Source organism: Bombina bombina, chromosome 1 (genome assembly GCF_027579735.1).
Source record: "Bombina bombina isolate aBomBom1 chromosome 1, aBomBom1.pri, whole genome shotgun sequence".
In the NCBI taxonomy this organism is placed as follows: domain Eukaryota; kingdom Metazoa; phylum Chordata; class Amphibia; order Anura; family Bombinatoridae; genus Bombina; species Bombina bombina.
In genome coordinates, this window is record NC_069499.1 from 595,326,161 (window position 1) to 595,470,339 (window position 144,179).

Consider the following 144,179-nt stretch of genomic DNA (forward strand, 5'->3'; position numbering starts at 1 on the left):
AGAACTGAGATAAGAGGGCAGTCTGCAGAGGCTTAGATACAAGGTAATCACAGAGGTAAAAAGTATATCAATATAACAATGTTGGTTATGCAAAACTGGGGAATGGGTAATAGGGGAATTTTCTATTTTTTTAAACAATAAACATTTTCAAGTAGACTGTCCCTTTAAGACTATTGGCATGTCAGAATGTAGATTTGAACATGCTTATATCAATGTAATTATTCTTTCTAACTTCACCTGAAGAGAAGAGTGTTCTATGAGAAAGAAAGATTAAATTCCATATACTTCTATGCCTATCATTAGTAACACAAACTTTACAGAAGATACAAAATGAATCATATAGTGTATAATTAAATACAATTAAAATATAGATAGGCTCTCCTGATGGATTTCCTAATACATAGGGGAAGATCTCTTAAATGTCGGGCGGATCATGTCCGCCTAACATCACTAAATGCCGACAGCATAGGCTGTCTTCTTTTAACATTGCACAAGCATTTCTGGAGAAATGCTTGTGCAAAACCACCCCCTGCACATTCACGGCCAATCGGTCGCTAGCAGGGGGTATCAATCATCCCAATTGTATCTGATTGGGATGATTGCTGTCCGCCACCTCAGAGGTGGAGGATGAGTTAAGGAGCAGCGGTCTCAGATGCTTGATAAATCTCCCCTATACTACAAAGCTTCATCTCCTCTCCCTATTCCATACTTTAGATGATGACCACTATTTATTGTCCAAAATGCAAAAGGCTCATATTACTGTTATTTTAAAACCTAATAAACCACCGAAGAAGTAGTTACACACCCATTTCACTTCTTAACACAGATCTTAAGATATTAGGTAAAATACATTTTAAACGCATTAACACCATGACCTAATCCATACTGATCAAGCTGGGTTTGTTCAGCGTCAGAAACCGAGACACAAAACCATAAGGGCCTTAACCCTAATGTCCTACACTAAATTTCAGAATTTTAAATCTGTCTTTATCGCTACCGATGCAGAAAAAAAGCATTTGACCGCACCAATTGGCATTTCCTGAAATTAACCTTGGAGGCTTTGGTTTCAGTCCTAAAATGACCACTCGTATATTTAGTTTATACTCCTTTCTGTCTCCAAAAGTGAAAGCTAATGGGATGCTATCTTGCCCCTTCTCTATAAAAAATAGCACCCCCCAAGCTTGCCTCTTACCTCAAATATTATTAATTTTGACCATGGAGATCTTGGTCTCACACATCAGAGCAAACCAAAACATCGATAATATACAATTAAGACCCTATGATTTTTAAAATTGTGCTGTACTTAGATAATTTTTTATTTTCAGTCACACCCCCTGAGAAATCAATACCAGAAATCCTTAGAGAATTAAGCATTTTTGGCAGATTCTCCAACTTTTCAGTTAACATACAAAAATCGAAGGTGTTAAATATATCTCTACCACAGAAAGAATTTGACTCGTTATGTTCCCTCTGCTCACTGGAGCTCCAAACATAAGCTTTAAATACTTAGGGATCTTTATTTCGCTACACCCCAAAACACTTTATGATAAGAATTATACATCCCTCCTTCACAGCACCCAGAAGGATCTCCACGATTGGACTACAAAACCCATCTCATGGTGGGGCATGTTCAATCCATCAAAATGACTCTTGTTAGAATTCTATATATCATACAAGCATTACCAACTCAATTACCTTATTTTTTTTTTTGAGTCAACTTCAAATTACCATTATTTCCTACATTTGGAGCAAGAGTAAGCCTGAATCAGTAAGAAACCCCTTTTTAGGTAAAAAAAATTAAAGGGTATTAGTACTGCCAATCAAACATACATGACTATTATAATACAGTTACCCTACAAAGAGCACTAGATTAGTATGTGTCAGGCAATTCTAAAGCTTGGGTCTCAATAGACTCACACAACTTAAAAACTCCCAGGGTATGTGCTTTATGTTGGGTCATGTATCAGTTGTAAAAATTCCATTTAGCGTGTGTTTCAAATTTCTTTTGTCAGCCTTATTTAGGCCCCAAGTTATCAAAGTCTGGCGGACCTGATCCGACAGTGCGGATCAGGTTCGCCAGACTTCGCTGAATACGAAGAGCAATACACTCGCAGTATTCAGCATTGCACCAGCAGCTCACAAGAGTTGCTGGTGCAACGCCGCCCCCTGCAGACTCACGGCCAATGGGCCGCCAGCAGGGGGTTGCCAATCAACCCGATCGTACTCGATCGGGTTGATTCCGGCGATGTCTGTCCGCCTGCTCAGAGCAGGCGGACAGGTTATGGAGCAGCGGGTCTTTGTGACTGCTGCTTCATAACTTGTGTTTCTGGCGAGCCTGCAGGCTCGCCAGAAACACGGGGCATCAAGCTCCATTCAGAGCTTGATACATATGCCCCATAAGGTGGATTCATAGGTTCATACATTTACAGGAAGACAAGAATTTCAGTTGCTTTTGAATGTTTTTAAATGTAAGGCTTGATCCTATGCAAAGTTCTATAATTGAGCTGTAAAACTATACTACCTCTGGCCTTTTCATAGCAGCTCTGTTTCAGTGACTGGATTATGCCCTGACAGCATGATATGTGTGGGTTTTTAAATATTGGTGGTACCTGACAGCAGCATTTTTGTGACTAGTTATTAAAGAGTGTCTGACCGCAGTAGCTATAACACTGGTACTTGTATTACATAGGCATCACTGTTACAGGCCAGTATACCTAACCACAACTTCACCACAACATTTTAACCCTGAAATGTTGCCAGCCATCCACTAAGTTTAACCACAACCACTAGTGTTCTGAATATATCCACCACAAATAAACCGAACCACAACCCCCATCAAACAATAACCTATACAAGCTGTTCTGATTCCCCATCTCCGGCCAAATTAATCTTATCCACAAACTCTTTAAGCCCTACGGGAACCATCAAGTTTCTTCTTGAAATGCTTTGTGTTGTAGGTAATAGTAAGGGTCAAAGGTGTATGTGTGTATGTATGTGTGAAGTATAGGATTACGTTTCATTGAAATGGTATAGCACAGAACTAAATGAAGAATTTTTCTACTTGAGCAGATTATTTGCACTCCATTGGCTTAGCGGTCAAGCATTATACAATATGAATTTTACTGTGCGCTTCACAGAAATCTTTTTTTTTTTTTTTTTTTTTTAATAAGTAAGCTTTATTGAATGAACACATATAAGATTACATCTTTTACATTCAAGATGATATATAACACCATAGCGACCAAGATCGCCATGTCAGATAAACATTAACAAACTCTAGTAATAGATTGATAAAGAATTAAAATATTACATTTGGTATGTTCATTTTTGTATATTCCACTTTGCAAATTGCCAATAATAAACACAAATTTCTGCGGCCAACAGCACCGGACCCGAACACCCAATAACCACAAATCAGCAAAACTACTATTCTAGTGTTAGATGTAGGTAGGTCCGGCAGTGCCAGCCCCATGCAGTCTTTGAAAATTTCAGAGTAAGAAGAAGGTAATAAAGAAAATAGAGACAGGAAGCAGACGGAAAGATGTAAGGAGGGGAATGTAGGGATGAGATATCATAGAGGTAAGGAGGGGGGGGATGAAGATGGGTTGAGTGAGGGGAAAAAAAAAAAGGGGGGGGAGGGGGAGGATAAATCCAAATGGTCATATTAATTTTAATCCAAATAATCCAGACACTTCATGGGTTTCACCACAACTGCCCACCCATTCTCCAAAGTTTTCCCTAGTGTTTATAGACCCCTACCCTCCCAGATCAGAGTCATGTATTCATGAGTCTCAAGTCTCCCAGTCTTTAAGTAATGGAACCTCTCCAGGCTCAAAAGATCTCGGACCCCGGCCCTCCACTCCTCAAGGTTTGGTGTGTGTATTGATTTCCAGTGTCTTGGTATAAGTCCTTTTGCACAAATCAGGAGAAATAAATGGCGTTTCACACCCATGACAATTTTAGGTAGTTCATGGAATATAAGATATTTAGGGTCTGGGGGCAGGATGATTTCCAGTAGCCTGCTACACTCCCGAAACACCTCATTCCAAAAGGGTTGTATATGAGGACATTGCCACCAGATATGTAACATGGATCCCTCCTCCCCGCAGCCCCTCCAGCACTCACCACCTGTATGCGGGTATATTTTTTTTAACCTCTGTGGGGTGAGTTACCAACGGCTCAGAAACTTAAAATGCATCTCTTGTAGTTTCATCGAAACCGACACGTTTCGCTTTGCGAAATATGGATAGCCATGCTTTGAAATCGGGCTCAATGCCCAATTCTTGTTGCCATGCTACTATATAAGAGGGAAGCACATCAGCACCCCCCTCCACCAGCAGTTTATACAAAATTGAAATGAGATGACGTGGCAGAGTTGGCGAAGTGCAGAGCACTTCGAATGGTGTTTTCTGTCTATTCAGTGATTCTCTGTCGCGCAGAGTGCTGTAATAATGATGGAATTGCATTGTTCTGAACCATGAGGAGAATAAATCGCAGTCCCATTCAGCCAGTTCCATTTGTGGTTTGATCTTACCCCCCGACAGGGCGCCCGAGACTGCGGTCTCAGCTAGAGTATAGCAATATCCCAGAGAGTAGGATTTATTAGCTAACCCGTTGTCCGGGTTTTCACGGACGGGCGTCACAGGTGAGATAGAGGTAGAAATATACGGTTTCACCTTGATCAATTTATCCCATCTACACAACACATCCTCAATCAGGGGATACTGTGCGAGCCAAGTGGGGTGTTGAGCAGGGTTGATCCACGCGAGAGATCCCACGTTACCCCTACGGAGAATCTCCCTATCCAAGCCTATCCAGGCTTTGCTTGGTGATCCATGGCACCACTTGACCAATCGTTGTAGTTGAATAGCCTTAAGGTATTCACTCAGTCGAGGGACATCTGCCCCTCCTCGGTCTCTGGGCAGATACATCGTCTTTTGGTTGATCCGTGGTCTCAGATCGTTCCAGATGTATGATTCAAGTGCCGACTGAATTTGATGGATTAAGTGGTCTGCCGACGACAAGTGGATTGCCTGCATAATATATAGCACTCTGGGCAGAATGTTAATTTTAGCCACTTGAATTCTACCCATCCAAGAGATGGTCTTATTTTTCCATGCCGCAAAGTCCCGTGTGGCTTCCTCCCTTATGCGCTTATAATTTAGAGACACCATTTCCCCGACCGAAGGGGCTAGAGTAATACCTAAGTATTTAAGGTGCTTTATAGCAACCTTCAGGGGACAACCATCGCTGTGTATTTCAAACACCTCTCTAGGCATCGAAATGTTCAAGATTTCAGATTTGGAAAGGTTAAGTGAGAAATCCGACATCCGCCCAAATCTCTCAAATTCGGTTAGCGATTTCTGCAGGGACCCACCATTGTCAGCTAGGGTCATCAGCACATCATCGGCATACATAGCCAATTTATGCTCTATTCCCCCTGTCCTAAATCCACGTATCTCAGGATTCTCGAGTATCTTACATGCTAGAACCTCCATGATCAGAGCAAAGAGCAGGGGTGAGAGGGGACACCCCTGTCTCGTTCCATTTGAGATCTGGAACCTTGGCGTTTGGGTTGGAGGTTAGTGAGAATACGTAATTTATGAAATTTGCTCCAAAACCCATCTTTTCCAGAGTGAATCGCATAAAGGTCCAATTGACTCGGTCAAAGGCCTTTTCCGCATCCATCGACACAAGGACCAACAAAGCGGAAGTAGCCTGCGCATGTGAGATCAGCTGGATCACTCTGAGAGTGTTATCCCGTGCCTCTCTTGCCGGGATAAATCCTGTTTGATCTGTGGAGACCAAATGTGGCAAAAATATCTTGAGGCGATTTGCTATGACTTTGGCCAATATCTTGATATCAGAGTTAAGCAGTGATATCGGTCTATAACTGCCAGGCAGATTTTCTGGTTTATCCGGTTTAGTGATCACCAAGATGAATGCTTCCAGCATCGAATTCGGTAGAATGGGAGCCTCTGAAAGCCGGTGGAACACCTTGAGCATATGAGGTATTAAGATGCCTGCAAATCTTTTATAGTAGCGCATGCCAAACCCGTCAGGGCCCGGGCTTTTGCCAGAAGGAAGGCTTTTGATAGCTGCTAGAATCTCTTCTGCAGTAAAGGGTGCATCCAATTGGCACGCCTGTTCAGCAGTTAAAGATGGTACTCCCGCTTTTTCAATATAGTGAGATACCTCTTGTTCAAAAATCCGTCTGTCGCGGGACTCTACCCGCGAGTTTTCTGCTGGGTGTATGTTATAGAGGGTTTTATAGAAATTGCCAAGGGTATTCGCTATGGCTTGACCATCGCTATGCGTCATCCCGTGCTTATCTGTTATTTCATAGATATATGAGCGCAATCTTTTCCGAGCTAGCGCTCGGGCCAGTAACTTCCCTGCTTTATTACTATGTTCAAAAAACGTTTGACGCATAATGAGGGCTTTTTTGTGTTGTTCCTCTTGCAGGTGATGTAACAGAGCTGACCTGGCTAAAGCCAGCTCCGTTTGTAGAGCCTGATCAGCGGGACGATCTTTATGCGCTAGTTCTTTTTGTGATACTTGCGCTAACAGCGCGTTGTAGATTTCCCTTTTGGACCTGCGCAAAGCTGCGCTGTGTCCAATCAAACAGCCTCTGATCACACTCTTGTGAGCTTCCCACACAGTGGATCCGACCATAGCCTCGTCCGCGTTTAGGAGGAAATATTCCTCAATGTTTTTTTGTAGCTTTAATATTAAGAGTTTATCGTCAAGAAGGTATTCATCAAGCCTCCACACATGAGGAGTTACTGGGGTATTTGGCCAATTAATAGAGCATTTAACAGGAGCATGGTCTGACCAAGTGATCGTATTGATACTGCATCCCGTTGTAACCGCAAGACCCGCCGAATCTGTAAAGAGGTAATCAATTCTGGTGTACTTCCTATGGGGGTGCGAGTAGAAGGTAAAATTTTTGTCTGTTGGGTGGAAGGTATGCCAGATATCGTGCAAGATCAAGTCTCTGAGAGACCTAATTAGATGTTTAGATATTTTATGTGGGGCGCTGGAGAGACAGTTCGAGGTGTCCAAGCTCGGGTTTAGGGAAATGTTAAAATCCCCTCCCAGGAAGAGGATACCTTTCTATGATTCCAAGATCAGCTGTGTGATTTTCTTAAAAAACACATCTTGTGCCTTGTGTGGGAAGTATAGGTTGGCCAGGGTCATGGGTCTACCATATAGTTTGCCTATCAGAATTATATATTTACCATTGGGATCTTTTATAGTTTGCTCCAATTGGAATGGAACACCATGGCGAAACAAAATGCCAACTCCATTTTTTTTGGAGGGCCCAGATGCAAAACAGGCCTCTGGATAATATCTGCTAAACCATTTGGGTTCCCTGTGTTTAGAATAGTGTGTTTCTTGAATAAAAATGATGTCACCGCCCATCCTGTGTAAATCTCTCGTGATAATCGAGCGTTTCTCTGGGCTATTCAAACCCTTAACATTAACAGTGAGAAGATCCAAATTGTGGATTCTATTTAGTGGCCATGAATGAAGTGAGAGAGGGGGAGAGAAGAAAAAAAAGAAAAAAAAAAAAAGGGGAGGGGGGGAGGATTAGAGGGGATTCACAGAAATATTTTATGTGAGGGAATTAATGCAATTAAACACCAAAAAAAGGAAAGGAAAAGTAGGGATTTATTCAGCAATCTACAAAGTATTTTTAAAATATAGAAAAAACATAATTTATCCTTACCTGATAAATTAATTTATTTCATGGTGGTGAGAGTCCATGATCCATTACTCCTGGTATTACTCTTCTCTGCCACTAGGAGGGCGACAAAGATTCCCAAACCCCAAGAGCCCTATAAACCCCCTCTCCCACCTCACACATACCTCAGCCAAGTAAAGTGAGTTAAGAATATTGAATAAGAGCCATAAAATGAGCAGGGAAAAAGAAATTGACCCTAGAAAACATAGGGTGGAGTCTTATGGGGTTTCATGGACTCTCACCACCATGAAAAAAATTAATTTATCAGGGAAGCATAAATTAAGTTTTATACAGGTGGTGAGAATCCACAATCCATTATTCCTGGGAACTAATACTCAAGCAATGGAGTCCACAAATAATAACATAAATGGAGGGATTTAAAAACATCTTTTGTTTTACTAAGAAATTAAATCCACAACCCCACTTAAATAATAAATCAAACAGGCAAAAAAATTAAACTGAGACAACTACCAGAAGATTTACCAAAGGCTGCCTCAGAAGAAGTAGCTGTCTTGCAAATCTGGTCAACTGAAGACTAATTTTTAAAGGTCCAGGAAGTGGCAACTGACCTAGTAGAATGAGCAGTAGTCTGTTGCTGTGCAGGCTGACTTCCACCTTCAACCAAGAGGCCAAAGAAACAGCAGACATTTTCTGACCTTTTCTAGAACCAGAAAAGTGAATGAACAAAATAAAAGTTTGTCTAAAGTCCTTAGTAGCATCAATGTAATTTGTCAATGCCCTAACAACGTCCAAATAATGCAAATATCTCTCTGAAGCATTCTTGGGATTAGGACAGAAAGAAGGGACAACATTTTTTCTGCTAAAATTGTCTGAAAAAACAACCTTAGGCAAAAAGTCAAAAGTAGTCCATAAAATTGCCTTATCCTGGTGAAAAATCAGATAAGGAGGATCACAAGAAAGAGCAGATCATTTAGAAACTCTTCTAGTAGAAGAGATATCCAAGAGAAATAACAATTTCCAAGAAAGCCATTTAATATCCACCTTATGCATAGGTTCAAAAGGAAGAGCCTGCAAAACCCTTAAAGGGACAGTCAAGTCCAAAAAAAACTTTCATGATTTAAATAGGGAATGTCATTTTAAACAACTTTCCAATTTACTTTTATCACCAATTTTGCTTTGTTCTCTTGGTATTCTTAGTTGAAAGCTAAACCTAGGAGGTTCATATGCTAATTTATTAGACCTTGAAGACTGCCTCTAATCTGAATGCATTTTGACCACTAGAGGGCATTAGTTCATGTGTTTCATATACATAATATTGAGCTCATGCACGTGAAGTTACCCTGGAGATAGCACTGATTGGCTAAAATGCAAGTCTGTCAAAAGAACTGAAATAAGGGGGCAAATTGCAGAGGCGTAGATACAAGGGCATCTACTTATCAAGCCATCAACCACAAATACGCTGGAATTCCGCAGCGTATTTGTGGCAAGCCTGATTCCCCTTAGTTATCTAACCCTACAGACCGGCAAAAGTAGAATTTTGTGACATAACATACGATCCGCCAGGCAAAGTCCAACACAGATCGATGCTTACGTCATTACAGATGTTTCGAATGCAAATTCGGCACTATCTGACTACTTTTGCTAGTTATCAAAGTTCTACCAGGTACGCTCGCCACTATTCCGGCCCAGCGTACCTGGTTTTCAATCCGCCACCTACATTATACTTATTAACCCCTAATCTGCCCCCCTACACCGGTGCCATCTACATTATACTTATTAACCCCTAATCTGCCCCCCGACATCGCCGACACCTACATTATACTTACTAACCCCTAATTTGCCCCCCCAACACCGCCGCCACCTACATTATACTTATTAACCCCTAATCTGCCACCCCCTACACCGCTGCCACTATATTAAATTTATTAACCCCTAAACCTAAGTCTAACCCTAACACATCCTAACTTAAATATAATTTAAATAAATCTAAATAAATATTCCTATCATTAAATAAATTATTCCTATTTAAAACTAAATACTTACCTATAAAATAAACCCTAAGATTGCTACAATATAACTAATAGTTACATTGTATCTAGCTTAGGGTTTATTTTTATTTTACAGGCAAGTTTGTATTTATTTTAACTAGATAGAATAGTTATTAACTATTTAATAACTACCTAGTTAAAATAAATACAAAAGTACCCGTAAAATAAAACCTAACCTATGTTACATTAACACCTAACACTACACTATAATTAAATTAATTCCCTACATTAAATACAATTAAATAAAATGATCTAAAGTACAAAAACCCCCCCACTAAATTACAGAAAATAATAAACAAATTACAAGATTTTTAAACTAATTAGACCTAATCTAATCCCCCTAACAAAATAAAAAAGCCCCCCCAAAATAAAAAAGCCCTACCCTACACTAAATTACAAATAGCCCTTAAAAGGGCCTTTTGCGGGGCATTGCCCCAAAGTAATCAGCTCTTTTACCTGTAAAAAAAAATTACAAATCCCCCCCAACATTAAAACCCACCACACACACAACCAACTCTACTCTAAAACCCACCCAATACCCCCTTAAAAAAACACTAACCCCTTGAAGATCACCTTACCGGGAGAAGTCTTCACCCAACTGTGCCGAAATCCTGAACGAATCCGGCAGAAGTGGTCCTCCAGACGGGCAGAAGTCTTCATCCAGACGGCATCTTCTATCTTCATCCATCCGGCGCGGAGCAGCTCCATCTTCAAGACATCTGAAGCGGAGCATCCTCTTCTTACGACGTCTTCTTGTTGAATGAAGGTACCTTTAAGTGACGTCATCCAAGATGGCGTCCATTAGATTCCGATTGGCTGATAGATTTCTATCAGCCAATTGTAATTAAGGTAGAAAAAATCCTATTCTCAAAGCAAAGTGTGGAAAACAGCACCAACAGATATGTGGCTTGTGGGGCACGGAACCCAGGATCTGCCTTATCCTGCAAATACTCCAAGTAGCAAAAAGGATTTGTTCCAGCCACCAATAGTTAAAAAACCTTTATTTCTTCATATGGGGTCTTTAGACAAACATACAACGTTTCAGACCTGCTATAGGTCCTTAGTCATGTATGACTAAGGACCTATAGCAGGTCTGAAACGTTGTATGTTTGTCTAAAGACCCCATATGAAGAAATAAAGGTTTTTTAACTATTGGTGGCTGGAACAAATCCTTTTTGCTACTTGGAGAAAAAATCCTATTGGCTGACGCAATCAGCCAATAGGATTGAAGTTCAATCTATTCTATTGGAACAGCCAATAGAATGCGAGCTAAATCCTATTGGCTGATTGGATCAGCCAATAGGATTTTTTCTACCTTAATTCCAATTGGCTGATAGAATTCTATCAGCCAATCAGAATCTAAGGGACGCCATCTTGGATGACGTCACTTAAAGGTACCTTCATTCAACAAAAAGACGATGGAGCCGCTCTGCGCCGGATGGATGAAGATAGAAGATGCCATCTGGATGAAGACTTCTGCCCGTCTGGAGGACCACTTCTGCCCGTCTGGAGGATCACTTCTGCCGGATTTGTTGAGGACTTCGGCCCGGTTGGGTGAAGACTTCTCCCGGTAAGGTGATCTTCAAGGGGTTAGTGTTAGGTTTTTTTAAGGGGGTATTGGGTCGGTTTTAGAGTAGGGTTGGTTGTATGGGTGGTGGGTTTAAATGTTGGGGGGGATTTGTAATTTTTTTTACAGGTAAAAGAGCTGATTACTTTGTGGCAATGCCCCGCAAAAGGCCCTTGTTAGGGGGATTAGATTAGGTGTAATTAGTTTAAAAATCTTGTAATTTGTTTATTATTTTCTGTAATTTAGTGGGGGGGGGGTTGTACTTTAGATAATTTTATTTAATTGTATTTAATGTAGGGAATTTATTTAATTATAGTGTAGTGTTCAGTGTTAGTGTAACATAGGTTAGGCTTTATTTTACAGATACTTTTGTATTTATTTTAACTCAGTAGTTATTAAATAGTTAATAACTATTCTATCTAGTTAAAATAAATACAAACTTGCCTGTAAAATAAAAATAAACCCTAAGCTAGATACAATGTAACTATTAGTTATATTGTAGCTATCTTAGGGTTTATTTTATAGGTAAGTATTCAGTTTTAAATAGGAATAATTTATTTAATGATAGGAATATTTATTTAGATTTATTTAAATTATATTTAAATTAGGGGGTGTTAGGGTTAGACTTAGATTTAGGGGTTAATAAATTTAATATAGTGGCGGCGGTGTAGGGAGGGCAGATTAGGGGTTAATAAATATAATGTAGGTGGCGGCGGTGTAGGGGGCGGCAGATTAGGGGTTAATAAGTATAATGTAGGTGGCGGTGGTGTAGGGGGCAGCAGATTAGGGCTTAATAAGTATAATGTAGGTGGCGGCGGTGTAGGGGCGGCAGATTAGGGGTTAATAAGTATAATGTAGGTGGCAGCGGTGTAGGCGGCAGATTAGGGGTTAATAAGTATAATGTAGGTGGCGGCGGTGTAGGAGGCGGCAGATTTGGGGTTAATAAGTATAATGTAGGTGGCGGCGGTGTAGGGGGCGGCAGATTAGCGGTTAATAAGTATAATGTAGGTGGCGGTGGGCTTCGGGAGTGGGGGTTTAGGGGTTAAACACTTTATTTAGTTGCGGCGAGGTCCGTGAGTGGCGGTTTAGGGGTTAATACATTTATTAGAGTTGCGGTGGGCTCCAGGAGCGGCGGTATAGGGGGTAAACAGTACAGTGTGGGTGTTTAGTGACAGGGTACCAATAAAGCTGGGAAAAAGCCGAAGAGCAGCGAGATCGATGACTGTTAGTTAACAACAGTCCGCTGCTCATCACCCGTACTTGGTGCGCTGCTTTTTGACAGCTTTTTTGGTAACTTTGGAGAACGTATTCAGGTCCACGGCAGTGATGTTAGGCGATCTTAGGCGAGCGTATTGGTGCCGTAGAATGCAAGTAAGTTGACGGCTTGATAAATAGACACGCACCAAAAAAAGCCAACGCATGCAAAACAGCAAGGGACATAATGAAAAGAATTCTGTCCCAGGGCAAAATATATTAGCAAATATATATATATATATAAACAATAAATGCCCATAACATAGCTAGAGTGTCTAAATGTTAATAAAAGATACTTACTAATAGATACACGTCCACCAGCAAATAAGCAGCAGACAGCCAAACCAGTACTGAAACATAACAGCAGAGGTTAAGGAATAGGAGTATAGTGTAGATAGAGGGAGGCAAAAGACAAGTCCCTGCGACCGATTATAGAGGGTTTATGAAAAATTTTCCATGAAGTGAAAAAAAGAATCACAAACCATAGCCCGTATACATCCCTATGACAAGCACTGTACTCTGAGGAGAAACCGGGGCTCAATATAGACTGAACACCCCTCTCTCTGAAGAATCAAATATACATCTTCATTCCTTAACCTACTCCAGCGGAGGCAAAAGTAAAGACTGAGGTATGTGTGAGGTAGGAGGGGTTTTATAGGGCTCTTGGGGTTTAGGAATCTTTGTCTCCTTCTAGTGGTAGAGAAGAGTAATTGCATTGCGTGATGGATCGTGGACTCTCACCACCTGTATGAAAGAAAAAGAGGGTCTACAGAAAATTATTAAAATTAAATAAATTGTAATAGTAGCTAAGAGTACAAGGTTGGGCTATGGGTTTTTTGAGGGATGCTATGCACCTCCAATGCAGGTGTAGCACCCCCTTTGAGCTGTGAAGGGCCCCATATATCATGTGTGATGTGTCTTTAAACACCTTGGTTAAGCCCCCCAAATATTAAAGGGACATTCCGGTAAAAATTTAAATGCACATAGATGAATTACATCTTTGAATATAAACATAGGTAATGGCAAAAATGCTTCTTGTAAAAGTTAACACGGTTTTAGTGTTAACATTTTTCTCAGCACGTGCATGTGAAGCATAGCTAGATATTCTCATCATAGTGGCAGTGAGCCATCTATCATGTTAGCAATTAACAAACTGAGTCATTAGCAGATCGTATAAGCACCTTAACTCCCGACAAGTGCTGTGTTTAAAATGCTGGTGCACAGTGCATACTTACACCTTTGAAACTGTACGATCGGGTTGATTGACTCCCCCTGCTAGCGAATCTGCAGGGGGCAGCATTGCCCCCTGCTGTTGGCATTTATCGATGTGCAGCGGACATGATACGCTACTTTGTATCATGTCCGCTCGCACATTAATAAATATACCCCTATTGGTGTATAAATAGAGTGATAGCAAAAATGCTAAGAATTCTCTGGTATTTTGGGCAAGTTTTTCTCTGAAAGTCCCGGTAGTGAAGGGGTTAATGCCTGCATGAAGGTGTTATGGAAGAGGTTACTCGAGTATGTTTGTAAGTTGAAAGAGATTGTGTCTACTAGTACTGGGGAGCCCAATTACTTACTGCCTGTTGGGTCCAGGTTTAATTTTTTTTTCCCACCAGGATATTGATAACTTGTGAGCAGCAGTTGTTTGGCATTTAAAGAGATATGAAACCCACACTTTTCTTTCATGATTCTGATGGAACATGCAAATTACTTCTGTTATCAAATGTGCTCCATTCTCTTGGTATCCATTTTTTGCAGGAGCAGCAATACACCATTTAGGGCAAGCTGTACACATTGGGTGAGCCGACGACAAGAGGCATGTGTGCAGCCATTAATCAGCAGCTAGCTTCCAGAAGGACAGGGCTGCTCCGGAGCCTACCTAGGTATGCTTTTAAGCAAAGGATACATAGAGAATGAGGCAAATTAGATAACTGTATGTTATATCTGAATCATGAAAGTTTAATTTTGACTTTAAAACCACCATTTAACTAATTATTGTGGCTTACCTGGGAACTAATGCCTGGTGTTTAAAGGGACATGCCACCCACATTTTTCTTTTATGATTTAGAAAGAGAATGCAATTTTAAACATCTTTCTAATTTACTTATATTATCTAATTTGTTTTATTCTCTTGATATTCTTTGATGAAAGGAAAACTAGATATGCTCACTAGCTGCTGATTGGTTGCTGCACAGAGAAGCATCATGTGATTGGCTCACCATGTGCATTGCTTTTTCTTTTAATAAGGATATTTAACAAATGAAGCAAAGTAAATTGTAATGTTGTTTAAATTTCTATTCTCTATCTGAATAATGAAAGAAAGATTTTGGGTTTAGTGGCCCTTTAAGGAAGATTCCAAGGCAGATGTCATGCACTGCTTCACTGCTTCATTGCATATGCCCTTTGTCCCTTCTTTCTGGTGGTGGCTTGAATTGTAAAGTGGTAAAAGCACTGCAGTTTTTCTTGTATGAAGCCATGGAAGGAAATTTTAGTGCCGTGTGTGTTACTGCCACCCAAGGGGAGTAACATCACTGCTCTGTGTTTGTATCTGACAGTAAAGGGTGTGTCAAATCTTGTATTACATAAATCCGAGTGAGAAAACTCATTACTTTCTGTGTGTTTCAGGCAGTGGAGTTATATTGACTACTGTATGTAACAATAGTGTGCCAATTGCCATCACTACTTTGTATGCTATTAATAGTAAAGAGGATAAAATCACTGCTTGTGGAAAACATATATGACACAGTTTAGGACATGGTTGGATTGGGCTTTGGGTGGAGTCTACTGTAGAGTTTTAAGAAGGGGCCTACTGGTTGTCCAGCTGTCAGTGACAACTGAAAACCCTATTGGTTGTCAAGATTTTTTTTTTAAAACAGTCAATCGGCCAGATTACGAGTTTTGCGTTATGGCTGGCTTGGTAATAACTTGCAAAATATTACCACCACTAAGCTTTAAAAGCACTGCTATTACAGGGTTTGCAAAACCCTGCGTTTGCAGGCAATATGGCAGCATTGAGCTCCATACCGCACACAAGTATCAGCGCTGCTTTGAGCTGGTTTTACGTGCTCGTGCACGATTTCCCCATAGACAACAATGGGGAGAGACGGCTAAAAAAAAGCCTAACACCTGCAATAAAGGAGCGTAAAGCTCTGTAACGCAACCCCATTGATTCCTATGGGGAAACAAAAGTTATGTTTACACCTAACACCCTAACATAAACCCTGAGTCTACACACCCCTAATCTGCCGCCCCCGACATCGTCGACACCTACATTACACTTATTAACCCCTAATCTGCCGCGCCCAACGTCGCTGACACCTACCTACACTTATTAACCCCTAATCTGCTGCCCCCAATGTCGTCACTACCTACATTACACTTATTAACCCCTAATCTGCCGCCCCCAATGTTGCCGCAACCTACATAAATTTATTAACCCCTAATCTGCCGCCCTCAACATCGCCGCCGCCACCATACTAAAGTTATTAGCCCCTAAACCTCTGGCCTCCCACATCACTAACACTAAATAAATATATTAACCCCTAAACCTAACCCTAAGTATAACCCTAACCCTAACTTTAATATAATTAAAATAAATCTAAATAAAACTTACTATCATTTCCTAACTAATTCTATTTAAAACTAAATACTTACCAATAAAATAAACCCTAAGATAGCTACAATATAACTAATAGTTACATTGTAGCTATCTTAGGTTTTATTTTTATTTCACAGCTAAGTTTGTATTTATTTTAACTAGGTAGACTAGTTAGTAAATAGTTATTAACTATTTACTAACTACCTAGTTAAAATAAATACAAATTTACCTGTAAAATAAAATCTAACCTGTCTTACACTAACACCTAACATTACACTACTATTAAATAAATTACATTAATTAAATACAATTAACTAAATTAAAAAAACAACAACCCCCCAACAGTAAAACCCGCCACCCACACAACCAAACCCCCCAAATAAAATCCTATCTAAAAAAACCTAAGCTCCCCATTGCCCTAAAAAGGGCATTTGGATGGGCATTGCCCTTAAAATGTCATTAAGCTCTTTTTCTTTGCCCAAACCCCTAATCTAAAAATAAAACCCACCCAATAGAAACTTAAAAAAACCTAACACTAACCCCCGAAGATCTACTTACAGTTTTTGAAGACCGGACATCCATCATCATCAAGCCGGAAGAAGTCTTCATCCAAGCAGGCAGAAGTCCTCAACGAAGCCGGGAGAAGTCTTCATCCAAGCGGCAAGAAGTCGTCCTCCAGGCGGGCAGAAGTCTTCATCCAGACGACATCTTCTATCTTCATCCTTCCGACGTGGAGTGGCTCCATCTTCAAGACATCCGGTGCGGAGCATCCTCTTCATACGGTCCCAGCCGTTCACTGAAGGTTCCTTTAAATGACGTCATCCAAGATGGCGTCCCTTGAATTCCGATTGGCTGATAGAATTCTATCAGCCAATCGGAATTAAAGGTGAAAAAATCCTATTGGCTGATGCAATCAGCCAATAGGATTGAGCTTCAATCCTATTGGCTGATCCAATCAGCCTATAGGATTGAGCTTGCATTCTATTGGCTGTTCCAATCTTGGATGGCGTCATTTAAAGAAACCTTCAGTGTACGGCTGGGACCGTATAAAGAGGATGCTCCACGCCGGATGTCTTGAAGATGGAGCCACTCCGCGTCGGAAGGATGAAGATAGAAGATGCCGTCTGGATGAAGACTTCTGCCTGCCTGGAGGACGACTTCTTGCCGCTTGGATGAAGACTTCTCCCGGCTTCGTTGAGGACTTCTGCCTGCTTAGATAAAGGCTTCTCCAGGCTTCATGAGGATGGATGTCCGGTCTTCAAAAACTGTAAGTGGATCTTCGGGGGTTAGTGTTAGGTTTTTTTTAAGGGTTTATTGGGTGGGTTTTATTTTTAGATTAGGGGTTTGGGCAAAGAAAAAGAGCTAAATGCCCCTTTAAGGGCAATGCCCATCCAAATGCCCTTTTCAGGGCAATGGGGAGCTTAGGATTTTTAGATAGGATTTTATTTGGGGGGTTTGGTTGTGTGGGTGGTGGGTTTGACTGTTGGGGGGGTTGTTTGTATTTTTTTTTACAGGTAAAAGAGCTGATTTCTTTGGGGCAATGCCCAGCAAAAAGCCCTTTTAAGGGCTATTGGCAGTTTAGTTTAGGCTAGGGGTTTTTTTATTTTGGGGGGACTTTTTTATTTTGATAGGGCTATTAGATTAGGTGTAATTAGTTCAAATATTTGATAATTTTTTATTTTGTGTAATTTAGTGTGTTTTTTTGTAATTTAGTTAATTGTATTTAATTAATGTAATTTATTTAATTATAGTATAATGTTGTGTTAGTGTAAGACAGGTTAGGTTTTATTTTACAGGTAAAGTTGCATTTATTTTAACTAGGTAGTTAGTAAATAGTTAATAACTATTTACTAACTAATCTATCTAGTTAAAATAAATACAAACTTAGCTGTGAAATAAAATTAAAACCTAAGAAAGCTACAATGTAACTATTAGTTATATTGTAGCTAGCTTAGGGTTTATTTTACAGGTAAGTATTTAGTTTTAAATAAGAATTATTTAGTTAATGATATTAATTTTTATTTAGATTTATTTTAATTATATTAAAGTTAGGGGTGTTAGGGTTAGACTTAAGGTTAGGTTTAGGGGTTAATAACTTTAGTATGGTGACGTTGAGGCGGCAGATTAGGGGTTTATAATTTTTAACTAGTGTTTGCGATGCGGGAGTGCAGCGGTTTAGGGGTTAATATGTTTATTATAGTGGTGGCGATGTCCGGAACGGCCAATTAGGGATTAATCATTTTTATTATAGTGTTTACGATGCGGGAGGGCCTCTGTTTAGGGGTTAATAGGTAGTTTATGCGTGTTAGTATACTTTGTAAAACTTTAGTTATGAGTTTTATGCTACAGCTTTGTAGCGCAAAAACCATAACTACTGACTTTAGATGGCGGTATGAATCTTGTCGGTATAGGCTGTACCGCTCACTTTTTGGCCTCCCAGGCAAAACTCGTAATACCGGCGCTATGGAAGTCCATAGTTACGGTAGTTACGTTGCGTTACGGCCAAAAAAGTGTGCGGTACAGCTATACCTACAAGACTCGTAATAGCAGCGGTAGTGAAAAAGCAGCATTATGAGCCATAACGCAAAACTCGTAATCTATGTATGAAGCAATGTTTATGTGATGTAATTACTTTCAGTAGCAGATTCTGGTAGTTTTTCCCTCCCCAATTTAACCATTTACTGGATTATAAAAATTGAGATATGGTTTTTAAACTTCTCTTACATGAAAAAACTGATTGTGTACAGTATATATTTTGAATTTTAAATCTCTTAATAAAGGGTCATCATTTTCATTTTTTGTCTGAAAGTTTTGACTAGAAAAACTTTATTTCTCTGTGAACAATGTTAGCAATCTATAATCATGTGCCATATTCCAGTAGTAACTCAATATATATTTGATCCACATTATTTTTAACCTAATTTTTTGTTGGGAAATACAACAGCATGCACTATACCATATGTATGAACAACATTGATGCTGTAGATGGCGCTGTTCAGTTTAGATTACTGATTGTTTATGTCTGTGATCTTGTTCATTCTTTTATACAGGAAGGAAGTTGTTCTTTATCCTCTATTATCTTTTTCCTCCTCTGTGTGTGCAGACTATTGTTTTACAAGTCCTTTGGTATATTCCAAATATTGCTGATGCATCTGTACAAGTAAAGCCTAATGCAGTTTTCTTTAAAAGCGTCCAGTGTCTTTTTGATACATACACCAACAGGTTATGGGCCCAGACACTGAAAAGAAAACTACAAGTCAGTAAGTGTTGCATCTATGATCCAAGCAAATACTGTGTGAGGAAACAAGAGCTGCATCCAATTTACTGAAAGATGGCAAGTGGTTCAGATGTGAAATATGCAATAGCGAAGCTAAACAATACCAACTACCAGCTGTGGAAGTTTAAGCTTGAAATGCTGTTATCCAAAGATGATTTATGGGAGGTGCTGGATACAAACAGACCCACTGATAATCCATGGGAATGGGACAAGAAAAACAGGCAAGCAAAAGCAGTTATAAGCCTGTTAGTGGAGGATGATCAACTCATTCACATAAGAAAAGAAAAACACAGCTAAAGGTATGTGGACTGCACTACAACAACTGCATGAGCGTTCAAACAATAGTAAATAGTAAACTATATTTGCTGCGCAAACTATATAAGATGAGGCTGGAAAAAGGCCAGGAAATGTGTGAACATGTGAATGCTATGCTAGAGATTGTGGAACAGCTATGTGCAATTGGAGAAGAAATTAAAGACAATCATATAGTAGCAATGTTACTATGCAGCCTTCCAGAGTCATATAGTGCCCTTATCAATGCTCTAGAAACCAGACCTGAACAAGAACTAACACTAGAATATGCTAAGGGAAAACTAATTGATGAATATAATAGAAGAAAGGAAAACATGCATAGTGAAGAAAATGAAAGATCAGAGGTAGCTCTGAAGGCGCAAGAAGGCACAAAACAAAACAGAGAAACCAGAGTGTGTTTTCGCTGCAAAAAGGTCGGTCACCTGAAAAAGAACTGCTCAATCTGGAAAGCTGAACAGCGAAGGTTAGAACCACCTACAAGAGAAAGAGCTAAGGCAGCCACAAAGCGACTCAGAATAGTACACCACACGGATGGTGCATTGACTCAGGGGCAACTAGTCACATGACAAGTGATGAGACATTCTTCACAGAAATTGATTTCAATACTAAAGATAAAGTCTTCCTAGCAAATGGGAAAAGTATTACAGCTGAAGGTAATGGTCAAGGGTTCCTGACTTGCATCACACCATCAGGAGATAAGCAAAGCATCCTAGTAAAGAATGTTCTGTACGTCCCAAGTTTAGAAGGAAGCCTCCTATCAGTGAAAACTCTTGCTAACAATGGACTCACAGTTCAGTTCCAAGGCAATGAATGCACAATTCGAAGCAGCAAAAACAAATCCTAGCAAAAGGAAGATTGAACGAACACCTGTACAAACTTATCACTGAAAGGAAGCAAGCCAAAACAGCCATTCATAATCCACACAACAAATGTATCCACCTGTGGCACAGGCGATTAGGGCATCGAAACCCAGAGGCCATAAAAGAACTTGCAAAGAAAGGTTTATCAGAAGACATGATAATTTTGCCTTGTGACATGCTCATGAAGTGCACATGTTGTATCAAAGCAAAGGCCACACGTACCCCACTTCCACAAGCCAGTCAAAGAAAAACCACTCACCCCATGGAACTCATACACAGTGATGTGTGTGGACCAATGAAAACCCCCACACCTGGTGGGAACAGATATTTACTGACTTTCATTGACGATTATTCCAGGTACACAACAACATATCTGATGAAGCACAAAAGTGAGACATCAGAGAAACTTCAAGAATTTATAGCTACATTCAGCAATAAATTTCAACGGAAACCAGGAACATTACGTACCGACAACGGAGGGGAATATATGAGTAAGGAAGTGGAGTCATACATGAAGAGACAAGGCATTATACACCAAACAACTGTACCATACACTCCTGAGCAAAATGGTGTTGCAGAAAGGAAAAATCGCACCCTCATAGAAATGGCAAGATGCATGCTTTCAGACGCCAATTTACCTAACCACTACTGGGGTGAAGCAATAATGACTGCAACATACTTACAGAACAGGCTACCATCAAAAACTATTGAGAGCACCCCATATGAAATGTGGAATGGATCAAAACCTAGTATGGGGCATATTAGAGTGTTTGGATGTAAAGCATATGCCTATGTTCCAAGTGAGAAACGCTCCAAATTAGAGAACACAGCCATAGAAGGCATTCTTATGGGCTACAGTGAACAAAGTAAAGGCTACAGAATTCTTCATGCAAAGACAAACAAGATCACAATAAGCCGCAGTGTTTATTTCGATGAAAGTCAAACATCAGAAAAAATGTCCCTCGAAAGCCATAAAGAGAACCTCTCCACTGAATCAGCAAGAGATGCTGACCAAAGTGAAGCTGTACAGGATACAGAGCAAGAAGTGTAGCTCACAATAGAAAAAACAGCTACTCACAAACCAATAGAACCCACTGAACAACCAGAAATCAGAAAATCGACTCGGGTGACGAAAGGTATACCACCCCACAAGCTGTCATACATCGCTAAGACACATGAAACACTCGAACCAACATCCTGGGAAGATATAGAAAAATTGCCAAAAAGGGAAGCCAACCAATGGAGAAAAGCAGCCGAAGAAGAAATAAAATCACTTCAGGAAAATAAAACCTGGACACTCACTGATCTCCCCCCCCGGTCGCAAAGCTATAGGAAGCAAATGGACCTTTAAAGTAAAATACGATGCAGAAGGAAATATCCACAGATACAAGGCAAGATTAGTTGCAAAGGGATACTCACAGAAATTTGGAGAAGATTATGATGAAACTTTTGCTCCAGTTGTAAAACACTCCACCATCAGAGCGCTACTTAGCATTGCAGCCGGAAAGGGAATGCAAGTGAGGCACCTGGACGTCAAAACTGCTTTCCTATATGGAGACATCAAGGAGGATCTCTACATGGAACAGCCACCTGGATTTGAGAGGGAACAAAACCTTGTATGCAAACTTCAAAAGAGCATCTATGGACTAAAGCAAGCTGAGAGAATGTGGAATAAAAATGTGAATGAAGTACTCATGAAACAAGGATTCTCAAGAAGCAAAGCAGATCCATGTCTATATTCAAGGCATCAAGAAAACAAATGGATATACATCCTAATTTATGTTGATGACATCATAACTTGTTTTGAACAAGAAGGGGACTGTGACCAAATAGTTCATATATTAAAACAGAACTTTGAGATTAAAGAACTAGGGAACATCACTCATTTAGGAATCCAAATAGAAAGGGAAGAGGATGGAAGCTATCTTCTTAACCAAAGTCAGAAAATTACAGTAATATTAGAGCAGTTTCACATGCAAGATGCAAAAGAGGTGAAAACACCTATGGAACCTGATTACCTGAAAAACAACGGAATAGAAAACTTGTTACCCAATAATGACAATTACCGCAGGGCAATTGGAAAATTGCTATACATTGCCACCGTGACAAGACCAGACATTGCCGCAGCAATAGGTATACTCTGTAGAAAAGTTGCGACACCATGTCAACGCGACTGGAATGCAGTAAAGAGGGTGATACAGTACCTAAAAGGAACAATTCGGATGAAGCTGTGACTGCCAGCAACATCAAACCCAAAACTAATTGGATATGTTGATGCTGATTGGGCCGGAGATACCACTGACCGCAAATCTACAAGTGGTTACATCTTCCAGTATGGAGAAGGAGCAATAAGTTGGTCCAGTCGAAAACAAGTGACTGTTGCACTCTCTTCAACGGAAGCAGAATATATAGCAGCAGCACATGCATGTCAAGAAGCAATTTGGATTTGTCAACTTTTTCAAGACATGGGACTGGATGTGTCTAAACCCATACCAATTCTTGAAGACAACCAAGGGTGTATAAAGTTGACACAATCAGAAAGAGTGAATCCTCGAACCAAGCACATTGATGTAAAATATCATTTACTCAGGGACATGCAAGAACAAGGTATTATTGACATTCAATACTGCCCATCGGAAGAGATGACTGCAGACGCACTCACAAAGCCGTTGCCAAAGGAACGGTATTGTTTTCTTCAAAAGAAACTGAATGTAGTGTAATTATGTACATGCCGTTGAGAAGGGGTGTTGGGAAATACAACAGCATGTACTATACCATATGTATGAACAACATTGATGCTGTAGATGGCGCTGTTCAGTTTAGATTACTGATTGTTTATATCTGTGATCTTGTTCATTCTTTTATACAGGAAGGAAGTTGTTCTTTATCCTCTATTGTGTTTTTCCTCCTCTGTGTGTGCAGACTATTGTTTTACAAGTCCTTTGGTATATTCCAAATATTGCTGATGCATCTGTACAAGTAAAGCCTAATGCAGTTTTCTTTAAAAGCTTCCAATGTCTTTTTGATACATACACCAACATTTTTAACATGTTATACATTATAGTATTTTGGGATATGTTTCCCATTAATTACTTTAATTTGAGGTTGCTTTTTTAAAATGTTGTTATTGTAGAGTGGGCTGCCTCTCCTTCAAGATATTGATTTCTATTTTCAGGTTAATCTTATTTATTTACAGTCACTGTGCTAACACTCCTACATTTTTATAGTGGAGCCTCCTCTGTTCTTATACATAGTAAATACCCTATTTCCTTGTTTACAAACCCTGACAATTGATATGCTTGTCTTATACACACTGATGCCTCTTGTGTTCTAATATGCAGACTGTATTTTCCTTTGATTTTAAAAATAAAACAACCCCCTTCTTGAACTTATACAAACGGTTCCCCCTGCATTTGTTCTTAAACACAGTATGAGCCTTTTGGCATTCTTATAGAGAGTGATCCCTCCTATGATTTTATGATAAAGTGTCCCCTGCTTTGCTATTTTACATAGTATGAATCTTTCTATGTTCTTATCCATAGTATGACCCCTACTTTGCTCTTATACACAGTATGACTTACCTGTTCTCTTACATAAAATGACCTCTGTGACCTCATTTGCACTTTAATATTTTGCATCTAATACACAGTGCCTCCTAGGTGTGCTCTCATATACACTAAATCAGAGTGGTCAGGATTCCTTTATTCATTGTTAGGTTTCTGAGTAAATTCAATAACAGGAGCATGGACAAAGCAATTCACTGACATTACCCACCAAGCACCATGCCACAAAACCAGCACCTGATACCCCCTGGGTTAGGAAATATAATGTGACCTCCTCTTACCCAGAATATAGCACCAAAAAAACATATAGGCCCCTCCCCCAACTGTCTCTATACTTAGTATGTGAAAACATGACATGACTACGCTGACCACAAAGACTTTATCTGTCAGATTCATTACTCCCTGACCAGGCTCTATACATCTTAGTTGTTTTGTACAAAATATAAAAAAAGCAAACACATTGATAGAGCCAATTATACTGTGGGATCTTTTAACATCTGTCAATGAAGCTTGGAGCTCCCTAAATCTCACAGGTTTTAGTTTGCTGTAGAGTGTGTTGCTATAAAATTGGCCTATGGTTGTCATTAAATGATCTTACAGTTGCTTTGATTCAACTTTTCAGCCCACAATTTAGTAAAGAAAGGACCATGGTACAAATATGTATTATTTATTATGAACACACTTTACTTTCTTTGTGTCTACTTTGTCCCTTCCTCTGCTGAACAGACTCTGCTCCCATACCTTATGTGGTCCCAATTAAGATTTTCCTTCTCCTAGAGGGCAAAGCCAATTTTGAGTATTATTATTGTTATTATCAGGTATTTGTATTTGTAAATCCCACAAGTTAAGACTGGTAGGGCTAGGGTTTTTTATTTTAGGTCTGATGAGTTTTCTAGATAATGAACCACTAGAAGAAAGAATGGGCACCACTTGGCAAGACTCTTAAACCTCTATTTAACTGTGTGAATTAGTGTAGGTATGTACACACTCCAACATGATTTACACTTTAAACCTTTTATGGATCCACTTTAGCTGTCACTGAGATGAACATTCTGAATACCGCCTAACTTCACTTAATAATCAAATATTTGTGACTCATGTTGAAGAAATATTGAATCAGTTTAGTGAGTCTCATAAGGGCTAAGGATGCTTCTAATAGATAGGGCATAGGGTAATGCCAAATATATATGGTCCTTATGGGGTCACTAAACAGACAATAATAATAATGTTTGATTAGTTTGTGGAAAACTCTTGTCATATCATAAAAATGATAAACAGATCCAAAAATAGTAATGTGCAATAACCTAATACTCAATGTGAATATTTTGGTATATAGAAGCTAAAATGTACATGTGTCAGCATCACCGCATAAATCACATCACCCAGCTCCTACATCATGTTTTCTGAGGTTTGATATTTCATTGAAAGAGTTGCAAAAGAATACCTGATTTTAAAGTCGCTTAGCCCACTACGTTTGCTTATGAGTCAATTTAAAAATGTAAGTGGCTATCAAATCATGGCTAGGGCTGTATTCATATTAATACTGCTTGTACCCCCAATTATACCCAGATGTGATGGAGAATGTTGCAATGGCAATCTGGAGGTACAAGATCAGGCTCAGAGTGTAGTGGGTACATATCCAATGGCCCACTTTACCCCTATTGTGAGGGATTGAGGGAAACCCGTCTTGTAATGGTCTGATACAAGACACCTCGTAGCAATGAAGGGTAATCAGAGATTCTAAACAGATTCCTGTCAGGGAAGGGGGCATCAGGCACTGCAGCAGAACCTGTCAACAGGACTTGCAAATTGTTCTCATTAGGTCGGCTCCCTACAGCAATTATGTAGATTTCGATACCAGTGCCCCGAGCTTCACGTACAGCCTCCAGAAGTGTATCTTCTGCCTGTGTATTTCCATCAGAGAAAATTAGCAACTTTTTGCTAGCTCCTGCTTTAACATCTTCACGGTACAATTCTGTAATTGCTCGAAGTGCTGCTCCAACATCTGTTGCATCATTCAAAAACTGCATGTTTTCCACTGCATTTGCCACCACTGTGTAATTGGACTCAAACATCACCTCCACCTTCTGCTGGCCACGGCCACTATATTGCACCACTGAGAGGCGTACAGGCTCTGGTGTAGGCTCTTTTACACCAAGGAAACGTTGTGCCACTAACTTTACAAAGTTCTTAGTTGTCTGAAAATTTCGACTTCCAACACTAGTAGAACTGTCAACAAGCAATGTGATGTCAGCTGGCGCTGTAAATGAGACTGGAAGCAGAACAACAATTAGAGTTTTGGAAATTGTTATAAATTATTGTTGTAAACAGTTTTGAAAATTAAAAGTTATGAATATAACATCGCTGGAATTCAACCCAATTGAATATGATCGGGCTGATTGACACCCCCTGCTGGCAGCCGATTAGCCGCGAGTCTGCAGGGGGCGGCATTGCACCAGCAGCTCACAAAAGCTGCTGGTGCTATGCTGAATACGGAGAGCGTATTGCTCTTCGCATTCAGCGAGGTCTTGCAGACATGATCCGCACTGTCGGATCAGGTTCGCAAGACCTTTAATAAATTGGCCTCAATATGTTCTAAAGGGATCTAATAATTAGAAGGAAGTCTCACAGAGAGGCGTTTTAGTGCACTTCTCTGTGGGAGGCGCTGGTTCTCTCCCATTGGCAGAATGTTCAAAGCAGCGTCATCATGTGCAGCGAGGATTTAATGTAAATGATACATTTAGACATTATTGAATGACAATACAATTTAAATTCGTGAACTGAAACTGAAAGTCTTTTGTTAAAAGACAATGGTGAAACTTGTACATGAATAATAAACCTATAAGAGCTGGGGGTTTGTAGGTATATTGCACATGTGTATATGGAGTGTTATAGATACAGTATGTATTATACTGTAGAAAAATATATTATGTATTTTAACTATGTTTGTTACTTAAATAAACGTGTCTAAAACACTGCGCTGCTGCTTTGAATATTCCACCAGTGGCAGAGAACCCCTTGTCTACCATAGGGAAGTATAGTATAATGCCTCTCGGCGAGACTGCCTTATAACAGATTTTTCATCCCTTTAAAACATTTCCACTGCAATCTCGACTGCAAGAACATAATGCTATTGAGGCGAATCTTTTTTCATCGGGCCCTGAGAGAGAATGGTAAGCATTAATGGTTTTTGTGTGAGTTATAGATTGCCTATTTAAGAGGACAGCATGATCTAAAACGGTCTGGTTCTTAAATTAGACAGTTGGGAGGCATGAATATCCCAACATGTGCATGTTATTCTGCAAGCACCCAATGAGTGTAGTTTTAATAAAGATGTCAGATTAAGGGGCATATTTATCAATGTGCAAGCGGACATGATACGAAGTACCGGATCATGTCCGCCACACATCGATAAATGCCGAAAGCATATGCTGTTGGCATTTATCATTGCACCAGCAGTTCTTGTGAACTGCTGGTGCAATGCCGCCCCCTGCAGATTCACAGCCAATTGGCCACTAGCAGGGGGTGTCAACCAACCCGATCATATTTGATCGGGTTGATTTCTGCCCACGGCCTCAGAGCAGGCGGACAAGTTATGGAGCAGCGGTCTTTAGACCGCTGCTTCATAACTTCTGTTTCCAGCAAGACTGAAGGCTCGCCTGAAACAAGGGGTATCAAGCTCCATATGGAGTTTGATAAATATGCCCCTAAGTGTCTGTATGTGGGAGAGGAACAATACAGAATATACTCACTGGGGCAGGTAAAATCCGGGCACTTTTTGTCTGTAACAATAAAAAATGAATTATTAAAGACAGAACTTCAAACATTGTTAAGCTGTCTGCTGTATCTCTACATTGTCCAGTACTTACCTTTGCAGATGTGAGCAGTCACATTCTCTAGGAAGCGGTCATCTAGCAGTTCTGCATAGCTGTCTCTTTGCAGAGACAATCCCTGTGTGTATGTCGTCCCCCCACAAGCAATCTCTTGCAGTTGATCTGGGTTTGGAGGGGACTGGAAGATGTCTCCCACGCCCAGAGAGACCACCTGGCAGGGAAAATGTGAGTTTAAGTTATAACAAGAGGGGGCACATTTGTGGAGTTCATCACTGTGGGAGTTTGTGGGAATACCAGCATTGATTAGAGCATTATTTTGTACTTTTATGTAACTAATGAAGTTAATGTATGACATGCAGTTAACAATTTCTTATCATTTTGAGTATATTTATAATGAACAATTTTAAACACCCAAACACATAGTTGCTTCCAAAAGTAAACATTCTAATGATTATATTTTTAATTAAGTTAAAGTTTTGTAGTTGCAAAGTTTAATTTGAGCTAATTTTGAATTATTAAACTAGGAAATGATGTAAGCTAAAGATGAAAAAATGTTTAACATTGATAAAATGCTTGGCAATCAGCCAAGATATGTCGAAAAAATCAGTCACGGCTCTTGAAATAAGAAAGCCCCCCCCCCAAAAAAATCATGTTTTTATGCCAGAAAAAGTGTTTTTTTGTTGGAATGGAATATCACTGTTTAAATATCTTTGTGAAAGTAATAATGAAATTAATGCAGCACAAAGCAGATGATAAAAACAACATATTACTTTTGCACGACTTTGAACGTGAAAACCCAAGGCGGGAGGTACTTCAGTTAGCACCATCAGGGATCTGCACCATGCTTTTATTAGCTGAAAACCTTATCTAAAGTATTGAAATATTGTGAGATGCCATTTCCTTCCTATCCCTGATTCACATAGAGCTATGAATTGGAGCCTATACTTAAAGTAAAGGACTAGTCTAGTCAAAAATAAACTTTCATGATTCAGATAGAGCATGCAATTTTAAACAACTTTCTAATTTACTCCTATTATCAATTTTTCTTTGTTCTCTTGGTATCTTTATTTTAAAAAACATGAATGTAGCATAGGAGCCGGCCCATTTTTGGTTCAGCGTCTAAATGTAGCCACCAATCAGCAAGCACTACTCAGGCTCTGAAACAAACATGGGCCGACTTCTAAAATTACATTCAAATAGTTACAAAAAGAACGAAGAAAAATTGATAATAGGAGTAAATTATAAAGTTGCTTAAAATTGCATGCTCTATGTGAATCATGAAAGTTTAATTTTGACTAGACTATTCCTTTAAAACATCAATTCAAATGGTATATTTAATGGTATGAAATTCTTCTCTAACCAGTTGTGAGTATGTGAGGAAGAAGATATAGACAGAATATAGAGGGTAATGGGTGAAGGAGATGTTTGAAGAGTTAGGACCAGAGGGTTATATGCTCACAGGCAGGGAGAGAAATCATTTAAAATCTTTATTTTTATTTTTAGCATTATATTATAAAGTACTGAAGAGATGTTTTAGATAATCTCGCAAGTCTAGAGGGGTTTAGATCATTGGGCCCACAGATAGCAATGAGAGAGTGGGGAAGGGGAAAAAGTTGATAAAAGCTAAAGAACAAGGGGGAGTGATTGAACAGAGTGGCAGTGAGAGTCAGGAATATGCTCACCTGGACGTTGCCTTCACACAGTGAGTTGAGTGGAGTCTTGTCCCTCAGGATGTCGGAGTGTCCGTCAGTTAGCACCAGAGCCACTCTCTTATCAGTCTTGAAGCGGCTCAAAATTTTATCCCTAGTGACAGCTAGAGCTTCTCCTGTCCATGTACCTCCTGCAATCCAGCCTAGATTCTTGACAGCCCTAAAAAACAAAGTGTGGAGATCAGGATTGCTGTATTGTGTCTGGGTCTATAGTATGCGTCAGTCAGTAACAGTCACTAATTGCCTTGGTCTTGGACTTGGACTCACATGAAATGCTAACACATGAAAGCTGACCCTTGTAGTAAATGTGTTAGTACTTACTCCTTTAACTGGCCTATAGACTGAATGTTTGCATCTCCCATGACAACAGATTCCTGGGTGTTCCCATGACTGTACTGTAGTACTCCAACACTGGAACCTCCGGTGTCAAACTGCCAGAAAAAGACAAAGAACACTGTAACTGACTCAAATATTAGGTAGGTAAAGAGACAGATTCAGAATAAGAAAGGAGAATTAGTATAAAATATATGAAATATTACAGTCTCTGATGTGGGGAGAAGCCTCACCTTGACATGTTCGTCTCGGCTCAATCGATCAATGACCTTGATAATGAATTCTTTTGAAATCTGAAAGTTGGAAAGTCCGATACTCTCAGAGCTATCAACCACGAACAGAATATCCACTGGACCACAAGTGCATTCTGGGGATACACAAAGCAAAGGGTAACGAAGACCCTGCTCTAAACCCCCTGTCATTCATCCTAACTGTACAGTATAACAAATGACTCTCCTGGTTGATCCTACCCCATGTCCTGTCTAACCTTATTAGATGAGTGGAGATGAGGTCAGAAATGTGTTACTATCAGAGCAAAATAAATTATTGATAATTAAGTACAAATTGCTGTTATTTACAAGTATTCTACTAGCTCCAAGAATAATAATGCCCCCCCCCCAAACTGCTTTGTTCCATTAGAGTTTCTCAGTACCTTAATTCTTGGTAGGCCATCCTCCAACTCTACCTTTCCTTATCTCACATTAATATGCCTTAGTCTAATAATCTAATATGACTGTATTGTCACCATGGGGCCTATTTAACAAAGGTCTGTCGGACCTGATCCGACAGTGCGGATCAGGTCCGTCAGACCTCGCTGAATCCGGAAAGCAATACGCTCTCCATTGTCAGCATTGCACCAGCAGCTCTTGTGAGCTGCTGGTGCAATGCCACCCCCAGCAGGGGGGTGTCAATCAACCCAATCGTACTTGATCGGATTGAATTGCGGCGATGTCTGTCCACCTGCTCAGAGCAGGTGGACAGGTTATGGAGCAGCGGTCTTTAGACCGCTGCTTCATAACTGGTGTTTCTGGCGAGCCTGCAGGCTCACCAGAAACACGGACCCTCAAGCTCCATCCGGAGCTTGATAAATGGGCCCCCATGTGTTTAAAAATATTGGTACTCAGTTTGTGGCAGTTTTTATTATGAAATGAACTATGAAACAAGCAACTTGAAAGAATAAATAGTTGCAAGAGGGGTTAGAGATGACTGCATATATAATGTGCCTAGAGCTGCAATAAAGCTAAATACACTGCTGCCCCCCCCCCCCCACATATATGGCATTTGGAATTTAGGAATGTGGATCCTTGAGTGTGTATTTTATTTACATTTAATGAAACCTTTGCCTCTTGTATAAGGAGGAGCAGTGCACTGTAGACATGTCATGATCAGATGATTTAGATGGGAATGGAGAACAACAATAATGAAGTGTAGGGAAAACAAATGGTGGGCCCCAGATTAAGAAAGGACATTTGTGGGACCAAAAGATGGAAGGAGACATGTAAGTCAAAGAATGGGAAATGCCAATAGGTACAGAAAAGGAAAGGATTGGTGGAGACTTGTAGGGTCTGGAGCTGGAAATATATACGTACCACAGCAAGCTGCAAGGAAAGAGAGAAATAATTAGAAACAAGAAACAATCTGATACCTGAACACTGGCAATTTCAAATAAAGTCTATACTGGTATGTTTAATAAGATCCGGTCTAAGTAAAGGTATCAAGATTCTTAGCAGGCTATGCCAACACTTCTACTTTCCAGTCTCCCTTATTTGATGTATATGCTGGTGTAGATAATGCTTCATGGAAATATATGTCTATTATCGTGTCTTATTTTAACTTGGGTTTAGTCCTGGATTATGCTAAACCATTCAATTAGAACAACTATATAAAAATATTTGGAACAACAGGGTATTTATAGTATCTATTTGTGTCTAGTTGTATTATAAATGTGCTCAGTTATAGCAATGTCAGACTATTTACTTATCTTCTCCCATTAGCCAGTTTTTCCATATCTACATCATAGATAGCCACAGTTGAAATTTTGATAGTGACATCTGTACAACAGTGATTTGAATGTAACAGCAGAAGAACAGCTGGGATTTAATATAAACAGGATCTTAAGGCAACCTAAAAATGTTTGTAGCAACTTATATTGAAACAAATAGCTGTTGACATGTGGTTGTGTTCCTTACTATATGGCTATTGCTATAATGTTTGGCTGTATTTGAATACCACACAACCACAATTGATAAAAACAGAGTTGCCGCTATGTAGCAGTAATTTTGCTATGGATTGTGTCTAGAGCTACGCCCCAATGTCCAGTGTGTTCTCACTGTACAGATTTCAAAGAAAGAGTGTATTTGAGGATAGGATGAGATGATAAAAACCCTAACTTGGCTTGTTCGGTTTTCAACAATATAAGTATTCCATCTGATTTACTCTCATCGTTTTGAGGTTTGATGGTTTATGAATTCATATTTAAAGGGAGGTTAAACATTAGGATATCGTAACATTTTTGAATATGTCTAGTTAAAACTTACTTTCTTACGGCTAGATTTGGAGTTTTGTCGGTAACGACCCAAAAATCTAATGCTGGCTTTTTTCTGGCCGCACCATAAAAATAACTCTGGTATTGAGAGTCCACATAAAGGCTGCGTTAGGCTCCAAAAAAGGAGCGTAGAGCATTTTTAACGCAGCTTCAACTCTCAATACCAGAGTTGCTTACTCAAGCGGCCAGCCTCAAAAACGTGCTCGTGCACGATTCCCCCATAGAAAACAATGGGGCTGTTTGAGCTGAAAAAAAACCTAACACCTGCAAAAAAGCCGTGTTCAGCTCCTAACGCAGCCCCATTGTTTGCTATGCGTAAACACTTCCTAAGTCTGCACCTAACACCCTAACATGTACCCCGAGTCTAAACACCCCTAACCTTACACTTATTAACCCCTAATCTGCCGCCCCCGCTATCGCTGACACCTGCATTTTATTTTTAACCCCTAATCTGCCGCTCCGTAAACCGCCGCTACTTACATTATCCTTATGTACCCCTAATCTGCTGCCCCTAACACCGCCGACCCCTATATTATATTTATTAACCCCTAATCTGCCCCCCACAACGTCACCTCCACCTGCCTACACTTATTAACCCCTAATCTGCCGACCGGACCGCACCGCTATTATTATAAAGTTATTAACCCCTAATCCGCCTCACTAACCCTATAATAAATAGTATTAACCCCTAATCTGCCCTCCCTAACATCGCCGACACCTAACTTCAATTATTAACCCCTAATCTGCCGACCGGAGCTCACCACTATTCTAATAAATGGATTAACCCCTAAAGCTAAGTCTAACCCTAACACTAACACCCCCCTAAATTAAATATAATTTTAATCTAACGAAATAAATTAACTCTTATTAAATAAATTATTCCTATTTAAAGCTAAATACTTACCTGTAAAATAAATCCTAATATAGCTACAATATAAATTATAATTACATTGTAGCTATTTTAGGATTAATATTTATTTTACAGGCAACTTTGTAATTATTTTAACCATGTACAATAGCTATTAAATAGTTAAGAACTATTTAATAGTTACCTAGTTAAAATAATTACAAAATTACCTGTAAAATAAATCCTAACCTAAGTTACAATTAAACCTAACACTATACTATCATTAAATTAATTAAATAAAATACCTACAATTACCTACAATTAAACCTAACACTACACTATCAATACATTAATTAAATACAATATCTACAAATAACTACAATGAAATAAACTAAATAAAGTACAAAAAATAAAAAAGAACTAAGTTACAAAAAATAAAAAAATATCTACAAACATAAGAAAAATATTACAACAATTTTAGACTAATTACACCTACTCTAAGCCCCCTAATAAAACAACAAAGCCCCCCAAAATAAAAAATGCCCTACCCTATTCTAAATTACTAAAGTTAAAAGCTCTTTTACCTTACCAGCCCTGAACAGGGCCCTTTGCGGGGCATGCCCCAAGAAGTTCAGCTCTTTTGTCTGTAAAAAAAAACATACAATACCCCCCCAACATTACAACCCACCACCCACATACCCCTAATCTAACCCAAACCCCCTTAAATAAACCTAACACTAAGCCCCTGAAGATTATCCTACCTTGTCTTCACCTCACCAGGTATCACCGATCCGTCCTGGCTCCAAAATCTTCATCCAACCCAAGCGGGGGTTGGCGATCCATCATCCGGTGGCTGAAGAGGTCCAGAAGAGGCTCCAAAGTCTTCATCCTATCCGGGAAGAAGAGGCGATCCGGACCGGCAACCATCTTGATCCAAGCGGCATCTTCTATCTTCATCCGATGACGACCGGCTCCATCCTGAAGACCTCCACCGCGGACCCATCTTCTTCCGGCGACGTCCAACTGAAGAATGACGGTTCCTTTAAGGGATGTCATCCAAGATGGCGTCCCTCGAATTCCGATTGGCTGATAGGATTCTATCAGCCAATCGGAATTAAGGTAGGAATATTCTGATTGGCTGATGGAATCAGCCAATCAGAATCAAGTTCAATCCGATTCCTACCTTAATTCCGATTGGCTGATAGAATCCTATCAGCCAATCGGAATTCGAGGGACGCCATCTTGGATGACATCCCTTAAAGGAACCGTCATTCTTCAGTTGGACGTCGCCGGAAGAAGATGGGTCCGCGGTGGAGGTCTTCAGGATGGAGCCGGTCGTCATCGGATGAAGATAGAAGATGCCGCTTGGATCAAGATGGTTGCCGGTCCGGATTGCCTCTTCTTCCCGGATAGGATGAAGACTTTGGAGCCTCTTCTGGACCTCTTCAGCCACCGGATGATGGATCGCCAACCCCCGCTTGGGTTGGATGAAGATTTTGGAGCCAGGACGGATCGGTGATACCTGGTGAGGTGAAGACAAGGTAGGATGATCTTCAGGGGCTTAGTGTTAGGTTTATTTAAGGGGGGTTTGGGTTAGATTAGGGGTATGTGGGTGGTGGGTTGTAATGTTGGGGGGGGGTATTGTATGTTTTTTTTTACAGGCAAAAGAGCTGAACTTTTTGGGGCATGCCCCGCAAAGGGCCCTGTTCAGGGCTGGTAAGGTAAAAGAGCTTTTAACTTTAGTAATTTAGAATAGGGTAGGGCATTTTTTATTTTGGGGGGCTTTGTTATTTTATTAGGGGGCTTAGAGTAGGTGTAATTAGTTTAAAATTGTTGTAATATTTTTCTTATGTTTGTAGATATTTTTTTATTTTTTGTAACTTAGTTCTTTTTTATTTTTTGTACTTTAGTTAGTTTATTTCATTGTAGTTATTTGTAGATATTGTATTTAATTAATGTATTGATAGTGTAGTGTTAGGTTTAATTGTAGGTAATTGTAGGTATTTTATTTAATTAATTTAATGATAGTATAGTGTTAGGTTTAATTGTAACTTAGGTTAGGATTTATTTTACAGGTAATTTTGTAATTATTTTAACTAGGTAACTATTAAATAGTTCTTAACTATTTAATAGCTATTGTACCTGGTTAAAATAATTACAAAGTTGCCTGTAAAATAAATATTAATCCTAAAATAGCTACAATGTAATTATTTGTTATATTGTAGCTATATTAGGGTTTATTTTACAGGTAAGTATTTAGCTTTAAATAGGAATAATTTATTTAATAAGAGTTAATTAATTTCGTTAGATTAAAATTATATTTAATTTAGGGGGGTGTTAGTGTTAGGGTTAGACTTAGCTTTAGGGGTAATCCATTTATTAGAATAGAGGTGAGCTCCGGTCGGCAGATTAGGGGTTAATAATTGAAGTTAGGTGTCGGCGATGTTAGGGAGGGCAGATTAGGGGTTAATACTATTTATTATAGGGTTAGTGAGGCGGATTAGGGGTTAATAACTTTATAATAGTAGCGGTGCGGTCCGCTCGGCAGATTAGGGGTTAATAAGTATAGGCAGGTGGAGGCGACGTTGAGGGGGGCAGATTAGGGGTTAATAAATATAATATAGGGGTCGGCGGTGTTAGGGGCAGCAGATTAGGGGTACATAGCTATAATGTAGGTGGCGGCGCTTTGCGGTCGGCAGATTAGGGGTTAATTATTGTAGGTAGCTGGCGGCGACGTTGTGGGGGGCAGATTAGGGGTTAATAAATATAATACAGGGGTCGGCAGTGTTAGGGGCAGCAGATTAGGGGTACATAAGTATAACGTAGGTGGCGGTCGGCAGATTAGGGGTTAAAAAAATTTAATCGAGTGGCGGCGATGTGGGGGGGCCTCGGTTTAGGGGTACATAGGTAGTTTATGGGTGTTAGTGTACTTTAGAGTACAGTAGTTAAGAGCTTTATGAACCGGCGTTAGCCCAGAAAGCTCTTAACTACTGACTTTCTTCCTGCGGCTGGAGTTTTGTCGTTAGATGTCTAACGCTCACTTCAGACACGACTCTAAATACCGGAGTTAGAAAGATCCCATTGAAAAGATAGGATACGCAATTGACGTAAGGGGATCTGCGGTATGGAAAAGTCGCGGCTGAAAAGTGAGCGTTAGACCCTATTTTGAGTGACTCCAAATACCGGAGTTAGCCTAAAACCAGTGTTAGGAGCCTCTAACGCTGGTTTTCACGGCTAACGCCAAACTCCAAATCTAGGCCTTAATTTTGTTCCCTTTTTCTTTAATTTAACTCAGAAATTGTTGGTTTTCAAAGTTACACTGAGAATCTATAAAGTAATGGGTGCTGCCATGTTTGAACCTATGAACAAATCACTCAATCTTATATTAAACAAACATAAATCTGTGCCAATAGGGGCACCTACAAAAAGGTAGGAAAAATATAAATTGTGTATACAAAAAATATAAGTCCAGTCCAAATAAATGGTATATACAGCAAATGAAAATTGTGGATACTCAGGCAGCTCTTCTCAGGTGTCAGGCCATCTACCATAAAAATCATAAGAAATAAATCAGAGAAGGTGCCTAACAGCGTAATACAGCAAGTGACACACTTTAAGTAAAGCGAGAAATAAACTCACATTTGGTGAAGCAAACAGAGTGCAGTATAAGCAGACCGGATCTCTAGTCACCCAGTAGATGGCTTAGATACACAATCAATATATATGTGCAGTATATAGTAAAGTGCTGTGAATCCAAATGAAGGACTTAAAGTGTGTGATTTGCTGTATTACGCTATAAGGCGCCTTTTCTAATTTATTTTTTATGTTTGAACCTAGGTTTTCTACTTATCTCTCTCTGGCTGAGAACAATTATGCAAACAAGGCTGTGTGGAAACCCTGTTTGACAATTACTTTATCAGTCTTATATTTCTTGTTTGCTGTCTATTTTATTGCCTGATTTATATCTGTCTATAATTATTCTCCCTAGAAAAGATAAATAGAAAATCTAGGTTCGAACTTTACTTTATAAAAACTAAAGTACTTTAAAGAAGCTAAATCTTTACACTTATATCTTCAAAATTTAAACAATTAGCATTGGGGTAAAATTCCCATCAAATTAACCATGTTTTTGGCTATTTTCCTGTTCCAACATGATTGTGCCCATGTGCACAAAGCAAGATCCATAAACACATGGTTTGAGGAGCTTGGTGTGGAGGAACTGGAGTGGCCTGCAGAGAGCCTTGACCTCAAGAGTTGAGGATGAATGGCCAGACAGTTGGTGAGAGGACAGACAGAGAGAGAGGAAAGAGAAAGAGGAAATAGAAAGATGAAAGAGAAAGAGGAGAGAGGGAGGAGGGAAAGAGGAGAGAGGGAGGAGAGAGAAGATAGAGAATAGAAAGGAGAAAGAAAGGGAGGACAGAGAAAGAGAAGAGAGAGGAGGAGGAGAAATAGAGAGAGGGGATAGAGAGAGAGAGGGGTAAGAGAGAGAGAAAGAGAGGAAGAAAACTGTAAAGAGAGAAGAAAATGCTGGACCAGCAAGTTGAGGATGAGTGGCCAGACACTTGGAGAGAGAGGCTGGATAGCTTGGAGAGCAGTTACATTTTTTTTAGTTTCAGTTTTTGCTGATCGGCAGCCATTATTGTTTGTGTGGGGAAATGGAGATCAAATATGGAGGGACTTATAAACTTTGATGTGTTTGACTAAAAATAAGATTGGAACAAGTATTTCTGAAAAATTGGAAAAAAAAGTAATAACTATAAAAAAAATACAGTCTGGAAATTGCCAGAACAAAAGACAAGTTTGACATGCCAGCCAGGAGCGTGCAGGTGTCTTGCTCCTGAGCCTACCTTAGTATTTCAACCAGGGAGATAAACATAATAGTCACACAGACTGTTTGTTGTTAAAACACCGAACCGTTTCACACACGCTGTGTGTTTAAAGATTCCCAACACCTACCAAGCTGACCAATTGGGACTGCAGACGTATCTACAACACACACATTCTGTGTGCAGAGGAATTCCTTTTACTGCATCATTCGATTGGGACCGCCGACGTACCTACAATACACACATCCTGTGTGCAACGAAATCCTCTTCACTTCAGCATTCACGATACCCATCTGAGGTGGATCTTGTACAGGATAGACCCCCAGTGTACTGACTGCTGTCAAAGGTCAGCCTGCCCGTATGCACTACTTGTGAGTGCCAACTCTTTTGTGAGTACCTTTCCAATGTTACTGTCATTGTTTTGTTCCTGATTCGCTAGTACGATATTGCACTATTAGGCGCTCTCTCTTTCCTGTCTCCACAATAATCATGACACATAGCTTGGATGTGTAAAACTATTTTAGCACAATAATTTCTCTCAGGTAATACATTTCTATTAGGGCTTGCCTAAAATTATTCATGTCAGTTAACGCATCACTTCCATTAAGGTAGTGGCATTTATTTCTTTGCTATATACGTCCCATATTTAATTGTACATATTGGACTTAATAGAAATACATATGCAGATACATACAAATACTCATACACCTTGACCTTCTCCCTTCCCACCCCTTGCATATTTACTGTACAGACTGACAGTCTTTCTCACTTGTTAATGCAAAAAACATCAAATAGGCAGCCTCCTATTTTTCAGAGTATATTTTTGTATTAGGTTAGTAGTGAGTTTGTACGGATAAGTAGCATCCGTCTCTAGCTTTTAAAAATTATTTAATTTATAAAAGAGGCATACTCACAGCACATTCTCATTATAATGTCCAGAATTTCACATTCCTGAGTAATAGAGAAAATATGTTTAAGTCCTTAAATCTAGCGCAAATGCAAAATATGACACATTAAACAAAGCCAAATTTCATAGTATGGCGTTGTCAGACCCCTATAAAACATTCATAGTGAGTCATATGGAAAATGTACATCATGTCACAGAGCTTAAATGTCTTTATGCCAGCAAGTGACTTTGGGAGTGGTTACATACTCATCACCTATAAACTAATGGAAGGATCCCACACCCTAAAAACCTCAGTAGGAAACAAGTCACAGTGTCAAAATCTAATTTTATAAAAGGACATACACTATGCAAGAATAATTTTTAACTCACATCAGGGCCAGGTGGTCCTGGAGGTCCTTGGGGTCCCTGCAGAAAAGAAAAAAGAACCATGACAATCTGGACGGAATGATACAGATTAAGGAGGCTATAAGTAACAGATAAAACACATATATAATTTGTAATACACTGGCTATAGCCATAAGGGGTTATCAGTGTTCCACAGCTATGAAGCAGGAACCTTCACCAGTAGAAAGACTAGATACTGAGGAAGTCCATGTACAGAACATCAGGAACAGTGGCTACACCTGATATACTGAGCACAACCAATAGCTATCCTGTTTTGAGAGCCAGCAAGGACAAAAGTGAGAAAGTCAAAGTTCATAATAACAGTAGAAACTTTACCATCACTTATGTCCTTATAGACAAATTTAGTATATGAAAAAAATAAACAAACATAGACATTAAAGTAACCTGCCCCATCCAAGTTACCCAGAAAGTCCATTAAATCTCTCAGATTTTTATAAAAAATCTCCAAGTATAGTGGAATCAGCTATATATAGGGATACACACCAGTGGTCCTTCTTGGCCCCTATAGCCCTTTGCTCCCTTGGCACCTCCGGGCCCTGGAACATTGTTCTGAAAGAGAAAATATTACTCAAATGACTGGTCCATAATCATACATTTTACTAACAAAACAAATATATGCAGAAACATTTGTTTCTATCCAAGGTACATAATTTTGCTGACATTTTACTGAACAAAGACCAACCAAAAAATGGAAGGAAATATTTTTCCTTTACTTATAGTTTATTATCTGTGAAATATATTTAATGTTTATCAGTTGTTGAGGTCAGTTGTATGTTGAGGTCACAAAAAGGTTATCCTTTTTTGTGACCTCATGCTTTACAAACTATCACATTAATTCTTACCTTACTTAATTAAAGGGACATAATACTCATATGCTAAATCATTTGAAACTGATGCAGTATAACTGTAAAAAGCTGACAGGAAAATATCACCTGAGCATCTCTATGTAAAAAAGGAAGATATTTTACCTCACAATTTCCTCAGCTCAGCAGAGTAAGTTCTGTGTAAAAAGTTATAATTCAGCTGCAGCCCAGCTGCAGGTAAAAAATTTTTTTTAAAAAATGAAGAAATGAACAGCAGCCAATCAGCATCAACAGTGCTGAGGTCATGAACTCTTTTACTGTGATCTCATGAGATTTGACTTAACTCTCATGAGATTTCGTTGTAAACCTCCTTACACTGAATAGGGAAATAACATGAGAGTGCACGAGGCTCATCCCTTCGGCTGTCCCGGAACAGACATACTGATATGCTGCTTAGAAGTCCTTTACAATGGGATGTGGCTACTGAGGAACTTTTGAGGTAAAATATCTTTCTTTTTTACATAGAGATGTTCAGGTGATATTTTCTAGTCAGCTTTTTACAGCTATGCTGCATCATTTTCAAGTGTTTAAACATTTGGGTATTATGGCCCTTTAAAGGGAAAATCCAATTTAAACATTTATGACTCAGATAGAGCATGTAATTCTGAACATCCTTTTCTATTTACTTAAATTATCAAATACTTTTCTCTCTTTCAATCTTGGAAATTTGTTTAAAATGACATGTTCTATCCAATCCGTAAGTTTAATTTTGACTTTACTGTCCCCTTCCCCTTTAACATGCAGTAATTATAGGCCCATATCTCCTTTCATTTCCTCAGCTGTTGTGAACTGTTTACAATTCTAAAATCACAAAATCCCTCCCACTAATAGGAATTCCTCCACTGGATTTCCATCAAGGAAATACATAATTTAACTATAACATACAAAGCCTTCACCATATCTTTGCCTGCAGATATTCTCCCAGCCTCTCTTCTATCTCACTACTTCTCCACATTTGTGTTTACATAACATTTGTAGAACTGTACCTGTTTTGTTGCCTCATTTTGTGAAATTAGCCTCAAGGTTTCAGGGGTTTTAGCATTTCTTAAAGACACATATGTTCAGGGATGCAAATAACCTACAGTAATCAGTTCTCTGAACTTCTTTCCTCATATCCCTCATCTTCTCTCTAATAGTTTATCATGCACTTTTGCTAGTTCACAAGCACACCTCTATAAAGGTGATATACATAATATGGTAACTCTAAAGCAGGCCTACGCCCCTTTATCTTTTGGGGATCTGGACTTTGTTTTTACCCTCTGAATATGGACCAGACCTCATGGAACTGTGAAATATGTTATGATGAATATGTGATAAGTATTCTGGAATTGTGTGTAGAGTCGTAGAACTTGTTGGTATTTGTGGGTGATGCAGCCTTCTGCAGATGTTGATACTCTCAATGTCACCATCGAATACTTTTACAGTATATGCAGGTTTCCAAATCTTTGTACAACTCCTACCCATTTATATACAAAAGATAGTAACAAAATATTACTGATATCTTGGTCTTATGGTGCGTGATAAACTATGATATCGTGTGTGGAATACAGGGAAGCCTCATTTAATTAATCCCTTGACTATCAAAGAGGACTTCAATACATTCTATATAATGGGCTACAGCTCTCTGACACTCAAAGAGTTATAATGTTGGTTTATTCTGCAAAAAGATTAAAGGGACAGTAAAGAAAAAAATAACTTTCATGATTCAGACAGAGCATGCAGTTGTAAACACTTTCCATTTTACTTATTTATCTAATTTTTGTTCATTCTTTTTGCATTCTTTGTCGAAAAGGATACCTAAGCAGGACCAACAATGCACCACTAGGAACTAAACGGCTGATAAAATGGCTGGAGGGTCGAGAAACGTAGCGATATCAGCACTTAATATGGCCTAGATTTGGAGTTTGGCGGTAGCCGTGAAAACCAGCGTTAGAGGCTCCTAACGCTGGTTTTAGGCTACTGCCGGTATTTGGAGTCAGTCAAAAAAGGGTCTAACGCTCACTTTTCAGCCGCGACTTTTCCATACCGCAGATCCCCTTACGTCAATTGCGTATCCTATCTTTTCAATGGGATCTTTCTAACTCCGGTATTTAGAGTCGTGGCTGAAGTGAGCGTTAGAATTCTAACGACAAAACTCCAGCCGCAGAAAAAAGTCAGTAGTTAAGAGCTTTCTGGGCTAACGCCGGTTCATAAAGCTCTTAACTACTGTGCTCTAAAGTACACTAACACCAATAAACTACCTATGTACCCCTAAACCGAGGTCCCCCCACATCGCCGCCACTCGATTACATTTTTTTAACCGCTAATCTGCCGACCGCCACCTACGTTATCCTTATGTACCCCTAATCTGCTGCCCCTAACACTGCCAACCCCTATATTATATTTATTAACCCCTAATCTGCCCCCCACAATGTCGCCGCCAGCTACCTACACTTATTAACCCCTAATCTGCCGTCCGCACGCCGCCGCCAGCTACATTATAGCTATGTACCCCTAATCTGCTGCCCCTAACACCGCCGACCCCTATATTATATTTATTAACCCCTAATCTGCCCCCCACAACGTCGCCGCCAGCTACCTACACTTATTAACCCCTAATCTGCCGAGCGGATCTCACCGCTACTATAATAAAGTTATTAACCCCTAATCCGCCTCACTCCCGCCTCAATAACCCTATAATAAAAAGTATTAACCCCTAATCTGCCCTCCCTAACATTGCCAACACCTAACTTCAATTATTAACCCCTAATCTGCCGACCGAATCTCGCCGCTATTCTAATAAATGGATTAACCCCTAAAGCTAAGTCTAACCCTAACACTAACACCCCCCTAAATTAAATATAATTTAGATCTAACGAAATAAATTAACTCTTATTAAATAAATTATTCCTATTTAAAGCTAAATACTTACCTGTAAAATAAATCCTAATATAGCTACAATATAAATTATAATTATATTATAGCTATTTTAGGATTAATATTTATTTTACAGGTAACTTTGTAATTATTTTAACCAGGTACAATAGCTATTAAATAGTTAAGAACTATTTAATAGCTAAAATAGTTAAAATAATTACAAAATTACCTGTAAAATAAATCCTAACCTAAGTTACAATTAAACCTAACACTACACTATCAATAAATTAATTAAATAAAATACCTACAATTACCTACAATTAAACCTAACACTACACTATCAATACATTAATTAAATACAATATCTACAAATAAATACAATTAAATAAACTAACTAAAGTACAAAAAATAAAAAAGAACTAAGTTACAAAAAATAAAAAAATATTTACAAACATAAGAAAAATATTACAACAATTTTAAACTAATTACACCTACTCTAAGCCCCTAATAAAATAACAAAGCCCCCCAAAATAAAAAATGCCCTACCCTATTCTAAATTACTAAAGTTCAAAGCACTTTTACCTTACCAGCTCTGAACAGGGCCCTTTGCGGGGCATGCCCCAAAGAATTCAGCTCTTTTGCCTGTAAAAAAAACCATACAATACCCCCCAACATTACAACCCACCACCCACATACCCCTAATCTAACCAAAACCCCCCTTAAATAAACCTAACACTAAGCCCCTGAAGATCTTCCTACCTTGTCTTCACCATGCCAGGTATGACCGTCCGTTCCAGGCTCCGATATCTTCATCTAAGCCCAAGCGGGGGCTAGACATCCATCATCCGACGGCTGAAGAAGTCCAGAAGAGGCTCCAAAGTCTTCATCCTATCCGGGAAGAAGAGTAGATCCGGACCGGCAACCATCTTCTTCCAAGCGGCATCTTCTATCTTCATCCAATGAGGACCGGCTCCATCTTGAAGACATCCACCGCGGACCCATCTTCTTCCGACGACGACTTCCCGACGAATGACGGTTCCTTTAAGGGACGTCATCCAAGATGGCGTCCCTCGAATTCCGATTGGCTGATAGGATTCTATCAGCCAATCGGAATTAAGGTAGGAAAATTCTGATTGGCTGATGGAATCAGCCAATCAGATTGAGCTCGCATTCTATTGGCTGATCGGAACAGCCAATAGAATGTGAGCTCAATCTGATTGGCTGATTGAATCAGCCAATCGGATTGAACTTGATTCTGATTGGCTGATTCCATCAGCCAATCAGAATTTTCCTACCTTAATTCCGATTGGCTGAAAGAATCCTATCAGCCAATCAGAATTCGAGGGACGCCATCTTGGATGACGTCCCTTAAAGGAACCGTCATTCGTCGGGAAGTCGTCGTCGGAAGAAGATGGGTCCGCGGTGGATGTCTTCAAGATGGAGCCGGTCCTCATCGGATGAAGATAGAAGATGCCGCTTGGAAGAAGATGGTTGCCGGTCCGGATCTACTCTTCTTCCCGGATAGGATGAAGACTTTGGAGCCTCTTCTGGACTTCTTCAGCCGTCGGATGATGGATGTCTAGCCCCCGCTTGGGCTTAGATGAAGATATCGGAGCCTGGAACGGACAGTCATACCTGGCATGGTGAAGACAAGGTAGGAAGATCTTCAGGGGCTTAGTGTTAGGTTTATTTAAGGGGGTTTGGGTTAGATTAGGGGTATGTGGGTGGTGGGTTGTAATGTTGGGGGGGTATTGTATGTTTTTTTTTACAGGCAAAAGAGCTGAATTCTTTGGGGCATGCCCCGCAAAGGGCCGTGTTCAGGGCTGGTAAGGTAAAAGAGCTTTGAACTTTAGTAATTTAGAATAGGGTAGGGCATTTTTTATTTTGGGGGGCTTTGTTATTTTATTAGGGGGCTTAGAGTAGGTGTAATTAGTTTAAAATTGTTGTAATATTTTTCTTATGTTTGTAAATATTTTTTTATTTTTTGTAACTTAGTTCTTTTTTATTTTTTGTACTTTAGTTAGTTTATTTAATTGTATTTATTTGTAGATATTGTATTTAATTAATGTATTGATAGTGTAGTGTTAGGTTTAATTGTAGGTAATTGTAGGTATTTTATTTAATTAATTTATTGATAGTGTAGTGTTAGGTTTAATTGTAACTTAGGTTAGGATTTATTTTACAGGTAATTTTGTAATTATTTTAACTATTTTAGCTATTAAATAGTTCTTAACTATTTAATAGCTATTGTACCTGGTTAAAATAAATACAAAGTTACCTGTAAAATAAATATTAATCCTAAAATAGCTATAATATAATTATAATTTATATTGTAGCTATATTAGGATTTATTTTACAGGTAAGTATTTAGCTTTAAATAGGAATAATTTATTTAATAAGAGTTAATTAATGTCGTTAGATTTAAATTATATTTAAATTAGGGGGGTGTTAGTGTTAGGGTTAGACTTAGCTTTAGGGGTTAATACATTTATTAGAATAGCGGTGAGCTCCAGTCGGCAGATTAGGGGTTAATGTTTGAAGTTAGGTGTCGGCGATGTTAGGGAGGGCAGATTAGGGGTTAATACTATTTATTATAGGGTTAGTGAGGCGGATTAGGGGTTAATAACGTTATTATAATAGCGGTGCGGTCCGGTCGGAAGATTAGGGGTTAATAAGTGTAGGCAGGTGGAGGCGACGTTGTGGGGGGCAGATTAGGGGTTAATAAATATAATATAGGGGTCGGCGGTGTTAGGGGCAGCAGATTAGGGGTACATAGGGATAATGTAAGTAGCAGCGGTTTACGGAGCGGCAGATTAGGGGTTAAAAATAATATGCAGGGGTCAGCGATAGCGGGGGCGGCAGATTAGGGGTTAATAAGTGTAAGGTTAGGGATGTTTAGACTCGGGGTACATGTTAGGGTGTTAGGTGCAGACGTAGGAAGTGTTTCCCCATAGCAAACAATGGGGCTGCGTTAGGAGCTGAACGCGGCTTTTTTGCAGGTGTTAGGTTTTTTTTCAGCTCAAACAGCCCCATTGTTTCCTATGGGGGAATCGTGCACGAGCACGTTTTTTAGGCTGGCCGCGTCCGTAAGCAACTCTGGTATCGAGAGTTGAAGTTGCGTTAAATATGCTCTACGCTCCTTTTTTGGAGCCTAACGAAGCCATTCTGTGGACTCTCAATACCAGAGTTATTTTAAAGGTGCGGCCAGAAAAAAGCCAGCGTTAGCTACGCGGGTCGTTACCGACAAAACTCTAAATCTAGCCATAAGTTTTTTATATAAGCTTTTAAAGTTTTAATAAATATTTTGATTACTATCCTGAGAGTTTAAGGACTGTTGGGGATTGCTGCATTTTTTCCCAGTTTCCAGTTCCAGTTTTTCCCAGTTCCCAGTTGCCTTGAATCAGTGAGAAGAGACACTGCAAGATCTCTGCCTGCTTCTATCAGCACAACAAAGTGCTGCAACCTTTGTGAGGACTTTGTACACATTGTGAAGTTAATTGGCTCTTATCACCAGCTTTAGCATTGATCTGCACAATGATGCATCTTTTCCTTTTCTTTTTAGACTAGTTGCTAATTTGGTAGCTGCACATATATGACTCTTGACATTGTCTAACTAAATGTGTTCAGCTAGATACCAAAAGAATGAAGCAACATTGTTAACAGAAGCAAACAGAAGTAAATTGGAAACTTGTTATTGTATGCTGTATACGAACCATGAAAGAACATCTTTGGGTTTTGTGCCCTTATTGTTCTGCAGAGCATGATTTGCATGAATAGGATTCATAGCATTAGCTATAGCTTAATACATTTCATCAGTTATCTTAATACTCACATCATCTCCTGGGTCACCAGGTTCTCCTTCATCTCCCTTTGGTCCAAGATATCCTTTAGTTCCCTGATGGTGATGAAATGGATAAAAGGGGTTTGTATCACAATGATAAAAAATTTCCTTTACGATGACTCAGTGTTTTGCTAGTACAAACAGAGAGACTTACATTAGCTCCACGCTCTCCACGGGCTCCTGGATATCCCTGTAGCAGAAACAAATAAAATGTAGCCAATCATATTATTATTTTACCTTGGGGCTAAAACTTTTTATATAGTGAACAGTTAAAGGGACAGTGCACTGTAAAATGATTCACAATGATATATTCTACCTGCTGGAGAAAATTCAATTGTTTACAAATAGATTTTCTACCTTTATTGTCTCATGTGAAATTGTTGCTTTCCCTGTTGAAACTACCAACTATGCTAAACAGTTTGGTACAGGAGTACTGGCTACAGAACACCTATGTAAACAAGAGATGTCAGAAGAAATAAGCATCCCCAAGGGGGTGGAAGAGGGAAAGAGGCCAGCTCTTTTTAATAGGTGTTCCTAAATCAGCTTAAACTATTATTTGTTGAGGTATACACAGTCCCTTTAAGTCACAATATGTGGATTTTTTAAAATTATTTTTTGTTTTAAGTTAAGAACTTACTTGGAATCCTGGAAATCCATCGGTACCATTGCCTGGGTAACCGTCATCACCCTTAAGAAAAAAATTAAGTTATTCCTGTACACAACCCAGTTACACATATGCTAGACAACCCAGCACCACTAATAGCCATGCACAGTAAGTACAGCACAACTGAGGACCATCAATAAAACCCAGCATAGTATTTCCAATACACACAACTCTGCACCACTAATACATCATAACTTGCTGCAAACTAGCACTTCCTACACTGCTCACCAAAGCATGAGCTATATAGCACGGAACAGCACAGCCCTACTGATACCACATAATACACTAGCATCATACAGCACATCATCATCATCAATGTAAGAAAAGTCTGAGCCCCACTGATAAAATCCCGGCAAGTGACAGCACAGTACCACCTATACACCTCAGTCTTACTCCACTCATAAAGGCTGATCAGCAGCAATATGAAGAGAACTCTACTCCAACAATGCAAAACAAACCAGTATGACAAATGCATTTAGGCTCATTAGGCCTGTGTCTATAACAGCAGGATTTAGGGGGCAGCACATTTTGAGGGGTCGTACTATGGTATGATGCCTATTAACTGTGATGCTATCAAAATGTTTTATTTATTAACTTTGCTACAAATCAGTCCCTGGTTGTCTAGTGGGGGTTTGAGATATATATGAAGCAAATAGGAGCTAAAATTTATTGGGTTGGGAGTTGGGGCCTGGGGTGAAGCAGCAGATTTCCTTGTGCCTTTAAAACTAAATACACAACTTGGTTATTACATAGTCCTTTGTCATGGGGTAATTAGATCTATGTCCAAGAGAGACAGAACTGTCCAAATAAATATACAGATTTTCTCCATTTAAAAACAACCATTCTTATCTGTATATATCACTCTCTTTCTACACCCAACACATTCCCCCTCTATATACAACACTGACTTGTAGTATACTTAATGTTCTCCCTCTATAAACAGCGCTCAGCCCTTTAAATTCAGCACAACCTCTGGTTATATCTGCACAAACTTTAATTACACATTGGACACTCTTTCTGTGTAAACTTACCCTCTCTCCAGCCAGCCCCTGCTCTCCAGGCAATCCTTTTGCTCCTCTTGGTCCTTTTGGTCCCTGAAGGAAAAAATAAATAAAATGCAGCCAAAAACAGAAATAAAATAAAAAAAAAGGAATTTTTAGTTAATGGGAAACAGAAGATGCCGGAAACAGCTGCATATGATTCCTGATATCTCTTCTAATTCTGAGTGCTGAGGGAATCACTAAGGCTCACTCTCAACATATGTCCCACTCATGCTAATGACTTTATAGTCTACACACAGCACAGGGTAGGTGTGAGATACACACAGTGGGAAACTGCAGTGTATACAGTACACATCATGCTGTACCACTGAATATAGGTCATAGAGTGTTTGCTGTCAGGCGCATTAAATATAGTATATAGTGTATGGAACACAGCATAGGATGTAAAGTGTGAGAAACAAAGTATATAGCACAGTTTACAGTATAAGTAACACAACACAGTATATAATTTATACTGTAGAACTCACAAAATATAAAAAGGGTGTGTGTTTAATCAACACTTTAGAGATTGGCAGTCTTAGGGCCTGATTATCTAAAGCTCTCAGGTCTGGCAAGATTATCTAAGTACTGCAAAGTCCCTCAAATAATTACAGTTTTTATTTTTAGATTGAGAGGTCTTTATCTAGACCAATACCTTAAAAAATAATGGTCCAAGTAAGCCCCCAAATATTTTGTGTGATTTTTCTTCATTCCAGAGAGCTTTTGATCATGAAGCACAACACAAAATATTTATATTTATAATATATATATACTGTATATACCTACTGTATATAATAGGTGTATAGTACACAGTTTATAAGGTTTTGCACTTCACATTATTGCACTCTGCTGTTTTTTTTATATAAACCAGGACATAAAATGGATGTAGAGAGGAAAGAGTGACTTCAGATCACATTTATCAAGTAGGGACAGCCCCCCTGTGGCATGATTCAGAGCTCTCACATGTTAAACAAACCCACAAAGATCTACATATATGCCAGAATCCTTAATTGTGACATAATGAGGTAATATCTAGGGTATGTGGGTAAGGAACCCTAATAACATGAACAACATGATATCATTAGTTCAGCTATTTTCATCATCAAAGAAGCAAACAGGCCATGGTTTATCACAGTTAACCATAGACTAGCACCACTCACAGTGTATATGGGCTATTGGGTAATCCAGAAGGTGGGTCCCCATGTTTTTTATGTCTTAAACAATTTACCAGAACTATTTAAAGCAACACATGGTAAATACATTTAGCATTGTCGTTTTTAAATATTTTTAATTGATTGTTCAAACAAAAAAAATAATATACAGTGAACATTAAATTATACAGAGCACACATCAAATATTCAGGTTATAGGCAATCCTCACAGAGATAGTGAAATAGAATACATACGTTGACTCCAATAATTGAAAACTATATACCTTTTGTTCTTATCGCTAATACAGTACAGATAACAATTTTAATTCAACTCGTCCTGAGGTTGTTTGATAGCTTCTTCCCTATTTATATTGCATAAAATGACCCTATATCTAAAGTATGCAACATCAAGATATAACAGAATACAAAGAAAGAGAAAAATAAAGAAAGGATTTACTTTGCTGAAAGGAAAAGAAAAAGGGAGGTTGGGCATATTATTCTATTCCTCTCCTATACAGCTCGGATATTACCCTGTAATAACCATTAAAACCATACTTTATGATTCAGTGGTATCTTGCCTCCATACAACTCGTCCCGACATTGCAGAGATATATTTAATCTTGGCCAGTACCTCAGACTGTGTAGGTGCATCTACTTTCCAATATTCAGCAATACATATTCGTGTTGCTGTGCATGTTATTCTAATGAACATATTTATATGAAAGTTATAAGCATTCATTCAAGAGGGCTTGTGGGATCATAAGGACTAGAGCACTATCTAGAAGCTGAATTAATAAGGTATCGAGAGGCATTTAACCTTAGGACAATTCCACTACATATGTATATAAGTAAACTCATCCTTACGTCCTCTATAAAAAGCCTACTGCCTCCTGCTACTAGGTGAGAGGTTATTAGAAGAGTGAAAATACCATCTAAATGAAGTTTTCAAGCTATTGTCCCTCATGTCTGCGCTTAAAAGACATTTATATACTTTATGGAAAGTATTTTCCCACCTGCACATTATATTATCCTTGAAAAAGCCAAGCTACTATTTGGTGAAACGATCTTTAGATTTGAGCGTGTGACGTCACGTTGTGGGGGCAGAGACCAACCTTCTGAACTGTTTGTTGTTTTAACAGGTTAATTCAAATTAATTAAAAATTTTGAGTTTTACCAGGTTAATAATTTTCTTTTTGTACATTATATTAGATTTGGTTGCATTTTTAGCTTTCTGTATAGCCAAATACAGCTGGGTTGTTTTGGTCTAGTAGATATATACTGTACATAAGTTTTCGTTTATAGAAGTTTTTTGGTTCCCAATTTCAACTATATATTTACTAGTCTTAAAGCCCATTACACAGGCCAAAGTCACCTCTCCCTCTCATCTGATCCCCTCTCCCTTATCCCCCCTCCCTGCCGCTCTCAAATTTTTTTCCCTGCAGTGTAGCGATCCCATCAGCTCCCGTCCCCCTCCAGCGATGATCCACCCATCTGCCTCCCTCCTAACCCTCCCACGCCACCAAATTAGCAGCGCAGAGGTCCCACCTGCTCCTGCCCCCCTCAAGCGATGATCCGCCCACTCACCTCCCTCCAAACCCCCATGCCACCAACGTAGCAGTGTAGCGTTCCCACCCGCTCCCGCCCCCCTCCAGCGATGATCCACCCACCTCCCTCCTAACCCTCCCACATAAGGCCAAACAGTCTTTCTCACGTAGACACAAGCACCACTGATCCTCACATGCCACTACGGATCCTTAAGGCCTCACCGTGGACACGCGTGCAGTCTCCTTGCGGCGGAGACGCTGCCAGTCTGTCATCGATCGCCGGACACTGCTTTTTACGGCCAAGTATGTTTGTCTCATAATGCAGTCTCTACTGCTCATGACTGCATCGGACAAACATACCTGGCCTTTTATAATATAGGATGTGTTGCTGGTGCAATTTTTGTTGTAGTTGTGAAAACAAAATAATTCTACCTTTTTCAAGAATATCAGCTACTCGATATAATCTGTTATTTTCCTATTTATCTATTTTGTTGTGGAATTCAGAGGATAATAAAAATCTTAATGTACAAAATTAAGGGACTGGGAAGAGCTGAAAATGTTAGCTCAAGGATAAATAACTGGAATAAATCAGGGAGCAACGAGTAGTAGTAAATAGATCATAATCAGTTTGGACAAAGGTAATCAGTAGAGTTCCCCAGGGATCAGTACTGGGCGCTGTTCTTTTTAATATTTTTATGAATGACTTTGAGCATTAACAGAGAAGGAAAGGGATTTGGGAGTAGTGATAGATAACAAGCTAAAGATGGGCACACAATGCAGGACAGTGGCTTCTAAGGCTAATAAGATTCTAGCATGTATTAAAAGAGGCATTGATTCAAGGGAGGAAAGCATATGTCTGTCACTATATAAATCCCTGGAAAGACCTCCCCTTCAGTATTGAGTGCAGTTCTGAGGATCAATTTCAAAAAGAGACATTGCAGACTTAGAAAAAGTTCAGAGACGGGCCACAAATCTTTACACTGGTGACACCAAGGGAATTTCTGATACAAGAAGCCAGTAGTTCTATATATATATAGTGAAGAGGAAAGGGGGTAGTGGGTATCTCTGTTAGTTTCCATTTAAAAATCATAATGATTAGGTTACAGAGTTTTTTTTCTTTTCTATATCTTACTGTTATACCCTTATGAAAATTGGGACTTAAGAGATTTCACATCTTGGAATCATCCGGAACTTGGTAGAAAACAGGGTGTAACCCGACTATAGAGACTGGCTGGCATGAGGTTAATGAACATTATTATAGTTTATGTTAGAGCTGCAAGCTGCAACTTTCACCAAAAGAAAATTATATGGACCTTGTATATTATTGCATACTTATCTCAAGCATTAAGTCCTGATTGTTAAACGTACTGCAAACTGGCTGTTTCATTGATGTGCTAATACTTGTTGTACTTGGTATACCCATAATAAAGAGATTTAAACATAAAATCATAATGATTTCTGATTGGTGTCCCACTGCACTTACACTCACCAATGGGGCTGAGTAAATCCTTTTATGAGCATCAACAAAGGGTCTTGAAGAGCACTTCTTTATGAGAACTGCATGTATATATCTCCAATCTACTGAGTTGAATGCCTTCTCCACATCCAATGAGAGAACAGAGATGGCGTTTTCATTTAATAAAAAAAAATCTATAGTTAAAACTATTTGTCTCACATTGTCTGGGGCCTCCCTGTTTTTACTAAAGTCCACCTGGTCTGGGTGGATTAGAGAGGGAAGTAAATGCTTAAGGTGATTAGCTAGTATTTTGGTGAATATATTAATGTATTGGTTGATTAATGAAAATTGCTTGTAATTTTGTCAATATTTAATATTCTTTCCTTGCTTTGGGATTACCATTATTTTCAGCATGAAGGAAGTCCAGAGGTAAATCCCAGCCTTTCATAATATAATTACAAAATTTCAGTAACTGAGCGACTACTATACCTTTAAATTCACTGTAATATTTGTAATATTCCCCACAGATGGGGAGATTTTTACTGTAAAAAGGGGTGGGGTTTTGAGCTGTCACATTTACAATGGGTGGAGTTTGTACTAAGCAGTAGATTTAAGCTACCACAGTATTTTCAAGGGATAAAGGGAATAGTAAGTTAGTTAAAGATAGAGATCCCAAGTCCTACAAATGTTGCATAGATGGGAGATTTGCCAATACTAATATGGTCCTTCAGTAGTGATTTTGCACCAGTAAAGTTCTCTGCATGCACTTCAATATCGAACATTAAAGGGGCGCTAAACCCACATTTTTTAATTTCATGATTCAGATAGAGTATGCAATTTTAAGCAACTTTCTAATTTACTCCTATTATCAATTTTTCTTCGTTCTCTTGCTATCTTTATTTAAAAAGCAGGAATGTGATGCATAGAAGCTGGACCATTTTTGATTGAGAACCTGGGTTATGCTTGCTTATTGGTGGGTAAATGTAAGCCTCCAATAAGCAAGCGCTATCCATTGGTGCTGAACCTAAAATGGGCTGGCTACTAAGATTAACATTCCTGCTTTTAAAATAAAGATATCAAGAGAACGAAGAAAAATTGATAATTGGAGTAAATTAGAAAGTTGATTAAAATTTCATGCTCTATCTTAATCATGAAAGAAAAAAATTGGGTTCAGTGTCCCTTTAACAATAGCCTAAACCCAACAGAACAGATGTGTCAGGAAATCAAAACATTGTGATATCAACTGTTTACACCTGTAACTAGCAATAATAATCAACCAAACACTATTTTACATGCACTTTCCTCCAAACTAATAGCTTCCTAACCAGTCAGTAATGCTACACTAAACCATTCTCTATTACATACAAAAGCAAGTACAAAAGTGTTTAGCTAAGATAATACTGGAAACACTCCTCTAACTATGTGTGTGCATTTGTGGCCTTTTCTAAATGGTAAAATAAAAGAAGACAAACCGCATACCCACTGTACTACTAGGGCTGTACCCACAAAAGGATACAACAAATCAGTATTATTTTGTAGGTGCTGAACTGTTAACAAGTGAGAAACTTTTCTGTCTGTCTTTTAACAATAAAATAAACCTAACACACAGAATGGGTGGTACATAATACAAATAGACCTGCATATATGTTAATGTACCACATGTTATCATTTAAAGATACATTGTAAGGATTATTTCATCCAAGTTACTGCACACACACACATGCATGTAAATGATCACGCTATTAATGGGTCAGTTCTATATGGCTGGATCATTATGACATTAATGCAAGTACTTACCTCAGGTCCTGCAATTCCTTCATCCCCTCTGTATCCTTTTGGTCCCTCTGGACCTGGTTCACCCTATAAGAGAGAAATGTTTGTAGGAACAAGAGAATAAGGAGAAAATTGTTGCATAAGGAAAATGAAAGGCAAAAGAAATAGAAGATAATATAGACCAGAAAGAATAAGAAGCATTTATTGGAGCAGAGACTAATGGAGTGAACAAAAATATAGATAAAAGAGAAAATAAGAATAGCGTGGAGTGCTGGAGATACATGTAAAATAACACCTGAGAGGAGAAAGGCATCACAGAAAGGATTCTGAAAGAGAGATGCCAGGGCAGATATATAAGAGAAAGCTATTGAGAAGAAGACAGCAAAGAGGAATCGGAAGCAGATGAGTGACATATGGAGAGGATAGTGGTGTTGTACCAAAGAAGATGTGACTGTAGGAAAAGTTAGAGAGGAGGAAAGAATGAAAATCAGCACAGGAGACAGAAAGAGCAACTGGGGAGCAGAACTATATCAAGAGAAATACTGAGGACCAAAGAAACAGAAGGAAAGAGAGGAGAGGGAGATACAGAATAACATTTAAAAAAATATTAAATAGCAGGCATGGAAATCTGATAAATAATAGAATTATTACTGAGATGCAGAGAAGTGTGTAAACATGGCTAGTGATCAGAGGAAAAACAATGTTACATTTAGAAGCACTTGGAGAGTGACTAGAGTGCAGAAGAGAATGGCTGAAAGACTGACAAGTTTAAAAAAAAAGATTGAGAAAAGCCTAAATTACAATATGTGTCCCTTACTGGATCCCCCGATAGACCAACTGGACCATCTCTTCCTTGATCTCCTTGCTGTCCTGGTTCTCCCTAAAATGGGTCAAAAACAAAAATGAATCTACAGATCTGAAACAACTAGTGATAGCAAAGAGTAGTCACCTAGCAGGACAACAAAGAATAGTAAAGCATAGATTACAATTTGCAATAAAATGTAGTCATCTGCAAGGAAAGTCAAATGGTACAAATATGTCATTCATACAGTAACTTATTTACCCACCAGCACTTTGGAAAATATACAACGTATACAAATAAAGACACATACATTGACAAATATGCATAAATACATTAACACTCTGATAAATACCTTTACACATATATGCTGACTCCCATACGCATGTACTTACATTCTGACATACACAGAATGTAAATATCTATATTGACTCTTCTTTATTCATTTATTATAATCTTCTTAATCAACATTAACACACATCTGAAGTAAACCTGTTCTAACTACTTGCACAATAAATTCATATTATCCCACTTCGGCTGTAGTCTAGAACAAGCAAGACAAATTGCATTTTGTCAATGCTCACACTGACAAATTCCATGACACATTCATCTCTGATACTCTCCAAATTTCAAGTTATCTTATTTCTTGCCCATTAAAAGGACATGAAACCCAATCTTTTTCTTTCATGATTCAGATAGAGTGTATCATTTTAAAAAAGTTTCCAATTTACTTTTATTTTTGTATGAAATTTGCTTTGTTCTTGTGTTATTCATTTGTTGGAGATACAGGGGCCCATTTAACAAGCTCCGTAGGGAGCTTGTGGGCCCGTGTTTCTGGCGAGTCTTCAGACTCGCCAGAAACACAACTTATGGAGCTGCGGTCTAAAGACCAATGCTCCATAACCCTGTCCGCCTGCTCTGAGCAGACGGACAGGAATCGCCGGAATTCAACCCGATCGAGTACGATCGGGTTGATTGACACCTCCCTGCTGGTGGCCGATTGGCCGCGAGTCTGCAGGGGGCGGCGTTGCACCAGCAGCTTTTGTGAGCTGCTGGTGCAATGCTGAATACAGAGAGTATTGCTCTCCGTATTCAGCAAGGTCTTGCGGACCTGATCCACAGTGTCGGACCAGGTCCACAAGACCTTTCTTAAATAGGGGCCACAGTATCTAGATAGGTTGTGTGCACATGTCTGGAGCACAACATGACAGGAAATAGTGCTCTTGCTAATGTATAACATTGTTGTAAAAATGCTTCTCTATAATGCTGCAGACTTGTACACTCCTGAGCTTAGCTTACTGCTTATCAACAAAGGATAACAAGAAACAAAGATAATAGAAGTAAATTGGAAAGTTGTTTAAAATTGTATGTTCTACCTGAATAATGAAAGAAAAATTGTTTTTCCCCCTCTAAATACCACCCACACTCACCCCCTCAATTCTCTAGAACCTATTATATGAGGTTTTATTCCCCTTCTTTATTGATCTCTCAATAATGGCTCTGAAATAATAAGTTTGGGACCAATACTTTTTCTAAACACAAATCAAGTATTAATTTATATTCTATTCAAGCAAATAGCATTCTGCTAGACCACTAGAAAAGCTCAATTACTTTTTGATGTTTAGACAAGCCCATTACTTTCAGATGGAATCAGCTTGCATTGCTTGAGTCTAGTCTAGCCTAAGTCTAGTGAGGAGTCTATCTGAACATGGACTGGGTGTGAGATTATCTGATCTTAAAACCCTCTTCAATCACAGAATTTAGAGCTACACCTTCATGACGTAATACATTCACAATGTAAATAACTCAAGAACATATACAATATTCATCAGAAGTAAGTCACAAATGCAAGACAACTTTACATTATCTCCTCTGGGTCCACGCGCACCAGATATGCCAGGAGGCCCTCTCTCTCCAGGCCCACCCTATGGAGAAAGCATGCCAGAGTCAACAATAACAATCATATTAATTAGAACATTAGAGACATAGTTACTCAGAGTTGGGTCAGGAATTGAATGTATAATACATTGTGAGAATTTATTATTATATAATTATATCATTATATAACTCTTTCTGGTGACTATATTGTAACAAAGGTTAAGTTTCTCACCCTATCTCCTGATGGCCCATCTTGTCCAGCATTACCCTGGATAAACCAAAATAAAATACTTCAGAGAGCTTGCACTAGGCAGCAGGCTGCATATCATCATTCAAATAATTGTAAAGTTACCTACCTCATCGCCAGACTCCCCTTTTTCTCCTTGTGAGCCATTAGCTCCTGGATCTCCCTGAAACACACAGAAAAGCAGACTAGATCTTAAAGATCTAAAAATGTGATCTAGACAGATCTAAGAAGTACTAAAACTATAGGGTAAAACTGGCCAACACATTTAACTTTGGCAATACCAGATTCTTGATAATCTGAACACAGGAATTTAGAACTCTGATAGTTTACAGGTCTAATCCTATCAAACAGGATTTTCTGGGACTAGGTTACCTTTTCTCCAGTATTGCCACTGCTCCCAGATCTCCCAGGACTTCCAGGCTGTCCACCTGATCCCTAAACACAAAACACATATACATTTACTGAAGCTTTGTAGAAAAATTAGGGGCTTATAACTCATATGTGGTGTATTTCAGAACAAAACATATTAGCAAGACTTACAACCCTGTGTAATATCACGTTGTGGATCTAAATTGCATGAACTATGCATTACATACCAGCACCTGCTATTCAAAATCATGGAAAACTGCAAAAATAATACACTTCGCTAGAAGCTTAGAATGTTGCACACTTCGCTAGAAGTTTAGATTGTTGCAGGAAACAATGCAGACTTGCATTTGTCATACCCCTTGAAGCAGTACAGGGATATATTTTACATATGTTTTACCTACTTAAAATGATTTCCCTAAATATCTGAATAAATTACACATTACAAACTTGGGGTTTATTAATATAGAAGCTTTCACTCAAAATGTAGTGTTATTTTTTTTTATTTTTTATTAAAGGGCTATATTCAACCATTCGGGAGTCATATTTTTTGGTACATGTTGTTTAGTAATTCAAACAAGGCTTGATCTGTATGATCATGAATTAAAAATACATATACGCTCACGCTGAGGATCTTTTTAAATGTAGCTGCTAGAGTGAGTAATAAACGTGGAGCCTATTTATCAAAGAGAGTTTAAAATGAGTAGGGAAGTGGATTTAAATCAATCTTTCTATTTTATGTTATTTAGCCTGTTTAAAAAAGATTATAAAATGAATAGGCTGACATTACAAGTTGTTTAACACCAGCCATTGATAAACAGTCACTATTCACAAAATTAATCATCTATGTGGTGAGGAATGTTGAAGCAAGTCAATATGGAAGACAAATGTATCTATAAACAGTACTATACTCTGATATTTTTTTGGAGGTACTCTACTATTTTGTAAAGAGCACACCCATTTTTAGATTACTTGAGTCCCTATTTGTATATGATTTAATGTGATAAGTACATGGTTTTAAGTATTAGATTCAATTTTATATGATTACTTATAGTTATTAAAATGTTGCCAACTGAAAAACTGTATGTTTCCGTTATTATCTCACCTTCTCTCCCTTTGGTCCATATGATCCAGGGTCTCCTTTGGGTCCCAAAGCACCAGATTCTCCCTGAAAAGATTAATCACTTGTGATTCTAATGTGCCATAGTTGATGTGATATTTGCTGTTTAGAAGGGGTTGCTTAAAGTGATCTATTATACCTGCAGTTTAAGGATTTTATTCCTAATCTGTAGTACCCACTGAAAGAATGGCATGTGGCTTTTGTTTTAGACAATTTACAGAACATTTCTACACATTGTGTGCAATAAAATATTCTACACCCAGTGCATTAAAATATTCTACACCCAGTGCATTTGATAATGTAATCTAATAACAGATGTCTACATTTAACCTTTTTATAAGTAAGAGTGCTTATTATCAAGGGCCATTAGATTTCTGACTTTGGGTACATAAATGATTGTATATATGATGTGTCAATGGGCTACTGACAGGAAGCACACCGAAAGAGAAGCCCTGGTCTGTTTCCACTCACCTCAAATCCTGGGGATCCTTTGCACCCAGAAAGTCCAGGGAATCCATCTTCTCCCTGTTAGGATAAATTATACTATAAGGAAGAGTGATTTATGTGTTTATAGCTGTGAGTAGTTTTTTTTTTGTATCCAGATGTGTAGATGAATGTGTTATTATGAAGTAGACATAACACAGACCAAAAAATTGTTTTGAGCATATTGTCACTGATATTAGTTAAAGGGGTGATTTGGTTCCACTGAATTTTGACAACAATATTAATTTGTTAATGGAAAATTGTTAACCCCTTATTTCGTATTGATATACTCTTTAGGGTAGAAGAGGAGCAGCTGGACAGCAGAGTAAACATTAATAAAGTTAAAATAGTAGCTAGTACTACTGCTACAAGCCAGCAGGATTTTAAATTGCAAAAATTTAGCTTATATACTTATTGATTGACACAGAAACTAATAAAATGACAAGGGCTTTGCTGCATCCATATTGAAATGTGTAAAACTGTAAATTTGAAGACTTTCTTGCTTGCAAAAAAAGTATTTTACCACCAGCAGGAAAGTCTTTTCTACATGCCAAAAAACCCCCCAAAAACCTTTCCTGTCTGCAGAAAAGCCTTGTGTGTTTTTGTTCATGTTTGTGTTGTGTTATTACTGTACTGCATACCTTTTGTCCATCAATTCCATCAATTCCTTTCTTTCCTTTGTCTCCCTGTGAAAAAAACAAATCAGATTTCGAAACCATAATTAGAATGTGGCTGAAAGAGCAGTTTAATAGGATGGATGGGGTTACAGTGGGAGGAGAAATTATGAAGAGTAAGAGTATGGATAACACAGCAAATTCAGATACAAAGACAGGAAATATATTACACCCTTTAAAATGATTTATGCTGAGAAAGTCATAGGAGTATGGGAAATGCAGTTGGAGGATGACAATAAGAGGATACATGGACAACTAAAGAACACAGCTATATACTGTATAAATGAAAAGAAAGATACAAACAAGTCAGTCCAGCACTCAGACCACTGCACGCCACACAGGGTAATCACCTATGACCACAGTAATCACAGAAAATCCCAAGAGAGTGGCAGCAAAATATGGAAAAATAGTAATTTACTTAGCACGTCAGAACAGCAATGTTTTGGGAACACCTTCACTTAGTCATGCATGACTAAGGGAAGGTGTTCCCGAAACGTTGATGTTCTGATGTACTAAATAAATTACTATTTTTCCATATTTTGCTGCCACTCTCTTGGGATTTTCTGTGAATGAAAAGAAAGATCAGGTAATGAATATTGAGTCTAGGATGCTTATAAGAAAATTCAGTTAAAAGATCTATTGAGAAATTAAGCCAAGCGATGGACTAGTAGCACAATCAGAAGATGGGAATAAAGCCAAAAGAGAAGTGTTTAAGCAATGTCACTGACTGAACAAAAGATGAATGGGCAAGTTGTAATGTAATTAGACAAAATATACAAATAGATAGGACATTCAGAGGCTGGGGTGGGGGTCATTGTCACTGTACAAATCGCTGGAGGGAGAATACAGTAATGATTGGAATGGAGCACAGCAAGAAGGTGGACGGAGAATAAACTGATGGCCACAGGTGGTGAATTTATGGATTAATGCAATATTAGAGGGTAAAAAAGGGAACAGTAAGGAAGAAATAGGTACACAGTATAATAATTAGAAAAATTAGGATAAGAGGGCAGACTTAAAAATAGTTGGGGCATAGATGGATTGGTGGATGAAGAGATGGATGGAGAACACTGTTAGGTGATAAATAAATTGGAGGGCATAGTCAATATTAGGGGGCAAAGCAGACTTTGTATAGTGAAAAAGGTCACATATGGTAAAGAAAGGAAAAGCAAACTGTGTTGACGTCAGCAAATGATAGCACTTACTTTTGCTCCCTTTGCTCCTCTTCCACCCTGAGAGAAAAGTAGAAAAAAAAGTTACTGTATCTTGTTACACATAGACATTAGTAGACATACCTGGTCTGTGTCTCTCTTGATTATACAATCCCCAGTTATAGATCCTAAAATAAATGCTTTAAAAAAAACTAAACATGTTTTTATTTTAGTTATGCTGATCATTAATCTCATATATAATTATAATGTCCCTCTTCAATTACTGATTGCTTCCCTTGTCACAGTGGGTAAAATTCACTAAGGGGTTTCTGCAGCCTCTTCAGCTAACTAGATATCAGTTATTCAATATAGCTGAGTCAAAATAAAAAAAATGGCATAAAATAATCCAAAGACCATGGGAGCTGGAGAAGCCGGTGAGCTTAGTGTAGCTGAAAAGTCCAAGTGTTGACCATTAACTCTCTTGCATATTGCATTTCTTCTAATATCTCCTCTCTCCCTATCCCCATATAATTTAACCCTACAAAAGAGGGGGTTACACAAACCTTATTAAAAAATCATTCAAATGCATTTTTTTTAATTAATAATAAAAATAGCCAAAAAAAAAATGATCAGTCCCGTTGCATAAAGTCTCTTTGTCAATATACTTTTATGTTTATGCTAGGGCTGCTCCACCAAGAAAATCAGTTGTTTGTCTGGTAAATTAAAGCTCACAAAGATGTCACTTATCTAGATTAAGAAGGTGGGGATGGTGTAACACTCAATAGTGGTGCTAAACATGAATTACATTCTGGAGGATCCAGAGAATAAGTCTTATACTGGTTAAGATATGTAGGGGTTAATGCAGAGGGCATAAACACAGTTAAATCATAATAAGTACAGAGATTCAGGGGATAAGGGATTGCAGTGTTTAGAGAAGAAAATGATTAATGCAGTGGAAGGCATCTGCATAAAAATTTACAGGCTAGAGGGTGGTCTTAAATGATCAGAGAGTCCCCCTAATTTATTAAAACATCTGGTACCTGTATAACTAAGTTTACTTCTGCTTTGTTATCAAATCAATTGCTCACCACTGCCATAATAAATGCTAGACGTAAAAAAGGCTACACTGTACTGTAAGGCTGAATAGTTTGATGCTACAAATGGAAACTTGGTACTAAGGACAATTAGAACTTTCATACATTTCACCTTCATGTCGGCACTGGAAGTAATGGGAATCTAACGGGAATGAATATCAATAAAATGTAATCTAACCCACAAAAGCAAATTATGTAACTAGGTTGAAACAATCAACCACCCAAACACACAGAAAATGATGCACAAGATACCCAGCTAAGCACCAAAAAGGCAAACTTAAGTTCCCAGATGATGATTTTAAAAATATAAAGCAGTAAAAGCTTAATGCACATTGAACATATTGGAGAGACTTAACATTTTCAATGCACAGGTCTGGATTATGCAAAGTATGTAGTTATAAGCGAAAAAAGGTAGATAGGTGCGCTGGGCCAAACTGATAACCATACACCCCCTTAAAAGACAAAAATCCCTGCAATTGTCTAAAATAAAGTGAAAAGATAAAATGGAAATAAGGGAGGCGCTTCCCTTATTTCCATTTTATCTTTTCAAAGTATGTAGTTACCCAGATGCATTCTCAGGTGATGATATTTTGAAGTAAATTTTCTATTGCCTTATATGTGGCCTTCAGCTAATATGTCTGACATATATAAAGCCGCTCAAAGTCTACAGTATGAGAATTACAGCCACATTAAAATAGAAATCTGTCAGATCCTTAATGCATATACGTGTAATGAGATGAGTGAATCATTTTGTGACCATTTTTATGTTTGTAAACTCAATTATGGAGTATATCTGGTACTGCAATATAAAAATCAACACAATCCAGTCTAGGGATTATGATGGTGATAATGATTAATTCATTTTAACCATTTCACTTACACGCAGATATCATGTCCACCCTACAAAATGTGGGTATCTTTGTCAAGCTTACTTGAATTGACCCTAAGGGGCATATTTATCAAGCTCAGTATGGATCTTGATGCCCTGTGTTTCTGGCGAGCCTTCAGGATTGTGGGAAACACAAGTTATGAAGCAGTGGTCTAAAGACTGCTGCTCCATAACCTGTCCGCCTGCTCTGAGGCAGCGGACAGACATCGCCAGAAATCAACCAGATCGAATACGATTGGGTTGATTGATACCCCCTGCTAGCGGTGATTGGCTGCAAATCTGCATGGGGCAGCGTTGCACCAGCAGTTCACCAGAACTGCTGGTGCAATGATAAATGCTGAGAGCGTATGCTGTTGGCATTTATTGATGTGCAGCGGACATGATCCGCAATATTGGATCATGTCCACCTAACAATAGTAATTCAGCCCCTAAATGTCTTTCTACCCAAATAACCTGTACTTATCATTAAATGATCTATACTCAGCTCACTTGTTATACTGACCTGCACTCATATACCAACCCAGAGGGGGTGTCTGCTTAGATAGCTGTTACTGATGCTTATTGTTTCACTGCTCCACTCACTCATATTTCCCTTGACGTTTTCTCTGTTCATCTGCCATAGACCAACCCTGAGAATGTACCTGCTCACTAATGCTGACCTTAAAGCATTCTGCTTGGCATACATGAACTCATCCTGAGATCCTCTCGGCTCCGCTCATACATGATCTTCAGGGTTTTTCAGTAGAGTAAATTTGCAAACACTTTGAGGTTCTCTCACCCACACTCACATGCACTAATCCTTAATGTCTCTCTGCTCAGTTTACTAATGCTGACCCTTAGAATTTCTCTGCTTAGTTTGGTCATGCTGACCCTTGGGATCTCTTAGTTTAGATCATTGGTTTTGAACCTGCGAGTCCCTCTTCTCAGATCATATACACTACACTGAGGATATCTCAGCTGAGCATACATGTACTCAATCTGTTTTCTGAGCTTGCTTGTACTGACCCTGAAAGTCTCTCTGCTCACTGTGCTCTTAATAACTAGAAAGATCTCTCTGCTCAGCATGCGCATTCGTACCCTTAGGGCCTTTCTATTCACTTCTCTCATAATAACTAAGGGTCTCTATGCTCATCTCGCAAATATTGACTATAAAGGTTTATCTGCTCAAGTTATTTGTACTAAACTGAGGATCTCTCTGCTCACTTTACTATAAAAAACAAGGAACTCTCTGCTTATGTCACATGTACTGACTCCGAAGGTCTCATGCTAATATTGTGCATATGGGGTTTTCTTTTCTCAGTAATCATGAAAGTGTCTATGATATCTTTAGTTGTACTGAGCATGAGCTCTTACTAAGGGTGTTTCTCTCTTTGGTTCACATTTATTGACCCTGAAGGTTTATTTGAAATGATCCTGAGTATCTTCCTGTTCATGTAATTTATACTAAGTATAACAATATTTTTGTTCATATAATGATCCTGGTGATCTCCTTCATCTTACCTTTTCTCCTCTGGAACCTCGATCACCCTGAAAAAGAAAAGAAAAGTACAATGTGTCAGGACTCCTAAATGATCGGCATCCAATAAGACTCAGTAGCGATACTTACCTTCATTCCTTGATAACCCACAGGTCCAATGTCTCCTGGTCTGCCCTGTAAAGATAAAGAAAATCAAATCAAGAACTATCAGACTGGCAGCACCATACTAACACATTTCTCCTTAGTGATAAGTGAAAATAAAATTAGACTGCCACATAATGTTGTAAAGTGGCACAGTAATTTATAGTGACAGTGTCCTGCATGGTGATGCCCAGTGCTACAGTCCACAATATAGTGAGACACTTGGAGATACAGTTTCATTTATAGTGCTATTGAAATATACAGTTTAGTATACAGTGAAACTCAGTGATACAGTATTGTGTTTTTAGACCCCACAATATGGTCACATAATTATACCATCAGGTCTAAAGTGATAGTCAATTATACTATCTAGTGTAGTCAGTCTTGAGTATTTTGACACCCACTGATATAGTCTAGTATACAGGGAGGGCTATACTGAAGTCCTACAGTCAGGGGCATAACAACATCCAGCGGAAAAGTATAGTCCATAGTGACAGCCAATGAAAATATCTGTTGTATAGGGACATCCAGTGATACAGTCATATATATAGTGAGATTACCCAGAGATTACCCATGATATGGTCTTTAATGTAATGACAGACATAAATGCAATGAAATGTATTATTAAGCCAAGTGATACAGTGCCCTCTTTAGTGATTTATTTGTATATCATGTTGTATAGTCACAACACGTAATGTATACTGGAGTATAGTTATACAGTTACAAACTAGTGTAGTGATACCAAGTGATTTGGTCTGATGTAAAGATATAACTGTGTATATTGATATCTATGCATATAATGCTGTATGTTTTGATAATCAATGCCATATCTATATAGGAACTCACTGGATCACCAGGTTGTCCACGTTCTCCAGGAAGTCCAGTCTTTCCGATCTCTCCCTGTAATTATACATAGCATTAATGATCAGCTGAAGGCTTATGATGCCCAACTATGTACAGACCTTTATGTAGTCACACTCACCTCGTAACCTGCAGGACCTGGTGGTCCAATTGTGCCTTGGGGAGGCTAAATAAAGAAAAAGTAAATATAAGAAAATAATTGTACCGAGTATTATTTATAAAATATTGTGATGGACTATTTCATCTTGTCACAGCACGACTGCTTTACGTGTCACATCTTATGGAATAGCACTTGCATGAAACATGACATTTTAATTGTTACACAGAGCATTAAACACTGTAATAGTGTAACACAGGTGTTAATGTTTTTTATTTAAAATCTTAACGACAGGATTTTCTTACCTGACACTCATAGGAACAACACTGCAATGGGAAGAGAAAGACAAGAAAGTGTGTGAGAGACAAGACATATTAGTGGCCTCGCACTCCAGATGCTCACTACTCATCAGATCCTCAGAGAAGACTCACCCCTTGCTCAGCATGTGCTTTCTGAAAAAAAGAAGGAAGAAGAAAGCATAGTTACAACAGAGAATACAAATTACTGCAGAGCATTGCACACATTTATTAACCCTCAATACTACAGAACGGTAACTGTGATACTGAAGAGAATTGCAAACATTTAGTAAACACAATTAAAGCAAACTATTACGGGATATCAGTTTTACATTATATTTTTTTATACACATATTTTTTATACACATAATACAAAGAACAATACTGCATTATTTACACCAGCTCACCACATTACTATAAAACCTTTCTGCTTATTACTGTAAGTGTTATAAACAGGACTTACTATGGTTTCTATGATGGTGTCAATAGTATTCTCTATGTCCTGAGCAGACAGACCAGTGGAACTGGTAGCTGTGAAGTTCTGCCTGTAATTTTGATCTGTGGCAATGACACTCAGGCGTGGTTCCTATAAATAATATGAAGGTGACATATAAGATAAAATGTCAAATACATAAAGGCATTCAGCACTGTGAAAGAAGGAAAAAAGAACTGCAAGAAAGAAATTAGGTGGTAGGCTGAGGCAGATGCACAGTAGGACTTTAAAAGAGGTTTTAACTCTTAACAGCATATGAGGGTAATCAGTTATGGTATGAATGGACCAGTTCTGGACATAAGTTAAATCTGAAGAGGAAGTAATACAAAATTATATGATATAAATACAAGAAAAACTGTTAATAGCTGCAACTCAAGTTGTCAACACTCTCATGATCATACCAGATGGTTTGGTGAAATGGCCACTGAAAATACTTTGAGACCCAGTTGTTTGGCTTCATTAGCTGCATCTTCTAGCCCTCCACATGGCTCCTTGTAGCCCTCCAGAGGATGGCCATCTGTTACCACAATCAAGTATTTGTTCTCCCTCTGATGGGATCCTCTAGAAAGTAAAGGACATATCACAATGTATTGCACAACTATATGTGTGAGATTCTACCAGACAAGCATCTATGTCACATATGTAATAATCTAAAAAACAAGGAAGTCATGTGTTATTTTTCCAGAGTACCATATAATTAACCTCCTCAGTCACAAATACAATATTCCAAATGACAGCTTTATCTCCTTGCTGTACGAACCCAATCAGGATCTCCTCGATACCCCTTTTGATGGCGCAGTCAGTGTGTGTTCCTTTTCCAATGTAGGTGACCCCTTTCAACTTTTCCTTCATGAGGGCTTGTCCATTAACCATACTTGTCAGACCCTGAATTAGGATCACCTCATCACTGTAGTGCAGGGCTCCAGCATTCCACGCAAGGTTACGGTCGCACCGATAATACCTAGAATATGAAAAGAAATAATGGTCAACGGCAAACCAGCTCAATATGGAGAAGCAGTTGGCTATCAGGATGGGAGAAGATATTTGATGATTAACAAATAGATAAAAAATAATATTCATTCTCACGGTTAATAAATGTGCTTATTTGATTAAATGTGTACAACTAGTCTGTGAATGCTGGCCAATATAATGCAGAAAAAAGTTACACTGGTGTTCATACAGTGAAAAACTTGCTTCTGGACATGATATTTATATGATGTAATTACTGTGTGGGAATTGCTTAATATGTACTTGATAAATGGGCATGATAATGATATGAGGTAATCATTTGGCCGGGGAATCGTTTAAAAGCAATGAGATAGATTATAAGAGGTGCGCTAAAGCTAATTTCTAAAAGCGCGGGAGACTTTAAGAATTTTTTACTGTGCGGGTTTCATTTGGTTTGAGGTTTTATTTTAATTAAAAATTCTCACTATGAACTAAAGTTAAAGGGGGGGGGGGTCCGTCTGCAATATATTTAATTACCTGATATTTTGTTGGTGCATTTCATAGGACATTTTACCAATATTTTGTTAAAAATACCATTTTAAACCCCTTTATGTTGGGGGCAAATGTTGTTTAACATCAGTACTTGATAAATGGGCATGATACTGATATGAGGTAATCATTTGGTGGGAGAATTGCTTAAAAACAAGGGGCTAGATTATAAGTGGTGCGCTAAAGTTAATTTCTAAAGGAAACTTTTAGAATGTTTTTACTGAGCGGTTTCATTTGGAATGAGGTTTATTTTAATGAAAAATTCTTACTATGAACTAAGGTTAAATGGTGGGTTCTGTCTGCAATACATTTAGTTACCTGATATATAGTTGATGCATCTTGTAGGAAAGTTTACCACTATTTTGTTGAAAATACAATATGTTTTAACCTCTTCATGCCGGGGGCAAATTTTTAACGAAGTACCGATGCAAAAGTTTTCTTGAAAAAGGAAATTACGCGATCATCAATGTGATCACGTGATTTCAAGGTTGGGATCCGATCATGGGGGACTGCCTACACTGATAGGCAAGTCCCCTTCCGATTTTTCATTCCCAGAAAGGAGGAAGCTGCAGGACACCATGTAAGGTAGGTCATTGCATGCCGTCCTAGCGGCGTTAAAGCCCAGTGCTGTCAGGATGGCATGGAACATCCTAATGGCGTGTTCTGTGAGAGTGTTTTATATATTTTTGAGTAAAAATAATTGGTGTAAAAAATGTGATACACAACTTACAAGTTATGACTGGATATTAATTTTAGAGGCACATTAAAGGGATACTAAAGTCAAAGTTAAAATGTAAAGATTCAGATAGAGTATGCAATTTAATAAAAACAAAAAACGTTTCAGTTTAATTCCATTATCAAAATGTGCACAATCTTTTTTATATGCACACATTTTGAGGCACCAGCTACTACCAAGTTCACAGTAGATACATATATGAGAAAAAGAAAGAGGGCATTTATAAAGCTGTAGAATCAACTTGGGGCAAGCCCAGCTCTTCTGCAATTCAGGGAAATTGGGCTACACAAGCATTTGCTTGTGTAATATTAAATGCAGGCAGCAAATGCCCCCTCAAATGCTCCGAAGTATCTGCAAATCTCCATAGAATTTAAAGGTGTGGAAAATCATTAAATAAACTTGTCCAAAAGATTGTGATGGACCCAAAAATAATTTGAAGAAGAAAAAAAAAGAATTGCAAAGAAACTACAGGATTTATTTGGTTCATCTTCTTAACCTTTGTTTAAGGTGAACTGAAAAGGAGTGTATATGCAGGGAAAGTAGAAATGGAATAAATGGGATTATTTTGGCTATACAGTTGGATATTGGGGAGAGATGGACTGGCCAGACAGATGAAAAAGCTTCCTATGCCTGAACTATTAAAAATATGGAGCAGAAAGAAGTGTGCGGTGGTAAACAGGCTCAAATCACTTCTGCTTATGTGTGTTACTGGCAGCCAAGGGGTAAAATTGTTACTTAATTATGAAAAAATATACACAGTGATATCAAGAGTGGGGGTAAGGTAGAGCTTTGAAGCATTGTGTAACCCCCATCTACCATTGTGCCCAGTTACTGACTGGGGGGTCCATCCGATAAAAATCGTCGCCCGCAAAAGCCGGCGACGCCAATATTTGCGCGGGTTTGGTATCACATATACGGCGTAACCTAGAAGTTACGCGCGTATATTTCTGCCGTCGCCCGTAGTTTTTTGGGCTATAGGCAGGTATACCAAACCAGCGCAGTTTGGTATCCAATATGCAGCGTAAGGACTTACGTGGCGAAAATGGAGAAAACTTACTCCATTTTCACCTCGCCACAAAAAGCAGCCGTAAGAAGCCTTACGCTGACTATTGGAGCCCCGTAACTCCCTAAACTGGCTGCTAAAATAAACCTAACACCTAACGCATGTGCAATGTCTATCTACCTGTCAACCGCGATCCCCCCCCCCCCGAAATCCCTAATAAAGTTATTAACCCCTAAACCGCCGCTCCCGGACCCCGCCGCCATCTACATAAACTAACCCCCTACTGTGAGCCCCTAAAACCGCCGCCATCTACCTTATCTATCCCCTAATTAGAACCCCTTACACCGCTGTCATCTACCTTATCTATCCCCTAATCTGACCCCTTACACCGCCGCCACCTATATAAAAATTATTAACCCCTAATCTAATCCTCCTATACCGCCGCCAGCTATATTAATATTATTAACCCCTAATGTAAGCCACTTACACCGCCGCCATCTCTATTAAAATGATTAACCCCTTATTTAATCTACCTACCCCGCCGCCAGCTATATTATCTATATTAACCCTAAGTATATTATAGTTAATATAGGTATTACATTATATATATTAACTATATTAACCCTAATTATATTAGGGTTAATATAGTTAATATAGTTACTATAGTATTTATATTAACTATATTAACTCTATCTAACCCTAACACCCCTAACTAAATTTATATTAAATTAATCTAATTCATTTATAAACTAAAATATTCCTATTTAAATCTAAATACTTACCTATAAAATAAACCCTAAGATAGCTACAATATAATTAATAATTACATTGTAGCTATGTTAGGGTTAATATTTATTTTACAGGTAAATTGTTAATTATTTTAACTAGGTATAATAGCTATTAAATAGTTATTAACTATTTAATATCTACCTAGTTAAAATAATTACCCAATTACCTGTAAAATAAATCCTAACCTAAGTTACAAATACACCTACACTAGCAATAAATTAAATAAACAACAAACATCTATCTAAAAATACAATTAAATTAACTAAACTAAATTACAAAAAAAACAAACACTAAATTACAAAAAATAAAAAAAAGATTACAAGATTTTTAAGCTAATTACACCTATTCTAAGCCCCCTAATAAAATAATAAACCCCCAAAATAAAAAAAATTCCCTGCCCTATTCTAAATTAAACAAATTTCAAAGCTCTTTACCTTACCAGCCCTTAAAAGGGCCTTTTGTGGGGCATGCCCCAAAGAATTCAGCTCTTTTGCATACAAATACAATACCCCCCCATTACAACCCACCACCCACATACCCCTATTCTAAAACCACCCATACCCCCCTTAAAAAAGCCTAACACTACCCCCCTGAAGATCTCCCTACCTTGTCTTCACCACACCGGGCCGAACTCCTGATCCGATCCGGGCGATGTCTTCCTCCAAGCGGCAAAGAAGAATTCTTCCTCCGGCGATGTCTTCCTCCAAGCGGCAAAGAAGAATTCTTCCTCCGGCGACGTCTTCCTCCAAGCGGCAGCAAAGTCTTCATTCTTCCGGCGGCATCTTCAATCTTCTTTCTTCGCTCCGCCGCCGCGGAGCATCCATCCCGGCCGACTACTGAACTACGAATGAGGTACCTTTAAATGACGTCATCCAAGATGGCGTCCGCCGAATTCCGATTGGCTGATAGGATTCTATCAGCCAATCGGAATTAAGTTAGAAAAATCTGATTGGCTGATTGAATCAGCCAATCAGATTCAAGTTCAATCCCATTGGCTGATCCGAACAGCCAATCAGATTGAGCTCGCATTCTATTGGCTGATCGGCGGGGTACGGGAGCGGCGGTTTAGGGGTTAATACCTTTTTTAGTGTTAGGATAGTGAGGGGGGATAGCGGATAGAGGGTTATACGTGTCGGGCTATGTTAGGGAGGCGTGTTAGACAGTGCGGGTGTTTTAGACTTTAGTCAGGTTTTATAGGCGCCGGCAGTTTCTAACGTGCCGCAAGTCACTGGTGACGCCAGAAATTTGTACTTGCGCAGATTTCTGGACATCGCTGGTTTGTCAGACTTACGGCACGTTAGCATCTGACGGCGACTTATATAGGATAGCTCGAGTTGTGAGCTGAAACTGCGGGCGACGCCGGTTCCCTCGCTTGCGCCGCAAACTGCGATCTATATCGGATCGCGCCCTGGCTGTCCAGTATTTTTAGGCGCACAGCTGTTAACATTACTCCTTTATAACATTTCACAGTCATTCTCGATCACAATATGGATCCCTTTTTAAAAATTGTTATTATCACAATGCTTTTAACATCAGGGCCTAATTCTGAATCTAATCTATAAGATTGGTACAGAATACATTTGTTGTGTAATATGTTTTGTTGTGTGTGCTTCATGTATTTGTCTATGTATGTGTGGTGTATATAAATATATGTACTGACAAAACTCACTCTTTTTACATTTAGTTAACACTCGGGAAACTAACTGTCAGGTTAAGTACTGGACACCTGGCAACCCTATAAAGGGCTGAAATCAGTGTTGAAGAGAGTCTTGCCAAGAGACGTTTTACTACACATCACTGTGGGAGGCGATGCTTCTCTGACACTGGTGGAAATTTAAATCCAGCATTGCCACTTGCACAGAAAGTGTAATGTTAATTATACCTTTACACAGTATTGAATGGCAATATAATTTACATGTGTCAACAGAAACTCAACCCTTTTTGTTACAATACAATAGTGAAACTAGGATATAAATAATAAACCTATAGGAGCTGGAGGGATGCGTATATATTGCATATCTGTAAGCAGTTTATTACATGTATGTAGTATACTGTTGAATACTTTATTTAAATAAAGATAACAATGTTGATCGCATACATAAAGAATATTTAGGTGTTCCATGTTTTATGGGCATTACCTACATTTTAATGGGGACACATCGTCAGGACTTAATAATTTTAAAAGGACTATCATCCATGTTAAATGTACCTTTTCAGCCATACCAGTTAAGATTTTTAATAGTAAGAAATGTACTTATTGTACAGTGAAACTTAGTTTACATATATATTAATTGAATTGTTACTAGACAGAAAGCATTTTTATTTTTATGGAACACACATTCTATGTTGTGTAAACATGCATTGAATACAAGCTCCTCCCTACTGCAGAGATCCGAGTTCATTGGCAATGTGGGTGGATTTTTGCTCAGAACACGATCCCTATGGTTTCCTATGAAAGGCACATTGCTACATATTAGGACAGAGGATCAGCCCACTTTTTAATAAAATATTGTTGGACATATGAATTGCAAGACTGGGGAGACTAAAAATGCCATTTATCATGGGTCATATGATCCTTTTATAATTGGGCCCCTAATGAGATTGTGAAATGATGCATTTCCAACATTGGGTTTCAAGAGCTCCACACAAGCTTTCTGACAAACACAAACAAGCCCAAGATTTTCACATTATGAAAATGTACGTTTAATAGAGGGAGTGACACAACACCCAAAATGATTGGTTATTCAGTCATTTAATGGTCACTAGTGCCAAAAATACGTTATGCAAAAAAAGGTGATACATACGGCATAGTGTTAGTTGACTACATGTACTTGTATTAAGCACAGATTTAAAAATGGTAAAGCTGCCCCCTCTCCCATATAAGTCATATTTAATGAACAGGAAGAGATGTTTCAAAGTTTAGTCTCAGAAGTGGGGATGTTAATAAACCAGTGGTTGTGAATAAGAAGGATGCAGCAAATATTAAAAAATAGCTGGAAAATAAAATTGACTGTATTCTGTCACCAAAACAAGCTACCACAAAAATGAGGCAAACAGGAGCCGAAGGCCGCAAATTAACACATGGACAAGTTACTCTAGCAGATACATATCAGTCATCAACATCATCTACTTTGAAACTAAGAAGGTTACAAATGTATTTGAAAATGTATTATGCAGTAGAACAGTGTTTATCAACTCCTGTCCTCAAATACCCCTAACAGGCAAGATTTTCAGGATATCTTAACAAGAGCACACATGAAATAATCAGCTGACCAGTAACCATGGTTACTAATCTGCTCTCAACATCATCTGATTTTTTTTACCCATGCACTAGTTAAGATACGATGAAAGTAAAAAAAAAAGCATGTTAAGATGTGTTGAATGAAAATTTTTAAATCTGACTTATGTGAAAAGAACTCCTTCAAAAATAGGTTGTTATGAGATTAATAGACTGAGCCATTTTTTATTTTTTTTTAGGAACTACTACAACCCACTGCCAGTGCTAAATTAACTAAAACTATACTACATTATCCAGCAGCATTCCCAGCTTTCATACTCTCAAAAATTAAGCTCAGTAGGGGGAGAATATATGGTCCATCAGTCTCAGATCCAATTATGGGACAGGCCTATATGTCCTCTTCATTAGACTCACACCCCACATCTCCTGTAAAAGAGTGTAAGAGATCATACATAATTACATTAAATTCTTGCAAGTCAATGTTAATATTAATTATCCCTTTAATATAAAATACAGTAAATGTACAAACATAAGCTTTAAAGGGACATTAAACACTTTGAGATGGTAATATAAAATGATAAATTATATATATATATATATATATATATATATATATATATATATATATATATATATATATATATATATGTATATATATATATATATATATATATATATATATATATATATATATATATATATATATATATATATATATATATATATATATATATATATATATAACACATACATTCCACAGAACTGGAGAGGCTTCTCTGTGACTGTGAGTCATCCTTCTCCTTGATTAGTTTGTGCCACACTATATAGACTTGTGTAACCTTTCTGTACAAAATGGTGGCAGGTTTTTCTGTACAGTAACAAAGTGGAGAGCCCACCACCATATTTGTAAAGGCTAATTATACACTACCTTTTAATGTGGCCCCTGATATAATGCAGGTGGAGCCACTACTGATTACAGTGCAAGATGAACCCCATATAAAATTGACCACTATGCTAATTGTTCAACCACCTTTGTGGTATACTTGCTGGAATGCAACCTGTGTAAAATTCAATATGTAGGTCAAACGACACGATCATTAAGAACAAGAGTTGGTGAGCACAAGAGGGATGTCAAAAACTATTCTAAGGATTCCCCAATAGCTAGACATTTAATTGCTATCATCTTACCCATTTACCTAATTTTAATGTTAAGGTAATAGATATAGCAATTAGACCTATTCGGGGGGCAACAAGAACAAAATTCTGAGTAAGAAAGAGTTATTTTGGATATTGACCCTCAGCACTAGGGAGCCCAGTGGCCTAAACAAGGAATGGGATATTAGTCTCTTTGTTGAATAAAAGTATAAATGTGAGTTCCACACCAACACATTCCTAAATTAAAGAAATGTTTCAATGCTTTTTGCAAAATATAACTTTAATTGGATCAGTAAGGCATGTATAATGACATTTATTGACTAATACCGATTGGATTGTATATATATTTTTTTAGGCTCAATGTATTGTGCACATTAATAGCCACTGGTGTAGCATAACACACCTATCATTATACCAAGAAAGGTGCTTTTATATCTAAAATCTAATATTTTATCTTATGTGACAACCTTAATTGGACCATCCCCTGTATATATGCGAACACATATGTGTAATACCTTAGGCATATTACACATTTATAGTCTTTGGTGTATCATAATATATTTAATAATATATTCATTAATATCAAATAGTGTAGTAATTTTTTCAATATTGGTGCCTTTATATTTAACTCTATAATCTTAGGTGGCAATTTGAATTAGGCCATTTTGTACATGTATATATACATATGCGTGTGTGTTATAATTTCCACATATGTATATATATATATATTTATATATATATATATTTATATCTTCACTGGATGAAGTGTGTATCATTGGAATTAATGAATGTTTCAATGAAGGAGATGAGATTGTAAGTATGGGCTGCACAGGTGCCTTGTCCTTTAAATAGAGCCACACAAAGTTTGATTACTGAAAAATCAAGATTGGTTGGTGAATCCCAAAGTTGGAAAAGGTTACAAAAGCATTAATAAAGACCTGGGTGTTTATCAATCTACCTTAAGACAAATTGTCTACAAAATGGAGAAAATTCAGGACTGATGCTACTCTCCCAAGGAGTGGGGGTCCTGCAAAGATCAGTCCAAGAGCACAATAGGAAATCCTGAAAGAAATGAGAAAGAACCCAAGGGTAACCTCAAAATACCTCCAGAAAATTCTAGAATGGAGATCATGGAAGATCACCATGGAGGAAACCACTGCTGTTTAAAAAAATATTGTGGCACATCTTAAGTTTGCCCAAGACCACCTGAGTTTTCCCACAATCCTTCTGGGAAAATGTGCTGTGGACAGATGTGAACTGTGGCAAAAATGCACAACTCTATGTGGCGAGCAAAAAGGGAACTGCACACCAATACCAAAACTCCATCTAAACTGTGCTGCATGGTGGATGGAGCATCATGGTATGGAGCTGCTTTGCTGCCTCAGGGTCTGGACACTTTTGAGTTATTGAGGGAACAGTGATTTGAAAAGTGTTTCAAGAAATTTTACAGGAGAATGTCAGGGCAGCAGTTCTTTACCTCAAATGTAAGAGAGGTTGGTTTATGTATCAGGACAATGACCCAAAGCACACAAGTAAATCAACTAAAGAATGGCTGAACAAGAAAATTAGTTTTTTTTAGAATGGCCAAATCAGAGTCCTGATCTTAACCCAATTGAGATGCTGTGGCATGCATTGAAGAGGGCTGTGCAATTAAGACAACCCAGAAATATTGATGAACTGAAATAGATTTGTAAGGAGGAACGGTCCAAAGATCATTCTCAATGTTGTGCAAGGTTTATAAGCAGCTACAATAAATGTTTGATGGAAGTTGTTGCTGCTAAAGGAGGATCTACAAGTTAATAAATTCAAGGGTTTGCTAACTTTTTTCCAACACTGGGAATGATTACTCACAGGGGCGTATTTATGCATAGGCCAACAAGGTCGGTGCCTATGCGGCAGATTTGAGGGGGCGGCACAGGCACTGATAAACTGATAAGTTGGCACTTTGCAATTGAATGTTGGCATTATTATTTTATTATATAAAAAAAAAATTCCTGTGTGGCCATCACGTGACCCGGATTTTGCAGAGGTCACGTGACGTTTTCCTCATTCCGCCCGCCTTCCTGTCTGCTCACAGTGCACGCACGCCGTGCATGGATCTTTCAGTCAGTGAGTGAATGTGATTGTCACTCTCAGCCGATGACTGAGGAGAGGACTGGATTGTAGAGGAGGGGTGTGAGACGCAGTGCATAAATTGCAAGGTATTTTTTTTGTGATTGTCATTGTGCCTCTATTCTCTAAGGCTCTAAGTCTAAGCTGTAAATTTCTACATCGACTGTAAGAGCTGCTGCTAGCCTGGGGTGGGCAGTGGGCACTGCCTGGTGGTGGTGAGATTTGACCAAGAAAGGTGGCATCTGGCTACTGCACTGCTGGCAGCATCAATATGGATATGATAATGATATGGAATAATATATGGGCTGTGCTGTGGCCAGACTTTTGAGCCTATGCTTCTTGGTTACTTTTTTAGACAGTTTACATGTGATTTTTTTTTTTAATTTTCAATTTGGCTGCATGAAGAAATTTAGATTTTTTTTAAATAAACTAAAAAGCTGTTACTTAAAAATAATTAATGAAACTTACATCTAGGATAGAATGGGCCAATATTCTGCTTCTCTATCAGGCCCATTTATCAAGCTCCGTAAGGAGCTTGAAGGGCCGTGTTTCTGGCGAGTCTTCAGACCGCTGCTTCATAACCCTGTCCGCCTGCTCTGAGCAGTCGGACGGGAATCGCCGGAAATCAACCCGATCGAATACGATCAGGTTGATTGACAGCTCCCTGCTGGCGGCCGATTGGCCGCGAGTCAGCAGGGGGCGGCGTTGCACCAGCAGCTCTTGTGAGCTGCTGGTGCAATGTTAAATGCGGAGAGCGTATTGCTCTCCGCATTTAGCGAGGTCTTGCGGACCTGATCCGCAGTGTCGGATCAGGTCCGCAAGCCCTTTGATAAATGGGCCCCTATGTGTTCGTTATGAAATGGAAAACTGCAAGAACTGCTAAGTTTCCAAACAAAACGGTCTTTATTTCTCTCCTTTTTCATCTTTAATAGCAGTAATGTTATAGCTCAGGCAGAAATGTCCTAAACAAAGAATTTTAAAGCTTATGGTGAAACTAATTTACGTAGACAGCTTGTAAACACATGTAATCAGTGCCTTCTTCTGTAAGTGATTGCATTATGAAATTTAACATCCAGCAGACAGCTTAGGAAATATATTCCTGCTGCAGTTTACTAGTTCAAAACAGTAAAAAAAAATAATAAAAAAATAATAATCCCTAACTAAAAAATGATATGGCCAAAAATAACCTAAATCCAGGGTGGGGGGGGGGGGGGGGGGCAGCAGGATTCTGAGTGAATAGGGCAGCACAAAACCTAAATACGCCCCTGATTACTCAATGTCTTCAATAAAAGTTGGAAAATTACAAATGTTTGTGTGTTTTTAGTTTAGTCAGATCGTGCTTGTCTATAATTGCTACTTAGATGAAGATCAGACCACATTTTATGAGTAATCAATGCAAATAATTCTAAAGGGTTTACAACTGTATATCTACACACATACAAATACACACATTGGGACCTATTTATCAAGCCGTCAACCGCAAATACGCTGGAATTCCGCAGCGTAATTGTGGCAAGCCTGATTCCTCTTATTTATCAAAGCCTACAGACCGGCAAAAGTAGAATTTTGTGACGTAACATACGATCTGTCGGTCTCAGTCCGACACAGATCGATGCTTACGTCACTACAGATGTTCCGAATGCAAATTCGGCCCTATCTGAATACTTTTGCTAGTTATCAAATTTCTACCAGGTACGCTCGCCACTATTCCGGCCCAGGGTACCTGGTTTTCAATCCGCCTCCATGGAGGCGGCGGGTGCCATAGGAATCAATGGGAGTCTAAAAGCAGTGAAAGCTCATGTTCGCTGGTGCCCGATATCCCATTGATTCCTATGGTATAATAAAAGTTACGTTTACACCTAGCACCCTAACATGTACCCTGAGTCTAAACACCCCTAATCTGCTGCCCCCTACACCGTCGCCACCTACATTATATTTATTAACCCCTAATCTGCCTCCCCCTACACCGTCGCCACCTACATTATATTTATTAACCCCTAATCTGCCGCCCCCTACACCGTCAGCACCTACATTATATTTATTAACCCCTAATCTGCCACCCCCTACACCGTCGCCACCTACGTTATAGTTATTAACCACTAATCTGCCGCACAAGACTGCCACCACCTAAAGAAAAGTTATACCCCTATCCCGCTGCTCCCGGAGCCCACCGCAACTAAATAAACTTATTAACCCCTAAACCCCTGGCCTCCCACATCACTAGCACTTACTAAACCTATTAACCCCTAAATCGCCAGCCCCCTACATTGCCATAAACTAAATTAAACTATTAACCCCTAAACAACCCGCTAACCTTACATTAAATATTAACTCATCCCAAAGGATCACAGTTTTTGCTGTTTAAAATTTTATTGCATTGTATAATTCATCTTTTTGCTCTGAAGTACAAAATTTGCAATTGTATTATGTTACATATGTTAATAAAAGCGATTTCTGAAAAAAATGTTAACTCATCCCTATCTTTAAACTTACCTTTAGCTTTAAATTAAACTATATTAAACTATGAATTAATCTACCCTAACTATTATACTAAAATTACATTCAACTATATTTAATTAATAATTAACCTACCCTATTATAATAAAATTACATTAAACTATGTTAAATTAATAATTAACCTACCCTAACTATTATAATACAATTACATTAAACTATATTAAATTAATGATTAATCCAACCTAACTTTTAAACTAAAATTACTTTAAACTATATTAAAATAAAAATTAATCTAACCTAACTTTTATACTAAAATTACATAAAACTACAAATTAAATTAAATATATTATATATTTAAACACCTAACCCTACTCAAATAATTTAAATCTACACTACAAAATTACAAAGTTACAAAAAACTAACAACTAAGTTACACAAAAAAATAAACACTAAGTTACAAAAAATAAAAAAGAAATTATCAAAGCTTTAAACTAATTACACCTAATCTAAGGGCCCTATGAAAATAAAAAAGCCCCCCAAAATAAAAAAATCCTAGCCTACAATAAACTACAAATAGCCCTTAAAAGGGCCTTTTGCGGGGCATTGCCCCAAAGTAATCAGCTCTTTTACCTGTAACAAAAAATACAAATTACCTCCCCAACAGTAAAACCCATCACCCACACAACCAACCCTCCAAATAAAATCCTAACTAAAAAAACCTAAGCTCCCCATTGCCATGAAAAGGGCATTTGTATAGACATTGCCTTAAAAGGGCATTTAGCTCTTTTGCAGCCCAAAACCCTAATCTAAAAATAAAACCCACCGAATAAACCCTTAAAAAAATCCTAACACTAACCCCTGAAGATCGACTTACAGTTTTGAAGATCCGACATCCATCCTCCAAGAAGCCGGGAGAAGTCTTCATTGAAGTGGCAAGAAGTCCTCCAAGAATCTGGCCGAAGTCTTCATCCAAGCCCGCAGAAGTCTTCACCCAGATGGCATCTTCTATCTTCATCCATCCGGCGCGGAGTGGGTCCATCTTCAAGACATCCGACGCGGAGCATCCTCTTCTTCCGATGGACTAACGACGAATGAAGGTACCTTTAAATGACGTCATCCAAGATGGCGTCCCTTAGATTCCGATTGGCTGATAGAATTCTATCAGCCAATCGGAATTAAGGTTGAAAAAAATCCTATTGACTGTTGCAATCAGCCAATAGGATTGAAGTTCAATCCTATTGGCTGATCCAATCAGCCAAAAAGATTGAGCTTGCATTCTATTGGCTGAATGTCAGCAACTTGTGATATATCCATTTAAAACACTGTTAAAACATTTATTTCAATAATAAACTTTTATTTTGTATTTAATATGTTTAATATGTATCAATATGAGTGAAATACATAGAATTTGAATATATATTATGCATGTTTTGCTTTGCATATATTCAAACCTTAAAGGGCCATAATACCCAAATGTTTAAACACTTGAAAGTGATGCAGCATAGCTGTAAAAAGCTGACTAGAAAATATCTCCTGAACATCTCTATGTAAAAAAGAAATATATTTTACTTCAAAAGTTCCTCAGTAGCCACCTCCCATTGTAAAGGATTTCTAAGCAGCATTTTAGTGTGTCTGTCCTGGGACAGCTGAAAGGATGAGCCTCGTGAACTCTCATATTATTTCACCAATCAGGTAAAGGAAGCTTACTATGAAATCTCATGAGAGTTAAGTCAAATCTCATGAGATCACAGTAAGAGTTCATGACCTCAGCACTGCTGATGCTGATTGGCTGCTCAGGTGATATTTTCCTGTCAGCTTTTTACAGTTATACTGCATCAGTTTAAAGTGATTTAGCATATGAGTATTATGTCCCTTTAAGATAGCGCACCCTTTGCTATTCATTGAAAGTATAGAGTGCACTAAAAAATGTTGTCCTTGTTAAGATTTTCTGGTAAATCTGTTTTACCATTAACAGATGTGTAATTAAATGTACATAATACCCATATGCTAAATCACTCAAAGTAATACAGCATAACTGTAAGAAGCTGACAGGAAAATAACACATGAACTGTATGTAAAAAAGGAATATATTTGACCTCAATATTTCTTTAGCTCATACTAGTAAGTGTTCTGTGAAGAGTTATCCTTCAGCTAATGTAGCTGCATGTTAAAAAAAGCAACAACAGTAAATTAGCTTAATTTGTGCTGATGTCACACTTTGCTTTACTGTGATCTTATGAGATTTCACTGAAATCTAGTAAATTTCCTTAAAATGAGGAGGGTGATAACATGACTATGCTGTGCATGCAAGATGTACACTCCTTTGCAAGTCCTGGGACTAACATTGTGATTGGCTGTTTAAAGTACTTTACAATGGGAAGTGGCTACTTAGGAAATTTTAAGGTAAAATGGTGATATTCTCTACTCAACTTATTACTGCTAGGCTGCATCACTTTCAAGTGCTTCAACATTTGGATATCATGTTTTTTTATTACAAAGTACTCCAAATATCCTGCACAGCCACACAACCGATGCAGCTATTTTTCTCATTAGACTGAAGCGCACTGACCCACCTTTTGAGTTCAGCTTATGACTGTCCTCATAGATCCAGTTAAAGGGACAGGAAACACAAAAAAATGCATTTCATGCTTTTGGTAGAAAATACAATTTTAAACAACTTTCTAGTTTACTTCTATTATCAAATTTGCTTCATTCTATTGGTATCATTTGTTGAAGGAGCAGCAATGCACTACGGGTTTCTAACTGAACACATAGGTGAGCCAATGACAATCGGTGTAGATATATGCAGCCACCAATCAGCAGCTAGAACCTAGGTTCTTTGCTTCATTCTATTGGTATCATTTGTTGAAGGAGCAGCAATGTACTACGGGTTTCTAACTGAACACATAGGTGAGAAAATGACAATCGGTGTATATATATGCAGCCACCAATCAGCAGCTAGAACCTAGGTTCTTTGCTGCTCCTAAACTTGCCTAGATAAACCTTTAAGCAAAGGATAACAAGAGGAGGAAGCAAATTAAAGTGACGTAAAACCCAATTTTTTTCATTCATGATTTAGATAGAACGTAAAATTTTAAACAACTTTCTAATTTACTTCTATTATCATATTTTCTTCATTTTCTTGTTATACTTATTTGAAAAGCAGAATTATAAGCTCAAAAGTGTGCACATGTCTGCAGCACTATAGTATATAGCAGCAGTTTTGCAACAATGTTATACATTAGCAGTAACACTAGATGGCAGCTCTACTTCCTGTCCTGTAGTGCTTCAGGCATGTGCACGCTACCTACCTAGGTATCTCTTTAACAAAGAATAACATGAGAATGAAACATTTTTGATAATAGAAATAAATTGGAAACTTTCTAAAAATGGTATTCTCTATCTGAATAATGAAAGACATTTTTGGGGGTTAATGTCCCTTTAAATAATAGAAGTAAATTGGAAAGTTGTTTAAAATTGTATGCTCTTACTAAATCATGAATGTCTAATTATATCTTTACTGTGCCTTTAATAGCACGATCGTTTCACTTCTAATTGGCCATAATGCCCTTTCAGTCTAATTTAAAAAAAAAAATAGATGTAGTGGTTGGGTGGCCGTGCAGGATGTTTGGAGTGATTCTTTGGAACAAAAAATGTATTATTAAAGAAATAATTAACTTATTTAACCTATTCAATAATTAAAGATTACCTCATTTTATAAAACATGATTTAGTTTTGCTTTTATTCATGTAAGCTTAGGATTTAGTGTGCTGTTATATATTTTTGTTTAATTATAAACCAGGAAAATTAATTATTTCTGTTAATGAATTAAAAAAATTAAAGGCGTGTAGTGGACAGAAAAAAATGAGTAATTCTGAGTGACCATCATGTGGGTATTTTGGCCTAGGAAAACTATGGCTGTCCCTAAGGTAACAGAATTTAGTAGAGATCTGAAAATTTTGAGGATTTATTTTCTACAGCACAATACCTTTCCACCCCTATCAGCCTTGGTTGTTTAATGGTTGTGCAAATATGAGCTAAAATGATTTTGAGTAGGGATAGACCGATATAAATTTTTCAGGGCCGATACCGATTATTGACCGCCTTTCAGGCTGATAACTGATAACAGAGGCCGATATTCTGTACATTTAAAGTTTTGAAAAATCAACACAATCTCTACACAAATCTGGTATAAACTGAACATGCTTATTAAAATTTTAAACATATAGGGGCCGAATTATCAAGCTCCGAATGGAGCTTGATGCCCCTTGTTTCCGGCGAGCCTTCAGGCTTGCCAAAAACAGAAATTATGAAGCAGCGGTCTAAAGGCCTCTGCTCCATAACTTGTCCGCCTGCTCTGAGGCGGAGGACAGAAATCCACCCGATCGAATACGATTGATTGACACCCCCTGCTAGCAGCCGATTGGCCTCGAATCTGCAGGGGGCGGTATTGCACAAGCAGTTCTGGTGAACTGCTTGTACAATGATAAATCGCTGTCGGCATTAATCGATGTGCAGCGGACATGATACGCTACATTGTATCATATCCACTTGCACTTTGATAAATATGCCCCTAAAAGTAAACAACTGGGAAAAATAAAGTGCTTGAAAATTAACTTATTAAATGGCTTCCCTTATTAAATGGCATAAATCCCTTTTAAACTGCACACTGATATAGAATTAAATTTAAGTCACTACTGCAAAGCTAGACACTACACAATTTCTTCAGTACACCCAGTTATGTAGAAAAACATTATAGTGCAGAAAGCATAACATTTCGTCAAAAATCGTCAAATATAGCAGCTTTAGTGAAATGTTTTGCAAATATGTAAAATTTATCAGAATGCAAAAAATAATGTTCTATTTGTGACAGCAATTAGCAAGCAGATTGATGTTATGTATTGCTGACCTTTATAGTGCAGAAAGCATAACATTTCAGCATGTTCTCCTGCTTTACAGATAAGGGTTAAAAGTAAAGTAAAAAATTAATATGCTCATATATTTACTGGATTGCTAATACCTTCCCTGGTACTGAGGAGTGGACTATAAGTTTCTTTATTATGTCACTTATGGGCAGTTTTATACATGTGTAACAGCGCCACCTAATGGTCAGAGCATTGTTATCCACTGCTAGAGAATATTGATACTAGTCTCCTATACTGCATAGCTTTCTACTCCAGGTTTGTTGTTGTGGACATTATATTGATGTGCCTGAACTATCATTTTTTTAAAAATGTTTTTTCTATGCCCATGAAAAATTAAAATAAAATATTTAAAATAAAAAATCGTCAAATATAGTAGCTTTAGTGAAATGTTTTGCAAATATGTAAAATTTATCAGAATGCAACAAATAATGTTCTATTTGTGACAGCAATTAGCAAGCAGATTGATGTTATGTATTGCTGACCCTTATAGTACAGAAAGCATAACATTTCAGCATGTTCTCCTGCTTTACAGATAAGGGTTAAAAGTAAAGTAAAAAATATATATATACTACCACGTGACAGAGAAAGAAAGGACATGCTGGAATATCAGTGCTAGATTTATTTATTTATTTATTTACTTTAATTTTTAATATGCTCATATATTTACTGGATTGCTAATACCTTCCCTGGTACTGAGGAGTGGACTATAAGTTTCTTTATTATGTCACTTATGGGCAGTTTTATACATGTGTAACAGCGCCACCTAATGGTCAGAGCATTGTTATCCACTGCTAGAGAATATTGATACTAGTCTCCTATACTGCATAGCTTTCTACTCCAGGTTTGTTGTTGTGGACATTATATTGATGTGCCTGAACTATCATTTTTTTAAAATGTTTTTTCTATGCCCATGAAAAATTAAAATAAAATATTTAAAATAAAAAATCGTCAAATATAGCAGTCCTAGTGAAATGTTTTGCAAATATGTAAAATTTATCAGAATGCAACAAATAATGTTCTATTTGTGACAGCAATTAGCAAGCAGATTGATGTTATGTATTGCTGACCCTTATGAGCAAATTAAAAGAAATGTAGCTCTGTGTACCTCAGGGAAACTATGTAGCTTTAAAGGGACACTGTACCCAAAAATTTTCTTTCGTGATTCAGATTGAGCATGAAATTTTAAGCAACTTTCTAATTTACTCCTATTATCAGATTTTCTTCATTCTCTTGGTATCTTCAGAATGTAAGTTTAGATGCCGGCCCATTTTTGGTGAAAAACCTGGGTTGTCCTTGCTGATTGGTGGATAAATCCATCCACCAATAAAAAAGTGCTGTCCAGAGTACTGAAACCAAAAAAAAGCTTAGATGCCTTCTTTTTCAAATAATGATAGCAAGAGAACGAAGAAAAATTGATAATAGGAGTAAATTAGAAAGTTGCTTAAAATTGCAGGCTCTTTCTGAATTACAAAAGAAAAAATTTGGGTACAGTGTCCCTTTAAGTTTCCCTGAGGTACACAGTTTGTTTATGCAAGTCCATCTACAGGCCTGTCATTGGTGGTATGGTAGTTGGTAACTGATCTCCCAGGAACACCTTGCTATCAGTGCTATTTATTATTAGATGCTATGCTATGTCCAGCTAATATGTGCTATAGATGATCTGTGTGATGATTTGTATCACTTAAAACTACATATTTTCCCTGAAGTACACAGAGCTAAATTTCTTTTGATTTGCTCCATATCGGTAATATCGGTAAGTTTCTGGCCGATACCGATATTTCAGAAATTCCAAATATCGGCCCTAATAATCGCCACTCCTATATATCGGTCTCCCTAATTGTGAGGGGAGGGGTTCAGGGGGCAGTAGATTTCCCAGTAAGGACAGCACTATGATCATGTTTTATTATTTTCCTATTGGGTATGCACAAGGGGAAAAAAACTTTAAAAGTTTAAAGTGCAGAATTAGAAAAGTTTAAAAATCCTGCAAAAAGCTGCTAAAAATGGCGGCTTGGAATGTTGATGTCAACATGAATGCATGGTATGGGTGGAGGAAATTGCACAAAAATGCCTTAAGAAGTTTAAGATATATGGGTTACGGTGGAGTGTTCCAAATGACTCCAATGGGTTTGAATTTGAAACCCCCCAAAAAGCAATGTAATGCACTTCTCATGATAAACTGGAATGGATCCTGCTGAGAGAAAAAGTTTTAGCCATTGATCACACAAAAGGATTGCACCAGAGTAACATATAAGGATCACATATACTGAATAGTTTAATCTCCAGTACCGTCAGAGGCAAATGGCAAGCATGTAGACATTAATCCCATATATTATATATAAATGTCAATATACACAAGGCACATATACAGGCTGTTGTTTAACAAGATATCCCACACACAGAGGAAGGATTCATTATCAGTAATTTCCCTTGCATGATTATATAGTCGGTAACCCATGAGGCAAATGTATAGACTAGAGCTCCCAACCCTCCCACATTTACCGGTCATGCTTTGGGAGTCCAACTTTGCTCTTGGAATAACAGTGACTCTTCAATGCTCTGTCATGACCCGAAGAACACTCGTCACTCTGGGACTACATGACTTGACCTACACCTTCCAGTCCCAGATAGGAAGGTATTATACAGACCCAGTAATCACACATAAAGTGTAGGTGTATGGGGAGAAAATCCATGACCCCTGTGTATTTCCTCCTGTCATTATCACATTTGCTCTCTCTCTCTTTTTGTCTCTCGTTCCCTTTACTGAAGTACGTACGCAAGTTTGGTTTTGACACTTTGCTGTTTTGAATTGTGTAATGGAACAATGGTATGCAATGAAAAGGGCATTAATATGAGTGGTGAAGGAGTGAAACACTATGGGTTAATCACAATTCTTTAGAAAAGTTTAATTTCTTTCTACAAAATATACAATTAAAGGGACATAAAACAAGTTGGGATAAAGACAATATATAATAATATGTTCTTTAATTATTTTACCTGCAAATTTATACTGCAGTGCCTCGTCATTAACCCCTTCTTTTAAGTTTCTGAATTGTACAGCTCTAACCCCCTCCACACAAAATCCTTCTATGGCTGTATCTATATCTACCATTGCTATAGTAGAATGCAGAAGTACACAGTGATTATCTGCTGGAACATGCCTAGAAGCAAATAAGCTGCTGTGAAATACAATGCCTGTGTTTCTGTATCTGAACACAGATAAAGGGGGGTGGATCAGACTACTCCAGACAGCATGGCTATGTAACTAATTTTGCTTATTTTTTTATTTTTTAAACAATGTTTTATGCAAACTATTTTTACTTAATTAGCCCTTTTAGGATATGCACAGATCTTAACATGTTTTTATGGCACTTTAAAGTCTATGGGGAGTTTTGTACATATATCATTTGATAAGCTTTTTTAAAGGATGGTGATTAAACCCTAAATTTAGGGGTACATAAGAGGACAGTACAGTAGTTATTGATTTTCATGGATAGAAATGTAAGTTGAAGTTGTTTATGAACCCATGTGATGCTTTGGTACCTGGAAGTCAATTTGTCAATGAATGCACTGGTAAATTCGATGAGCTGATCCACCAGGTTTCCAAAAGGCTTCACGCGGAGGGCCACACTTTCTGATGTGTCCAACACAAAGAAGAGATCCACAGGACAGTCTAAAGGCAAATACAAGATGACATATTATGGCAAATCAATATACTAAACAGAAAAAAACACTTCTGATTTACACAAACACTGCTATGGGTCTAGGGCAGTGTTCCCTATATGGCCAGTTTTGTGAGTGGCCCAGCAGTGAGAAAGTTAATAAGGGAACCACGCCTTGCTGTCTACATTGTGTAGTGTTTGCTAATTGCTCTAATTAACTACTGGGCCGCTCACAAAACTGGCCTTAGAGGGAACACTGGTCTAGGATTGCCATCCGGCTGGTATTTGACCAATATGGTCACTATTTTAAAGGTTCAGGTTAATATAAATTCAAATATTCTAGGACTCTTCTTGGTTCCCTTTGCTCAGTGCAACAAATTTTGGTAGCTGTGGGATGGACTGTACACATGTGGAGCCTTATTCCTGGGGATAGGTACTAAAAGAACTCAGAAGTGAAGAACATAGGAATTTCAAGTATTTCTATAAAAAAAACAGCATAAAAACATTAAAATTGATTAAAAATGATATGGCATATTTCAAGGTATTTGATTGCAAAAGGCTTAAATGTATATATATATATGTGGGTGTGTGTATAAATGTATGTATGTGTGCACATATAAAGACATAAATACACGTGTATACACATATATACACGTTTGCATAGACATATTTGTACATATATTTATACTTTTTATCTTGTCCCAGTCAAACACCTTGCCATATACCCTATGCCTTTTAAACCCGTTTAAAATATTTTTATCAATATAAATATTATATTTTTATTAAAAATATGTATATGGACTTCCGGTGGGCGGGATTACTGGATGGAAGCAAGTGCTGGGAGCTCTGCATGTCTGAGCTACAAATAACACTTATTCATCACTTTACACCGCCATCCAGCCCCCCACGTTATGTGTCTTGCTAGGAGACTTTGAAACGGTCATCACTAGCCGACTTTTTGAAAGTGAAGGGCATTACATCAGCCCTAGCCCCCGGGAGCAATTCACGATACCCTTGTGGTCCGCCATGTTGGCACATCAGCTCAGCTAACTTGGGCATTGTCTATCACAAGCTTTCTGGAGAAATATCTTAAGTGACTAGAGCTTACTCGGAACTGAAAATGACTAATTTAGTTACAGAGGACCGTCAAATTGTGGAGCAGCTGCAGAACCTATTGCTCCCGGCATTCACTCGGCTGGAAAGTACTACGCACCAGTTGTTGGCGGAGTTGCGGTCAGCGGGAGCCTTACTTGCTCCATCAAAATGGTGCCGACCTGAAGCAGATCTGCCCCACAAGACTTCGGACCCTGATCAAAGAGAAAGTATCCTGGGGCATAGAGAGAGGGCGGCGAGACAAGAGACCTGGGTAAAGGAGGAGCAGGTCTCTCAACCGGGTCGGACCGAACACAAGCCTGACCCCTCACTATCGAACGCCTCTCATTGTTTCCGCTCACTAATGGAGGAAGCAGCGACACCCCCCGGAATCATATCAACTGAAATTCTGGATATAGTGCAGCTAAGTACTACTGTATTTCAAGCCGTAACTGTAAAACTTGCATCAGACCACGCAGTAAATCTTACGGTCACCAGGGCTGTGGAACAGGCTGCAAAGAATCGGCAGGACACTAACAGGCAGAAATCATTATGTGGTCCTCTTTCAGAGATACATTACTATCTGATAGAGAGTGTTTGCTTACTCCTAGCCCGTATTGGAATTGGATGATCTCACCAGCTGGATTAACCCACCCAACTCTGTTAATGCGGGTCGTTGGACCTTTAGCTGACTAAGTATTGCATTTTTGTTATATATAACGTTTTACCCAAGTATGCTACATTAGATCTTCCAATACTGAACTGCTTTGTTACCTCTAATAGTCCACTACAGAACGGCACCAGAGAATCTGCATAGAACTCGGTCTTGCAACACAGCTATCACGCTATAAGAGACAGTAGATCCAGATAATAACTTACTTGGCTTGTGTAAAAGCCTCACAACAACAGAGCTTCCAGCAGATCAGTCAATTATATCTGTTATGGTCAATTTGTAATTTATGCTAGAGTTATTTTTCTTTCTCCCCTGCTCATTTAGGTTCTTTAAGTATTTTAGGATCTCACTCCCTTTTCACATAAGTATATGTCACGGGCTGGGGCTTCATAACCTACTTGTACTCTGCAAACAACCACATAGTTCAGCCCCTAGTCCATAGACAATGTCCAATGTATTTACTTCCATTGTTCAAGGGATGGACTGTATATTCTATATATTGTCTATATTTGTTCTGTTTTTATATTACTTGGGTTAGTCTTTGTTGTGTCTTATCTAGGTACAGGATAGATGACGTAAGGAATGTCTTGACAGGCTAGGTTTAATGCATATTCTAATTCAGCCCCGTTTCTGCAAAACTGCTAACGTCTTATCCGTGAATCACACTTTTAACAGGTTTTTGTTGTTCTGTTTGTTCTGTGTTAAATTGTTTGTTTGTTGTTGTTTTGTTTTTGTTTGTTTTTTTTTGTTTTTTTTGTGATATTTTGTTTGCTAACTGTTTCATGTTATCAAAATGAGACACAATAGCCCTCCCCCCATGGCTTAGAAACAACTTTGTATATCTACTCCTAATGCTGTATGCATAGACGGAATTTATCTATATAGATTCCGGCTTAATTTTAGAAGCGCCATACAGAAGACATCTTAAATTGGTATATTCTCACAGGTATAATGGTTCTCTCCTCATGCCTTCTAATCTTCATATGTTGCCCCTGTATTTTGCAAATCACATCAACGTATTGTAGACCTGTATGGGGGAATTAAGTGTATAACTGTATTGTCCATTTACCCCACGTCTCTCTAAGATTCACTCACCCTAAAGTTAGAACAGCTAAGTATCATGTTTGCTTGCACCCATCAACGCAATTTTAATTGTGGCGACACAACCTGTCACCTCCCTAATGTTATCATGAATGTTTGATTGTGCGGTTTATTTTTGGCCCCAGACTTCTGGACATACTGATTTTTTCTATTTCATTTTCTTGCACTTTATTTTCACTAAAAATAGAGTCTCCTACATCTATTAGGAAACATAATTTCACACCATGATCCATGAGGGCTAGCTGTACTTTGATTTACCAAACTGAGGCTTCAATACATACTTAAACTTCTGCTTTGAAATATAGCCAGACGCACCTGATCACTGTAAGCAGCCTACCTATATCACACTCATACTTACCGAGAATTTATTCAATCATTGCGTGCAGGCAGTATAAAGGCAGCCACACTTTACATTCTGGGTCATTCCCCATACGTCTCTAACTGGGGTGCATTGCTATTCTAGTTTAACTTATATGGGTAGTATAGATGTCTTCCTTTGTAGTTTTGTTTTGTGTTGTTAGTTAAGATTTGTGTTGTTAACATTTAAAACTAAGGAGTGCAGGTGCAATATGTTAACTCTCACTGTAGGAATTATTTCATATTAAAACGAGGCGTTATTGCCAATCCTATAGAATACACTTGTACTATGCTCTATGAAAAGAGTTTGCCATTACTTATTGTATCTGAGAGCAACAGTTCCACTACCAATATTGCATAGGTATTTCACATGTTATACTCATTCTATGATATTATTGATGTTGTCGTGGTGACTCTGCATGTCAATGTATGTACTTGATTATTTGTACCTGTGCTTCTTTAATAAAAAGAATAAAAAAAAAAAAAAAAATATGTATATATGAGGGTAAATCTTTATTTTAAAATGTTTTAGATGTGTTTTGTGATTTTTTTTAAAAAAAACCCTACACTTTACTTCAGGCTGCACTAATTCTTCTTGTGTTTGGATGTTTGCTCAAACACAACCTATAACTTTCAACTCGTAATATCAGCGCTAGAGCGATGTCAGCGAAACTAAATCTTCTTTGGTAAACCTGAGTTATCATAGACTTGTAACATCAAGTTGTGCGCTAGCATTAGTGCACCACTTGTAGTCTGGCCCTCTGTGGGTAATGTGAAAATGGCAGTTTTCTAACCACACAGTTTAGAGTAATAAATGTGGGAGGTTCAAAATCTATGTCCCTCTCTTGGCCAAAAATAAATCTCTATAGCCAATATACCTCACATTTGAAAGATGAGAAACCTCTTTTCAAACAAGGGGTTCACATGACTCACAAGGTATCACATGATCAATGTAAAATTGGTAGTTTCCATTATACCCCAGAACTATAGAATTGAAAATGTGCTTAAACTATTTCTCTTTCTTGGCCAAGAATTACTCAGGCAAGTAGCTGATACAAATTAATTGTATTCCAAGCAACTGCAGAAACACTCTTTCAAATGGGCTTGGCTATATCTCCCGGCCTCACTGGGAGGTTGACCTCTGTTGCTGCCTCTTGTTTACATTGTTTTTGTAGGGAATACTGCAGTATTATTTTTTTCATTATAAGTGACAGTTCTGACAGGCAAAAGCTGCTATTTCAAATTAGATAATAAAAGTAAATGAGTTATGTGTAAACAAATTCATACACTCCAGCAGGTAAATGGATCACTGGGATCACATTAAAATGGAATACAATTCCCAGTGCAATGTTCCTTTAAACTTAGAGGAATGGAGTGAGCAAGGAAAGTGTGTTATTCTTTGTACCAAATATAAATGAGCAGTCCACATTATGAGGAGCTGTGATGGGTCACATGTAGGGTTACCATATTGCCGCTTTAAAAAGGGACACATATGAAAAATACATATGTCAGGGCTGTTTTCATGGCTGTTTAAAAAAATGTTTTCTATAAGAACCCTGACATATGTATTTTTCATGTGTGTCCCGTTTTAAAGCGGCAATATGGTCACCCTAGTCACATGACATGACTGTAGATATGATGAGGGCAATCACCATTGGCTGTTCTGTAACTCAGTAGATACCTGTTACATATATTAACCTGAAACAATATATATCTTAGTTGTCTACCTGTAGATTTATATTAGTATGGTTGTAGAATTCCTCTTTAGGAAAAATCCCAGCTGAAGCATATGAATGTGATTTTCATGAAAATATAATCTAGTTTTGGGTATGGAAAGCTTTTATCTATGGCCATCAGTATTCTTAAAGCTTTCTTAAGCTTTCTTAAAGGGACAGTCAACACCAGAATTTTTGTTGTTTAAAAAAGATAGATAATCCTTTAATTACCCATTCCCCAGTTTTGCATAACCAACACAGTTATAATAATACACTTTTTACCTCTGTGATTACCTTGTATCTAAGCCTCTGCAAACTGCCCCCTTATTTCAGTTCTTTTGACAGACTTGCATTTTAGCCACTCAGTGCTCACTCCAGGGTAACTTCACGTGCATAAGCTCAATGTTATCTATATGAAACACATGAACTAATGCCATCTAGTGGTCAAAATGCATTCAGATTAGAGGCAGTCTTCAAGGGCTAAGAAATTAGCATATGAACCTCCTAGAATTAACTTTTAACTAAGAATACCAAGAGTAAAAAGCAAAATTGGTGATAAAAGCAAAGTTAAAGTAATTTTTTTTCTTTCATGATTCAGATAGAGCATGTAATTTATATAACTTTCAAAATTACTTTAATTATAAAATTAGCTTCATTATCCTGGTATGCTTTGTTGAAAAGCACACCAACATAGGCTAAGAAGCAGTTCTATTCTACTGGGAGCTAGCTGCTGATTGGTGGTGGCACATATATGCCTCTTGTCATTGGCTCACCTTATGTGCTCAGCTAGCTCCCAGTAGAGCATTGCTGTTCCTTCAACAAAGGCTTCAAAAAGAATGAAGAACATGTAATAATAGAATTAAATTTCAATGTAGTCTAAAATTGTATACTCTATCTGAATCATAAAAGGAACATCTGGGGTCTCATGTCCCTTTAAAACTTCATTCTAACAGACCATAATATATAACAACAGGCCAATTCCAGTCTATAGTTTCTTCATCTTTGCAAGTCTTTTTTTATATATAAATATAGAACTCTTTATACTTTTTTAAAAACATTTCTTTTAATGATTGTGGAGATGTCACTGTTTAGCAATACAGCTGTAGGAGTTGTCCTTATCAGCCAATGACTACACTTGAAACAAGCTGTGCACAAACATGCATTTCCTCATAGTTTCAATATCAATTTAACCAACTTTAACTTAAACCTTTTCATGTGAAAATACGGTTCAACAAGATTAAATAATGCTGAATCATATGCATTTTATATTTTTTTTGTATTTAATGTTCTTTAGAGTACAGCTTACATTGGGAGCACCACATATTAGCCTATGCTCCTTAGTATAATGACCAAATCATTGACTTTCTGTGGTTTCCTAGCTTTGAGGATTGTCATTTTGGTTTTGTTCTCCCTTTGGCAAAATACCATGTAGTGTATAAAATCCTAATGTGCATCATGTTCCAGATGGCTACAAAAAATTATTGAGGGTGTCTGAATCTTATTTGGTAACTAGATGAAAACCTAAACCAGTTAACTAGAACCTATAAATAGTATAGCTAGTGGATAGTATCTGTTACTTTGTCTATTTTACCTTCCTGCACCTTTTAAACAAGTTTTGTGTAGATGTGAGAATAGATAGACTGACTGGGCATATATGTAATTGAAAACAGACGAGCATTACTTACTGACAGCAGCTGCTCCCAAGCCAGGCTGCATAGTTGCTTAAAGTATTACTATACCTCAGTACACTAACTAGTCCAAGTTCTTATGTAAATGCTGCAAAAAGAGGAATGTTAGTGACAATGCACAGGCACCTAATATATGACTCTGGGCACACTCTACAAGGAAAAAAAGTTTGAAGAAACAACAGTGGAAAAAAGAAAGATTTAAATTCTCTTAGATGTGCTTTATTTATTTTTTTAGAAACTTTTTAGTGATAATATATTTAAAGGCTTATTATCTGTGACATCTTAGTCCTGGGTAAGTATATTTCTGTACAACACCTGATGAAATGTTATGGCACTGAGGTTGTATACCAAATGGCCTGCAATCTTACTGTTTGGATTCCATATTTTGAAACAAAATTCTTGTATCAATTAATCTTTTCAACACATTACCAGTAAGATAATGTACCTGTCAGAAGAATGTGATATATTTTTGCAAGTTGGGGTTCATGGGCTGTGCCAGTAACGGCGTCATTACCTAATCAGCCAGTGTGCCATTCTAGTACCATAGACATTGGTTTCATGTCTATATTTGTGACAATCATTGTCTTGTTGCTAGTAGCTTTCAGGGTACCAAGGGGTGCCAAATGTGTGCTAATGAATGTCTCATTGTGTCATTCTGGTACCAGTTAGGTACCATGTCTTCCTCGGTCAGTGTTTTATAGGGTCATGTTCCTACTATAAAGTGTACTGTGCTCTTCTAGTTTGAGTTCTAGTCTGGTCCAATCAGTGTGCCATGTTTGTGTCAGTGAAGCTTTCAGTGTCTTTGCCATGGGGCACCTGTCAGAATAATAGTGGGAAATTAGGAAGATGTTAACTGCATTTACCTTGAAAAGCAGACACTTTATTAGGTCCAGGAATGATGATTTGAGTTGACCCTGATCCTGTACCACCTTCAGGAGGCCTCTTAATAGGATCCTGCTGTGCCAGGCCACCCCCAACCAAGAGGAATAGATGCAGCAAGGTTACCGGGAGGTTTCCCTGCAAGATCTTCATGGTGCTCCCAGGTCCTGCTGCCAGACAGGAGGGAGATGGAGGAATGTGTTAGCTGCACAGGATCCAGATGAAGTCTGAGCAGCAGAGGAGAGAGACAGACTCCGGCTGCAGGAAGGGGGCGTGGGGAGTGCCCAAATAGAGAAAAGGGGTTAGGTACAGTGAGAGAGGGGAGTGCTCAGAGAGAGGGAAGAGTGCTGAAGCTGAGATTATAGTGAGGGGACTGGTTATACTGAAAGAGGAGTAAGCAACATGACAGTACAGGAAAGGAGAACACTGAAATGATATGACTAGTAAAGAAAATTAGGGAAATTCTCACGCTGGCCTAGATTCAATAAAGCTGTCTGGGTCTGCGAGACATTACGCAGAGCTCTCTTACAATTTCACGATTTCTCTCAAGATTTAGTAACAAAAACGTGTGCACTAAAAGCTCTATGTTCTTCTCCCATGGGGGCCACGTAAACTGAATAAGTGCTCTGGAACTGGATATACTAGGAACTGGAAAGGACATTTATCCAAGTAGTAGTGCATGGTAGAAGTTGTAGCCCAGAGCAGACATACACAGTTGTCTATATCTTGTAAGTGCCAAATCAAGTGATCATTCTGAATGTGTATAACAATGTACAAATTGACATTTATCCAAGCACTGTATGGTGGGAGAGTACACTGAACACTTGTCTTTATATTTATCTTGTGAGTACCTATACAGAACATCAACTAGTAACACCTCTTAGAACCTATAAACAATTCATTTGGGCAGTCAATTTTTTCCTATTAAGCAAAGGAGGGCCAGATTAAACTATTTTGAGGGCCGCATATGGCCCCAGGGCCTGTACTTTGAGACCACTGTCTTAGAGTTATAATTCTGCATTTTTATATAAGTATGGGAAAACAAAATTAGTGCAATACAGTACAGAAAAGTGAGGTTTAATTACTTTAGTTTTCATATTTGTGCATAGAAGCACTGTTAAAGGGACGCCTGCCTTGCTGTAGAATAACATATCAGTCAAATCCAAACATTTTAAAAACGAATTAACATCTTTGGTTGCTGCAATTGTTTTTCCAGTAGCAAAACTCCACTCATCATTTGCTTTATTTAGAGGAGCTAATCTGCAGATGACAAGGCTAGCCACGGTCATTATGTCAGTATAAAGTGTGTTATTTTGCCGTTCTTATCTGTGAAAATCAATAAGGGCCGTGAGAAGTGTGCAGTGTGCTTTTTTAGTTCTGAGAAGTAGAAAAGCCACAACTTTCAGAGCTAAATAACCCGAAAATAAATGCTGCAAACGTGTTTTGCTGTGCATAACTAAACATTTTATATTAAAATCTCAAGGTCTTTAATGTCCTTTTAAGAATGCAATTTCTAAAACCTAAAACCCACAATGCAAGTAAACAAACTAGATCAGGAAGGTACTTTGGGGATATAATATTTATACATATATAATGTAAAATGTGTATATAAGTAGAGATTAATGCATGCTAAAGGGACAGTAAATTCAAAATGAAACTTCCATGATTCAAACATACAGGCAGATTACGAGTTTTGCGTTATGAGCGGCTCTGTACTAACTTGCAAGTTATTTCCAACGCTCACCTCCCTATAGCGCTGCTATTACAGGTTTGCAAAAACCCGGCGTTAGCAGGCAATATGGCAGCATTGAGCTCCATACTGCACCCAAATACCAGCGCTGCTTTGAGCTGGTTTTACGTGCTCATGCACGATTTCCCCATAGACATCAATGGGGAGAGCCGGCTAAAAAAAAAGCCTTACACCTGCAATAAAGGAGCGTAAAGCTCCATAACACAGCCCCATTGATTCCTATGGGGAAACAAAAGTTATGTTTACACCTAAAACCCTAACATAAACCCTGAGTCTAAACACCCCTAATCTGCTGCCCCTGATATCGCCGACACCTACATTACACTTATTAACCTCTAATCTGCTGCCCCCAATATCATCGCTACCTACATTACACTTATTAACCCCTAATCTGCCGCCCCAATGTCGTCGCTACCTACCTACACTTATTAACCCCTAATCTGCTGCCCCCAACGTCACCGCCACGGCACTGCCTTTAAAAGGGCATTTAGCTCTTTTTCGTTGCCCAAACCGCTAATCTAAAAACAAAACCCACCCAATAAACCCTTAAAAAAACCTAACACTAACCCCCGAAGATCCACTTACAGTTTTTGAAGACCAGACATCCATCCTCATCAAGCCGGAAGAAGTCCTCATCCAAGCGGGCAGAAGTCCTCAACGAAGCCGGGAGAATTCTTCATCCAAGCGGCAAGAAGTGGTCCTCCAGGCGGGCAGAAGTCTTCATCAAGACGGCATCTTCTATCTTCTTCCTTCCGACGGGGAGCGGCTCCATCTTCAAGACATCCGGCGCGGAGCATCCTCTTCTTTCGATGGCTACTGAAGAATGAAGGTTCCTTTAAGGGATGTCATCCAAGATGGCGTCCCTTGAATTCCGATTCCGTCGGAAGGAAGAAGATAGAAGATGCCGTCTGGATGAAGACTTCTCCCGGCTTCGTTGAGGACTTCTGCCCGCTTGGATGAAGACTTCTCCTGCCATGATGAGGATGGATGTCCGGTCTTCACAAACTGTAAGTGGATCTACGGGGGTTAGTGTTAGGTTTTTTTAAGGGTTTATTGGGTGAGTTTTATTTTTAGATTAGGGGTTTGGGCAACAAAAAATAGCTAAATGCCCTTTTAAAGGCAATGTCCATCCAAATGCCCCTTTCAGGGCAATGGGGAGCTTAGATTTTTTTAGATAGGATTTTATTTGGGGGCTCTGGTTGTGTGGGTAGTGGGTTTTACTGTTGGAGGTTGTTTGTATTTTTTTTACAGGTAAAAGAGCTGATTTCTTTGCCCCGCAAAAGGCCCTTTTCAGGGCTATTGGCAGTTTAGTTTAGGCTAGGGTTTTTTTTATTTTGGAGGGGCTTTTTTATTTTGATAGGGCTATTAGATTAGGTGTAATTAGTTTAAATATTTGATCCTTTCTTTTTTATTTTGTGTAATTTAGTGTTTATTTATTTTTGTAATTTAGTTAATTGTATTTAATTAATGTAATTGATTTAATTGTAGTGTAATGTTAGGTGTTAGTGTAAGACAGGTTAGGTTTTATTTTACAGGTAAATTTGTATTTATTTTAACTAGGTAGCTAGTAAATATTTAATAACTATTTACTAACTAGTCTACCTAGTTAAAATAAATACAAATGGCTAGATTACGAGTTTTGTGTTAAGGTCAAAAAGCAGCGTTATCAGGTCCTAACGCTGCTTTTTTATGCCCGCTGGTATTACGAGTCTTGCAGGTTTAGGGGCACCGCACACTTTTTTGGCCTTAACGCAAATCAACTTATGTAAATTTCGTAAAGGCTTTTTTCTATGGGACTTCCATAGCGCCGGTATTACGAGTTTGTCCTGGGATGCCAAAAAGTGAGCGGTACACCATCTACCGCCAAGATTCCTAACGCATTTTAAAGTCAGCAGTTATGAGTTTTACGCTACAAAGCTGTAGCATAAAACTCACAACTAAAGTGCTAAAAATTACACTAACACCCATAAACTACCTATTAACCCCTAAACCGAGGCCCTCCCGCATCGCAAACACAAAAATAAAATTATTAACCCCTAATCTGCCGCTCCAGACATCGCCGCCACTATAATAAACATATTAACCCCTAAACCGCCGCACTCCCGCCTCGCAAACACTAGTTAAATATTATTAACCTCTAATCTGTCGCCCCAAACATCGCCACCACCTACATTATACTTATTAACCCCTAATCTGCCGCTCCGGACATCGCAGCCACCTACATTATACCTATCAACCCCTAATCTGCCGTCCTCAAGGTCGCCGCCACTATTCTAAATTTATTAACCCTTTAAACCTAAGTCTAACCCTAACCCCCTAACTTAAATATAATTATAATAAATCTAAATTAAATTACTATCATTACCTAAATTATTCCTATTTAAAACTAAATACTTACCTATAAAATAAACCCACAGGCCTAGATTTGGAGTTTGGCGTTAGCCGTGAAAACCAGTGTTAGAGGCTCCTAACGCTGGTTTTAGGCTACCGCCGGTATTTGGAGTCACTCAAAATAGGGTCTAACGCTCACTTTTCAGCCGCGACTTTTCCATACCGCAGATCCCCTTACGTAAATTGCGTATCCTATCTTTTCAATGGGATCTTTCTAACTCCGGTATTTAGAGTCGTGTCTGAAGTGAGCGTTAGACATCTAACGATAAAACTCCAGCCGCAGGAAAAAAGTCAGTAGTTAAGAGCTTTCTGGGCTAACGCCGGTTTATAAAGCTCTTAACTACTGTGCTCTAAAGTACACTAACACCCATAAACTACCTATGTACCCCTAAACCGAGGTCCCCCCACATCGCCGCAACTCGATTAAATTTTTTTAACCCCTAATCTGCCGACCGCCACCTACGTTATACTTATGTACCCCTAATCTGCTGCCCCTAATACTGCCCACCCCTGTATTATATTTATTAACCCCTAACCTGCCCCCCACAACGTCGCCTCCACCTGCCTACACTTATTAACCCCTAATCTGCCGACTGGAGCTCACCGCTATTCTAATAAATGTATTAACCCCTAAAGCTAAGTCTAACCCTAACACTAACACCCCCCTAAGTTAAATATAATTTACATCTAACGAAATTAATTAACTCTTATTAAATAAATTATTCCTATTTAAAGCTAAATACTTACCTGTAAAATAAATCCTAATATAGCTACAATATAAATTATAATTATATTATAGCTATTTTAGGATTTATATTTATTTTACAGGTAACTTTGCATTTATTTTAACCAGGTACAATAGCTATTAAATAGTTAATAACTATTTAATAGCTACCTAGTTAAAATAATTACAAAATTACCTGTAAAATAAATCCTAACCTAAGTTACAATTAAACCTAACACTACACTATCAATAAATTAATTAAATAAACTACCTACAATTACCTACAATTAACCTAACACTACACTATCAATAAATTAATTAAATACAATTCCTACAAATAAATACAATTAAATATTGTATTATAGCTATTTTAGGATTTATATTTATTTTACAGGTAACTTTGCATTTATTTTAACCAGGTACAATAGCTATTAAATAGTTAATAACTATTTAATAGCTACCTAGTTAAAATAATTACAAAATTACCTGTAAAATAAATCCTAACCTAAGTTACAATTAAACCTAACACTACACTATCAATAAATTAATTAAATAAACTACCTACAATTACCTACAATTAACCTAACACTACACTATCAATAAATTAATTAAATACAATTCCTACAAATAAATACAATTAAATAAACTAGCTAAAGTACAAAAAATAAAAAAGAACTAAGTTACAAAAAATAAAAAATATTTACAAACATAATAAAAATATTACAACAATTTTAAACTAATTACACCTACTCTAAGCCCCCTAATAAAATAACAAAGCCTCCAAAATAAAAAAATGCCCTACCCTATTCTAAATTACTAAAGTTCAAAGCTCTTTTACCTTACCAGCCCTGAACAGGGCCCTTTGCGGGGCATGCCCCAAAGAATTCAGCTCTTTTGCCTGTAAAAAAAAACATACAATACCACCCCCAACATTACAACCCACCACCCACATACCCCTAATCTAACCCAAACCCCCCTTAAATATACCTAACACTAAGCCCCATGAAGATCTTCCTACCTTATCTTCACCCTGCCAGGTTCACCGATCCGTCCTGAAGAGCTCCTCCGATGTCCTGATCCAAGCCCAAGCGGGGGGCTGAAGAGGTCCATGATCCGGCTGAAGTCTTCATCCAAGCGGGAGCTGAAGAGGTCCATGATCCGGATGAAGTCTTCATCCAAGCGGGAGCTGAAGAGGTTCATGATCCGGATGAAGTCTTCTATCAACGGCATCTTCAATCTTCTTTCTTCCGGATCCATCTTGCAGACCTCCGACACGGAACATCCTCTTCTCCCGACGCCTACTAGCCGAATGACGGTTCCTTTAAGGGACGTCATCCAAGATGGCGTCCCTCGAATTCCGATTGGCTGATAGGATTCTATCAGCCAATCGGAATTAAGGTAGGAATATTCTGATTGGCTGATGGAATCAGCCAATCAGAATCAAGTTCAATCCGATTGGCTGATCCAATCAGCCAATCAGATTGAGCTCGCATTCTATTGGCTGATCGGAATGTAGGAATTGTATTTAATTAATTTATTGATTTATTGATAGTGTAGTTTTAGGTTAATTGTAGGTAATTGTAGGTAGTTTATTTAATTAATTTATTGATAGTGTAGTGTTAGGTTTAATTGTAACTTAGGTTAGGATTTATTTTACAGGTAATTTTGTAATTATTTTAACTATTTTAGCTATTAAATAGTTCTTAACTATTTAATAGCTATTGTACCTGGTTAAAATAAATACAAAGTTACCTGTAAAATAAATATAAATCCTAAAATAGCTATAATATAATTATAATTTATATTGTAGCTATATTAGGATTTATTTTACAGGTAAGTATTTATCTTTAAATAGGAATAATTTATTTAATAAGAGTTAATTAATTTCGTTAGATGTAAATTATATTTAACTTAGGGGGGTGTTAGTGTTAGGGTTAGATTTAGCTTTAGGGGTTAATACATTTATTAGAATAGCGGTGAGCTCCAGTCGGCAGATTAGGGGTTAATAATTGAAGTTAGGTGTTGGCGATGTTAGGGAGGGCAGATTAGGGGTTAATACTATTTATTATAGGGTTAGTGAGGCGGATTAGGGGTTAATAACTTTATTATAGTAGCGCTCAGGTCCGGTCGGCAGATTAGGGGTTAATAAGTGTAGGCAGGTGGAGGCGACGTTGTGGGGGGCAGATTAGGGGTTAATAAATATAATATAGGGGTCGGCGATGTTAGGGCAGCAGATTAGGGGTACATAGGGATAATGTAAGTAGCGGCGGTTTACGGAGCGGCAGATTAGGGGTTAATAATAATATGCAGGGGTCAGCGATAGCGGGGCAGCAGATTAGGGGTTAATAAGTGTAAGGTTAGGGGTGTTTAGACTCGGGGTACATGTTAGGGTGTTAGGTGCAGACGTAGGAAGTGTTTCCGCATAGCAAACAATGGGGCTGCGTTAGGAGCTGAACGCGGCTTTTTTGCAGGTGTTAGTTTTTTTTTCAGCTCAAATAGCCCCATTGTTTCCTATGGGAGAATCGTGCACAAGCACGTTTTTGAGGCTGGCCGCTTGCGTAAGCAACTCTGGTATCGAGAGTTGAAGCTGCGTTAAAAATGCTCTACGCTCCTTTTTTGGAGCCTAACGCAGCCTTTATGTGGACTCTCAATACCAGAGTTATTTTTATGGTGCGGCCAGAAAAAAGCCGGCATTCGTTTTTCGGGTCATTACCGACAAAACTCCAAATCTAGCCGTAAGATAGCTACAATATAACTAATAGTTACATTGTAGCTATCTTAGGTTTTATTTTTATTTTACAGGCAAGTTTGTATTTATTTTAACTAGGTAGAATAGTTACTAAATAGTGATTAACTATTTACTAACTACCTAGCTAAAATAAATACAAATTTACCTAATAAAACCTAACCTTAAAATAACACCTAACACTACACTACAATTAAATAACATACCTAAATTAAATACAATTAAATAAATTAAATGCAATTAGCTAAATTACAAACCCCCCCCACTAAATTACAGAAAATAAAAAATAAATTACAAGATATTTAAACTAATTACACCTAATCTAAGAGCCCTATCAAAATAAAAAAGACCCCCCCCAAAAAAAAAAAAACCCTAGCCTAAACTATCAATAGCCCTTAAAAGGGCCTTTTGTGGGGCATTGCCCCAAATAAATCAGCTCTTTTACCTGTAAAAAAAAAACCAACAACCCCCCAACAGTAAAAACCCACTAACCACACAACCAACCCCCCAAATAAAACCCTAACTAAAAAAACCTAAGCTCCCCATTGCCCTGAAAAGGGCATTTGGATGGGCATTGCCGTTAAAAGGGCATTTAGCTCTATTGCTGCCCAAAGTCCTAACCTAAAAATAAAACCAACCCAATACACCCTTAAAAAATCCTAACACTAACCCCGAAGATCCACTTACCGGGAGAAGTCTTCATCCAAGCGGCAAGATGTCCTCAACGAAGCCGGCAGAAGTGGTCCTCCAGACGGGCAGAAGCGGTCCTCCAGACGGGCAGAAGTCTTCACCCAGACGGCATCTTCTATCTTCATCCTTCCTACGTGGAGCGGCCCCATCTTCAAGACATCCGGTGCGGAGAATCCTCTTCAATTGACGTCTTCTTGCTGAATGAAGGTACCTTTAAATGACGTCATCCAAGATGGCGTCCCTTAGATTCCGATTGGCTGATAGAATTCTATCAGCCAATCGGAATTAAGGTTGAAAAAATCCTATTGGCTGATCCAATCAGCCAATAGGATTGAGCTTGCATTCTATTGGCTGATCTAAGGGACGCCATCTTGGATGGCGTCACTTAAAGGTTGCTTTATTCAGCAAGAAGACGTTGATTGAAGAGGATGCTCTGCGCCGGATGTCTTGAAGATGGAGCCGCTCTGCGTCGGAAGGATGAAGATAGAAGATGCCGTCTGGGTGAAGACTTCTGCCCGTCTGGTGGACCACTTCTGCTCATCTGGAGGACCACTTCTGCCAGCTTCGTGGAGGACATCTTGCCGCTGGGATGAAGACTTCTCCTGGTAAGTGGATCTTCGGGGGTTAGACTTAGGATTTTTTTAAGGGTGTATTTGGTGGGTTTTATTTTTAGGTTAGGGCTTTGGGCAGCAATAGAGCTAAACGCCCTTTTAAGGGCAAAGTCTTGTCAGTATAGCTGTACCGCAAGCCTTTTAGCCTGTAACGCAACGTCAGCCCCGCACTCGAAAAAATTATGTTTTTGCATGAGATTTCAATAACGCTGCCATTACAAGTTTTTCGGTGAGGCTAAAAGCTTGCATTACACCCTATACCGACACAATTCTTTTCTCAGTCTGAGACCAGTAGATATGAGTTTTACGCAACAAAACTGTTACACAAAACTCATAACTAAAGTGCTACAAAGTACACTAACACCCATAAACTACCTATTAACCCCTAAACCAAGGCCCTCCAGCATCACAACCACTATTTTAAAGTTATTAACCCCTAATCTGCCGCTCCCGACATTGTCGCCACTAATAAAATGTATTAACCCCTATTCCGCCGCACCCCAACATCGTCACAACTATACTAAAGTTATTAACCCCTATTCCTCCACACCCCAACATTGTCCACACTATAATAAAGATATTAACCCCTATTCCGCCGCTCCCCAACATCGCTGCCACTAAATAAAGTTATTAACTCCTAAACCTCTGGCCTCCCACATCACTTCCACTAAATAAACCTATTAACCCCTAAACCGCCAGCCCCCCACATCACCAAAAACTAAATTAAACTATTAACTCCTAAACCTAACAACCCCCTAACTTTAAATTAAAATTACAAGATCCCTATCTTAAAATAAATAAAAACGTAACTGTGATATTAAAAAAAACTAAGTTTAAACTATATATGAAACTAACATTACTATTAAACTAAAATTAAAATAACTATCAATTGAATAAATTAAATTACAAATTAAAAAAAACCTAACCTCTATTGGGTACTTGTAAAGCGCAAACTAATCACCCGTGAGGGTCTCAAGGCGCTATGGGAGGGGGGGAGAGGGGGGCTATGGGAAGATGATTCAGTCGAAGAGCCAGGTCTTGAGGTCCTTCCTGAAGTTTGTAAGGGAGGTGGATTGTCTGAGGTGCAACAGGAGGGAGTTCCATGACTTTGCTGCCATATAGGAGAAGGATTTTCCTCCAGCTGTTTTTTTCTTGATGCGGGGGATGACTGCGAGCGCTTGGTCGGCAGAGCGGAGTTGTGTGGAGGGGGTGTAGAAATTGACACGGTGGTTGATGTATTCAGGACCGATATTATGGAGGGCCTTGAATGCATGGGTTAGGAGCTTGAAGGTGATTCTCTTGTTGACGGGGAGCCAGTGTAGGTTCCTTAGGTGTTCGGTGATGTGGTTTTGGTGAAGGATGTCGAGGATGAGTCTGGCCGAGGTGTTCTGGATGCGTTGGAGTAGTTTCTGGAGCTTGATGGTGGACCCGGCGTAGAGTGCATTGCCGTAGTCCAGTCGACTACTGACGAGGGCATGGGTGACAGATTTTCTAGTTTCGGTGGGGATCCACTTGAAGATTTTTCGTAGTAGGTGGAGTATATGAAAACAAGTCAAAGAGACTGCGTTGACTTGGCGGTCCATGGAAAGTGATGAGTCGAGGATGACGCCTAGATTTCATGCATGGTGTGTTGGAGTTGGAGGGTGTCCGAGGGCTGTGGGCCACCAGGAGTCATCCCATGCAGATTTGGTGTGTCAGAGGAGGAGGATTTCGGTCTTGTCAGTGTTGAGTTTGAGACGGTTGTAGTTCATCTAGGTGGCGATTGCTGTAAGTTCTTCGTGGACGTTTTTCTTGGCGGTGGCAGGGTCTTGGGTGAGATGATTAACTGGGTGTCGTCGGCGTAGGAGACAATGTTGAGGTTGTGTTGTTGGACGATGGTGGCGAGGGGGCCATATAGATGTTGAAGAGGGTGGGGCTAAGAGAAGAGCCTTGGGGTACGCCGCAGCTGATTGCTGTGGGATTGGAGGAGAAGGGTGGGAGTCTGACTTTCTGGGTTCTGCCGCTGAGGAAGGAGGTGATCCATTCCAGGGCCTTATTGCAGATGCCGGCATCGTGTAGGCACGTGATTTCATGATTCTGAGTGTGTCCTCCGTGGTGAGGGGGATCCAGGTAGTCCGTAGATGGTGGCGGGTGGTGGGTGGTGGGTTTGGGTGAGGTGGAGGTGGGTCCGCGGTGAGTGGTGAGTTCTGGAGCTCGAGGCTGTCATAGAAGTTGATGATCTTGTGGTGGAAGTAAGTAGCGATGTTGTCGCAGAGGTCCTGGGAGGGTGGGATGTCGTTAGTATCACTGTTGGGTTTGGAGAATTCCTTGATGACTGTGAACAGCTCTTTGCTGTTGTGGGTTTTGGCATGGATTCTGTCTAGGATAGCTTTTTTCTTTGTGGTTTTGATGAGGTGGTGGTGGGCGGTGACGGCTTCTTTGTAGGTGGATTTGTCCGAGGGGGACTTGCTGGATCTCCATGTTCTCTCTAATCGTCTGCAGTGGCGTTTGGAGTCCTGAAGGGTGGGGGTGAACCAGCTGGCCTTGTTGGTGGGCTGGTGGCTGGACGGTTTCTTGAGGGGGGCTAGGGTATTTGCGCAGTCTGTGATCCAGCGATGTAGGTGGCGGGCGTAGGAGTTGGCATCAGTGGAGGTCACTGGGGGGGACTTGATCAGGGTAGAGTGCAGTTGTTCTTGGGTGATGTTGTTCCAGTTTCTGCAGGGCGGGTGGTGATGCTGGAGGTGTGTGGTGGGTTTGTTGAAAGAGAAGTGTATACAGTGATGGTCAGTCCAATGGACTTCGGTTATGTGGTTGACTGAGATGTGGTTGCCTGCGGAGAAGATCGGGTCGAGGGTGTGTCCAGCTATGTGAGTTGGGGCATTTACAAGTTTCTTCAGTCTAATGGTTCCAAGGTTTTCCAGGAGGTTGGTGGTGTTGTGGTAATTGGGGTTGTCTAGATAGAAGTTGAGGTAACCGAGTAGGATGTAGTCCTTTGAGGCGAGGGCGTGGGGTGCAAGGTGGTCGGTGATGGAGTCACAGAAGGTGGGACGTGGTCCTGGAGGTCTGTAGATGAGGGTGCCATAGAGGGTGGTGTTGTGGTTAACCTTGATTTTGAAGTGTAGATGTTCATAGTCTGGTGAGTGATCATCGGAGGTGGTTGTGACTTGGATGGAGTGTTTGTGGTTGATGGCGATGCCTCCTCCAGGTCAGTCGCTGTGGTCTTTGTGGGAGATTTTATAGCCATCGGGGATGGCGATGGCAATGTCCGACGCTGATGTGAGGTTGAGCCAGGTTTCGGTGAGGAAGGCGACATCTGGGGAGGTGGAGTCGAGCAGGTTCCAGATTTCGATGGTGTGTTTGTTGATGGAGCGGGTGTTGAGGAGGATGCAGTTGAGGTTCTCGCGGCTGTTTGAGTGAGGGGTGTTTGGTAGGTTTGTGGTCGGGAGGGCATTGAAAGTGCAGTTGCGGCAGGTGAATGGTCTTCTGGTGTTCGTTGGGGATGCAAGGTGGCATGCTGATGATTTACCGATGTTGAGAGAGTGAAGGGTGCTGGTGTTATAGCAGTGGCGGGTGCGGAGGTCATGTTTCGTGGCGCTGGGTGCAGTCCAGGCACGGACGGGCGCTGATGGGCTTACCTTTGGCACGCCCGCTGCGCGTGTCCACTGCACAGATGCACAGCAGTTTATAGAGGTGGGAGGGGGAAGGATTGGAGCAGGAAGTCAGAACAATACAGCAGGGCAGGGAGTCCCAGAAGGGACTGAGCAGAAGAGCAGAGAATGCAAGTATATAGAGGTGGGAGGGGGGAAAGGTTGGAGCAGGAAGTCAGAACAATACAGCAGGGCAGGGAGTCCCAGAAGGGACTGAGCAGAAGAGCAGAGAATGCAAGTATATAGAGGTGGTCGGAGTTGGGAAGGGTTGGAGCAGGAAGTCAGAACAATACAGCAGGGCAGGGAGTCCCAGAAGGGAATGAGCAGAAGAGCAGAGAATGCAAGTATATAGAGGTGGGAGGGGGAAGGGTTGGAGCAGGAAGTCAAAACAATACAGCAGGGCAGGGAGTCCCAGAAGGGACTGAGCAGAAGAGCAGATAATGCAAGTATATTGAGGTGGGAGGGGGGAAGGGTTGGAGCAGGAAGTCAAAACAATACAGCAGGGCAGGGAGTCCCAGAAGGGACTGAGCAGAAGAGCAGATAATGCAAGTATATTGAGGTGGGAGGGGGGAAGCGTTGGAGCAGGAAGTCAGAACAATACAGCAGGGCAGGGAGTCCCAGAAGGGACTGAGCAGAAGAGCAGCGAATGCAAGTATATAGAGGTGGGAGGGGGGGAAGGGTTGGAGCAGGAAGTCAGAACAATACAGCAGGGCAGGTATTATTACAAAAAATAAAAAAATACTAAAGTACAAAAAATAACACACTAAATTATCCAAAATAAAAACAATTACACCTAATCTAATAGCCCTATAAAAATAAAGATCCCCCCAAAATAAAAAAAAACCTAGCTTATAATAAACTACCAATAGCCCTTAAAAGGGCCTTTTGTAGGGTATTGCCCTAAAGAAATCAGCTCTTGTACCTGAAAAAAAATACAAAGACCCCCCCAACAGTAAAACCCACCAACCAACCCCCCCCCCAAAAAAAACCTAAGCTGCCCATTGCCCTGAAAAGGGCATTTGTATGGGCATTGCTCTTAAAAGGGCATTCAGCTCTTTTTCATTGCCCTTAAAAGAGCATTTAGCTCTTTTAAGAAAGCCCAAAACCCTAATCTAAAAAAAAAAAAACACCCCAAAAAAGTTTAAAAGAACCTAACACTAACCCCCAACAATCCACTTACAGTTTTTGAAGTCTGGACATCCAGACGGCGAGAAGTCGTCATCCAGGCGGCAAGGTCTTCATACATCCAGAACTTCATACATCAAGAACGCTTCTATCTTCATCCAGGTGGCATCTTCTATCTTCATCCCGGCCACGCAGAGCGGCTCAATCCTAAAGACATCTGCCGCGGAGCATCCTCTTCATACGGTCACCGCCGTATACTGAATCTTCAATGCAAGGGAGCCTTTTCAAAATGGCGTCCCTTGCATTCCTATTGGCTGATTTGATTTTGGAAGTTCAAACCAATAGGATGAGAGCTACTGAAATTCTATTAGCTGATTTGAATAGCCAATAGAATTTCAGTAGCTCTCATCCTATTGGCTGATTTGAACAGCCAATAGGATTTCAGTAGCTCTCATCCTATTGGCTGATTTGAATTTCCAAAATCAAATCAGCCAATAGGAATGCAAGGGACACCATTTTGAAAAGGCTCCCTTGCGTTGAAGATTAAGTATATTGCGGCGAGCATATGAAGAAGATGCCCCATGCTGGATGTCTTCAGGATGGAGCCGCTCCACGCCACCGGTAAGAAGATAGAAGATGCAGGCTGGATAAAGATAGAAGACGCCGCCTGGATGGATGAAGACCTAGCTGCCTGGATGAAGACTTCTCATTGCCTGGATGTCTGGATCGTCGGGGGTTAGTGTTAGGTTTTTTTAAACTTTTTTTGGGTGGGTTTTTTTTAGATTAGGGTTTTGGGCTTTCTTAAAGAGCTAAATGCCTTTTTAAGAGCAATGAAAAAGAGTTGAATGCCCTTTTAAGAGCAATGCCCATACAAATGCCATTTTCAGGGAAATGGGTAGCTTAGGTTTTTATTAGAGCTAGGTTTTTTAAGGGCTATTGGTAGTTTGTTGTAGGGTAGATTTTTTTTTATTTTGGGGGGCTTTTTTATTTTTATAGGGCTATTAGATTAGGTGTAATTGTTTTTATTTTGGATAATTTCATTTGCTATTTTTCATAATTTAGAGTTTGTTATTTTTTGTACTTTAGGGGTCTATTTATGATAGTGCGGACGGACATGATACATTGTAGCGTATCATGTCTGCCGCACATCGATAAATGCGGACAGCATATGCTGTCGACATTTATCATTACACCAGCAGTTCTTGTGAACTGCTGGTGCAATTCTGCCCCCTGCAGATTCATGGCCAATCGGGCGCTAGCAGGGGGTGTCAATTAACCCGATCGTATTCGATCAGGTTGATTTCTGTCAGCCACCTCAGAGCAGGGGTTCTTCTTATATTCTTGCACCTGGGCCCTGTGATTTCTAGTTACGCCTCTGACCTCTAAGCAGAAAAATCTGCAAAGAGAAAATCTATATAAGAATATGGTGCATACCCTTTATAAACATATGAACCACCATACAAAAAGAGAGTTAAACACATAAATATATGTGTCAATATAAGACAGGGAATACAGCACTCTTTTGAAATATAATTTATATAAGAGTCAGATTAGATACATATAGGACTTCATTAGTGATAGAGTGTTGCAGCACTCAAGAATGGTATCAGGCTTACTGAATAAGCATAAACAATTAAATGCGAAATATATACATAAAAAATTAGGATCAAGCATCACACGTGGAAATCTGCTCCAATTACGTGACCGGTCACTGAGATTATAAACACAAAGTGAAGAGAGTGAAAAAAGCTGTATTAACAGCTAACATATTAAGCACCTAAGTGAACAGCTACATGCCATCTGTATACCTAGAATCCCCAGAGAACTCCAGAGGGGCTTGACAAGGACAGATATACTCAGGGATATAAGCTGAGAGTCACAATTCAGACGTAAAAATAAAGGATACACAGGCATCATATAACGGACAACATAATTGAACAGACAAAAGTGATTGGGAAATAGAACCGAGAACACTACACCCCTACTTACCCTAGGACCCCCTTGTAGAACCCAAGGGAGCTATACTTCGGAAGTATAGCACCTGGGGATCTAAGTGTCTCTACCCTGCATAGACATATGGTAAAAGAATATATATATCCCAATTATGAAGCACAACAGTAAAACACTGCTAATTATATAGATATAGAACCCAAAATATATATTAATAGTTCTCAGTCCAGTCAGGACTCCACACATAGAGAACACAGTCACAGTGTTAGCTGTTCATCAGAAACTGTGCTTATCATCCTCCTCTATATGTGAATAAAGAAGCAGTGCCGTAATGCTTTTAGTCAGATTACCGTATTTTGTTGCAGGGGCAAGATATCCATACCACTAACTCAATGGTTTCTTTGCACCTCTCCGATGCATAAACGATCTGTCAAAAGTTTGCCCGATGTCTGCAGGATGCCGTAAAGTAAATCCTCATGTGCTTGCTCTTTTTGATCTTGACGTCTCAGAGCTCCATCATTCTCTCACTCCGAGTGAACAATCACGGGACATGGTCAGCCAATGCCAACAGTATGGAGCGGCAGATATGACGCGTTTCGCCCCTCCCCTTTCCAGGCTAATTTTAAGGCAAATGCTAGTTTCTGTCAAACAAGCATCTGTTGAAGCCCTAAAGTTAGCCCTGAAAGGTGCAAAACGTGTCATGTCTGACGCTCCATAGACCGGAATTTGTCAAACAAACTAATCCGATGTGCCATGGATTTCAGTGTGTCCGGTGGTATCTGTTTGCAACTCACGCCTTACTTTGTCTACAGCATTCCTAGAGGTATATATGCTAGTTGCAGCACCAACACAAAGCTACCGGTCTGTGGCTTTGAATCCCAGTTATAGCTGCCATAGTCCTAAAACTTTCATCATTTAGGTAGACCATACAATTAAAGGGACAGTGTACTCAAACAGGTGGTAGAGTTCATTGCATTTAAAGTTGATTCAGAAACACCATTTAAAAAGGGCTGGTCTCTGTCTCTTCAACCCCTGCCGATAGGCTGATTTCTATTTAGAAAAACAAACAGGTCTTGCCGCTGCAGCTCCCTGAATGCTCCTTGCGAATGGAATGAGGAAGTGGAACAAACCACTGGGCTAATGCTGGAGGGGGTGCACGCTGCAGTGGCCAAACAAGTCAGTCAAAAAGCATCAAAAGAAAAAAAGATGCAGCCGCACCACAAAAGGCACCAGATAGAAGGCTGAAAAAAGTAGAAACTTTATTGACTTTTAAAATACAAATACATATCAGGAAACTCCTGACTAGTTTCGTGCCACATCAGGCACTTAATCATAGGATGTGCGACTTTTGTAGTGCGGCTGCATATTTTTTTCTTTTGATTTCTATTTAGGTCTATTTGGTTGCTGGCAGTAGCATAACATTTGGGGTGCATGGGGCTGGTGTGTCTGGGACCTCTGGCATGTGTGTGGATGTTCCATAAGAAGCAATTTCTCAGTCCCCTGGTGCTCCTTTGTTGAGTCTCTCACTACAGGGTGCCAGAGCTGTTGCTGGAATAGAGACATCTGGAGTGGCGCCTGATCACTCTGTGTCTGGATCTGTGTTGTCAGCAGAGGAAGCTCTACAGTTTTAGTGGTGGTGGCTGGACAGCATTCAACCACCAGTGGCTGTGAGTCATTGCTTGTGTATAAAGGGCAGTTGGTGAATTATGCCATTGTTCCCAAGCTTAGCACTGTACATTTCTATTCTTTTGAGGTGGCTGTGAGCCTGGTAAGGAATGCAGGTATGGGTGCCCTCATGGCCAAACTGGAAGTGGAATCAACCTTTCGGTTGCTACTGATCCATCCCCCTTCATGATGGCTGATGGCTTGCCATTTTGAAGGTAAGTACTATGTTGATCGGTGTGTCCTCAAATGTGTACTTTGGAGCTTTCAGCGTGTTTCTTCACTGGGTCATGATGACCGCGGTCGATGCCGGAGTGATCGCTCACTATTTGGATGATTTGCTACTAGTGGGGAGTTCTTGCTCACCGCGTTGTGAAGAGCTTATGGCATTGATATCTTTATTGATGGCAACTTTTGGAGTACCATTGGCCCATGAGAAGACCCAGGGATCATGTACCTGTCTGACATTCCTAGGGATTGAAATTAATTCCTAGGCCATGCAGTGTACTGTACCTCAGAACAAAGTTCATTGCATGCTTGAAGCTGTGAGGGCCGCCTCAACTGGTGAGTGAATTTTGGTTTGGGAGCACCAGCTGATACCAAAGGGTCATTTTTTTAAACTGTAGTCCGGAAGCTCAGCTGTAAGGCCATGTGGATCGCAGGTCAAAAGTGAAGGTGTTGTCTGATATGAGAGACAACCTCAAGGTTTGGGAGACATTCCTTCAGGAATTTACCACAGTGTGTCTATGGAGGGATAAGCCTGTCTCCAATAAAGGGCTTCACTTGTTTACAGACGTGGCTCACAGAAGCTGTTTCCAATCGTGATGGCTGTGAAGTTAAGGGGCACCAGGCTGTGTGGCAAGTCAATGATTTTCTGGAAGGATAACATCAGTGTGGACCATTCAGTAAACTGGTTGTTGGCCTCTTCCCCAGTAGTGGTGTGTTTTCTTCTTCATCTTATTTTGTCCTGCCTACAGTTCAATGTTGAATTTAAGGTGATTTTCCAGGTGATAATAATGCCATAGCGGATTCCTTGTCCAGATTTAGGTGAGACTTGTTTAAACACTTGACACAGGAAGCAGAGTATAACTTGCCCATCTTATCTTTGGCAGCTGGCAGTTCCTAGCATTCCATCCTGCCTTTAGTTCAAGCATTCCAAGCTTTTGTTTTTCGGCTGGCATTTTTCCTGGAGTCAGTTCTTAGGTAATGCTGTTGGATTGGTTAGTGGTGCCCGAGGTCTTAAGAAAGGGGTGGTGCAAGGTTGGCTAGTGGCTTTAGCCTTCTTCAATAAATTATATAGGTTCACTGACTATGGGAGTTCCTTTTTGGTACGTACATTTTTAGGGACTAAGCTTGCATGGAAGTGTGGACAGCAGATCTGAGGGAGACGATTACTCTTTCTCATTTGAGAGCTTTGATGGGTGCCTTGTCCCAGATACGTACTTCTGAATATGAAGTAGTTTTATTTCAGGCAGCACCTAATAACCAGAGTGTGTCTGAATGTGTGCATTTTGTTCATGTCTGCCTAGTGGGGAATGTGATTTTGCTGTATATTCCACGTTTTAAGACGACCAGAAATCCTGTGGTGCGTGGTTGAATTTGCTGGCTGTGGGTGACAGACAGTGGGATTTGTCCATTTGTTTTATTGGATGTGTACTTGAAGCAATGGGAGGGCACTGTCAAGCAGTTTTTGATCCATTAGGATGGCAGTCCTGTCAGTTTCAGTTAAGAAGAGTGTTTGGTTGGGCTGTGAATGGCTGTGTGGCTGGTTTGAGTCAGGCGAAATTGGCACCTTATTCTTTTTCAGATAGGGGCTGCAACTTGTGCAGCTGAGTTGGGTTGGACATCTGAAATGATTAAAGAGCTAGGACTCTGGCAGTCCACAAGGTATAAGCTTGAGCTTGCATTCCATTGGCTGATTGGAACAGCCAATAGAATGCAAGCTCAATCTGATTGGCTGATTGGATCAGCCAATCCGATTGAACTTGAATCTGATTGGCTGATTCAATCAGCCAATCAGATTTTTCCTACTTTAATTCCGATTGGCTGATAGAATCCTATCAGCCAATCGGAATTCGAGGGACGCCATCTTGGATGACGTCACTTAAAGGAACTTTCATTCGTCATCTAGTCGTCGTGCAGGAAGGATGTTCCGCGCCGGAGGTCTTGAAGATGGAGCCGCTCCTCGTCGGATGGATGAAGATAAACGATGCCGCTTGGATGAAGATGTCTGCCGGTTGGATGTCCTCTTCTGCCCGGATAGGATGAAGACTTCTGCCGGTCTGGATGTGCTCTGGCATGCCCCGCAAAAATCCCTTTTAAGGGCTGGTAAGGTAATAGAGCTGTTAACTATTTTAATTTAGAGTAGGGAATTTTTTTTTATTTTGGGGGGGCTTTGTTATTTTATTAGGGGGCTTAGAGTAGGTGTAATTAACTTAAAATTATTGTAATCTTTTTTTATTTTTTGTCATTTAGTGTTTTTTTTTGCAATTTAGTTTAGTTTATTTAATTGTAGGTAATTGTAGGTACTTGTAGTTAATTTATTTAATTTATTTATTGATAGTATAGGGTTTAATTGTAATTTAGGTTAGGATTTATTTTACAGGTAATTTTGTAATTATTTTAACTAGGTAGCTATTAAATAGTAAATAATTATTTAATAGCTATTGTACCTAGTTAAAATAAATACAAAGTTGCCTGTAAAATAAATATAAATCCTAAAATAGCTACAATATAATTATTCGTTATATTGTAGCTATATTAGGGTTTATTTTACAGGTAAGTATTTAGTTTTAAATAGGAATACTTTAGTTAATAATATTTAATTTATTTCGTTAGATTAAAATTATATTTAATTTAAGGGAGTGTTAGGGTTAGACTTAGCTTTAGGGGTTAATACATTTATTATAGTAGCGGCGAGGTCTGGTCGGCAGATTAGGGGTTAATACTTGAAGTTAGGTGGCGGCAATGTTAGGGAGGGCAGATTAGGGGTTAATACTGTTTATTATAGGGTTTGTGAGGCGGGAGTGCGGCGGTTTAGGGTTTAATACATTTATTATAGTGGCGGCGAGGTCCGGTCGGCAGATTAGGGGTTAATAAGTGTAGATAGGTAGCGGCGACATGGGGGGGGGCAGATTAGGGGTTAATAAATATTATGTAGGTGTCGGCGATGTTAGGGGCAGCAGATTAGGGGTACATAGGTATAATGTAGGTTGCGGCGGAGTTCAGATTAGGGGTTAGTAATAAAATGCAGGTGTCAGCGATGTCGGGGGCGGCAGATTAGGGGTTAATAAATGTAAGGTTAGGGGTGTTTAGACTTGGGGTTCATGTTAGGGTGTTAGGTGCAGACTTAGAAAGTGTTTCCCCATAGGAAACAATGGGGCTGCGTTGGGAGCTTAACGCTGCTTTTTTGCAGGTGTTAGGTTTTTTTTCTGCCCAAAATGCCCCATTGTTTCCTATGGGGGAATCGTGCACGAGCACGTTTTTCCAACTAGCCGCTACCGTAAGCAACGCTGGTATTGAGGGTTGAAGTGGCGGTAAATTATGCTCTACGCTCCCTTTTTGGAGCCTAACGCAGCCCTTCAGAGAACTCTAAATACCTGCGTTGTCTTAAGGGTGTGCTGGGAAAAAAGCAGCGTTAGCTACGCGGGTCTTTACCGACAAAAGTCTAAATCTAGGCGCTTATTACTTAAAAATACTTATATAAAAAAGGGAGCAATCTCGAACACAGCAGCACTGACAATCAGAAGCAGGAGAGTTCGAATGCAATCCTCAAAAGTTTTTCCTTAAAGAAAAAATATATATTTCATAGCATAATACTGCATGATTTATAAAATGTATTTGATAATAATTTTGTGGTACTCAGCAAAAGAAAGAGAGAGAGAAAGAAATAGAGAAAGAAAGAAATAGAGAAAGAAAGAAAGAAAGAAAGGAAGAAAGAAAAAGATAGACCATTGAAAATGTCATGCGTTACCTGACTGCATAAGAAAACACTTTTCCCAAATATATATATAAAAAAAGGCAAATGCGTTGACTACCTTCAGAGTGTTGTTTTTATGTAAACTTACTACTTCTGGTAAGCAGAACTTTAGTTGGGGTTATTTTTCTTGTATAAATGTACCACTATGTTTTTTCTTTTTATTATTATTAGGAACACATCTTCATACTGTGGATTTATTATATAATTATATATATATATATATATATATATATATATATATATATATATATATATATATATATATATATATATATATATATATATATATATATATATATATATATATATTATTTTTTATTTTATTTTTTTGGGGGGGAATCAGCTCCCACACGGACACACCATTCATTGGATATTTCTTATTGCATATTTTTCATATACATTTTTTCTGGACACTTTATTTATATCCTTCTGGACACTATTTTTTAACACTGTAATGACTTTCAGTTTTTGTGGATTTGTATCCCGATACATTTTTTGTTATATGGGCATATACATTTTCTGACTTGCCCACCATAACATTATATATATTAATTTTACCTCATGTTATAATAAATTGTCTTGTATATTGCTAAGTATTATAGATAATTTTTATACTGACTTTATTATTTGATTTGCTCACTATATATACTCATATGCCATTTTATTGATATGTCCTAACTGACTATCTAATGAGCATTTTTTGTTAACAGTATTTGTTAATAAAAAAATCAATGTAATTAATGCATATTGAAAATATGTGTACAATTAAAATTAATGTATAGCCCAATCAACCTCATTTCACACAGTCTACAACATATATCTAAAATAGGGTTAAATTTTTTTTTATTTTTTTTTTAAATAAAGCTTTATTGAAACAAAAAACAAGCTTTTGACAATAAATTTTGTATGCATACAATGTAACATATCATCCTCATACAGGTATGTAGCATATATTCTAGTTCTGAATACTATTAGTTTCACATAGTTTTTACTTGGCTTTATACATTCAATAAACATAGAGGATGGTGGTAGTATTCGATCATCTTCTTTCTAGGCTCCTAAAGTTTCACAGTTAACCTCCCTCGTACCTCCCTTTTAGTTTTAACAATGGTGTCAGTGTGGTTAAATCATACTTCGTCAGGCTATTACTCTCCTGCACTCCTTCGATACTTAATATGTGGGGCAATTATGTACATGTTGTTTCCATCTCATCACCATTAGTTCATGTGTTTCCAGTGTGCCTACTCTAAGGTGATGGTATCTTTCCATTGTTAATAAGTGTTCCACCTGGGCCCTCCATTCTGCCTTCGTGGGCACTGTGGCTGTTTTCCAGTGCCTTGGGATCAATATTTTAGCACTGTTAATGAGCAGTATCAACAATGATCTTGTTACATTATCAGACAGTTTGGGAAGTGCCATGAAAAAGAGTATTAGTGGGTTGTTGGGTATCTGTTTCCCTACTATGTCTGTCATTTGGTGTATTATCTCTACCCAAAATGTATCTAGTCTGTCACATTTCCACCAAATATGTGTAGGGGTCCCCACCTCGCCACACCCCCTCCAGCACATTTTACTTGTTGTCTTATAAATCTTATGTAGCCTGCTGGGGGTTAGGTACCATCTTGTCAGGAATTTGTAATTTGTTTCAAGTACCCTTGTAGATATGGATGATTTTTTGGTAGCTAGGAAGGCTTTATGCCAATCCTTAATTGTAATGTTAATGCCTAATTCTGCCTCCCACACCTAAAAACATAATTTATGCTTACCTGATAAATTTATTTCTCTTGTAGTGTATCCAGTCCACGGATCATCCATTACTTGTGGGATATTCTCCTTCCCAACAGGAAGTTGCAAGAGGATCACCCACAGCAGAGCTGCTATATAGCTCCTCCCCTCACTGCCATATCCAGTCATTCGACCGAAACAAGCCGAGAAAGGAGAAACCATAGGGTGCAGTGGTGACTGTAGTTTAATTAAAATTTAGACCTGCCTGAAAAGGACAGGATACACTACAAGAGAAATAAATTTATCAGGTAAGCATAAATTATGTTTTCTCTTGTTAAGTGTATCCAGTCCACGGATCATCCATTACTTGTGGGATACCAATACCAAAGCTAAAGTACACGGATGATGGGAGGGACAAGGCAGGAACTTAAATGGAAGGAACCACTGCCTGTAGAACCTTTCTCCCAAAAACAGCCTCCGAAGAAGCAAAAGTATCAAATTTGGAAAATTTGGAAAAAGTATGAAGGGAAGACCAAGTTGCAGCCTTGCAAATCTGTTCAACAGAGGCCTCATTTTTAAAGGCCCAGGTGGAAGCCACAGCTCTAGTAGAATGAGCTGTAATCCTTTCAGGAGGCTGCTGTCCAGCAGTCTCATAGGCTAAACGGATTATACTCCGAAGCCAAAAAGAAAGAGAGGTTGCCGAGGCCTTCTGACCTCTCCTCTGTCCAGAGTAAACAACAAACAGGTTAGATGTTTGGCGAAAATCTTTAGTAGCCTGTAAGTAAAACTTCAAGGCACGGACTAGGTCTAGATTATGCAAAAGACGTTCCTTCTTTGAAGAAGGATTAGGACATAATGATGGAACAACAATCTCTTGATTAGGTAAAAACCTTAGGTAAAAACCCAGGTTTTGTACGCAGAACAACTTTATCTGAATGAAAGATCAGATAAGGAGAATCACAATGTAAGGCAGATAACTCCGAGATTCTTCGAGCCGAGGAAATAGCCATCAGAAAAAGAACTTTCCATGAAAGAAGTTTGATATCAATAGAATGAAGGGGTTCAAACGGAACCCCTTGAAGAACTTTAAGAACCAAGTTTAAGCTCCATGGAGGAGCAACAGGTTTAAACACAGGCTTAATTCTAACTAAAGCCTGACAAAATGCCTGAACGTCTGGAACTTCTGCCAGACGCTTGTGTAAAAGAATAGACAGAGCAGAAATCTGTCCCTTTAAAGAACTAGCTGATAATCCTTTGTCCAAACCCTCTTGGAGGAAAGAAAATATCCTAGGAATCCTAACCCTACTCCATGAGTAATTCTTGGATTCACACCAATGAAGATATTTACGCCATATCTTGTGGTAAATTTTCCTGGTGACAGGCTGTCGTGCCTTTATTAAGGTATCAATTACTGACTCGGAGAAGCCACGCTTTGATAGGATCAAGTGTTCAATCTCCATGCAGTCAGTCTCAGAGAAAGTAGATTCGCATGATTGAAAGGACCTTGTATTAGAAGGTCTTGTCTCAGAGACAGAGTCCATGGTGGAAAGGATGACATGTCCACTAGGTCTGCATACCAGGTCCTGCGTGGCCACGCAGGCGCTATCAATATCACCGATGCTCTTTCCTGTTTGATTTTGGCAATCACACGAGGGAGCAGAGGAAACGGTGGAAACACATAAGCCAGGTTGAAGAACCAAGGCACTGCTAGAGCATCTATCAGTGCCGCTTCTGGGTCCCTGGACCTGGATCCGTAACAAGGAAGCTTGGCGTTCTGGCGAGACGCCATGAGATCCAATTCTGGTTTGCCCCAACAGAGAACCAATTGAGCAAACACCTCCGGATAGAGTTCCCATTCCCTCGGATGAAAAGTCTGACGACATAGAAAATCCGCCTCCCAGTTCTCTACACCTGGGATATGGATCACTGACAGGTGGCAAGAGTGAGTCTCTGCCCAGCGAATTATCTTGGAGACTTCTAACATCGCTAGGGAACTCCTGGTTCCCCCTTGATGGTTAATGTAAGCCACAGTCGTGATGTTGTCCGACTGAAATCTGATGAACCTCAGTGTTGCTAGCTGAGGCCAAGCCAGAAGAGCATTGAATATTGCTCTTAACTCCAGAATATTTATTGGGAGGAGTTTCTCCTCCTGAGTCCATGAACCCTGAGCCTTCAGGGAGTTCCAGACTGCACCCCAACCTAGAAGGCTGGCATCTGTTGTTACAATTGTCCAATCTGGTCTGAGAAAGGTCATACCCTTGGACAGATGGGCCTGAGATAACCACCAGAGAAGAGAATGTCTGGTTTCCTGATCCAGATTTAGTAGAGGGGACAAATCTGTGTAATCCCCATTCCACTGACTGAGCATGCATAATTGCAGCGGTCTGAGATGCAGGCGCACGAATGGCACTATGTCCATCGCCGCTACCATTAAGCCGATTACTTCCATGCACTGAGCCACCGTGGGGCGCGGAATGGAGTGAAGAACACGGCAAGCATTTAGAAGTTTTGATAACCTGGACTCCGTCAGGTAAATTTTCATTTCTACAGAATCTATTAGAGTCCCTAGGAAGGAAACCCTTGTGAGAGGAGATAGAGAACTCTTTTCTTCGTTCACTTTCCACCCATGCGACCTCAGGAATGCCAGAACTATCTCTGTATGAGATTTAGCAATTTGAAAGCTTGACGCCTGTATCAGGATATCGTCCAGGTAAGGAGCCACCGCTATGCCTCGCGGTCTTAGGACCGCCAGAATTGAGCCCAGAACCTTTGTAAAAATTCTTGGGGCTGTAGCCAACCCGAATGGAAGAGCTACAAATTGGTAATGCCTGTCTAGAAAGGCAAACCTCAGGAACTGATGATGATTTTTGTGAATCGGAATGTGAAGGTAGGCATCCTTTAAGTCCACTGTGGTCATGTACTGACCCTTTTGGATCATGGGTAAAATGGTTCGAATAGTTTCCATCTTGAATGACGGAACTCTGAGGAATTTGTTTAGGATCTTTAAATCCAAAATTGGTCTGAAGGTTCCCTCTTTTTTGGGAACCACAAACAGATTTGAATAAAACCCCTGTCCTTGTTCCGTCCGCGGAACTGGATGGATCACTCCCATTACAAGGAGATCTTGTACGCAGCTTAGGAATGCCTCTTTCTTTATCTGGTTTGCAGATAATCTTGAAAGGTGAAATCTCCCTTGTGGAGGAGAAGCTTTGAAGTCCAGAAGATATCCCTGAGATATGATCTCCAACGCCCAGGGATCCTGAACATCTCTTGCCCATGCCTGGGCGAAGAGAGAGTGTCTGCCCCCTACTAGATCTGTTGTCAGATAGGGGGCCGCTCCTTCATGCTGTCTTAGAGGCAGCAGCAGGCTTTCTGGCCTGCTTGCCCTTGTTCCAGGACTGGTTAGGTTTCCAGGCCTGCTTGGATTGAGCAAAAGTTCCCTCTTGTTTTGAAGCAGAGGAAGTTGATGCTGCACCTGCCTTGAAATTTCGAAAGGCACGAAAATTAGACTGTTTGGCCTTTGATTTGGCCCTGTCCTGAGGAAGGGTATGACCTTTACCTCCAGTAATGTCAGCAATAATTTCTTTCAAACCAGGCCCGAATAAGGTCTGCCCCTTGAAAGGAATGTTGAGTAATTTAGACTTTGAAGTGACATCAGCTGACCAGGATTTGAGCCATAGCGCCCTACGCGCCTGGATGGTGAATCCGGAATTCTTAGCCGTTAGTTTAGTCAAATGAACAATGGCATCAGAAACAAATGAGTTAGCTAGCTTAAGAGTTCTAAGCTTGTCAACAATTTCAGTCAATGGAGCTGTATGGATGGCCTCTTCCAGGGCCTCAAACCAGAATGCCGCCGCAGCAGTGACAGGCACAATGCATGCAAGGGGCTGTAAAATAAAACCTTGTTGAATAAACATTTTCTTAAGGTAACCCTCTAATTTTTTTATCCATTGGATCTAAAAAAGCACAACTGTCCTCAACCGGGATAGTGGTACGCTTTGCTAAAGTAGAAACTGCTCCCTCTACCTTAGGGACAGTCTGCAATAAGTCCCGTGTAGTGGCATCAATTGGAAACGTTTTTCTAAATATAGGAGGTGGGGAAAAGGGCACACCGGGCCTATCCCACTCCTTACTAATAATTTCTGTAAGCCTTTTAGGTATTGGAAAAACATCAGTACTCACCGGCACTGCATAGTATTTATCCAGCCTACACAATTTCTCTGGCACTGCAATTGTGTCACAGTTATTCAGAGCAGCTAATACCTCCCCAAGCAATACACAGAGGTTCTCAAGCTTAAATTTAAAATTAGAAATCTCTGAATCAGGTCTCCCCGATTCAGAGACGTCACCCACAGACTGAAGCTCTCCGTCCTCAGGTTCTGCATATTGTGACGCAGTATCAGACATGGCTCTTACAGCATCTACGCGCTCTGTATCTCGTCTAACCCCAGAGCTATCGCGCTTGCCTCTCAATTCAGGCAATCTGGATAATACCTCTGACAGGGTATTATTCATGATTGCAGCCATGTCCTGCAAAATAATCGCTATGGGCATCCCTGATGTACTTGACGCCATATTAGCGTGCGTCCCTTGAGCGGGAGGCGAAGGGTCCGACACGTGGGGAGAGTTAGTCGGCATAACTTCCCCCTCGACAGACCCCTCTGGTGACAATTCTTTTATAGATAAAGACTGATCTTTACTGTTTAAGGTGAAATCAATACATTTAGTACACATTCTCCTATGGGGCTCCACCAGGGCTTTTAAACATAATGAACAAGTATCCTCTGTTTCAGACATGTTTGTACAGACTAGCAATGAGACTAGCAAGCTTGGAAAACACTTTAAAGCAAGTTAACAAGCAATATAAAAAACGTTACTGTGCCTTTAAGAGAAACAAATTTTGACAAAATTTGAAATAACAGTGAAAAAAGGCAGTTACACTAACAAAATTTTTACAGTGTATGTAACAAGTCAGCAGAGCATTGCACCCACTTGCAAATGGATGATTAACCCCTTAATAACAAAAACGGAATAATAAATGACAAAAACGTTTTTTAAACACAGTCACAACAACTGCCACAGTCTACTGTGATTGTTACCCTCCTCAAACACGACTTTGAAGCCTTTTGAGCCCTTCAGAGATGTCCTGGATCATGCAGAGGGAAGCTGAATGTCTCTGTCAGTATTTTTAGCTGCACAGAAAAGCACTAAAATAGGCCCTTCCCACTCATATTGCAACAGTGGAAAGCCTCAGGAACTGTTTCTAGGCAAAAATCAAACCAGCCATGTGGAAAAAAACTAGGCCCCAATAAGTTTTGTCACCAAACATATATAAAAACGATTAAACATGCCAGCAAACGTTTTATATTACACTTTTATAAGAGTATGTATCTCTATTAATAAGCCTGATACCAGTCGCTATCACTGCATTTAAGGCTTTACTTACATTAATCCGGTATCAGCAGCATTTTCTAGCAAATTCCATCCCTAGAAAAATATTAACTGCATATACCTTATTGCAGGAAAACCTGCACGCCATTCCCTCTCTGAAGTTACCTCACTCCTCAGAATATGTGAGAACAGCAATGGATCTTAGTTACTTCTGCTAAGATCATAGAAATCACAGGAAGATTCTTCTTCTAATGCTGCCTGAGATGAAACAGTACACTCCGGTACCATTTAAAAATAACAAACTTTTGATTGAAGTTAAAAAACTAACTATAATACACCACTCTCCTCTTACTACGTCCATCTTTGTTGAGAGTTGCAAGAGAATGACTGGATATGGCAGTGAGGGGAGGAGCTATATAGCAGCTCTGCTGTGGGTGATCCTCTTGCAACTTCCTGTTGGGAAGGAGAATATCCCACAAGTAATGGATGATCTGTGGACTGGATACACTTAACAAGAGAAATAGGGTTAAATGTCACAATAAATGTTCATTAACCAATGGTGGATGGTTTATTTACCAGATTGCATTATGGTGTCCCCCTATTCTTAATGGTAGTTATAAAAAGCTTTTTTCTCTGTTTACAACCACAATGATCCAAGAGAAAATGGTACCACAAAATGCCCTCCTGTTATTGGCTTAAGTAAGTTAGCTGTGGGTGATGCTATGGATCAATCAGGGAAAAGGATACAAAGTAACAACTATGAAAGAAAGCGCACCTAAATCACCAATGGAGTCTGTCCATGCAGCCGGAGGGATATCCCTCTCTCTTTTCTCCTGTCATGGCACAATGGAGAGTGGGTATAGTGAAAAAGGTCAAAGCCAGTGCAGCCACAGGCGAGTCCGCTCTTCACGCTAAATAAGATACATAAGTCCAGAAAGAGGTGCACTGCAGCAAAAAAAAAACCTTAATCCACTCATAGGTAAAATTGCCAAAAATGTATTTCAAAAGTTAAAAGCATATACACACATAAAATCAGCCGGTTGTGCGAACAAGATCAAATGCAGACGCGTTTCGTGTGCATGCACACTTGGTCAATGCATGTTTGCTGACCAGTCCACTCATACTTTATTTAAAAGTTTGAAAAGCATATTACCCATAATGGAACATGGAAGAGTGTCACACAAAATGAACATGATATCAATTACTATATACATTGTTCAACCACTCATGTAGTGTATCTATTAACATGCTCATATGTAAAAAAAAGTATGTAGGAAAAGCAAAACGGCTCATAAAGTATAGATTCCTAGATCATTTACGATCAATAGAGGATGAAGGTGCAGATACCCCAGTGGCCCGGCCTTTTAAAACATTGTATAATTCTGATATAACCAAGCTGACCATACAGGGCATTGACCATGTTCCATTATGGAAGAGAGGAGGTAACAGGGAAAATAAATTAAATAAAAGAGAGGTTTTCTGGATTTTCTCTTTGAAAATTAGTAGTCCTCATGGACTCAATATGAGAAGGGATATGGATCTGTTTATTATTAATTCATTACTTATTCTGATACATCTGAATAAAATATTTATGACAGGGTCTCCTCAGGGTAATAACTTTTTAGGATTCCATATCATAAAAGGATGTAGAGTATCTTCTATTCGCTACTAATATGTTTTGAAACAAAATTTCTTTAGACATTTGACATGAAGTAAATTTACTTTTCCTATAATAACACTTGTAAATAATGACATTCTACTTGTAGCTGCAAGAATTTTATATATCTGTGTTTTAGCGACCTCATATTATGTATTAGAAGTGCGCAGGGTCAAAATTGTACTCATATATTTATCATAAAAAAAATGTCTTAAATATTTACTTCTCACTTTTTCTAAAACAGGCATCAACTTAGCGTGTATATTATCATTATATATTATGAAGTACTGGATATTATCCTTAAGAGTGTGAATAATAATTTTTTTGATGTAATATGTAGATACCGGAATGTTTATAAAACTAAGAGAATTTTTCTGATGTAGATGCTTAAATATCTATGAAACTTTAACTTAAATGTATTGAGATAACTTGTGAGCTGTCATAAGGTTGTTACACAGTCTTTAAACATATGGGTAATATACCTTTAAAACTTTTAAATAAAGCATGAGGGGACGGGTCAGCAAACATGCAGTGACCAAGTGCGCATGTGCACGAAACGCATCTGCGTTTGATCTTGTCCGCACAACCGGCTGATTTTATGTGTGCTACCTTTTGCTGATATAGGATTTTAACTTTTGAAATACATTTTTGGAATTTTTATCTACAAGTGGATTAAGGTTTTTTTTGCTACAGTGCGTCTGTTTCTGAACTTATCAATCAGGGAAAAGCTTCCCATGAAGTCTCTAGGTAGACATTGGTTAATATTTAGACCAACAACACCTTAACTTTATTGGTTTTAAACTCTAGGATACATACTTTGGCCACATTTTCCTTAATGTATTTTTTTTCCTTGTTGACCCTCCCCTCTCTTTATGTGTGCATTTATATCACTTTTTTGAACAATTAATATTTTATTGTTCTCTTTTGCTATCTTCTATAAACAGTCTCTCTTTCTCTTGGAATTTCCAGCATACTAGTTGTCTCTATTTATCCCATTTTCTATATTCCCCACAAACGTGTTTTGTCTCTCTTTGGCCCCATTCTCTATATGCAGCATATGGTCTCTCACTGTGTTGTACCTATCATTATTACACTGTATTATGTCTTTGTATTTCTCTTTCTGATACATTTACATATGTAATAAACACATAATACAAAGAAACATGTATAGTACATGGACATGCACTCACAAACATACACACAGATAAATATTATGTGAATATACAAGAATTGCACAGACAATGCTACATATGTAATATAAAACAAGCAACATGTTGTCTGCAGTGTGTTTGTGTGTTTCCTACAGACAGTCTCTATTCAGCAAGCACAGGTCTATTATCTTGACCACTATTCCTATCCCTGCTATGATTTACAGCTGCCTGGCATGAGGGAAGCCATATTTTGAAAGAATACTAGAAGCAAAAAAGTGAGGGGTTGTGAAGCTCATTTCCATACCCTTACCCAGAATCCCCTGATCGAATGAAAACACTGTCAGTTAGGTTTTCTGTGGGGAAATATGCAGATGGGTTAACCAATGATCTGGTGCATATCACTATTCTTACAATGGAGTGAGTTTTTCCCTCATCCCTTTATAAAACATAACTTATTATGAGATTGTTTTATATAGCTTTAAACAGGGTCACATAACCTACAACTACACATGCTAGACTTAAACCAAACAAACTGAAATGCAAACAAGAACAGAGTGTAACAAGCGCCAATGAGATGAAGCCTCAAAAATATGTGGCATTTTAAAGGCCCAAAAGTGAGAATGTTATATCTTATCTGTAGATCATTATACGTTGTTAGCACAATGAGCAATATAAATCTTTTTTAGAATATTAAAGGTAAAGTTGCTGCTCTCTTCTTATAACCAGAATTAGACAACACATTATCAAGACAAGGTTTTCCTATTCCTCAAAGAGTAACTGTTCCTACCTAAGGCAAGGTTAATATCAAAAGCTCAGATTTATATAATGTGCAACACATAGTAAAACACAATCAGTTTTTTTTGTATTAAAATCAACATGTTGAGATAAAACAAACATTTTTAAATATATATCCCTTTGTCTGATAACACAATTACACCTAGATTTAGAGTTTTGCGTTAGAAGGGGTGCGTTAGCTACGCATGTTTTTTTTCCCCCGCACCTTTTAAACAACGCTGGTATTTAGAGTTCTCTGAAGGGCTGCGTTAGGCTCCAAAAATGGAGCGTATAGGCATATTTACCTCCACTGCAACTCTAAATACCAGCGCTGCTTACGGACGCGGCCAGCTTCAAAAACGTGCTCGTGCACGATATCCCCATAGAAAACAATGGGGCAGTTTGAGCTGAAAAAAAACACCTGCAAAAAAGCAGCGTTCAGCTCCTAACGCAGCCCCATTGTTTCCTATGGGGAAACACTTCCTAAGTCTGCATCTAACACCCTAACATGAACCCCGAGTCTAAACACCCCTAACCTTATACTTATTAACCCCTAATCTGCCGCCCCGCTATTGCTGACCCCTGCATATTATTATTAACCCCTAATCTGCCGCTCCGTACACCGCTGCCACCTATATTATCCCTATGTACCCATAATCTGCTGCCCCTAACACCGCCGACCCCTATATTATATTTATTACCCCCTAATCTGCCCCCCCAACGTCGCCGCTTCCTAACTACACTTATTAACCCCTTATCTGCCGACCGGACCTCGCCGCCACTATAATAAATGTATTAACCCCTAAACCGCCTCACTCCCGCCTCACAAACCCTATAATAAATAGTATTAACCCCTAATCTGCCCTCCCTAACATCGCCGACACCTAAATTCAAGTATTAACCCCTAATCTGCCGACCGGACCTCGCCGCTACTCTAATAAATGTATTAACCCCTAAAGCTAAGTCTAACCCTAACACCCCCCTAAATTAAATATAATTTTTATCTAACAAAATAAAGTAACTCTTATTAAATAAATTAATCCTATTTAAAGCTAAATACTTACCTGTAAAATAAACCCCAATATAGCTACAATATAAATAATAATTATATTGTAGCTATTTTAGGATTTATATTTATGTTACAGGCAACTTTGTATTTATTTTAACTATGTACAATAGCTATTAAATAGTTAATAACTATTTAATAGCTACCTAGTTAAAATAATTACAAAATTACCTGTAAAATAAATCCTAAATTACAAATAAACCTAACACTTCACTATCAATAAATTAATTAACTAAACTATCTACAATTATCTACAATTAAATCAACTAAACTAAATTACAAAAAAAAACAAAACTAAATTACAAAAAAAAAAGATTACAAGAATTTTAAACTAATTACACCTAATCTAAGCCCCCTAAAAAAAAAACAAAGCCCCCCAAAATAAAACAATGCCCTACCCTATTCTAAAATAAAAAGTTAACAGCTCTATTACCTTACCAGCCCTTAAAAGGGCCTTTTGCGGGGCATGCCCCAAAGAAAACAGCTCTTTTGCATTTAAATAAACATATAATACCCCCCCCAACATTACAACCCACCACCCACATACCCCTAATCTAACCCAAGCACCCCTTAAAAAACCTAACACTAAGCCCCTGAAGATCTTCCTACCTTATCTTCACCATGCCGGGTATCACCGATCCGTCCAGAAGAGGGTCCGAAGTCTTCATCCTATCCGGCAAGAAGAGGTCCAGAAGAGGGTCCGAAGTCTTCATCCTATCCGGCAAGAAGAGGACATCCGGACCGGTAGACATGTTCATCCATGCGGCGTCTTCTATCTTCTTCCATCCGGCGCGGAGCGGGACCATCTTGAAGCAGCCAACGCGGATCCATCCTCTTCTTCCGAGTACTCCCGACGAATGAAGGTTCCTTTAAGTGACGTCATCCAAGATGTCGTTCCTCGAATTCCGATTGGCTGATAGGATTCTATCAGCCAATCGGAATTAAGGTAGGAAAAATCTGATTGGCTGATTGAATCAGCCAATCAGATTCAAGTTCCAATCAGCCAATAGAATGCGATCTCAATCTGATTGGCTGATCCAATCAGCCAATCGGATTGAACTTGAATCTGATTGGCTGATTCAATCAGCCAATCAGATTTTTCCTACCTTAATTCCGATTGGCTGATAGAATCCTATCAGCCAATCGGAATTCGAGGGACGCCATCTTGGATGACGTCACTTAAAGGAACCTTCATTCGTCGGGAGTCGCCGGAAGAAGAGGATGGATCTGCGTCGGCTGCTTCAAGATGGTCCCGCTCCGCACGGGATGGATGAAGATAGAAGATGCCGCCTGGATGAACATGTCTACCGGTCCGGATGTCCTCTTCTTGCCGGATAGGATAAATACTTCGGACCCTCTTCTGGACGGATCGGTGATACCCGGCGTGGTGAAGATAAGGTAGGAAGATCTTCAGGGGCTTAGTGTTAGGTTTTTTAAGGGGTGTTTGGGTTAGATTAGGGGTATGTGGGTGGTGGGTTGTAATGTTGGGGGGGTATTGTATGTTTATTTAAATGCAAAAGAGCTGTTTTCTTTGGGGCATGCTCCGCAAAAGGCCCTTTTAAGGGCTGGTAAGGTAAAAGAGCTGTTAAATTTTTATTTTAGAATAGGGTAGGGCATTTTTTTATTTTGGGGGGCTTTGTTATATTTTTAGGGGGCTTAGAGTAGGTGTAATTAGTTTAAATTTCTTGTAATCTTTTTTTTTGTAATTTAGTGTTTGTTTGTTTTTTGTAATTTAGTTTAGTTGATTTAATTGTAGATAATTGTAGATAGTTTAGTTAATTAATTTATTGATAGTGTAGTGTTAGGTTTAATTGTAACTTAGGTTAGGATTTATTTTACAGGTAATTTTGCAATTATTTTAACTAGGTAGCTATTAAATAGTTATTAACTATTTAATAGCTATTGTACCTATTTAAAATAAATACAAAGTTGACTGTAAAATAAATATAAATCCTAAAATAGCTACAATATAATTATTATTTATATTATAGCTATATTAGGGTTTATTTTACAGGTAAGTATTTAGCTTTAAATAGGATTGATTTATTTAATAAGAGTTAATTTATTTCGTTAGATAAAAATTATATTTAACTTAGGGGGGTGTTAGTGTTAGGGTTAGACTTAGCTTAAGGGGTTAATACATTTATTAGAGTAGCGGCGAGGTCCGGTCTTCAGATTATGAGTTAATACTTGAAGTTAGGTGTCGGCGATGTTAGGGAGGGCAGATTAGGGGTTAATACTATTTATTATAGGGTTTTTGAGGCGGGAGTGAGGCGGTTTAGGGGTTAATACATTTATTATAGTGGCGGCGAGGTCCGGTCGGCAGATTAGGCGTTAATAAGTGTAGTTAGGTAGCAGCGACGTTAGGGGGGGGCAGATTAGGGGGTAATAAATATAATATAGGGGTCGGCGATGTTAGGGGCAGCAGATTAGGGGTACATAGGGATAATGTAGGTGGCGGCGGTGTGCGGTCGGCAGATTAGGGGTTAAAAAATTTTATTAGAGTGGCGGCGATGTGGGGGGACCTCGGTTTAGGGGTACATAGGTAGTTTATGGGTGTTAGTGTACTTTAGAGCACAGTAGTTAGGAGCTTTATGAACCGGCGTTAGCCCATAAAGCTCTTAACTCCTGACTTTTTCCTGTGGCTGGAGTCTTGTCGGTAGAGTTCTAACGCTCACTTCAGCCAAGACTCTAAATACCAGCGTTAGAAAGATCCCATTGAAAAGATAGGATACGCAATTGACGTAAGGGGATCTGAGGTATGGAAAAGTCGCGGCTGGAAAGTGAGCGTTAGACCCTTACCTACAAGACTCTAAATACCAGCGGGCGGCCAAAACCAGCGTTAGGACCCCCTAACACTGGTTTGGACGGCTAACGCAGAACTCTAAATCTAGGCGTTAGTATTGTTCCTTTGTTTTGTAAAATATTACTGTTCTTCAAACGGGCTGCTGAAATGATTCTGGAATCTGGAATCTCAAAAGTATCAGAAGTAGAAGCGTCTCTGAGCTTGTCACTACCGTGTTCAGTCCACACACCAATTTGTTCTGTCCATTTCATTCTTGAAAAGCAAAGAGTGTTTGTGACTTCATATTTATTCATTTTAACAAATAAACTACCTTACATACACTTTACAACGCTATGCAGTCATTTGAAGGAATTTGGCCATAAAAATAAGTAACATTATAATCCTGCGATTCCGTTCTGTACAGAGAGAACTTGCAGTTTTTCAACAATGAAGAGGCTCATTAGTTTCAAAGGTAGAAATGGCACCATTTTACAATGCGAGAAAAGGTTAAATGGCCACTATTGTAAATGGGAAAAATAACACATTTTTTATGGAAGATATTTAAGGGATATGTAACCAAAAATGTGGCTTTAACGATTCATATAGAGCATGCAATTTAAAACAACTTCTAAATTACTTCTATTATCAAAATTTGTTCTCTTTGTATCTTTTGTTGAAAATCAGGAATGTAAGCTCAGGAGCTTGCCCCTTTCTAGAGCACTATATGGCAGCACTTTTGCTAGAAGGTTATCCATTTACAAAAGCGCTAGGTGACAGCGCTATTTCCTGCCATATAGTACTCCAGACGCCTACCTAGGCATCTATTCAACAGCGAATATAATGAGAATGAAGCAAATTTGATAATAGAAGTCAATTGGAAACTTTTTTTTTTTAAATGGTCTGTCTGAAACACAAAAGAAAACGTTTGTTTATTGTTTTTTAATTTTGCGTGTTTTGCTCTAGAATGAAGATTTACTGTACGATATATTAAAGGGATTCGAAACCCAAACTTATAAAAATGTATAATGAATGATTTTACAGTGTATTCCATACAAACAGCACACATCCTACTCACGTACTTTTCATATAATTTGACGGTAGATAAGAACTAAAAGGGCCCATCAAGTTTACCCTTATTAGATGTTACTTTTTCCTTAGGATAGCATTATGCATGTCCCTGGCATTCTTGAATTCCTTTACAGTCCTTGTGTTTACCACCTCAATTGCAAGTTTATTCCATGAATCCACCACCCTTTCTGTAAAAAAATGCTTCCTCACATTTCTCCTGAATCTACTACCCTCTAACTTAAAATTGTGACCTCTTGATGCCCATAATGCCCCAGCTCAAATGGATGAAACAATAATGTTATCCTTAATTTCACAACCTCTAAATATATTTGTTATTGCCATCACATCACAACACAAAATTCTGTCATTTTAAAAAGGCATCTATTACTTATCCACGTATTTCAGCTTGATATTTTTGAAAACTCATACAATGGATCTTGAAGGTGAACAAAGTCATGTTGTGTTTATGGATAAAAATCGTGTTTTTAATAACGAGAATAATGTAAATTAAAATGACACTAATGTAAACCTTAGGGTGGATAAGGGAGAGGTGATTTTCACCCGACTAGTTAATCATAATTTAAAACTCAAACATTTTATTTCATGATTTAGAAAGAGCATAACATTTTAAACAACTTTTCAAATGACTTTTTTTTCCATCAAATTTGCATCATTCTCTTGGTATCCATATCCATATTTCCATATCTAACATATTTTTAATGTATTAACTTTCTTCATGTACTTTACTAAGTAGTACCTCACTCAGAAGGACATCATGATGTTATGCCAGTTTATGAAGGCAGCAATATGCTGAAATTATATTAAAGGGATAATAAACACTAAATACTTTTCACGCACCTCTTTCTAATTATGGTTGTCTCCATTTTGGAACCTAGGTATCAGAAGATGAGTTGCTGCACATCTCCAAATATCAGCACTGAAATGACTAGAGGGAAGTGAGGAATAACCTCAAAATTTGGCTTTTGTATTTAGTGTTTAATATCATTTAAATTAACTACTGGGGGGGGGAACTTCCGGGTGGCAGCCATGATAGGCTGCTTTTTTCCACTCTGCTCCTGCATCCTATATATCTCTACTTGGAATAACCTTCTAAACAGCTCGAATTATAGCTAACCATACAGATCTCTAACCAATTTCAGAACCTGCATTTGACGAGCCTAACATAGACAAGATTTCTGCAGTTTTGAGCGCCCGGAGCGGCTTGGAAGGTTGAGGCCTTTTTATATTACCCCCCGGCGAGGCACACCAAGGCCTTGTCGTTAAGCAGCACTGAGTGTCAGATGCGAGCGACACAAAGTGCTGAATATTCAGTACCAAGAAGGTGCCAGCGCAGCTCCTGATTCCTGTTTGATATGCTGACCAGCCGCTTGCTATGGAAGAAGACATGACTTGTATCAGCGCCCTGTTACAAGCGCTACAGAATCTCCTCACGGATCATCATGCGGCTTTGGAAGAACAGCTGTCTGAAGCATTTCGCCCTGAAAGTTCCACGGCACTTCGGCAAGACACTTCAGTTGACCCTGTTTTGGTGCCGCACTTAAGCGTTAACGCTCTGGGGCCCCAGCGTCTTAAACCTACCCTGACTGAAACACAAGGGGTGCGCGCCATCGCAGGGCCTGAGAAACATGGCGGGGTTAGTGTGAATGTTGAGCCCAGATGGAAACTTGCCGACTATGCAGCAGATACAGGGCGCGACAGGGGAATTATAGTTGTGACTCACTCGGCTTTTATGCATGCCGAGGAACATTCAGACACGAAAGTCTTTTTGGAACATTTGCCCCAAGCTCATATAGATACGTGGGCACTAGCACAAAGACCCCTACTAACTTTACAAATTTTGCAAACCCCTTGCTACAATGACAAAAGGATGTACATCTGGGACACTATTCAAGATCAGAGACAATATTTGTTTACTATTCCTTGGTTCAGACACAGACTTTATACGATTTGGCAACCTAATGATATGATCATGAGGATTAACACTGGAATTGGTTAGCCTGGTCCTTTACACTGTCATAACGGCTCTAAGTTGAATACTTTACATGCAGTTACTGTTTCATTTGCCAGTTTTTTTATACCATATTATTAAGTCTTGCTTGGTTCTTTACAATGTCCTAACAGCACTAAGTTGAATGGTTTAAATGCAATTACTGTTTTATAAGCAAGTCCCTATACTATAATATTAAGTGTTTTCAATAGGTACCACAATCTGAATTTTTCAGGGGTTTTATACCATTGTGAGGGTCTTACTTCTAGCTACATGCATAATATATCCTCTTTCCCAAATTGTACTTTAATATATATGGGCATATTTTTCCTTGCAATATATATTTTTGGATATTGTGACTCTCACACAGAACTCAAAATGGCTATATTGTTATTATAAATTCATTGTGCGGGGGAGTGGGGCTTGCGGCCGGGGCTGCACATCCTGCACATACTTACATAACCAGCCAGTACAGGTGAATGAGGGCGCAGTATATTATTTAGTTTAAGCTAAGGCTGCAAATATTAGTAAGTAGTTTTAGTAGTACAATTTTTGATAACATATTCCCCAGTCATGTAATCAGTTACAGTTTATCCTTGCCCTTGCCGAACTGCCCTGGAAATAGCCCTGAGACTGTTCATTTTTTTGTATAAGCTGCCTGATCAACACAGTAAATATATAACACAGAATATGTCAACACCATGATTCTATTTAGCTGGCGCCGATAAATACCAACTTACAAAATTTTTAACTCAGTATACCTACTCAAAAAGCATAGCTAAATAATAGAAAATCTGAGGTTACATTAAAGAGATCCATGAGTGGTCTCCTATAAACCAGATTGCTCTCAATAATTGTCACTATTCTATATGATGTGAGGTCCAAGAGAGGCCTTCTGCATGTATTTGAGGGCTCAATTCTTCTTATTGGCTAGTATTTCCTTAACCTACCCTATTCTCTACAGCAAACATGTAAATTACCGATAAGTTACTGTACATCACCTATACGCTTATAGTATGTGCCTTGGGTTTTACTCTTCTTGGAGGATACCTATTGCTCATCTCATGTATTTTATTTTCTATCTTATTATGTCGATGTGTCCTATAAGATACTCCTTGGTATAAGTATTTTTGAAGAGCATTTGTATTATGCTGTGCAGTTTATTGTGTATGCCAATAATTTTTCCTCAATAAAAAATATAAAAAAAAAAAAAAATTAACTACTGGGGAGAGTACTGTAAATAACTGATAACAGAAAAACAAATGTGCACTTATTCATAGATCTGGTCTTTTTTATGGATCAAATTATATGCTCTGTCATTTGAACCTAATGCCCATGTGTAACCATGTTCTGCACCCATACCCTGTGTCACCTGTTGAGAGAGAGACACATGACATTTGAAATGCAAGGTGTAACACATATAAAAGATTCAATAAGCAATGTGCAATGTCAGTATATCTTATGTCTAATGTAATTAGAATATGATATATTAACAAAAATGAACATTACACTGTCATCCTTGTGGGTTAAAGGGACAGTCTACACCAGAATTGTTATTGTTTAAAAAGATAGATAATGCATGTATTACCCATTCCCTAGTTTTGCATAGCAAAGCAGTTGTATTAATATACTTTTTACCTCTGTGATTATCTTGTATCTAAGCCTCTACAGGCTGCCCCCTTATTTCAGTTCTTTTGTCAGACTTGTATTTTAGCCAATCAGTGCTGACTCCTAGGTAATTCCACGGGTGTGAGCACAATGTTATCTATATGGCACATGTGAACTAACGCCCTCTAGTTGTGAAAAATGTCAAAATGCATTCAGATAAGAGGCGGCCTTCAAGGGCTAAGAAATTAGCATATGAGCCTCCTAGATTTAGCTTTAAACTATGAATACCAAGAGAACAAAGCAAAATTGATGATAAAAGTACAATGGAAAGTTGTTAAAAATGACATGCTCTATCTGAATCATGGAAGTTTATTTTTGACTAGACGGTCCCTTTAAGTTAAAAATAATGATAATGACTAATCACAGGTCTGTGCTACACAATGACAGCTTAATTCCTTACACAGTTAATATATGACAGCATTATTTAAATCTATTCTTTAAATTGCCCAATAGAAATATTTTCATATGACATACTATGGTCTAGATTACAAGTGGAGCACAACCATATTAGCAACTTTGTAGGCTAACATTGTTAATCAATAGTGCTTCAAGTCTTTGCACTCATATTACAAGTTTTTTTTTAGCTTATGAATGATAGTCTAGGTTGTGCTAACATATGCATGTTGGATAGTGCTGGTGTGCTAAAACCCAAACACATAATAGACCTCTATGTGGGGGGTGCAGTAAAATTCTCTAGGTATCTTTTGCTGAAAAACAGAGACATACACTAAGGAGTGTGCACGTGTCTGGGCACTATATGGAAGCAGTTTTGCAGGAATGTTATCACAAAATTATATGTTTTTTCGGGTTTCATTTCCCTTTAATGATAATAATAATGGCTTACTTCAGATCTTAAACATGGCTACATTTTAGTGTAGGGTGCACTAAAAAAGTTTTAGTCTTGTTAAGATGCTTTGGTTGCACAAACAATAACACTGTGGTCTTTCAATGGATTATGAAGAACAACCAGCAAAGCACTCTACCTTAGATATTAAGGATTTGTTTTCTAAAAGTTGTACCGGTATGCTTGGATTTATTTTCTTTTTACATTTATTCCCCATTCCTTATCTCTCCTCCGTCATCATTATGCTTTCCAGTGCCATTCTAGGGAGACAAGTAGATAACGTCTCACAGCTGTCAATCCTTATTATGAGACATGAATGAAAACAGCCTTGTAATAGGAAGGCTCAGCTAGTGAACCTTTAATTGTTGTCTTGAGTTGCACCATGTAAAATAGAATCACTGTATTTATATGTAAATCTAAATGCAAATTATTGAAGCTTTGTTTAAAAAATTCTTTGTACTAAAGCACTGTATGAAATATGATTCCTGCTGCAATGCACTTTTACAGTCAGTCTGAATATGCAGAGTAAAAGCGAATAATGTGTAAATAACATTTCTATGCCACTATTTTTACCCTTAGATAAACTAAAAGTATGATAAACTTTCACTTGACCCACTTATTTTCCTTACTGTACATACATACAGGCAGCTAGATATGTGTAATATACATGCAAACTCCTGGGAATCCCAGTCCCAAGTACAGATGGAGCAGATGAACTGCCCCTCCCCTGCACATCACATTCCAACTTTGAAGAATTAACTGCTGTAATAACTCCAGGAAAAAGCAACTGACACAGGCAGTGTCTGCAGTCAATCTATTTCTATATATGGCTGTATAGCCACATCTGGAAATCATCAGGGACATATGCAGTAAAAAAGCGTCACAACTGTGCCAGATTTCAGCAAGTATCATAAATGTGCCAGAGTCACAGCACCACCTGGAGCACAAATAGAAAACTGCAGCAGAAGATTCTAGTAGAGGGGCCATATCCAAAGGAGAATATATTATTGTTCAAGAAATTGATACTATCCCTACAAGTGACAAATTATCCACATAAGTTATTAGCACATTAGCTAAATGACTTTAGCACATTACCTAAATGACTTCTGATATTGCGACCGTGTTAACTTATTCTACCCATAGACTTCAATACAACACTTATCAATTGCACGCTAACACAGCACCATATTAAACCTACAGCGCTATACTTGACAGGAGTTATTAATATTTCACATTCCAATGTTCTTCAGATAAGGGGAAAATGTTCTTTGTGTTTTTAAATGGATATTTCTATATATAGCTATACCTGTATAGCTTCATATAGATATATTGGTGTGGATATATATAAACAATGTCCCAGAGCTCTGCACACACTTTAAATACGTGAATCTGCCCGGGGTGCATCAAAACCAAACAATAGAACATAATAAAGGACGCACTCTCCGGGTCTTGCAAAATATAGTAATTTAATACAAATGCAGTAACTTTTCGGAGTAATTAGCCCCGTCCTCAGACCATGTTTAAAACTCCCCAAAGAGTGAAATAAATAAACTTACCCTCCACCAAGTGCAAGTGACGAAACCGGAAGCAGCCATGGCGTCCTACCTGCACCACTGCGCAAGTCCGGAGGTTGCCATGGCAACCGGAAGTCGTGTCCCTCTACTAACCAAAGCGATAGATCCGGAACTGGCTGGCCCGCCCATCTGCACTGAGTTACAGTGCCAAAGGTTAGATTGGCACTGTTTCCTTTAATTAGGGTACTATATCCATGCTGCAATGTTTCTTGTAATAGTGATTCTATAGTACTAGATATTATGCAATGTCTATTATATTATATTCATTCTAAGCCTTCCAGTGAAGTTAGCATTTATTGTGATTAGGCTATTTTTGTCTATAATATTATCGCTCATTTTCTCCCTTTTTTCTCATCATTTCTGCATGAATATTACAGATATGTTATTTGTACTATGTCATTTTCATAACTTTGATCTATTCAATATTCTGTCGCTGTATATATCCCCAACAGGTAGTGTTATCCGGTCTCCATGGCAACCTTTGGCACTGTAACTCAGTGCAGATGGGCGGGCCAGCCAGTTCCGGATCTATCGCTTTGATTAGTAGAGGGACGCGACTTCCGGTTGCCATGGCAACCTCCGGACCTGCGCAGTGGTGCAGGTAGGACGCCATGATTGCCATCCGCATTCAGCGAGGTCTGTCGGACCTGATCCACACTGTCGGATCAGGTCCGACAGACCATTGTTAAATAGGCCCCTAGGTCTGATGCGGTGTTGTCAGGTTAATGCACACGAAGCATTAGTTATCTTAAGGAGTGTTGTGTAAATATTAAATATAAAATAATGAAAAATATTAATAATTATGGATGTTTTTAAAAGTTCTAAAAAATCATTTGAATATATACAGTATATATATATATATTATACAGTAACTATAATTAATATTTTTCAATATTTATTATTTTATATTTACATAACGAGTCTTAACATAACAAATTCTAAATGTGTGCTAACCCGACACCGCAATAGACCTACACTGCGAAACCCAAAGCATGTTATGCATATTTCACACGTTCTTCACATAAAAAAAATATATATTTAATTTTAAATATTTATATATATATACATATATATACCAATAATAAAAGTAACTGTTACTGTCCTCTTTATATTATTATTTATTATTGTCTTATAGACATGAACAAAGTTCGGTAAATGTAAAAACTCTGTTATGGAGTAATATGATGTAAGATATATATAAGGCTTTGAAGCGCTTCAAACAAATCGATAACACCCCCTATACACGCCTTTGATGGTAATCAATGAGTATATCAGGGACTGAGTGTGCTTCAGAAAACCGGAGGCTATGGAGTATGATAGGCGGTATACAAACAGAGCGTGCGGTATCTTCTAATCTCAAGCATAAAGAGAATAGACCAGGAATAAGACAATGTTCCCAGGCGGCGTAGTCGCCTTTACTCACCGCACCTCCGGACCGCTAACTCCAAACTGCTCTATCTCTGCCTGAAGAAAAACCTCCGGAATTCACACGTGTGCACTCGATGATCTCCTCGGCGTTGCTCCAAAAGGCCTCCTACTATGCAGGAAGGGGCGTGACGTGCGTACTTCAGCGTGTTGAAACCATGCGCTAATCCTTTTCAATGTCTTAAACAGAGTATCCCATAAACCGGCTTTGGAGCTCTGGGTCCCAAAACTGCTGCTGCTGCCCAGAATTATAGAAATGTAGTAGAAAAAAGTTGCTAGCAGCAGTCTTTAAAAACAAACAGTCTTTATTGAAACATGGATAAAAACACTCCAGGGAAAGCCACACGTACGTTCACAACATTGAGTCCGCTAACAGAATAGACTGTAAATGACAGTTATAATGTGTAAGTTTAGACCTTGACCGTTAACATAATAGATACACAATTAAATGAAAAAGAGTAAATGTGTATTTATTTCCTTTCCTATCATCTGATCATTTTCTATCGCATGAGATATAAGGAATTATTAAAATGTAAGAAGTTAGAGAGAGAGGTTACCTAATTATATACGAAACTTACTCATAACAGTGTGGTGTATTGGCGCTGCATAAACCCTTATAACTACACATATTCATATTGATAAGTAGTTACAGTAGTGGTAAAATTTCAAGCTACACTAAACTTCCAGTGCATATGCACTAGTATATTTCACTCTGTGTGAAAATAGGGTGATGCAGCAAGTAAACACCAAGCCCACCTTTATGGTAAATAAAAATCAAAAATAAACACAAAGATAAAGAAGACCATGGAAAACTCTTAATATATGTATGGAAAAATATATATAAATATACATGGATGGACAGAAGAGAGGGAAAAAGGGAAAGGGGGGGTGGGAGGGGGGGAAAGGGGGAAGGGGAAAGGGGGAGAAGGGAAAACTGAAGGAACAATTAAAGGGTATAGAAGCAGCCGCCACAGAAGAGGGAATAAAGATCTATGGCACAATTAATCATTGCCAAAAATTGATCAGATCAAATTCAGAATTCAAACCAGTGGGTACACGAGTCTGAAGTCTGAAAATCCAAAACATTTCCCTCTTCTGCAGCAGCCTGTCCCTATCACCTCCCCTAGGGGGACAGGTGACTCTTTCAATAGCCTGCCATTTCAGTGAATTAACACTGCTATGGTGATTTTTAGCAAAATGCTGCACCAAAGGTGTAGATGCCATTCCTGCTTGTATTGTCGACAAATGATTTCGGATGCAGACTTTTACCTCTGTTGTGGTGAGTCCCACTTACTGTAAATGACAAAGGGTACAACTGAGGACATAAACCACATATGTGGAGGTACACTTTAAACACGTCTGAATTGGAAACCTTTCACCTGTTACCTCGGACCTGATACTATCTGAAGGGAGAACAAATTCACATACCCTACATTTATTGAGACATTTGAAAATGCCCCTATGTGTCAGCCAGGAGCTCTGTCGTGTATTGGTTTTAGGCAAGACTGATGGTGACAATAAGTTGCCTAGAGTACTTGTTTTCCTATAGGAACACCGTAGTCCTTGGGAGATACAATTCTCTAGTTTGTCATCCGCAGCAAGAAAAGAAAAATGCTTCTTCACTATTTTGCAAATTTCTGGGTATTCCTGACTATATTCTGTAACAAAGGTCACTCCTCTATGTTGACCCTCGGATGTATTATCAATGCTCCTAGTTGTATCCAAAATTTGTACCCTGTCAAGCGCATTAACCTGATTCCTGGCTTTTTTGATTACATGGGAGCTGTACCCCCTGCTCTTTAGTTTATTAGTTAAATCCTGCGATTGTTCAGAATATTTATTAGGTAATGTGCAGTTGCGTTTAACCCTAATAAACTGTCCTTTAGCGACAGCATAGGGTACATGCCTTGGGTGACAGCTGCTCGCATGGAGCAGAGTGTTCCCAGCTATGGGTTTCCTATAAATCTCAGTAAGCACTTTTCCATCATCTGTACCTTTAATAGTGATATCCAAAAAATGTATCTCGCTTTCTCTTAGTTCGTAGGTGAACTTAATTCCAATATTATTGGAGTTCAAATACGCCACGAAAGATGTAAACTGTAATGTGTTCCCTTTCCATACAAGTAGTAAATCGTCTATGAAACGAACATAGAAACAAATCAAATGCCTGTAGGGATTTCCATCTCCAAAGACGTGGGACAGCTCCCACCAACCCATAAAAAGGTTGGCATAGGAGGGGGCAAACTTGGCCCCCATAGCTGTCCCACGTCTCTGGAGATAAAATCTATCCTCAAATGAAAAATAATTGTGAGTAAGCAAAAACTTTAATACTCTAAGTATAAAGCAACGAAAATCCGTGGAAAAATCAGAATAATGTTCCAGAAAAAAACCTACCGCTGTTAGGCCCTCCTCATGAGGAATAGAGGAGTACAACGCTACTACATCAATAGTTGCCCATTTATGACAATCACTATTCCATTTTAATTTATCAAAAGTCATGATTACATCTTTTGTATCTTGGATGTAGCTATACAAATTCTGTACAAGTGGTTGTAGAATACTATCAACCCATTGTGAAACATGTTCCAACAAAGAGTTTATACCGCTAACTATTGGTCGACCCCTGACATCTGTCAGGGACTTATGGACCTTGGGTAGATGGTGGAAGATGGGCACAACCGGATGATCAACAACCAAAAACTCAAAGGTTTTTCGGTCATAGTGCCCATCTTCCAACCCATCGTCCAAAATACCCAATAGTTCCTTCTTGAATGTAGTAGTAGGATCCCTATCCAAAGGGATATAATCCTCAATGTTGTTAAGTTGGCGTAGTGCCTCATTTACGTAATCAATCCTGTCTAAAACCACGACAGAGCCCCCCTTATCGGCTGTGCGTATAACAATGTATTTGTTCTCTTGGAGCTCCTTAAGGGTGGCTCTCTCAGACCTAGACAAATTAGGGGTCTGGTAAACAGCTGAATCTTTAAGTTTAATCAAGTCACGTTCCACCCGTTTAAAAAAGGTCTCAAGGGTGGAACCCCTGTTATGAATAGGGTAGAACTCTGATTTATTCTGGAAACCACTAGCCGCATTAATACATTGTCTGTTAGTCTCTGATAATGAATCATGTGATAAGCTCTCCAAATTAATTAAATCACATGTTTCACCAAAATTAAGTCTGCTTAATTTTGGGGCATATGTAGGCCGTGCAGACTGTGAGTAAAAATTGTCTCCCTGTCTAGGCTATTGGGGTTCAGTACAAAAGTGTCTCTGTAGGGTCATATTGCATATAAGTTTATTTACATCAAGGAAGGTGTTAAATACATTAAAATGATTAGTTGGAGCAAAATTCAAGCCATGACTGAGTAAAGAAATTTGTGGGTCTGTAAGGGTAAACCCTGATAAATTAATCACATTATTAACATCTGTTATTTGTATTTCTGCTTTCCTCTCTGGCCTCTCAGTTGGTAATGTCCCTGACCTGTCTGACCTATCCCTGTACGTTGTGGGGGAAGACGAAAAACCTGTTCTATCTGGCGCTGATCATCATCAGAGATACCTGTTTGTGAAACAGTTGCACCTTTGTCAACATACTTGGTTGAGGAACCCTTAGGTTCAGTGTGTTTAATCTTGGGTATCACTGTTTGTAACTGATGTTGATCAGAACCAGATGTTTCACAAACTAATTGTGATGTAGAAGCCTGATGGGCATTTTTAAGTATGCCTCTTGGTAATTCATCATCACTTGAGGCCCCATTGTCATCCCCTGACTCAAAGTCAGTATCTGAATATGTCACCCTCTTAGCTTCTGTATTGTGTATAGCCCCTTGATCTTTATCTGTATTCTTGCTCTTGCTATTATTCC

The 144,179-nt window shown here is 38.8% G+C and overlaps 1 protein-coding gene across 1 annotated transcript; it reads right to left on the reverse strand.

Annotated features, from left to right (window-relative positions):
- Positions 1–24,308: 24,308 nt before the first annotated feature.
- On the reverse strand, positions 24,309–96,154 carry COL6A1 (collagen type VI alpha 1 chain). Its single transcript, XM_053698901.1, has 35 exons — positions 95,909–96,154; positions 88,301–88,430; positions 67,609–67,809; positions 67,250–67,409; positions 66,819–66,941; positions 66,491–66,511; positions 66,365–66,385; positions 66,084–66,128; positions 65,948–66,001; positions 65,090–65,134; positions 64,984–65,010; positions 61,555–61,581; positions 60,317–60,361; positions 59,664–59,717; positions 59,178–59,240; positions 58,079–58,141; positions 57,816–57,869; positions 57,692–57,727; positions 57,444–57,506; positions 55,600–55,662; positions 54,807–54,869; positions 48,851–48,913; positions 47,793–47,843; positions 47,310–47,345; positions 47,147–47,209; positions 40,079–40,144; positions 39,560–39,595; positions 39,198–39,234; positions 31,655–31,663; positions 30,299–30,432; positions 30,054–30,163; positions 29,706–29,892; positions 28,060–28,234; positions 27,943–27,972; positions 24,309–26,462 (listed from the first exon to the last, which is right to left on the reverse strand). The coding sequence occupies exons 1-35, from the start codon at positions 96,075–96,077 to the stop codon at positions 25,849–25,851; spliced, it is 3,138 nt and encodes a 1,045-aa protein (XP_053554876.1). The 5' UTR covers positions 96,078–96,154; the 3' UTR covers positions 24,309–25,848.
- Between the last annotated feature and the right edge of the window lie 48,025 nt (positions 96,155–144,179).

Bases quoted from the DNA above. Each gene is read 5' to 3' on its own strand.
- COL6A1 (XM_053698901.1), bottom strand. From the start codon at position 96,077: ATGAAGATCTTGCAGGGAAACCTCCCGGTAACCTTGCTGCATCTATTC. The intron at 65,011-65,089 runs GTAAGTATCGCT...TTTCTTTTTCAG, and splicing joins TGGGTTATCAAGGAATGAAG to GGTGATCGAGGTTCCAGAGG. The intron at 47,346-47,792 runs GTAAGTTCTTAA...TTTCTGCTACAG, and splicing joins ATGGATTTCCAGGATTCCAA to GGATATCCAGGAGCCCGTGG.